Consider the following 144,179-nt stretch of genomic DNA (forward strand, 5'->3'; position numbering starts at 1 on the left):
GGGGGGGGAAGGTGATGTATCTGTGAGAAAGCTGGTGTTTCTGGGAGCAAATGCCAGGTATTGGTGAGGAAACAGATGCTAGAGAGGGAAAAGGCCATCCCTTTGGGAGAGAAGTGGTATTTCTGGGAGAAAATGCCCCAAGTCGGGGAGTAAGTGTCATCCTGAGGCGTGTCATGGAGTAGATTTGGGAGGAAATGGAGGTGTTTCAAAGAGTAGCGGCACTTCTGGGAGAAAATGTCCTCAGTGGGAAAGACAATGTCCTCTTGAGGGAAGAAAACAGGTCTTTCTTACAGCAAATGTCATCCAATTGGGAGAAAATCTCCTCTCTTGGGGAGAAAAGTGGTCTTTCTGAGAGAAGGTGTCCTCTTCTTGGCTGCAAGTGTCCCATTTGGCATTGTCATGGAGGCTTTTTAGGGAGAAAGCGTGTGGCAGTTGTAAGAGAAGGGGTATTTCTGGGAGCAAATCTCCTCTTTTTGGAAGAGAAGGTGAAATTTCCAAGGGAAAAGTGGCATTTCTGGGAGGAAAGGACATAGCTGGGGGAGAAAAGTGGGAACCGGTGGGAAAGAAGATCTTGTACTGGAGAGCAACGGTGGTCTTTTTGGTGTGCCAAGTGGTCTCTTGGGGAGACAACGTGGTAAATAGGGGAGACAATGTCCTCTGGAGGAGTGTCAAGTAGTATTTGGGAGAGCAAACGTCAGGTATTTCTCGGAAACCGGCTGTTTCTGGGAGATAGTAGCAGACTTGGTTGGAAAATGACAGGTGTTTGTGAGAAAGCTGGTATTTTGGGGAAAAAAGGCCGTTTTTTAAAGAATAAGCTGGCATTTCTGGGAGAATATGTCCCATCTTTGGGAGAAAACGGGTGTATGTGGGAGAAAATGTCGTGTATTTGGGAGAAAGCTGGCGTACGTGGGAGAAAAGGCCATTGTGATGGGAGTCAGTGTGATCTTGAGGAGTGGAAAGCAGTATTCTTGAGATGAAACGTGAGGTATTTCTAAGAGTCCTGGTATTTCTGGGAGAAAATGTCTTGTTTTGGAGAGCCAAAGTCCCATTTTGGGGGCAGAAGCTGGTATTTCTGTGACACTGCCATCTTGATGGGGGTAAGTGTGATCTTGAGGAGTGTAAAGCAGCATTTTGGTTAGAAAATGGGAGCTCTTCCTAAGAGCAGTGCTATTTCTGGGAGAAAAGGAGCTCTACTGGGCATAAAAATGGTGTATCTGTGATAAAATGCCACCTTTCTGAAAGAAACTGTCCTCTTGCGGAGTGTAATGCTGTATGTTCCGGAGGAAATGGGAAATATTCAGCAGAGTCCTGGTATTTCTGGGAGAAGAGGTCTGATGTGGGGGGGGGAAGGTGATGTATCTGTGAGAAAGCTGGTGTTTCTGGGAGCAAATGCCAGGTATTGGTGAGGAAACAGATGCTAGAGAGGGAAAAGGCCATCCCTTTGGGAGAGAAGTGGTATTTCTGGGAGAAAATGCCCCAAGTCGGGGAGTAAGTGTCATCCTGAGGCGTGTCATGGAGTAGATTTGGGAGGAAATGGAGGTGTTTCAAAGAGTAGCGGCACTTCTGGGAGAAAATGTCCTCAGTGGGAAAGACAATGTCCTCTTGAGGGAAGAAAACAGGTCTTTCTTACAGCAAATGTCATCCAATTGGGAGAAAATCTCCTCTCTTGGGGAGAAAAGTGGTCTTTCTGAGAGAAGGTGTCCTCTTCTTGGCTGCAAGTGTCCCATTTGGCATTGTCATGGAGGCTTTTTGGGGAGAAAGCGTGTGGCAGTTGTAAGAGAAGGGGTATTTCTGGGAGCAAATCTCCTCTTTTTGGAAGAGAAGGTGAAATTTCCAAGGGAAAAGTGGCATTTCTGGGAGGAAAGGACATAGCTGGGGGAGAAAAGTGGGAACCGGTGGGAAAGAAGATCTTGTACTGGAGAGCAACGGTGGTCTTTTTGGTGTGCCAAGTGGTCTCTTGGGGAGACAACGTGGTAAATAGGGGAGACAATGTCCTCTGGAGGAGTGTCAAGTAGTATTTGGGAGAGCAAACGTCAGGTATTTCTCGGAAACCGGCTGTTTCTGGGAGATAGTAGCAGACTTGGTTGGAAAATGACAGGTGTTTGTGAGAAAGCTGGTATTTTGGGGAAAAAAGGCCGTTTTTTAAAGAATAAGCTGGCATTTCTGGGAGAATATGTCCCATCTTTGGGAGAAAACGGGTGTATGTGGGAGAAAATGTCGTGTATTTGGGAGAAAGCTGGCGTATGTGGGAGAAAAGGCCATTGTGATGGGAGTCAGTGTGATCTTGAGGAGTGGAAAGCAGTATTCTTGAGATGAAACGTGAGGTATTTCTAAGAGTCCTGGTATTTCTGGGAGAAAATGTCTTGTTTTGGAGAGCCAAAGTCCCATTTTGGGGGCAGAAGCTGGTATTTCTGTGACACTGCCATCTTGATGGGGGTAAGTGTGATCTTGAGGAGTGTAAAGCAGCATTTTGGTTAGAAAATGGGAGCTCTTCCTAAGAGCAGTGCTATTTCTGGGAGAAAAGGAGCTCTACTGGGCATAAAAATGGTGTATCTGTGATAAAATGCCACCTTTCTGAAAGAAACTGTCCTCTTGCGGAGTGTAATGCTGTATGTTCCGGAGGAAATGGGAAATATTCAGCAGAGTCCTGGTATTTCTGGGAGAAGAGGTCTGATGTGGGGGGGGGAAGGTGATGTATCTGTGAGAAAGCTGGTGTTTCTGGGAGCAAATGCCAGGTATTGGTGAGGAAACAGATGCTAGAGAGGGAAAAGGCCATCCCTTTGGGAGAGAAGTGGTATTTCTGGGAGAAAATGCCCCAAGTCGGGGAGTAAGTGTCATCCTGAGGCGTGTCATGGAGTAGATTTGGGAGGAAATGGAGGTGTTTCAAAGAGTAGCGGCACTTCTGGGAGAAAATGTCCTCAGTGGGAAAGACAATGTCCTCTTGAGGGAAGAAAACAGGTCTTTCTTACAGCAAATGTCATCCAATTGGGAGAAAATCTCCTCTCTTGGGGAGAAAAGTGGTCTTTCTGAGAGAAGGTGTCCTCTTCTTGGCTGCAAGTGTCCCATTTGGCATTGTCATGGAGGCTTTTTGGGGAGAAAGCGTGTGGCAGTTGTAAGAGAAGGGGTATTTCTGGGAGCAAATCTCCTCTTTTTGGAAGAGAAGGTGAAATTTCCAAGGGAAAAGTGGCATTTCTGGGAGGAAAGGACATAGCTGGGGGAGAAAAGTGGGAACCGGTGGGAAAGAAGATCTTGTACTGGAGAGCAACGGTGGTCTTTTTGGTGTGCCAAGTGGTCTCTTGGGGAGACAACGTGGTAAATAGGGGAGACAATGTCCTCTGGAGGAGTGTCAAGTAGTATTTGGGAGAGCAAACGTCAGGTATTTCTCGGAAACCGGCTGTTTCTGGGAGATAGTAGCAGACTTGGTTGGAAAATGACAGGTGTTTGTGAGAAAGCTGGTATTTTGGGGAAAAAAGGCCGTTTTTTAAAGAATAAGCTGGCATTTCTGGGAGAATATGTCCCATCTTTGGGAGAAAACGGGTGTATGTGGGAGAAAATGTCGTGTATTTGGGAGAAAGCTGGCGTATGTGGGAGAAAAGGCCATTGTGATGGGAGTCAGTGTGATCTTGAGGAGTGGAAAGCAGTATTCTTGAGATGAAACGTGAGGTATTTCTAAGAGTCCTGGTATTTCTGGGAGAAAATGTCTTGTTTTGGAGAGCCAAAGTCCCATTTTGGGGGCAGAAGCTGGTATTTCTGTGACACTGCCATCTTGATGGGGGTAAGTGTGATCTTGAGGAGTGTAAAGCAGCATTTTGGTTAGAAAATGGGAGCTCTTCCTAAGAGCAGTGCTATTTCTGGGAGAAAAGGAGCTCTACTGGGCATAAAAATGGTGTATCTGTGATAAAATGCCACCTTTCTGAAAGAAACTGTCCTCTTGCGGAGTGTAATGCTGTATGTTCCGGAGGAAATGGGAAATATTCAGCAGAGTCCTGGTATTTCTGGGAGAAGAGGTCTGATGTGGGGGGGGGAAGGTGATGTATCTGTGAGAAAGCTGGTGTTTCTGGGAGCAAATGCCAGGTATTGGTGAGGAAACAGATGCTAGAGAGGGAAAAGGCCATCCCTTTGGGAGAGAAGTGGTATTTCTGGGAGAAAATGCCCCAAGTCGGGGAGTAAGTGTCATCCTGAGGCGTGTCATGGAGTAGATTTGGGAGGAAATGGAGGTGTTTCAAAGAGTAGCGGCACTTCTGGGAGAAAATGTCCTCAGTGGGAAAGACAATGTCCTCTTGAGGGAAGAAAACAGGTCTTTCTTACAGCAAATGTCATCCAATTGGGAGAAAATCTCCTCTCTTGGGGAGAAAAGTGGTCTTTCTGAGAGAAGGTGTCCTCTTCTTGGCTGCAAGTGTCCCATTTGGCATTGTCATGGAGGCTTTTTGGGGAGAAAGCGTGTGGCAGTTGTAAGAGAAGGGGTATTTCTGGGAGCAAATCTCCTCTTTTTGGAAGAGAAGGTGAAATTTCCAAGGGAAAAGTGGCATTTCTGGGAGGAAAGGACATAGCTGGGGGAGAAAAGTGGGAACCGGTGGGAAAGAAGATCTTGTACTGGAGAGCAACGGTGGTCTTTTTGGTGTGCCAAGTGGTCTCTTGGGGAGACAACGTGGTAAATAGGGGAGACAATGTCCTCTGGAGGAGTGTCAAGTAGTATTTGGGAGAGCAAACGTCAGGTATTTCTCGGAAACCGGCTGTTTCTGGGAGATAGTAGCAGACTTGGTTGGAAAATGACAGGTGTTTGTGAGAAAGCTGGTATTTTGGGGAAAAAAGGCCGTTTTTTAAAGAATAAGCTGGCATTTCTGGGAGAATATGTCCCATCTTTGGGAGAAAACGGGTGTATGTGGGAGAAAATGTCGTGTATTTGGGAGAAAGCTGGCGTATGTGGGAGAAAAGGCCATTGTGATGGGAGTCAGTGTGATCTTGAGGAGTGGAAAGCAGTATTCTTGAGATGAAACGTGAGGTATTTCTAAGAGTCCTGGTATTTCTGGGAGAAAATGTCTTGTTTTGGAGAGCCAAAGTCCCATTTTGGGGGCAGAAGCTGGTATTTCTGTGACACTGCCATCTTGATGGGGGTAAGTGTGATCTTGAGGAGTGTAAAGCAGCATTTTGGTTAGAAAATGGGAGCTCTTCCTAAGAGCAGTGCTATTTCTGGGAGAAAAGGAGCTCTACTGGGCATAAAAATGGTGTATCTGTGATAAAATGCCACGTTTCTGAAAGAAACTGTCCTCTTGCGGAGTGTAATGCTGTATGTTCCGGAGGAAATGGGAAATATTCAGCAGAGTCCTGGTATTTCTGGGAGAAGAGGTCTGATGTGGGGGGGGGAAGGTGATGTATCTGTGAGAAAGCTGGTGTTTCTGGGAGAAAATGCCAGGTATTGGTGAGGAAACAGATGCTAGAGAGGGAAAAGGCCATCCCTTTGGGAGAGAAGTGGTATTTCTGGGAGAAAATGCCCCAAGTCGGGGAGTAAGTGTCATCCTGAGGCGTGTCATGGAGTAGATTTGGGAGGAAATGGAGGTGTTTCAAAGAGTAGCGGCACTTCTGGGAGAAAATGTCCTCAGTGGGAAAGACAATGTCCTCTTGAGGGAAGAAAACAGGTCTTTCTTACAGCAAATGTCATCCAATTGGGAGAAAATCTCCTCTCTTGGGGAGAAAAGTGGTCTTTCTGAGAGAAGGTGTCCTCTTCTTGGCTGCAAGTGTCCCATTTGGCATTGTCATGGAGGCTTTTTGGGGAGAAAGCGTGTGGCAGTTGTAAGAGAAGGGGTATTTCTGGGAGCAAATCTCCTCTTTTTGGAAGAGAAGGTGAAATTTCCAAGGGAAAAGTGGCATTTCTGGGAGGAAATGACATAGCTGGGGGAGAAAAGTGGGAACCGGTGGGAAAGAAGATCTTGTACTGGAGAGCAACGGTGGTCTTTTTGGTGTGCCAAGTGGTCTCTTGGGGAGACAACGTGGTAAATAGGGGAGACAATGTCCTCTGGAGGAGTGTCAAGTAGTATTTGGGAGAGCAAACGTCAGGTATTTCTCGGAAACCGGCTGTTTCTGGGAGATAGTAGCAGACTTGGTTGGAAAATGACAGGTGTTTGTGAGAAAGCTGGTATTTTGGGGAAAAAAGGCCGTTTTTTAAAGAATAAGCTGGCATTTCTGGGAGAATATGTCCCATCTTTGGGAGAAAACGGGTGTATGTGGGAGAAAATGTCGTGTATTTGGGAGAAAGCTGGCGTATGTGGGAGAAAAGGCCATTGTGATGGGAGTCAGTGTGATCTTGAGGAGTGGAAAGCAGTATTCTTGAGATGAAACGTGAGGTATTTCTAAGAGTCCTGGTATTTCTGGGAGAAAATGTCTTGTTTTGGAGAGCCAAAGTCCCATTTTGGGGGCAGAAGCTGGTATTTCTGTGACACTGCCATCTTGATGGGGGTAAGTGTGATCTTGAGGAGTGTAAAGCAGCATTTTGGTTAGAAAATGGGAGCTCTTCCTAAGAGCAGTGCTATTTCTGGGAGAAAAGGAGCTCTACTGGGCATAAAAATGGTGTATCTGTGATAAAATGCCACCTTTCTGAAAGAAACTGTCCTCTTGCGGAGTGTAATGCTGTATGTTCCGGAGGAAATGGGAAATATTCAGCAGAGTCCTGGTATTTCTGGGAGAAGAGGTCTGATGTGGGGGGGGGAAGGTGATGTATCTGTGAGAAAGCTGGTGTTTCTGGGAGCAAATGCCAGGTATTGGTGAGGAAACAGATGCTAGAGAGGGAAAAGGCCATCCCTTTGGGAGAGAAGTGGTATTTCTGGGAGAAAATGCCCCAAGTCGGGGAGTAAGTGTCATCCTGAGGCGTGTCATGGAGTAGATTTGGGAGGAAATGGAGGTGTTTCAAAGAGTAGCGGCACTTCTGGGAGAAAATGTCCTCAGTGGGAAAGACAATGTCCTCTTGAGGGAAGAAAACAGGTCTTTCTTACAGCAAATGTCATCCAATTGGGAGAAAATCTCCTCTCTTGGGGAGAAAAGTGGTCTTTCTGAGAGAAGGTGTCCTCTTCTTGGCTGCAAGTGTCCCATTTGGCATTGTCATGGAGGCTTTTTGGGGAGAAAGCGTGTGGCAGTTGTAAGAGAAGGGGTATTTCTGGGAGCAAATCTCCTCTTTTTGGAAGAGAAGGTGAAATTTCCAAGGGAAAAGTGGCATTTCTGGGAGGAAAGGACATAGCTGGGGGAGAAAAGTGGGAACCGGTGGGAAAGAAGATCTTGTACTGGAGAGCAACGGTGGTCTTTTTGGTGTGCCAAGTGGTCTCTTGGGGAGACAACGTGGTAAATAGGGGAGACAATGTCCTCTGGAGGAGTGTCAAGTAGTATTTGGGAGAGCAAACGTCAGGTATTTCTCGGAAACCGGCTGTTTCTGGGAGATAGTAGCAGACTTGGTTGGAAAATGACAGGTGTTTGTGAGAAAGCTGGTATTTTGGGGAAAAAAGGCCATTTTTTAAAGAATAAGCTGGCATTTCTGGGAGAATATGTCCCATCTTTGGGAGAAAACGGGTGTATGTGGGAGAAAATGTCGTGTATTTGGGAGAAAGCTGGCGTATGTGGGAGAAAAGGCCATTGTGATGGGAGTCAGTGTGATCTTGAGGAGTGGAAAGCAGTATTCTTGAGATGAAACGTGAGGTATTTCTAAGAGTCCTGGTATTTCTGGGAGAAAATGTCTTGTTTTGGAGAGCCAAAGTCCCATTTTGGGGGCAGAAGCTGGTATTTCTGTGACACTGCCATCTTGATGGGGGTAAGTGTGATCTTGAGGAGTGTAAAGCAGCATTTTGGTTAGAAAATGGGAGCTCTTCCTAAGAGCAGTGCTATTTCTGGGAGAAAAGGAGCTCTACTGGGCATAAAAATGGTGTATCTGTGATAAAATGCCACCTTTCTGAAAGAAACTGTCCTCTTGCGGAGTGTAATGCTGTATGTTCCGGAGGAAATGGGAAATATTCAGCAGAGTCCTGGTATTTCTGGGAGAAGAGGTCTGATGTGGGGGGGGGAAGGTGATGTATCTGTGAGAAAGCTGGTGTTTCTGGGAGCAAATGCCAGGTATTGGTGAGGAAACAGATGCTAGAGAGGGAAAAGGCCATCCCTTTGGGAGAGAAGTGGTATTTCTGGGAGAAAATGCCCCAAGTCGGGGAGTAAGTGTCATCCTGAGGCGTGTCATGGAGTAGATTTGGGAGGAAATGGAGGTGTTTCAAAGAGTAGCGGCACTTCTGGGAGAAAATGTCCTCAGTGGGAAAGACAATGTCCTCTTGAGGGAAGAAAACAGGTCTTTCTTACAGCAAATGTCATCCAATTGGGAGAAAATCTCCTCTCTTGGGGAGAAAAGTGGTCTTTCTGAGAGAAGGTGTCCTCTTCTTGGCTGCAAGTGTCCCATTTGGCATTGTCATGGAGGCTTTTTGGGGAGAAAGCGTGTGGCAGTTGTAAGAGAAGGGGTATTTCTGGGAGCAAATCTCCTCTTTTTGGAAGAGAAGGTGAAATTTCCAAGGGAAAAGTGGCATTTCTGGGAGGAAAGGACATAGCTGGGGGAGAAAAGTGGGAACCGGTGGGAAAGAAGATCTTGTACTGGAGAGCAACGGTGGTCTTTTTGGTGTGCCAAGTGGTCTCTTGGGGAGACAACGTGGTAAATAGGGGAGACAATGTCCTCTGGAGGAGTGTCAAGTAGTATTTGGGAGAGCAAACGTCAGGTATTTCTCGGAAACCGGCTGTTTCTGGGAGATAGTAGCAGACTTGGTTGGAAAATGACAGGTGTTTGTGAGAAAGCTGGTATTTTGGGGAAAAAAGGCCATTTTTTAAAGAATAAGCTGGCATTTCTGGGAGAATATGTCCCATCTTTGGGAGAAAACGGGTGTATGTGGGAGAAAATGTCGTGTATTTGGGAGAAAGCTGGCGTATGTGGGAGAAAAGGCCATTGTGATGGGAGTCAGTGTGATCTTGAGGAGTGGAAAGCAGTATTCTTGAGATGAAACGTGAGGTATTTCTAAGAGTCCTGGTATTTCTGGGAGAAAATGTCTTGTTTTGGAGAGCCAAAGTCCCATTTTGGGGGCAGAAGCTGGTATTTCTGTGACACTGCCATCTTGATGGGGGTAAGTGTGATCTTGAGGAGTGTAAAGCAGCATTTTGGTTAGAAAATGGGAGCTCTTCCTAAGAGCAGTGCTATTTCTGGGAGAAAAGGAGCTCTACTGGGCATAAAAATGGTGTATCTGTGATAAAATGCCACGTTTCTGAAAGAAACTGTCCTCTTGCGGAGTGTAATGCTGTATGTTCCGGAGGAAATGGGAAATATTCAGCAGAGTCCTGGTATTTCTGGGAGAAGAGGTCTGATGTGGGGGGGGGAAGGTGATGTATCTGTGAGAAAGCTGGTGTTTCTGGGAGCAAATGCCAGGTATTGGTGAGGAAACAGATGCTAGAGAGGGAAAAGGCCATCCCTTTGGGAGAGAAGTGGTATTTCTGGGAGAAAATGCCCCAAGTCGGGGAGTAAGTGTCATCCTGAGGCGTGTCATGGAGTAGATTTGGGAGGAAATGGAGGTGTTTCAAAGAGTAGCGGCACTTCTGGGAGAAAATGTCCTCAGTGGGAAAGACAATGTCCTCTTGAGGGAAGAAAACAGGTCTTTCTTACAGCAAATGTCATCCAATTGGGAGAAAATCTCCTCTCTTGGGGAGAAAAGTGGTCTTTCTGAGAGAAGGTGTCCTCTTCTTGGCTGCAAGTGTCCCATTTGGCATTGTCATGGAGGCTTTTTGGGGAGAAAGCGTGTGGCAGTTGTAAGAGAAGGGGTATTTCTGGGAGCAAATCTCCTCTTTTTGGAAGAGAAGGTGAAATTTCCAAGGGAAAAGTGGCATTTCTGGGAGGAAAGGACATAGCTGGGGGAGAAAAGTGGGAACCGGTGGGAAAGAAGATCTTGTACTGGAGAGCAACGGTGGTCTTTTTGGTGTGCCAAGTGGTCTCTTGGGGAGACAACGTGGTAAATAGGGGAGACAATGTCCTCTGGAGGAGTGTCAAGTAGTATTTGGGAGAGCAAACGTCAGGTATTTCTCGGAAACCGGCTGTTTCTGGGAGATAGTAGCAGACTTGGTTGGAAAATGACAGGTGTTTGTGAGAAAGCTGGTATTTTGGGGAAAAAAGGCCGTTTTTTAAAGAATAAGCTGGCATTTCTGGGAGAATATGTCCCATCTTTGGGAGAAAACGGGTGTATGTGGGAGAAAATGTCGTGTATTTGGGAGAAAGCTGGCGTATGTGGGAGAAAAGGCCATTGTGATGGGAGTCAGTGTGATCTTGAGGAGTGGAAAGCAGTATTCTTGAGATGAAACGTGAGGTATTTCTAAGAGTCCTGGTATTTCTGGGAGAAAATGTCTTGTTTTGGAGAGCCAAAGTCCCATTTTGGGGGCAGAAGCTGGTATTTCTGTGACACTGCCATCTTGATGGGGGTAAGTGTGATCTTGAGGAGTGTAAAGCAGCATTTTGGTTAGAAAATGGGAGCTCTTCCTAAGAGCAGTGCTATTTCTGGGAGAAAAGGAGCTCTACTGGGCATAAAAATGGTGTATCTGTGATAAAATGCCACGTTTCTGAAAGAAACTGTCCTCTTGCGGAGTGTAATGCTGTATGTTCCGGAGGAAATGGGAAATATTCAGCAGAGTCCTGGTATTTCTGGGAGAAGAGGTCTGATGTGGGGGGGGGAAGGTGATGTATCTGTGAGAAAGCTGGTGTTTCTGGGAGAAAATGCCAGGTATTGGTGAGGAAACAGATGCTAGAGAGGGAAAAGGCCATCCCTTTGGGAGAGAAGTGGTATTTCTGGGAGAAAATGCCCCAAGTCGGGGAGTAAGTGTCATCCTGAGGCGTGTCATGGAGTAGATTTGGGAGGAAATGGAGGTGTTTCAAAGAGTAGCGGCACTTCTGGGAGAAAATGTCCTCAGTGGGAAAGACAATGTCCTCTTGAGGGAAGAAAACAGGTCTTTCTTACAGCAAATGTCATCCAATTGGGAGAAAATCTCCTCTCTTGGGGAGAAAAGTGGTCTTTCTGAGAGAAGGTGTCCTCTTCTTGGCTGCAAGTGTCCCATTTGGCATTGTCATGGAGGCTTTTTGGGGAGAAAGCGTGTGGCAGTTGTAAGAGAAGGGGTATTTCTGGGAGCAAATCTCCTCTTTTTGGAAGAGAAGGTGAAATTTCCAAGGGAAAAGTGGCATTTCTGGGAGGAAATGACATAGCTGGGGGAGAAAAGTGGGAACCGGTGGGAAAGAAGATCTTGTACTGGAGAGCAACGGTGGTCTTTTTGGTGTGCCAAGTGGTCTCTTGGGGAGACAACGTGGTAAATAGGGGAGACAATGTCCTCTGGAGGAGTGTCAAGTAGTATTTGGGAGAGCAAACGTCAGGTATTTCTCGGAAACCGGCTGTTTCTGGGAGATAGTAGCAGACTTGGTTGGAAAATGACAGGTGTTTGTGAGAAAGCTGGTATTTTGGGGAAAAAAGGCCATTTTTTAAAGAATAAGCTGGCATTTCTGGGAGAATATGTCCCATCTTTGGGAGAAAACGGGTGTATGTGGGAGAAAATGTCGTGTATTTGGGAGAAAGCTGGCGTATGTGGGAGAAAAGGCCATTGTGATGGGAGTCAGTGTGATCTTGAGGAGTGGAAAGCAGTATTCTTGAGATGAAACGTGAGGTATTTCTAAGAGTCCTGGTATTTCTGGGAGAAAATGTCTTGTTTTGGAGAGCCAAAGTCCCATTTTGGGGGCAGAAGCTGGTATTTCTGTGACACTGCCATCTTGATGGGGGTAAGTGTGATCTTGAGGAGTGTAAAGCAGCATTTTGGTTAGAAAATGGGAGCTCTTCCTAAGAGCAGTGCTATTTCTGGGAGAAAAGGAGCTCTACTGGGCATAAAAATGGTGTATCTGTGATAAAATGCCACGTTTCTGAAAGAAACTGTCCTCTTGCGGAGTGTAATGCTGTATGTTCCGGAGGAAATGGGAAATATTCAGCAGAGTCCTGGTATTTCTGGGAGAAGAGGTCTGATGTGGGGGGGGGAAGGTGATGTATCTGTGAGAAAGCTGGTGTTTCTGGGAGCAAATGCCAGGTATTGGTGAGGAAACAGATGCTAGAGAGGGAAAAGGCCATCCCTTTGGGAGAGAAGTGGTATTTCTGGGAGAAAATGCCCCAAGTCGGGGAGTAAGTGTCATCCTGAGGCGTGTCATGGAGTAGATTTGGGAGGAAATGGAGGTGTTTCAAAGAGTAGCGGCACTTCTGGGAGAAAATGTCCTCAGTGGGAAAGACAATGTCCTCTTGAGGGAAGAAAACAGGTCTTTCTTACAGCAAATGTCATCCAATTGGGAGAAAATCTCCTCTCTTGGGGAGAAAAGTGGTCTTTCTGAGAGAAGGTGTCCTCTTCTTGGCTGCAAGTGTCCCATTTGGCATTGTCATGGAGGCTTTTTGGGGAGAAAGCGTGTGGCAGTTGTAAGAGAAGGGGTATTTCTGGGAGCAAATCTCCTCTTTTTGGAAGAGAAGGTGAAATTTCCAAGGGAAAAGTGGCATTTCTGGGAGGAAAGGACATAGCTGGGGGAGAAAAGTGGGAACCGGTGGGAAAGAAGATCTTGTACTGGAGAGCAACGGTGGTCTTTTTGGTGTGCCAAGTGGTCTCTTGGGGAGACAACGTGGTAAATAGGGGAGACAATGTCCTCTGGAGGAGTGTCAAGTAGTATTTGGGAGAGCAAACGTCAGGTATTTCTCGGAAACCGGCTGTTTCTGGGAGATAGTAGCAGACTTGGTTGGAAAATGACAGGTGTTTGTGAGAAAGCTGGTATTTTGGGGAAAAAAGGCCGTTTTTTAAAGAATAAGCTGGCATTTCTGGGAGAATATGTCCCATCTTTGGGAGAAAACGGGTGTATGTGGGAGAAAATGTCGTGTATTTGGGAGAAAGCTGGCGTATGTGGGAGAAAAGGCCATTGTGATGGGAGTCAGTGTGATCTTGAGGAGTGGAAAGCAGTATTCTTGAGATGAAACGTGAGGTATTTCTAAGAGTCCTGGTATTTCTGGGAGAAAATGTCTTGTTTTGGAGAGCCAAAGTCCCATTTTGGGGGCAGAAGCTGGTATTTCTGTGACACTGCCATCTTGATGGGGGTAAGTGTGATCTTGAGGAGTGTAAAGCAGCATTTTGGTTAGAAAATGGGAGCTCTTCCTAAGAGCAGTGCTATTTCTGGGAGAAAAGGAGCTCTACTGGGCATAAAAATGGTGTATCTGTGATAAAATGCCACGTTTCTGAAAGAAACTGTCCTCTTGCGGAGTGTAATGCTGTATGTTCCGGAGGAAATGGGAAATATTCAGCAGAGTCCTGGTATTTCTGGGAGAAGAGGTCTGATGTGGGGGGGGGAAGGTGATGTATCTGTGAGAAAGCTGGTGTTTCTGGGAGAAAATGCCAGGTATTGGTGAGGAAACAGATGCTAGAGAGGGAAAAGGCCATCCCTTTGGGAGAGAAGTGGTATTTCTGGGAGAAAATGCCCCAAGTCGGGGAGTAAGTGTCATCCTGAGGCGTGTCATGGAGTAGATTTGGGAGGAAATGGAGGTGTTTCAAAGAGTAGCGGCACTTCTGGGAGAAAATGTCCTCAGTGGGAAAGACAATGTCCTCTTGAGGGAAGAAAACAGGTCTTTCTTACAGCAAATGTCATCCAATTGGGAGAAAATCTCCTCTCTTGGGGAGAAAAGTGGTCTTTCTGAGAGAAGGTGTCCTCTTCTTGGCTGCAAGTGTCCCATTTGGCATTGTCATGGAGGCTTTTTGGGGAGAAAGCGTGTGGCAGTTGTAAGAGAAGGGGTATTTCTGGGAGCAAATCTCCTCTTTTTGGAAGAGAAGGTGAAATTTCCAAGGGAAAAGTGGCATTTCTGGGAGGAAATGACATAGCTGGGGGAGAAAAGTGGGAACCGGTGGGAAAGAAGATCTTGTACTGGAGAGCAACGGTGGTCTTTTTGGTGTGCCAAGTGGTCTCTTGGGGAGACAACGTGGTAAATAGGGGAGACAATGTCCTCTGGAGGAGTGTCAAGTAGTATTTGGGAGAGCAAACGTCAGGTATTTCTCGGAAACCGGCTGTTTCTGGGAGATAGTAGCAGACTTGGTTGGAAAATGACAGGTGTTTGTGAGAAAGCTGGTATTTTGGGGAAAAAAGGCCATTTTTTAAAGAATAAGCTGGCATTTCTGGGAGAATATGTCCCATCTTTGGGAGAAAACGGGTGTATGTGGGAGAAAATGTCGTGTATTTGGGAGAAAGCTGGCGTATGTGGGAGAAAAGGCCATTGTGATGGGAGTCAGTGTGATCTTGAGGAGTGGAAAGCAGTATTCTTGAGATGAAACGTGAGGTATTTCTAAGAGTCCTGGTATTTCTGGGAGAAAATGTCTTGTTTTGGAGAGCCAAAGTCCCATTTTGGGGGCAGAAGCTGGTATTTCTGTGACACTGCCATCTTGATGGGGGTAAGTGTGATCTTGAGGAGTGTAAAGCAGCATTTTGGTTAGAAAATGGGAGCTCTTCCTAAGAGCAGTGCTATTTCTGGGAGAAAAGGAGCTCTACTGGGCATAAAAATGGTGTATCTGTGATAAAATGCCACCTTTCTGAAAGAAACTGTCCTCTTGCGGAGTGTAATGCTGTATGTTCCGGAGGAAATGGGAAATATTCAGCAGAGTCCTGGTATTTCTGGGAGAAGAGGTCTGATGTGGGGGGGGGAAGGTGATGTATCTGTGAGAAAGCTGGTGTTTCTGGGAGCAAATGCCAGGTATTGGTGAGGAAACAGATGCTAGAGAGGGAAAAGGCCATCCCTTTGGGAGAGAAGTGGTATTTCTGGGAGAAAATGCCCCAAGTCGGGGAGTAAGTGTCATCCTGAGGCGTGTCATGGAGTAGATTTGGGAGGAAATGGAGGTGTTTCAAAGAGTAGCGGCACTTCTGGGAGAAAATGTCCTCAGTGGGAAAGACAATGTCCTCTTGAGGGAAGAAAACAGGTCTTTCTTACAGCAAATGTCATCCAATTGGGAGAAAATCTCCTCTCTTGGGGAGAAAAGTGGTCTTTCTGAGAGAAGGTGTCCTCTTCTTGGCTGCAAGTGTCCCATTTGGCATTGTCATGGAGGCTTTTTGGGGAGAAAGCGTGTGGCAGTTGTAAGAGAAGGGGTATTTCTGGGAGCAAATCTCCTCTTTTTGGAAGAGAAGGTGAAATTTCCAAGGGAAAAGTGGCATTTCTGGGAGGAAATGACATAGCTGGGGGAGAAAAGTGGGAACCGGTGGGAAAGAAGATCTTGTACTGGAGAGCAACGCTGGTCTTTTTGGTGTGCCAAGTGGTCTCTTGGGGAGACAACGTGGTAAATAGGGGAGACAATGTCCTCTGGAGGAGTGTCAAGTAGTATTTGGGAGAGCAAACATCAGGTATTTCTCGGAAACCGGCTGTTTCTGGGAGATAGTAGCAGACTTGGTTGGAAAATGACAGGTGTTTGTGAGAAAGCTGGTATTTTGGGGAAAAAAGGCCGTTTTTTAAAGAATAAGCTGGCATTTCTGGGAGAATATGTCCCACCTTTGGGAGAAAACGGGTGTATGTGGGAGAAAATGTCGTGTATTTGGGAGAAAGCTGGCGTATGTGGGAGAAAAGGCCATTGTGATGGGAGTCAGTGTGATCTTGAGGAGTGGAAAGCAGTATTCTTGAGATGAAACGTGAGGTATTTCTAAGAGTCCTGGTATTTCTGGGAGAAAATGTCTTGTTTTGGAGAGCCAAAGTCCCATTTTGGGGGCAGAAGCTGGTATTTCTGTGACACTGCCATCTTGATGGGGGTAAGTGTGATCTTGAGGAGTGTAAAGCAGCATTTTGGTTAGAAAATGGGAGCTCTTCCTAAGAGCAGTGCTATTTCTGGGAGAAAAGGAGCTCTACTGGGCATAAAAATGGTGTATCTGTGATAAAATGCCACGTTTCTGAAAGAAACTGTCCTCTTGCGGAGTGTAATGCTGTATGTTCCGGAGGAAATGGGAAATATTCAGCAGAGTCCTGGTATTTCTGGGAGAAGAGGTCTGATGTGGGGGGGGGAAGGTGATGTATCTGTGAGAAAGCTGGTGTTTCTGGGAGAAAATGCCAGGTATTGGTGAGGAAACAGATGCTAGAGAGGGAAAAGGCCATCCCTTTGGGAGAGAAGTGGTATTTCTGGGAGAAAATGCCCCAAGTCGGGGAGTAAGTGTCATCCTGAGGCGTGTCATGGAGTAGATTTGGGAGGAAATGGAGGTGTTTCAAAGAGTAGCGGCACTTCTGGGAGAAAATGTCCTCAGTGGGAAAGACAATGTCCTCTTGAGGGAAGAAAACAGGTCTTTCTTACAGCAAATGTCATCCAATTGGGAGAAAATCTCCTCTCTTGGGGAGAAAAGTGGTCTTTCTGAGAGAAGGTGTCCTCTTCTTGGCTGCAAGTGTCCCATTTGGCATTGTCATGGAGGCTTTTTGGGGAGAAAGCGTGTGGCAGTTGTAAGAGAAGGGGTATTTCTGGGAGCAAATCTCCTCTTTTTGGAAGAGAAGGTGAAATTTCCAAGGGAAAAGTGGCATTTCTGGGAGGAAATGACATAGCTGGGGGAGAAAAGTGGGAACCGGTGGGAAAGAAGATCTTGTACTGGAGAGCAACGCTGGTCTTTTTGGTGTGCCAAGTGGTCTCTTGGGGAGACAACGTGGTAAATAGGGGAGACAATGTCCTCTGGAGGAGTGTCAAGTAGTATTTGGGAGAGCAAACATCAGGTATTTCTCGGAAACCGGCTGTTTCTGGGAGATAGTAGCAGACTTGGTTGGAAAATGACAGGTGTTTGTGAGAAAGCTGGTATTTTGGGGAAAAAAGGCCGTTTTTTAAAGAATAAGCTGGCATTTCTGGGAGAATATGTCCCACCTTTGGGAGAAAACGGGTGTATGTGGGAGAAAATGTCGTGTATTTGGGAGAAAGCTGGCGTATGTGGGAGAAAAGGCCATTGTGATGGGAGTCAGTGTGATCTTGAGGAGTGGAAAGCAGTATTCTTGAGATGAAACGTGAGGTATTTCTAAGAGTCCTGGTATTTCTGGGAGAAAATGTCTTGTTTTGGAGAGCCAAAGTCCCATTTTGGGGGCAGAAGCTGGTATTTCTGTGACACTGCCATCTTGATGGGGGTAAGTGTGATCTTGAGGAGTGTAAAGCAGCATTTTGGTTAGAAAATGGGAGCTCTTCCTAAGAGCAGTGCTATTTCTGGGAGAAAAGGAGCTCTACTGGGCATAAAAATGGTGTATCTGTGATAAAATGCCACCTTTCTGAAAGAAACTGTCCTCTTGCGGAGTGTAATGCTGTATGTTCCGGAGGAAATGGGAAATATTCAGCAGAGTCCTGGTATTTCTGGGAGAAGAGGTCTGATGAGGGGGGGGGAAGGTGATGTATCTGTGAGAAAGCTGGTGTTTCTGGGAGCAAATGCCAGGTATTGGTGAGGAAACAGATGCTAGAGAGGGAAAAGGCCATCCCTTTGGGAGAGAAGTGGTATTTCTGGGAGAAAATGCACCAAATCGGGGAGTAAGTGTCATCCTGAGGCGTGTCATGGAGTAGATTTGGGAGGAAATGGAGGTGTTTCAAAGAGTAGCGGCACTTCTGGGAGAAAATGTCCTCAGTGGGAAAGACAATGTCCTCTTGAGGGAAGAAAACAGGTCTTTCTTACAGCAAATGTCATCCAATTGGGAGAAAATCTCCTCTCTTGGGGAGAAAAGTGGTCTTTCTGAGAGAAGGTGTCCTCTTCTTGGCTGCAAGTGTCCCATTTGGCATTGTCATGGAGGCTTTTTGGGGAGAAAGCGTGTGGCAGTTGTAAGAGAAGGGGTATTTCTGGGAGCAAATCTCCTCTTTTTGGAAGAGAAGGTGAAATTTCCAAGGGAAAAGTGGCATTTCTGGGAGGAAAGGACATAGCTGGGGGAGAAAAGTGGGAACCGGTGGGAAAGAAGATCTTGTACTGGAGAGCAACGGTGGTCTTTTTGGTGTGCCAAGTGGTCTCTTGGGGAGACAACGTGGTAAATAGGGGAGACAATGTCCTCTGGAGGAGTGTCAAGTAGTATTTGGGAGAGCAAACGTCAGGTATTTCTCGGAAACCGGCTGTTTCTGGGAGATAGTAGCAGACTTGGTTGGAAAATGACAGGTGTTTGTGAGAAAGCTGGTATTTTCGGGAAAAAAGGCCGTTTTTTTAAAGAATAAGCTGGCATTTCTGGGAGAATATGTCCCATCTTTGGGAGAAAACGGGTGTATGTGGGAGAAAATGTCGTGTATTTGGGAGAAAGCTGGTGTATGTGGGAGAAAAGGCCATTGTGATGGGAGTCAGTGTGATCTTGAGGAGTGGAAAGCAGTATTCTTGAGATGAAACGTGAGGTATTTCTAAGAGTCCTGGTATTTCTGGGAGAAAATGTCTAGTTTTGGAGAGCCAAAGTCCCATTTTGGGGGCAGAAGCTGGTATTTCTGTGACACTGCCATCTTGATGGGGGTAAGTGTGATCTTGAGGAGTGTAAAGCAGCATTTTGGTTAGAAAATGGGAGCTCTTCCTAAGAGCAGTGCTATTTCTGGGAGAAAAGGAGCTCTACTGGGCATAAAAATGGTGTATCTGTGATAAAATGCCACATTTCTGAAAGAAACTGTCCTCTTGCGGAGTGTAATGAGAGACCTCAGAGGCCTGTCCAGCCTGACCATGAGTATCTCCCCACTGCCATAATGTTGTCTTGCCCCAGACCTATACAAGGCTACAAAGTGAGTCACCAGCTCTGGATTCCTACTTAGGAGGGGTTTGCCATCAAGATAGACAGCAAGTCTCCATGTAACCCTCTCCTCTAGGTATCAGCCCTGGGAAACATGCTGCCAAATATTCTTCAGAAAAGCATCTTAGAGAGGTTTCTGTGAGCAGATGGGGGACATTTGATGAAGCAAACGGATGCTGGGTAAGCAGTAATTCTCACTCAACAACCAGCCTGGGGGCTCCGTTCTTTCTTCATTTCCATTCTTTCTGATGGAAATGTCCTTGAAACTTAACTTTTTCCTACTTTTCCAGTACTTGTTTGATACTTTCTTTTTCTAGTAAGCAAAAATTCTAAGCCCTTGTCCTCCAGTAACTGTCTTTCATTTTCTGATACATTCAAAGATAACCTTTGGAGGCATGCCTTTTTCTGGGAAGCCAAGTTCTAACAGCAGAAAAAAATTTCAAAGGCTGTATGGAGAGCATCAACTACAATGGCAATAATATCACTGACCTTGCTAGAAGGAAGAAATTGGAACCTTCTAATGTGGTAAGAACATAACTTTATCATCATCTAAACTTCTGCTTCTCCTTCTAAGGAAAGTTTGTGAGTGTGTGTGACAGATGTTCTGAAATCATATAATATATAAAACAAAGTTTGTCACATGCCTAAAGATTTCATTATACATACTTTTATGATTTTTGTTTGTTTGTTTGTTTGTTTGTTTGTTTTTAATATCTGGGAACCTGTTTCTGCTGGGATTTAAGTTTCAGCTTTACAGAATTAGCCTTCAGCATCAGATGAATGTTTTTTAAAAGAAAACCAGTAGATCAGTATATACATTTTTGCTTTCATCTTATAGTAACCCAAAACTAGGATGGACAATATTTATTGTTAAATCAATTGCAGTGTGTCAAGGATCTAAATCCTGTTATCTTCCATCCCCACAGAGCAAGTTGCGTGGGTGTGCAAAATCATGAGAAAGGGAAGGCTCAGAGCCATTTTATGGGAGCTCCGTAAAGCATCAAGATACTAAACTTTGAAACTGTTATTTAGCTTATTAACATTACAGGGATTATTAACATTACATTCTATTTTTTTCTCTCCAAAGCATTCATAGTTGCTTTCATGTTTAAACTTGTGTCTTTCTGTAAGGGTTGATCAGGAAATCACTTTAATTTCTGTATTTTTAAGAATCTAGGCGTTCCTAAAATAGTTGGTGGATTACATGAGCAATGTGGGTAGGAAATAAATGTATTATTACCCTGAATTTGAGATAGATCTGTTCAAGGCTTTCTTCTGTACAGTACTGCAGCCTTCACAAAGCCCTGCTCACAGTATGTATAGTTTGATTACTGCTTTTTTTCTTTATGTATTTTGCATAGTACATAACAGTAATGAAGAATAAGATATAAGATAAACATGTACAGTAGAAATAAAGTGCAATGATTCTTCTTGGACAGATGTGCAACTTCTGAGATGTCTGTAGGACAAATTCCAGCTTTTGAAAAGCATAGCACAGCTAACAGTTCTGTAGAGTGTCTATAAACTCCTCTTTCTGGTTTATTTGGATGTGAATTTTCTGTTTGCTTGTTTTGTTTGTTAGTTGATTACATTCTGTTGCCTGTGACATTAAAGCAAAATCTACATATGTAGATTTGGTAGTGTTAGAGGTTTACCACTAAACTGTGGCATGCTAGTTTAATCTGATGATTCACTTCTGAGAATATAAAAACAGAAGTGAACTTTGCTTTCAGATGAATTATTTAAATTTCTTCCGCTCTTCAAAAACAGAATCAGTTTCACTTATGAAATCAACATGGATGTTTATGTTTCTTACAAAAAAACTTTTATTCTTCTAGTTTTGAACCTGATTTAGCATGAAAAATACTAAGCTGAAACTACTATTTTTGTTAACCACGTTTATGTTAATGGCACTTAAGCAATCCAACCAGGATCAAAGCTCCATTGTAGGAACTGTGCAGATGCATAGCAGTAGACATATCCTGCCCTAAAGAAAAAGCAAAAATAAATAACGTAATGAAATGGAACACAAAGTAATTGGTAAAGTTATAAGAAGCATCATAGGGGGGAAAAAAAAATAGATGGACAAAGAATAAAAAAGAGGTTTGAGACAAAAATAAAAATGTTCTTACTGTCAGATTTCAGAAGTTGTACAAGGAAAAGGAGTAAAAAATTAAATTTATACGACGAGGATGTCCAGAAAATCTAAGAAGTTAATCTTGATTTTACATTGAACAAAAATAGAATGAATAAAAATCCTTAGGTCTCACAAATACGTATGTTATGATCATAAATGCACCATTAAGAGTCTTTCAACATCTTCTTAAGCAATTTATTCATTTTATCTTTAGAGGGTAACAATGTGGAGCAAAAAAGTTTTGCAGTCCTCTGTGATAGAACAAGTGGCAGCAAACCTTTGAGGAGAAAGAGTAAGATGGATGGCCTTAAACAGTTTTTGCTTTTATTAATGGAGCCTGATTTGTTTTCACAGAAATGAGGCAAATAATAAACATACACAGAAAGGAGAGTAGGAGATAGAAGGACAACAAGAAAAAAAAAATGGAGTGTCAAATTTTCTCCCAAATGGACTTGCAAGAGTTGACAGTGACTTACTAGAGCATTAATTTCTTCTTTACAGCTTTATTCAGGTCTAAGACAGAAAAAAAGAACATGCACACGAGTCTTCCAATCCATATTTTCTATGTTATTTAAAGCAATAAGGTTATGTATGGTATTTTATGTTGGTTTCATTTACATTTGCAGGTACTAAAATCTAACAAGTTTCTCAAAACCTGTAACAGAAAAATGCTGAGAAGAATCAAATTTATTGCTCTCTCTCTTCACATACATTGGGCTTATGATCCTCCCACTTCAGTGGCTGCTCTTCCATGTATTACTGAGTGCAATCATGTACAAATATAAGATAAACATTTTCTTTAAAGTATTTATAGTATGTTGCGCTCAAATAAATATTTGAGAAAATAAAGAAATAACCTGACAGCTATTAATCAGAGTTGTATTGCCTTTAATATATGATCCATCCTGATATAGCAATTATTGTTGTTTTAGTAAATGCATTACCTCACTTTTACAGGTTTATTTTCAGCCAGTATATATATCCTTTTGCTCAACACAACAGAGAACTTTCCAATAGCCAAAAAACATTCTGCCTTTAAATTAAATTAATCTTCTTGGAAATATCACTCTTCCAACTCTCCTGTTCTGTATGTCAGCTACTGCTCAAAGCTGTCTACTGTTCCTCCTGTTAACCATACAGTTATTAAAACTTGGTATATGAATACCTTTTCATCATATTTATCCACAATAAATGAATGAGACTTCTCCCCATAGAATCTTTCTATGAAACTTTCCATCCCTCTGTCTTTCTGCTAAATCTCAAATAATCTGAACTGCAGTTCATTTAGATATTAGACCTCAGGTTCAGATAACATCCTTGAGGTAATAAAATGTTATTGTCTGACAGATCTAAAGTGATATTTTTCCTGTAGGAAATTCCATGGGGCACTTACACTGAAACTGAGAAGTGTTTTTCCTTCTCTTGCTGAGTGAGGGTTTAAATAGGAAATGCATATTCATATAATATAAAGAGAGATGATGGGGATTTTCTAATAACTAAATTGGAAATCAGAAATGTTACTTTTTTTTTTTTTTTTTTTTTTTTTTTTCCCAATTTACCAGTTTGCAAGCAATGCCTCCTTTTCCATAAAGACAGCTCTTCAAGAAAGCCCATTTCTAACACTCACAGACCTGTGCAGAACACCGTTTTTCATAGATGACAGACAGTAACTTTACAATAACATCAGCCATTTCTTTCAACACTGTCACAAATACCATTCAACAACAAATAGCATTCAACTAGGCCTCAACTTCCTAATTTCATTGAAGCCTGTATACCTTTCATTCAGTGTTAACATTACTTGAAAAAAAGTGTTTGGACGTTACATTATATTATCCTCAGTTCATCGTGTTGTAGCAGATCTAATCTTTAATGAAAACGAGACATGTAGGAATCCTATTTGAACTTTTCTTTTATCTTCACTCTTATTTCAAAAAGAAAGTAGTTGATTAAACACACCTAGTGACAAACCAACATGTGATTATCATCTATAATAAATGATACTCCTGCTTGCTAGTATAATTGTATTTGCTCTTCTTGTTGCCTTTGCTTGCTTCATCCACACCAGTAGATGTGTTGAGAAAACTGACTGGGAGAAAAGAGGTCATTCCCTGGTCCTGGTTACAAAGACAGCACAGACACAGCCCATGGTGACTGAAAAACAAGGAATAAAGAGGTTCAAGACTGTACTGCAAAAGTGTATTGCAACTGCAGGTTGCTTAAAGAAGTAGAAGCAAAGGGAATGTCCACAGGTTTGAAAAAGTGGCCTGCAACTACACAATATTCATTGTTTCAGAAAGGAGATTTAACGATGCAAAATCTTTGGCAAGAAAACAGTTGTTTTTAGGGATCAAATAGAGAGAAAAATAGTGCTGGGGACCTAGACTCCATTTAGGACATAATACTTGTCTTGTCTCTACACATGAAAATATTTTAAATTACTAGCTGAGAGATCAGGGGTCCTGAACCATGGTATGTTCATTATTGTTGATTGCATGTACTGTGTCATATCACTTAAAAAATTAAAAACATTAATGGCACTGAAATTTCAAACTGGGTGCACGTACCACTGTGCATAGCAACTGACAAGCTATTATCTACGTTGATTAAAACTCTTAGTGCTAGTGTTTTAGCTTCTCCAAAAGCAAGGAATAAACAATTTGAATGTAGGCTTTATCAGTATTTGTACTTGTAATAAAACCAGGAATATTCATAGAATCATAGAATCATAGAATTTTTTTTTGAGTTGGAAGGGACTCTTACAGACCATTGAGTCCAGTTCCCCAGTAATGAACAGGGACACCCACAGAGGTCAGAGACCTCAGAGGCCTGTCCAGCCTGACCATGAATATCTCCCCACTGCCATAATGTTGTCTTGCCCCAGACCTATACAAGACTACAAAGTGAGTCACCAGCTCTGGATTCCTACTTAGGAGGGGTTTGCCATCAAGATAGACAGCAAGTCTCCATGTAACCCTCTCCTCTAGGCATCAGCCCTGGGAAACATGCTGCCAAATATTCTTCAGAAAAGCATCTTAGAGAGGTTTCTGTGAGCAGATGGGGGACATTTGATGAAGCAAACGGATGCTGGGTAAGCAGTAATTCTCACTCAACAACCAGCCTGGGGGCTCCGTTCTTTCTTCATTTCCATTCTTTCTGATGGAAATGTCCTTGAAACTTAATTGAGTTTGCATGGAATTTTACACTTTTTGGATTTCTAATCTTTCTCATCATTAATCCTTAAATATGTGTTCCACAATACCACTAACCAATTATAGAAAAATAATTTAAAATAATCATGTATCAAACTTTTTTAAAATTCTATTTGGAAGGTAGGAGACCTAATTACAGGCATGGGACTTTAATGTATGTGCTGGAAACTGAAACTCAATATCTACTTTTTCATTGCTCTTCAGCCACCTGAGCAAATAGATTACCTCCTGTGATAGGTTTCTGACAGTCCCTCCTGGTTTGACAGTTATTTTAGAGAGAGTCACTTTTGTATATAATGAAAGGAAAAGTTGCCAAGCATACGTACATATTTTATGTTTCTTAAAACTTAAAAGCTAGAGGAAAGACTCCATTTTTAGTCATGCCATTTTAAATTCAGAGTATTTGTACTGTCCGCCAGGTTTACATCAATGACACAGAATGGCATCTAGCCCAAGGGCTGAGTTACATTTCTTGCACAGGAAGGGCAGCTTTTATAATTGAGTGTATCAGTTACTGCTTTGAACTTTTTTTGTGTTACTACATTCATGTGAAAATATGATGTGCATTTTCGCATCTTCTATGTATGCCAAAAGAATTAAAAGCAATTTCGATCAAAGTGTATCCTTGAAATTGCAACAAAAAAAATATATAAATATTAAAAACAATAAAACAAAACAAGACTTACTCCCCGATTTGGGGCATTTTCTCCCAGAAATACCACTTCTCTCCCAAAGGGATGGCCTTTTCCCTCTCTAGCATCTGTTTCCTCACCAATACCTGGCATTTGCTCCCAGAAACACCAGCTTTCTCACAGATACATCACCTTCCCCCCCCCACATCAGACCTCTTCTCCCAGAAATACCAGGACTCTGCTGAATATTTCCCATTTCCTCCGGAACATACAGCATTACACTCCGCAAGAGGACAGTTTCTTTCAGAAACGTGGCATTTTATCACAGATACACCATTTTTATGCCCAGTAGAGCTCCTTTTCTCCCAGAAATAGCACTGCTCTTAGGAAGAGCTCCCATTTTCTAACCAAAATGCTGCTTTACACTCCTCAAGATCACACTTACCCCCATCAAGATGGCAGTGTCACAGAAATACCAGCTTCTGCCCCCAAAATGGGACTTTGGCTCTCCAAAACTAGACATTTTCTCCCAGAAATACCAGGACTCTTAGAAATACCTCACGTTTCATCTCAAGAATACTGCTTTCCACTCCTCAAGATCACACTGACTCCCATCACAATGGCCTTTTCTCCCACGTACGCCAGCTTTCTCCCAAATACACGACATTTTCTCCCACATACACCCGTTTTCTCCCAAAGGTGGGACATATTCTCCCAGAAATGCCAGCTTATTCTTTAAAAAACGGCCTTTTTTCCCCAAAATACCAGCTTTCTCACAAACACCTGTCATTTTCCAACCAAGTCTGCTACTATCTCCCAGAAACAGCCGGTTTCCGAGAAATACCTGACGTTTGCTCTCCCAAATACTACTTGACACTCCTCCAGAGGACATTGTCTCCCCTATTTACCACGTTGTCTCCCCAAGAGACCACTTGGCACACCAAAAAGACCACCGTTGCTCTCCAGTACAAGATCTTCTTTCCCACCGGTTCCCGCTTTTCTCCCCCAGCTATGTCATTTCCTCCCAGAAATGCCACTTTTCCCTTGGAAATTTCACCTTCTCTTCCAAAAAGAGGAGATTTGCTCCCAGAAATACCCCTTCTCTTACAACTGCCACACGCTTTCTCCCCAAAAAGCCTCCATGACAATGCCAAATGGGACACTTGCAGCCAAGAAGAGGACACCTTCTCTCAGAAAGACCACTTTTCTCCCCAAGAGAGGAGATTTTCTCCCAATTGGATGACATTTGCTGTAAGAAAGACCTGTTTTCTTCCCTCAAGAGGACATTGTCTTTCCCACTGAGGACATTTTCTCCCAGAAGTGCCGCTACTCTTTGAAACACCTCCATTTCCTCCCAGATCTACTCCATGACACGCCTCAGGATGACACTTACTCCCCGATTTGGGGCATTTTCTCCCAGAAATACCACTTCTCTCCCAAAGGGATGGCCTTTTCCCTCTCTAGCATCTGTTTCCTCACCAATACCTGGCATTTGCTCCCAGAAACACCAGCTTTCTCACAGATACATCACCTTCCCCCCCCCACATCAGACCTCTTCTCCCAGAAATACCAGGACTCTGCTGAATATTTCCCATTTCCTCCGGAACATACAGCATTACACTCCGCAAGAGGACAGTTTCTTTCAGAAAGGTGGCATTTTATCACAGATACACCATTTTTATGCCCAGTAGAGCTCCTTTTCTCCCAGAAATAGCACTGCTCTTAGGAAGAGCTCCCATTTTCTAACCAAAATGCTGCTTTACACTCCTCAAGATCACACTTACCCCCATCAAGATGGCAGTGTCACAGAAATACCAGCTTCTGCCCCCAAAATGGGACTTTGGCTCTCCAAAACAAGACATTTTCTCCCAGAAATACCAGGACTCTTAGAAATACCTCACGTTTCATCTCAAGAATACTGCTTTCCACTCCTCAAGATCACACTGACTCCCATCACAATGGCCTTTTCTCCCACATACGCCAGCTTTCTCCCAAATACACGACATTTTCTCCCACATACACCCGTTTTCTCCCAAAGGTGGGACATATTCTCCCAGAAATGCCAGCTTATTCTTTAAAAAACGGCCTTTTTTCCCCCAAATACCAGCTTTCTCACAAACACCTGTCATTTTCCAACCAAGTCTGCTACTATCTCCCAGAAACAGCCGGTTTCCGAGAAATACCTGACGTTTGCTCTCCCAAATACTACTTGACACTCCTCCAGAGGACATTGTCTCCCCTATTTACCACGTTGTCTCCCCAAGAGACCACTTGGCACACCAAAAAGACCACCGTTGCTCTCCAGTACAAGATCTTCTTTCCCACCGGTTCCCACTTTTCTCCCCCAGCTATGTCCTTTCCTCCCAGAAATGCCACTTTTCCCTTGGAAATTTCACCTTCTCTTCCAAAAAGAGGAGATTTGCTCCCAGAAATACCCCTTCTCTTACAACTGCCACACGCTTTCTCCCCAAAAAGCCTCCATGACAATGCCAAATGGGACACTTGCAGCCAAGAAGAGGACACCTTCTCTCAGAAAGACCACTTTTCTCCCCAAGAGAGGAGATTTTCTCCCAATTGGATGACATTTGCTGTAAGAAAGACCTGTTTTCTTCCCTCAAGAGGACATTGTCTTTCCCACTGAGGACATTTTCTCCCAGAAGTGCCGCTACTCTTTGAAACACCTCCATTTCCTCCCAAATCTACTCCATGACACGCCTCAGGATGACACTTACTCCCCGATTTGGGGCATTTTCTCCCAGAAATACCACTTCTCTCCCAAAGGGATGGCCTTTTCCCTCTCTAGCATCTGTTTCCTCACCAATACCTGGCATTTTCTCCCAGAAACACCAGCTTTCTCACAGATACATCACCTTCCCCCCCCCCCACATCAGACCTCTTCTCCCAGAAATACCAGGACTCTGCTGAATATTTCCCATTTCCTCCGGAACATACAGCATTACACTCCGCAAGAGGACAGTTTCTTTCAGAAAGGTGGCATTTTATCACAGATACACCATTTTTATGCCCAGTAGAGCTCCTTTTCTCCCAGAAATAGCACTGCTCTTAGGAAGAGCTCCCATTTTCTAACCAAAATGCTGCTTTACACTCCTCAAGATCACACTTACCCCCATCAAGATGGCAGTGTCACAGAAATACCAGCTTCTGCCCCCAAAATGGGACTTTGGCTCTCCAAAACTAGACATTTTCTCCCAGAAATACCAGGACTCTTAGAAATACCTCACGTTTCATCTCAAGAATACTGCTTTCCACTCCTCAAGATCACACTGACTCCCATCACAATGGCCTTTTCTCCCACGTACACCAGCTTTCTCCCAAATACACGACATTTTCTCCCACATACACCCGTTTTCTCCCAAAGGTGGGACATATTCTCCCAGAAATGCCAGCTTATTCTTTAAAAAACGGCCTTTTTTCCCCAAAATACCAGCTTTCTCACAAACACCTGTCATTTTCCAACCAAGTCTGCTACTATCTCCCAGAAACAGCCGGTTTCCGAGAAATACCTGACGTTTGCTCTCCCAAATACTACTTGACACTCCTCCAGAGGACATTGTCTCCCCTATTTACCACGTTGTCTCCCCAAGAGACCACTTGGCACACCAAAAAGACCACCGTTGCTCTCCAGTACAAGATCTTCTTTCCCACCGGTTCCCACTTTTCTCCCCCAGCTATGTCATTTCCTCCCAGAAATGCCACTTTTCCCTTGGAAATTTCACCTTCTCTTCCAAAAAGAGGAGATTTGCTCCCAGAAATACCCCTTCTCTTACAACTGCCACACGCTTTCTCCCCAAAAAGCCTCCATGACAATGCCAAATGGGACACTTGCAGCCAAGAAGAGGACACCTTCTCTCAGAAAGACCACTTTTCTCCCCAAGAGAGGAGATTTTCTCCCAATTGGATGACATTTGCTGTAAGAAAGACCTGTTTTCTTCCCTCAAGAGGACATTGTCTTTCCCACTGAGGACATTTTCTCCCAGAAGTGCCGCTACTCTTTGAAACACCTCCATTTCCTCCCAGATCTACTCCATGACACGCCTCAGGATGACACTTACTCCCCGATTTGGGGCATTTTCTCCCAGAAATACCACTTCTCTCCCAAAGGGATGGCCTTTTCCCTCTCTAGCATCTGTTTCCTCACCAATACCTGGCATTTGCTCCCAGAAACACCAGCTTTCTCACAGATACATCACCTTCCCCCCCCCACATCAGACCTCTTCTCCCAGAAATACCAGGACTCTGCTGAATATTTCCCATTTCCTCCGGAACATACAGCATTACACTCCGCAAGAGGACAGTTTCTTTCAGAAACGTGGCATTTTATCACAGATACACCATTTTTATGCCCAGTAGAGCTCCTTTTCTCCCAGAAATAGCACTGCTCTTAGGAAGAGCTCCCATTTTCTAACCAAAATGCTGCTTTACACTCCTCAAGATCACACTTACCCCCATCAAGATGGCAGTGTCACAGAAATACCAGCTTCTGCCCCCAAAATGGGACTTTGGCTCTCCAAAACAAGACATTTTCTCCCAGAAATACCAGGACTCTTAGAAATACCTCACGTTTCATCTCAAGAATACTGCTTTCCACTCCTCAAGATCACACTGACTCCCATCACAATGGCCTTTTCTCCCACATACGCCAGCTTTCTCCCAAATACACGACATTTTCTCCCACATACACCCGTTTTCTCCCAAAGATGGGACATATTCTCCCAGAAATGCCAGCTTATTCTTTAAAAAACGGCCTTTTTTCCCCAAAATACCAGCTTTCTCACAAACACCTGTCATTTTCCAACCAAGTCTGCTACTATCTCCCAGAAACAGCCGGTTTCCGAGAAATACCTGACGTTTGCTCTCCCAAATACTACTAGACACTCCTCCAGAGGACATTGTCTCCCCTATTTACCACGTTGTCTCCCCAAGAGACCACTTGGCACACCAAAAAGACCACCGTTGCTCTCCAGTACAAGATCTTCTTTCCCACCGGTTCCCACTTTTCCCCCCCAGCTATGTCATTTCCTCCCAGAAATGCCACTTTTCCCTTGGAAATTTCACCTTCTCTTCCAAAAAGAGGAGATTTGCTCCCAGAAATACCCCTTCTCTTACAACTGCCACACGCTTTCTCCCCAAAGAGCCTCCATGACAATGCCAAATGGGACACTTGCAGCCAAGAAGAGGACACCTTCTCTCAGAAAGACCACTTTTCTCCCCAAGAGAGGAGATTTTCTCCCAATTGGATGACATTTGCTGTAAGAAAGACCTGTTTTCTTCCCTCAAGAGGACATTGTCTTTCCCACTGAGGACATTTTCTCCCAGAAGTGCCGCTACTCTTTGAAACACCTCCATTTCCTCCCAAATCTACTCCATGACACGCCTCAGGATGACACTTACTCCCCGATTTGGGGCATTTTCTCCCAGAAATACCACTTCTCTCCCAAAGGGATGGCCTTTTCCCTCTCTAGCATCTGTTTCCTCACCAATACCTGGCATTTTCTCCCAGAAACACCAGCTTTCTCACAGATACATCACCTTCCCCCCCCCCCCTCATCAGGCCTCTTCTCCCAGAAATACCAGGACTCTGCTGAATATTTCCCATTTCCTCCGGAACATACAGCATTACACTCCGCAAGAGGACAGTTTCTTTCAGAAAGGTGGCATTTTATCACAGATACACCATTTTTATGCCCAGTAGAGCTCCTTTTCTCCCAGAAATAGCACTGCTCTTAGGAAGAGCTCCCATTTTCTAACCAAAATGCTGCTTTACACTCCTCAAGATCACACTTACCCCCATCAAGATGGCAGTGTCACAGAAATACCAGCTTCTGCCCCCAAAATGGGACTTTGGCTCTCCAAAACAAGACATTTTCTCCCAGAAATACCAGGACTCTTAGAAATACCTCACGTTTCATCTCAAGAATACTGCTTTCCACTCCTCAAGATCACACTGACTCCCATCACAATGGCCTTTTCTCCCACATACGCCAGCTTTCTCCCAAATACACGACATTTTCTCCCACATACACCCGTTTTCTCCCAAAGGTGGGACATATTCTCCCAGAAATGCCAGCTTATTCTTTAAAAAACGGCCTTTTTTCCCCCAAATACCAGCTTTCTCACAAACACCTGTCATTTTCCAACCAAGTCTGCTACTATCTCCCAGAAACAGCCGGTTTCCGAGAAATACCTGACGTTTGCTCTCCCAAATACTACTTGACACTCCTCCAGAGGACATTGTCTCCCCTATTTACCACGTTGTCTCCCCAAGAGACCACTTGGCACACCAAAAAGACCACCGTTGCTCTCCAGTACAAGATCTTCTTTCCCACCGGTTCCCACTTTTCCCCCCCAGCTATGTCATTTCCTCCCAGAAATGCCACTTTTCCCTTGGAAATTTCACCTTCTCTTCCAAAAAGAGGAGATTTGCTCCCAGAAATACCCCTTCTCTTACAACTGCCACACGCTTTCTCCCCAAAAAGCCTCCATGACAATGCCAAATGGGACACTTGCAGCCAAGAAGAGGACACCTTCTCTCAGAAAGACCACTTTTCTCCCCAAGAGAGGAGATTTTCTCCCAATTGGATGACATTTGCTGTAAGAAAGACCTGTTTTCTTCCCTCAAGAGGACATTGTCTTTCCCACTGAGGACATTTTCTCCCAGAAGTGCCGCTACTCTTTGAAACACCTCCATTTCCTCCCAAATCTACTCCATGACACGCCTCAGGATGACACTTACTCCCCGATTTGGGGCATTTTCTCCCAGAAATACCACTTCTCTCCCAAAGGGATGGCCTTTTCCCTCTCTAGCATCTGTTTCCTCACCAATACCTGGCATTTGCTCCCAGAAACACCAGCTTTCTCACAGATACATCACCTTCCCCCCCCCCACATCAGACCTCTTCTCCCAGAAATACCAGGACTCTGCTGAATATTTCCCATTTCCTCCGGAACATACAGCATTACACTCCGCAAGAGGACAGTTTCTTTCAGAAAGGTGGCATTTTATCACAGATACACCATTTTTATGCCCAGTAGAGCTCCTTTTCTCCCAGAAATAGCACTGCTCTTAGGAAGAGCTCCCATTTTCTAACCAAAATGCTGCTTTACACTCCTCAAGATCACACTTACCCCCATCAAGATGGCAGTGTCACAGAAATACCAGCTTCTGCCCCCAAAATGGGACTTTGGCTCTCCAAAACAAGACATTTTCTCCCAGAAATACCAGGACTCTTAGAAATACCTCACGTTTCATCTCAAGAATACTGCTTTCCACTCCTCAAGATCACACTGACTCCCATCACAATGGCCTTTTCTCCCACATACACCAGCTTTCTCCCAAATACACGACATTTTCTCCCACATACACCCGTTTTCTCCCAAAGATGGGACATATTCTCCCAGAAATGCCAGCTTATTCTTTAAAAAACGGCCTTTTTTCCCCAAAATACCAGCTTTCTCACAAACACCTGTCATTTTCCAACCAAGTCTGCTACTATCTCCCAGAAACAGCCGGTTTCCGAGAAATACCTGACGTTTGCTCTCCCAAATACTACTTGACACTCCTCCAGAGGACATTGTCTCCCCTATTTACCACGTTGTCTCCCCAGGAGACCACTTGGCACACCAAAAAGACCACCGTTGCTCTCCAGTACAAGATCTTCTTTCCCACCGGTTCCCACTTTTCTCCCCCAGCTATGTCATTTCCTCCCAGAAATGCCACTTTTCCCTTGGAAATTTCACCTTCTCTTCCAAAAAGAGGAGATTTGCTCCCAGAAATACCCCTTCTCTTACAACTGCCACACGCTTTCTCCCCAAAAAGCCTCCATGACAATGCCAAATGGGACACTTGCAGCCAAGAAGAGGACACCTTCTCTCAGAAAGACCACTTTTCTCCCCAAGAGAGGAGATTTTCTCCCAATTGGATGACATTTGCTGTAAGAAAGACCTGTTTTCTTCCCTCAAGAGGACATTGTCTTTCCCACTGAGGACATTTTCTCCCAGAAGTGCCGCTACTCTTTGAAACACCTCCATTTCCTCCCAGATCTACTCCATGACACGCCTCAGGATGACACTTACTCCCCGATTTGGGGCATTTTCTCCCAGAAATACCACTTCTCTCCCAAAGGGATGGCCTTTTCCCTCTCTAGCATCTGTTTCCTCACCAATACCTGGCATTTTCTCCCAGAAACACCAGCTTTCTCACAGATACATCACCTTCCCCCCCCCACATCAGACCTCTTCTCCCAGAAATACCAGGACTCTGCTGAATATTTCCCATTTCCTCCGGAACATACAGCATTACACTCCGCAAGAGGACAGTTTCTTTCAGAAACGTGGCATTTTATCACAGATACACCATTTTTATGCCCAGTAGAGCTCCTTTTCTCCCAGAAATAGCACTGCTCTTAGGAAGAGCTCCCATTTTCTAACCAAAATGCTGCTTTACACTCCTCAAGATCACACTTACCCCCATCAAGATGGCAGTGTCACAGAAATACCAGCTTCTGCCCCCAAAATGGGACTTTGGCTCTCCAAAACAAGACATTTTCTCCCAGAAATACCAGGACTCTTAGAAATACCTCACGTTTCATCTCAAGAATACTGCTTTCCACTCCTCAAGATCACACTGACTCCCATCACAATGGCCTTTTCTCCCACATACACCAGCTTTCTCCCAAATACACGACATTTTCTCCCACATACACCCGTTTTCTCCCAAAGGTGGGACATATTCTCCCAGAAATGCCAGCTTATTCTTTAAAAAACGGCCTTTTTTCCCCCAAATACCAGCTTTCTCACAAACACCTGTCATTTTCCAACCAAGTCTGCTACTATCTCCCAGAAACAGCCGGTTTCCGAGAAATACCTGATGTTTGCTCTCCCAAATACTACTTGACACTCCTCCAGAGGACATTGTCTCCCCTATTTACCACGTTGTCTCCCCAAGAGACCACTTGGCACACCAAAAAGACCAGCGTTGCTCTCCAGTACAAGATCTTCTTTCCCACCGGTTCCCACTTTTCTCCCCCAGCTATGTCCTTTCCTCCCAGAAATGCCACTTTTCCCTTGGAAATTTCACCTTCTCTTCCAAAAAGAGGAGATTTGCTCCCAGAAATACCCCTTCTCTTACAACTGCCACACGCTTTCTCCCCAAAAAGCCTCCATGACAATGCCAAATGGGACACTTGCAGCCAAGAAGAGGACACCTTCTCTCAGAAAGACCACTTTTCTCCCCAAGAGAGGAGATTTTCTCCCAATTGGATGACATTTGCTGTAAGAAAGACCTGTTTTCTTCCCTCAAGAGGACATTGTCTTTCCCACTGAGGACATTTTCTCCCAGAAGTGCCGCTACTCTTTGAAACACCTCCATTTCCTCCCAAATCTACTCCATGACACGCCTCAGGATGACACTTACTCCCCGATTTGGGGCATTTTCTCCCAGAAATACCACTTCTCTCCCAAAGGGATGGCCTTTTCCCTCTCTAGCATCTGTTTCCTCACCAATACCTGGCATTTTCTCCCAGAAACACCAGCTTTCTCACAGATACATCACCTTCCCCCCCCCCACATCAGACCTCTTCTCCCAGAAATACCAGGACTCTGCTGAATATTTCCCATTTCCTCCGGAACATACAGCATTACACTCCGCAAGAGGACAGTTTCTTTCAGAAACGTGGCATTTTATCACAGATACACCATTTTTATGCCCAGTAGAGCTCCTTTTCTCCCAGAAATAGCACTGCTCTTAGGAAGAGCTCCCATTTTCTAACCAAAATGCTGCTTTACACTCCTCAAGATCACACTTACCCCCATCAAGATGGCAGTGTCACAGAAATACCAGCTTCTGCCCCCAAAATGGGACTTTGGCTCTCCAAAACAAGACATTTTCTCCCAGAAATACCAGGACTCTTAGAAATACCTCACGTTTCATCTCAAGAATACTGCTTTCCACTCCTCAAGATCACACTGACTCCCATCACAATGGCCTTTTCTCCCACATACACCAGCTTTCTCCCAAATACACGACATTTTCTCCCACATACACCCGTTTTCTCCCAAAGGTGGGACATATTCTCCCAGAAATGCCAGCTTATTCTTTAAAAAACGGCCTTTTTTCCCCCAAATACCAGCTTTCTCACAAACACCTGTCATTTTCCAACCAAGTCTGCTACTATCTCCCAGAAACAGCCGGTTTCCGAGAAATACCTGATGTTTGCTCTCCCAAATACTACTTGACACTCCTCCAGAGGACATTGTCTCCCCTATTTACCACGTTGTCTCCCCAAGAGACCACTTGGCACACCAAAAAGACCACCGTTGCTCTCCAGTACAAGATCTTCTTTCCCACCGGTTCCCACTTTTCTCCCCCAGCTATGTCCTTTCCTCCCAGAAATGCCACTTTTCCCTTGGAAATTTCACCTTCTCTTCCAAAAAGAGGAGATTTGCTCCCAGAAATACCCCTTCTCTTACAACTGCCACACGCTTTCTCCCCAAAAAGCCTCCATGACAATGCCAAATGGGACACTTGCAGCCAAGAAGAGGACACCTTCTCTCAGAAAGACCACTTTTCTCCCCAAGAGAGGAGATTTTCTCCCAATTGGATGACATTTGCTGTAAGAAAGACCTGTTTTCTTCCCTCAAGAGGACATTGTCTTTCCCACTGAGGACATTTTCTCCCAGAAGTGCCGCTACTCTGTGAAACACCTCCATTTCCTCCCAAATCTACTCCATGACACGCCTCAGGATGACACTTACTCCCCGATTTGGGGCATTTTCTCCCAGAAATACCACTTCTCTCCCAAAGGGATGGCCTTTTCCCTCTCTAGCATCTGTTTCCTCACCAATACCTGGCATTTGCTCCCAGAAACACCAGCTTTCTCACAGATACATCACCTTCCCCCCCCCACATCAGACCTCTTCTCCCAGAAATACCAGGACTCTGCTGAATATTTCCCATTTCCTCCGGAACATACAGCATTACACTCCGCAAGAGGACAGTTTCTTTCAGAAACGTGGCATTTTATCACAGATACACCATTTTTATGCCCAGTAGAGCTCCTTTTCTCCCAGAAATAGCACTGCTCTTAGGAAGAGCTCCCATTTTCTAACCAAAATGCTGCTTTACACTCCTCAAGATCACACTTACCCCCATCAAGATGGCAGTGTCACAGAAATACCAGCTTCTGCCCCCAAAATGGGACTTTGGCTCTCCAAAACAAGACATTTTCTCCCAGAAATACCAGGACTCTTAGAAATAGCTCACGTTTCATCTCAAGAATACTGCTTTCCACTCCTCAAGATCACACTGACTCCCATCACAATGGCCTTTTCTCCCACATACACCAGCTTTCTCCCAAATACACGACATTTTCTCCCACATACACCCGTTTTCTCCCAAAGGTGGGACATATTCTCCCAGAAATGCCAGCTTATTCTTTAAAAAACGGCCTTTTTTCCCCCAAATACCAGCTTTCTCACAAACACCTGTCATTTTCCAACCAAGTCTGCTACTATCTCCCAGAAACAGCCGGTTTCCGAGAAATACCTGATGTTTGCTCTCCCAAATACTACTTGACACTCCTCCAGAGGACATTGTCTCCCCTATTTACCACGTTGTCTCCCCAAGAGACCACTTGGCACACCAAAAAGACCACCGTTGCTCTCCAGTACAAGATCTTCTTTCCCACCGGTTCCCACTTTTCTCCCCCAGCTATGTCCTTTCCTCCCAGAAATGCCACTTTTCCCTTGGAAATTTCACCTTCTCTTCCAAAAAGAGGAGATTTGCTCCCAGAAATACCCCTTCTCTTACAACTGCCACACGCTTTCTCCCCAAAAAGCCTCCATGACAATGCCAAATGGGACACTTGCAGCCAAGAAGAGGACACCTTCTCTCAGAAAGACCACTTTTCTCCCCAAGAGAGGAGATTTTCTCCCAATTGGATGACATTTGCTGTAAGAAAGACCTGTTTTCTTCCCTCAAGAGGACATTGTCTTTCCCACTGAGGACATTTTCTCCCAGAAGTGCCGCTACTCTTTGAAACACCTCCATTTCCTCCCAAATCTACTCCATGACACGCCTCAGGATGACACTTACTCCCCGATTTGGGGCATTTTCTCCCAGAAATACCACTTCTCTCCCAAAGGGATGGCCTTTTCCCTCTCTAGCATCTGTTTCCTCACCAATACCTGGCATTTTCTCCCAGAAACACCAGCTTTCTCACAGATACATCACCTTCCCCCCCCCCACATCAGACCTCTTCTCCCAGAAATACCAGGACTCTGCTGAATATTTCCCATTTCCTCCGGAACATACAGCATTACACTCCGCAAGAGGACAGTTTCTTTCAGAAACGTGGCATTTTATCACAGATACACCATTTTTATGCCCAGTAGAGCTCCTTTTCTCCCAGAAATAGCACTGCTCTTAGGAAGAGCTCCCATTTTCTAACCAAAATGCTGCTTTACACTCCTCAAGATCACACTTACCCCCATCAAGATGGCAGTGTCACAGAAATACCAGCTTCTGCCCCCAAAATGGGACTTTGGCTCTCCAAAACAAGACATTTTCTCCCAGAAATACCAGGACTCGTAGAAATACCTCACGTTTCATCTCAAGAATACTGCTTTCCACTCCTCAAGATCACACTGACTCCCATCAAAATGGCCTTTTCTCCCACGTACACCAGCTTTCTCCCAAATACACGACATTTTCTCCCACATACACCCGTTTTCTCCCAAAGATGGGACATATTCTCCCAGAAATGCCAGCTTATTCTTTAAAAAACGGCCTTTTTTCCCCAAAATACCAGCTTTCTCACAAACACCTGTCATTTTCCAACCAAGTCTGCTACTATCTCCCAGAAACAGCCGGTTTCCGAGAAATACCTGACGTTTGCTCTCCCAAATACTACTTGACACTCCTCCAGAGGACATTGTCTCCCCTATTTACCACGTTGTCTCCCCAGGAGACCACTTGGCACACCAAAAAGACCACCGTTGCTCTCCAGTACAAGATCTTCTTTCCCACCGGTTCCCACTTTTCTCCCCCAGCTATGTCATTTCCTCCCAGAAATGCCACTTTTCCCTTGGAAATTTCACCTTCTCTTCCAAAAAGAGGAGATTTGCTCCCAGAAATACCCCTTCTCTTACAACTGCCACACGCTTTCTCCCCAAAAAGCCTCCATGACAATGCCAAATGGGACACTTGCAGCCAAGAAGAGGACACCTTCTCTCAGAAAGACCACTTTTCTCCCCAAGAGAGGAGATTTTCTCCCAATTGGATGACATTTGCTGTAAGAAAGACCTGTTTTCTTCCCTCAAGAGGACATTGTCTTTCCCACTGAGGACATTTTCTCCCAGAAGTGCCGCTACTCTGTGAAACACCTCCATTTCCTCCCAAATCTACTCCATGACACGCCTCAGGATGACACTTACTCCCCGATTTGGGGCATTTTCTCCCAGAAATACCACTTCTCTCCCAAAGGGGAGAAACCACTTCTCTCCCTTTTCCCTCTCTAGCATCTGTTTCCTCACCAATACCTGACATTTTCTCCCAGAAACACCAGCTTTCTCACACATACATCTCCTTCTCCCCCCCACATCAGATGTTCCCTCCCAGAAATATGGCATTTGATCACAGATATACTCTTTCAAGGGAATACCAGGTTTCATAAAAATACCTCATAATTTCTCCATGAAGTTCGTTAGCAAGATGACACTTTCACCCTAAATAGGAGATTTTCTCTCAGAAATGCATGCTTCCCCCTCACAGAACGGCATCTTCTCCCCAAATTAGGACATTATCTCCCCGAAATACCACATTTCTGCAATCCAATGATATTATCTCTACGGAGAGTTTGCAGTTGCTGGCCGTTAAATCGCGGTTCTCCCCGAATGCCGCTTTGTGCCTTCAGCAGCGGTCTTGTCGGATGCCGAGAAAGGGCGACTTCAGCCGGATGCTTTTCTCGGACGAGCGGCTTCTTCTGCGCACATCGCAAAGGAGCGGTTCTTGTCTTCTCCTTGTGTCCATGCATTCTGCACTGCGCTTCTCTCTCATTCTTAACCCTTGATTCCTAGGGACATTTCGTTTTTCTCTGTTTTTCCGATGCTACACTTCAGCATTCTGTGACGAACAGAGTGGAAGGGAAAAGCCCCTCTAATAAGGCAGCTAGAAGTTCCAGGAGAGACACACGTTGTGCTTTCAGAGAGGACGTTACAGAAAGTCGAGAGATGTGGATTCTTTCCTGCGGAGAAAAAAACCCCTGTTTTCAGGCAATGCAGTATGCAGAATTCACACGTTCTTGGCATCACAGTTCCGTTATTTCGCTCACGCACGTCTAAAGCGGCTCTCGCGTTGAACCGCTTCGGAGAGTTTGCAGTTGCTGGCCGTTAAATCGCGGTTCTCCCTGAATGCCGCTTTGTGCCTTCAGCAGCGGTCTCGTCTCTCTCGCATGCCGAGAAAGAGCGACTTCAGCCGGTTGCTTTTCTCGGACGAGCGGCTTCTTCTGCGCACATCGCAAAGGAGCGGTTCTTGTCTTCTCCTTGTGTCCATGCATTCTGCACTACGCTTCTCTCTCATTCTTAACCCTTGATTCCTAGGGACATTTCGTTTTTCTCTGTTTTTCCGATGCTACACTTCAGCATTCTGTGACGAACAGAGTGGAAGGGAAAAGCCCCTCTAATAAGGCAGCTAGAAGTTCCAGGAGAGACACACGTTGTGCTTTCAGAGAGGACGTTACAGAAAGTCGAGAGATGTGGATTCTTTCCTGCGGAGAAAAAAACCCCTGTTTTCAGGCAATGCAGTATTCTGAAATCACACGTTCTTGGCATCACAGTTCCGTTATTTCGGTCACGCACGTCTAAAGCGGCTCTCGCGTTGAACCGCTTCGGAGAGTTTGCAGTTGCTGGCCGAGAAATCGCGGTTCTCCCCGAATGCCGCTGTGTGCCTTCAGCAGCGGTCTCGTCTCTCTCGCATGCCGAGAAAGAGCGACTTCAGCCGGATGCTTTTCTCGGACGAGCGGCTTCTTCTGCGCACATCGCAAAGGAGCGGTTCTTGTCTTCTCCTTGTGTCCATGCATTCTGCACTACGCTTCTCTCTCATTCTTATGCCTTTCCGTTTATTCCTAGGGACATTTCGTTTTTCTCTGTTTTTCAGCATTCTGTGACGAACAGAGTGGAAGGGAAAAGCCCCTCTAATAAGGCAGCTAGAAGTTCCAGGAGCGACACACGTTGTGCTTTCAGAGAGGACGTTACAGAAAGTCGAGAGATGTGGATTCTTTCCTGCGGAGAAAAAACCCCCTGTATTCAGGAAATGCAGTATTCTGAAATCGCACGTTCTCGGCATAGTAATATCGCTATTTCGCTCTCGTGGGTGGACAGCGCCACTCTCTGATAACCGCTTCGGAGAGTTTGCAGTTGCTGGCCGTTAAATCGCTGTTCTCCCCGAATGCCGCTTTGTGCCTTCAGCAGCGGTCTCGTCTCTCTCGCATGCCGAGAAAGAGCGACTTCAGCCGGATGCTTTTCTCGGACGAGCGGCTTCTTCTGCGCACATCGCAAAGGAGCGGTTCTTGTCTTCTCCTTGTGTCCATGCATTCTGCACTACGCTTCTCTCTCATTCTTATGCCTTTCCGTTTATTCCTAGGGACATTTCGTTTTTCTCTGTTTTTCCGATGCTACACTTCAGCATTCTGTGACGAACAGAGTGGAAGGGAAAAGCCCCTCTAATAAGGCAGCTAGAAGTTCCAGGAGCGACACACGTTGTGCTTTCAGAGAGGACGTTACAGAAAGTCGAGAGATGTGGATTCTTTCCTGCGGAGAAAAAACCCCCTGTTTTCAGGCAATGCAGTAGTCAGAATTCACACGTTCCTGGCATCACAGTTCCGTTATTTCGCTCACGCACGTCTAAAGCGGCTCTCGCGTTGAACCGCTTCGGAGAGTTTGCAGTTGCTGGCCGAGAAATCGCGTTTCTCCCCGAATGCCGCCTTGTGCCTTCAGCAGCGGTCTCGTCTCTCTCGCATGCCGAGAAAGAGCGACTTCAGCCGGTTGCTTTTCTCGGACGAGCGGCTTCTTCTGCGCACATCGCAAAGGAGCGGTTCTTGTCTTCTCCTTGTGTCCATGCATTCTGCACTGCGCTTCTCTCTCATTCTTAACCCTTGATTCCTAGGGACATTTCGTTTTTCTCTGTTTTTCCGATGCTACACTTCAGCATTCTGTGACGAACAGAGTGGAAGGGAAAAGCCCCTCTAATAAGGCAGCTAGAAGTTCCAGGAGCGACACACGTTGTGCTTTCAGAGAGGACGTTACAGAAAGTCGAGAGATGTGGATTCTTTCCTGCGGAGAAAAAACCCCCTGTTTTCAGGAAATGCAGTATTCTGAAATCGCACGTTCTCGGCATAGCAATTTCGCTATTTCGCTCTCGTGGGTGGACAGCGCCACTCTCTGTTAACCGCTTCGGAGAGTTTGCAGTTGCTGGCCGTTAAATCGCGGTTATCCCCGAATGCCGCTTTGTGCCTTCAGCAGCGGTCTCGTCTCTCTCGCATGCCGAGAAAGAGCGACTTCAGCCGGATGCTTTTCTCGGACGAGCGGCTTCTTCTGCGCACATCGCAAGGGAGCGGTTCTTGTCTTCTCCTTGTGTCCATGCATTCTGCACTACGCTTCTCTCTCATTCTTATGCCTTTCCGTTTATTCCTAGGGACATTTCGTTTTTCTCTGTTTTTCCGATGCTACACTTCAGCATTCTGTGACGAACAGAGTAGAAGGGAAAAGCGCAGAAGAAGCCGCTCGTCCGAGAAAAGCAACCGGCTGAAGTCTGCATTGCCTGAAAACAGGGGGTTTTTTCTCCGCAGGAAAGAATCCACATCTCTCGACTTTCTGTAACGTCCTCTCTGAAAGCACAACGTGTGTCGCTCCTGGAACTTCTAGCTGCCTTATTAGAGGGGCTTTTCCCTTCCACTCTGTTCGTCACAGAATGCTGAAGTGTAGCATCGGAAAAACAGAGAAAAACGAAATGTCCCTAGGAATCAAGGGTTAAGAATGAGAGAGAAGCGTAGTGCAGAATGCATGGACACAAGGAGAAGACAAGAACCGCTCCTTTGCGATGTGCGCAGAAGAAGCCGCTCGTCCGAGAAAAGCAACCGCCTGAAGTCGCTCTTTCTCGGCATGCGAGAGTGACGAGACCGCTGCTGAAGGCACAAAGCGGCATTCGGGGAGAACCGCGATTTAACGGCCAGCAACTGCAAACTCTCCGAAGCGGTTAACAGAGAGTGGCGCTGTCCACCCACGAGAGCGAAATAGCGAAATTACTATGCCGAGAACGTGCGATTTCAGAATACTGCATTTCCCGAAAACAGGGGGTTTTTTCTCCGCAGGAAAGAATCCACATCTCTCGACTTTCTGTAACGTCCTCTCTGAAAGCACAACGTGTGTCGCTCCTGGAACTTCTAGCTGCCTTATTAGAGGGGCTTTTCCCTTCCACTCTGTTCGTCACAGAATGCTGAAAAACAGAGAAAAACGAAATGTCCCTAGGAATCAAGGGTTAAGAATGAGAGAGAAGCGTAGTGCAGAATGCATGGACACAAGGAGAAGACAAGAACCGCTCCTTTGCGATGTGCGCAGAAGAAGCCGCTCGTCCTTCCGGCTGAAGTCGCTCTTTCTCGGCATGCGAGAGAGACGAGACCGCTGCTGAAGGCACAAAGCGGCATTCGGGGAGAACCGCGATTTAACGGCCAGCAACTGCAAACTCTCCGAAGCGGTTAACAGAGAGTGGCGCTGTCCACCCACGAGAGCGAAATAGCGAAATTGCTATGCCGAGAACGTGCGATTTCAGAATACTGCATTTCCTGAAAACAGGGGGTTTTTTCTCCGCAGGAAAGAATCCACATCTCTCGACTTTCTGTAACGTCCTCTCTGAAAGCACAACGTGTGTCGCTCCTGGAACTTCTAGCTGCCTTATTAGAGGGGCTTTTCCCTTCTACTCTGTTCGTCACAGAATGCTGAAGTGTAGCATCGGAAAAACAGAGAAAAACGAAATGTCCCTAGGAATAAACGGAAAGGCATAAGAATGAGAGAGAAGCGTAGTGCAGAATGCATGGACACAAGGAGAAGACAAGAACCGCTCCTTTGCGATGTGCGCAGAAGAAGCCGCTCGTCCGAGAAAAGCATCCGGCTGAAGTCGCCCTTTCTCGGCATCCGACAAGACCGCTGCTGAAGGCACAAAGCGGCATTCGGGGAGAACCGCGATTTAACGGCCAGCAACTGCAAACTCTCCGTAGAGATAATATCATTGGATTGCAGAAATGTGGTATTTCGGGGAGATAATGTCCTAATTTGGGGAGAAGATGGCGTTCTGTGAGGGGGAAGCATGCATTTCTGAGAGAAAATCTCCTATTTAGGGTGAAAGTGTCATCTTGCTAACGAACTTCATGGAGAAATTATGAGGTATTTTTATGAAACCTGGTATTCCCTTGAAAGAGTATATCTGTGATCAAATGCCATATTTCTGGGAGGGAACATCTGATGTGGGGGGGAGAAGGAGATGTATGTGTGAGAAAGCTGGTGTTTCTGGGAGAAAATGTCAGGTATTGGTGAGGAAACAGATGCTAGAGAGGGAAAAGGGAGAGAAGTGGTTTCTCCCCTTTGGGAGAGAAGTGGTATTTCTGGGAGAAAATGCCCCAAATCGGGGAGTAAGTGTCATCCTGAGGCGTGTCATGGAGTAGATTTGGGAGGAAATGGAGGTGTTTCAAAGAGTAGCGGCACTTCTGGGAGAAAATGTCCTCAGTGGGAAAGACAATGTCCTCTTGAGGGAAGAAAACAGGTCTTTCTTACAGCAAATGTCATCCAATTGGGAGAAAATCTCCTCTCTTGGGGAGAAAAGTGGTCTTTCTGAGAGAAGGTGTCCTCTTCTTGGCTGCAAGTGTCCCATTTGGCATTGTCATGGAGGCTTTTTGGGGAGAAAGCGTGTGGCAGTTGTAAGAGAAGGGGTATTTCTGGGAGCAAATCTCCTCTTTTTGGAAGAGAAGGTGAAATTTCCAAGGGAAAAGTGGCATTTCTGGGAGGAAATGACATAGCTGGGGGAGAAAAGTGGGAACCGGTGGGAAAGAAGATCTTGTACTGGAGAGCAACGGTGGTCTTTTTGGTGTGCCAAGTGGTCTCCTGGGGAGACAACGTGGTAAATAGGGGAGACAATGTCCTCTGGAGGAGTGTCAAGTAGTATTTGGGAGAGCAAACGTCAGGTATTTCTCGGAAACCGGCTGTTTCTGGGAGATAGTAGCAGACTTGGTTGGAAAATGACAGGTGTTTGTGAGAAAGCTGGTATTTTGGGGAAAAAAGGCCGTTTTTTAAAGAATAAGCTGGCATTTCTGGGAGAATATGTCCCATCTTTGGGAGAAAACGGGTGTATGTGGGAGAAAATGTCGTGTATTTGGGAGAAAGCTGGTGTATGTGGGAGAAAAGGCCATTGTGATGGGAGTCAGTGTGATCTTGAGGAGTGGAAAGCAGTATTCTTGAGATGAAACGTGAGGTATTTCTAAGAGTCCTGGTATTTCTGGGAGAAAATGTCTTGTTTTGGAGAGCCAAAGTCCCATTTTGGGGGCAGAAGCTGGTATTTCTGTGACACTGCCATCTTGATGGGGGTAAGTGTGATCTTGAGGAGTGTAAAGCAGCATTTTGGTTAGAAAATGGGAGCTCTTCCTAAGAGCAGTGCTATTTCTGGGAGAAAAGGAGCTCTACTGGGCATAAAAATGGTGTATCTGTGATAAAATGCCACCTTTCTGAAAGAAACTGTCCTCTTGCGGAGTGTAATGCTGTATGTTCCGGAGGAAATGGGAAATATTCAGCAGAGTCCTGGTATTTCTGGGAGAAGAGGTCTGATGTGGGGGGGGGAAGGTGATGTATCTGTGAGAAAGCTGGTGTTTCTGGGAGAAAATGCCAGGTATTGGTGAGGAAACAGATGCTAGAGAGGGAAAAGGCCATCCCTTTGGGAGAGAAGTGGTATTTCTGGGAGAAAATGCCCCAAATCGGGGAGTAAGTGTCATCCTGAGGCGTGTCATGGAGTAGATTTGGGAGGAAATGGAGGTGTTTCACAGAGTAGCGGCACTTCTGGGAGAAAATGTCCTCAGTGGGAAAGACAATGTCCTCTTGAGGGAAGAAAACAGGTCTTTCTTACAGCAAATGTCATCCAATTGGGAGAAAATCTCCTCTCTTGGGGAGAAAAGTGGTCTTTCTGAGAGAAGGTGTCCTCTTCTTGGCTGCAAGTGTCCCATTTGGCATTGTCATGGAGGCTTTTTGGGGAGAAAGCGTGTGGCAGTTGTAAGAGAAGGGGTATTTCTGGGAGCAAATCTCCTCTTTTTGGAAGAGAAGGTGAAATTTCCAAGGGAAAAGTGGCATTTCTGGGAGGAAATGACATAGCTGGGGGAGAAAAGTGGGAACCGGTGGGAAAGAAGATCTTGTACTGGAGAGCAACGGTGGTCTTTTTGGTGTGCCAAGTGGTCTCTTGGGGAGACAACGTGGTAAATAGGGGAGACAATGTCCTCTGGAGGAGTGTCAAGTAGTATTTGGGAGAGCAAACGTCAGGTATTTCTCGGAAACCGGCTGTTTCTGGGAGATAGTAGCAGACTTGGTTGGAAAATGATAGGTGTTTGTGAGAAAGCTGGTATTTTGGGGAAAAAAGGCCGTTTTTTAAAGAATAAGCTGGCATTTCTGGGAGAATATGTCCCATCTTTGGGAGAAAACGGGTGTATGTGGGAGAAAATGTCGTGTATTTGGGAGAAAGCTGGCGTATGTGGGAGAAAAGGCCATTGTGATGGGAGTCAGTGTGATCTTGAGGAGTGGAAAGCAGTATTCTTGAGATGAAACGTCAGGTATTTCTAAGAGTCCTGGTATTTCTGGGAGAAAATGTCTTGTTTTGGAGAGCCAAAGTCCCATTTTGGGGGCAGAAGCTGGTATTTCTGTGACACTGCCATCTTGATGGGGGTAAGTGTGATCTTGAGGAGTGTAAAGCAGCATTTTGGTTAGAAAATGGGAGCTCTTCCTAAGAGCAGTGCTATTTCTGGGAGAAAAGGAGCTCTACTGGGCATAAAAATGGTGTATCTGTGATAAAATGCCACGTTTCTGAAAGAAACTGTCCTCTTGCGGAGTGTAATGCTGTATGTTCCGGAGGAAATGGGAAATATTCAGCAGAGTCCTGGTATTTCTGGGAGAAGAGGTCTGATGTGGGGGGGGGAAGGTGATGTATCTGTGAGAAAGCTGGTGTTTCTGGGAGCAAATGCCAGGTATTGGTGAGGAAACAGATGCTAGAGAGGGAAAAGGCCATCCCTTTGGGAGAGAAGTGGTATTTCTGGGAGAAAATGCCCCAAATCGGGGAGTAAGTGTCATCCTGAGGCGTGTCATGGAGTAGATCTGGGAGGAAATGGAGGTGTTTCAAAGAGTAGCGGCACTTCTGGGAGAAAATGTCCTCAGTGGGAAAGACAATGTCCTCTTGAGGGAAGAAAACAGGTCTTTCTTACAGCAAATGTCATCCAATTGGGAGAAAATCTCCTCTCTTGGGGAGAAAAGTGGTCTTTCTGAGAGAAGGTGTCCTCTTCTTGGCTGCAAGTGTCCCATTTGGCATTGTCATGGAGGCTTTTTGGGGAGAAAGCGTGTGGCAGTTGTAAGAGAAGGGGTATTTCTGGGAGCAAATCTCCTCTTTTTGGAAGAGAAGGTGAAATTTCCAAGGGAAAAGTGGCATTTCTGGGAGGAAAGGACATAGCTGGGGGAGAAAAGTGGGAACCGGTGGGAAAGAAGATCTTGTACTGGAGAGCAACGGTGGTCTTTTTGGTGTGCCAAGTGGTCTCTTGGGGAGACAACGTGGTAAATAGGGGAGACAATGTCCTCTGGAGGAGTGTCAAGTAGTATTTGGGAGAGCAAACGTCAGGTATTTCTCGGAAACCGGCTGTTTCTGGGAGATAGTAGCAGACTTGGTTGGAAAATGACAGGTGTTTGTGAGAAAGCTGGTATTTTGGGGAAAAAAGGCCGTTTTTTAAAGAATAAGCTGGCATTTCTGGGAGAATATGTCCCATCTTTGGGAGAAAACGGGTGTATGTGGGAGAAAATGTCGTGTATTTGGGAGAAAGCTGGTGTATGTGGGAGAAAAGGCCATTGTGATGGGAGTCAGTGTGATCTTGAGGAGTGGAAAGCAGTATTCTTGAGATGAAACGTCAGGTATTTCTAAGAGTCCTGGTATTTCTGGGAGAAAATGTCTTGTTTTGGAGAGCCAAAGTCCCATTTTGGGGGCAGAAGCTGGTATTTCTGTGACACTGCCATCTTGATGGGGGTAAGTGTGATCTTGAGGAGTGTAAAGCAGCATTTTGGTTAGAAAATGGGAGCTCTTCCTAAGAGCAGTGCTATTTCTGGGAGAAAAGGAGCTCTACTGGGCATAAAAATGGTGTATCTGTGATAAAATGCCACGTTTCTGAAAGAAACTGTCCTCTTGCGGAGTGTAATGCTGTATGTTCCGGAGGAAATGGGAAATATTCAGCAGAGTCCTGGTATTTCTGGGAGAAGAGGTCTGATGTGGGGGGGGGAAGGTGATGTATCTGTGAGAAAGCTGGTGTTTCTGGGAGCAAATGCCAGGTATTGGTGAGGAAACAGATGCTAGAGAGGGAAAAGGCCATCCCTTTGGGAGAGAAGTGGTATTTCTGGGAGAAAATGCCCCAAATCGGGGAGTAAGTGTCATCCTGAGGCGTGTCATGGAGTAGATCTGGGAGGAAATGGAGGTGTTTCAAAGAGTAGCGGCACTTCTGGGAGAAAATGTCCTCAGTGGGAAAGACAATGTCCTCTTGAGGGAAGAAAACAGGTCTTTCTTACAGCAAATGTCATCCAATTGGGAGAAAATCTCCTCTCTTGGGGAGAAAAGTGGTCTTTCTGAGAGAAGGTGTCCTCTTCTTGGCTGCAAGTGTCCCATTTGGCATTGTCATGGAGGCTTTTTGGGGAGAAAGCGTGTGGCAGTTGTAAGAGAAGGGGTATTTCTGGGAGCAAATCTCCTCTTTTTGGAAGAGAAGGTGAAATTTCCAAGGGAAAAGTGGCATTTCTGGGAGGAAATGACATAGCTGGGGGAGAAAAGTGGGAACCGGTGGGAAAGAAGATCTTGTACTGGAGAGCAACGGTGGTCTTTTTGGTGTGCCAAGTGGTCTCTTGGGGAGACAACGTGGTAAATAGGGGAGACAATGTCCTCTGGAGGAGTGTCAAGTAGTATTTGGGAGAGCAAACGTCAGGTATTTCTCGGAAACCGGCTGTTTCTGGGAGATAGTAGCAGACTTGGTTGGAAAATGACAGGTGTTTGTGAGAAAGCTGGTATTTTGGGGAAAAAAGGCCGTTTTTTAAAGAATAAGCTGGCATTTCTGGGAGAATATGTCCCATCTTTGGGAGAAAACGGGTGTATGTGGGAGAAAATGTCGTGTATTTGGGAGAAAGCTGGTGTACGTGGGAGAAAAGGCCATTGTGATGGGAGTCAGTGTGATCTTGAGGAGTGGAAAGCAGTATTCTTGAGATGAAACGTGAGGTATTTCTAAGAGTCCTGGTATTTCTGGGAGAAAATGTCTTGTTTTGGAGAGCCAAAGTCCCATTTTGGGGGCAGAAGCTGGTATTTCTGTGACACTGCCATCTTGATGGGGGTAAGTGTGATCTTGAGGAGTGTAAAGCAGCATTTTGGTTAGAAAATGGGAGCTCTTCCTAAGAGCAGTGCTATTTCTGGGAGAAAAGGAGCTCTACTGGGCATAAAAATGGTGTATCTGTGATAAAATGCCACGTTTCTGAAAGAAACTGTCCTCTTGCGGAGTGTAATGCTGTATGTTCCGGAGGAAATGGGAAATATTCAGCAGAGTCCTGGTATTTCTGGGAGAAGAGGTCTGATGTGGGGGGGGGAAGGTGATGTATCTGTGAGAAAGCTGGTGTTTCTGGGAGAAAATGCCAGGTATTGGTGAGGAAACAGATGCTAGAGAGGGAAAAGGCCATCCCTTTGGGAGAGAAGTGGTATTTCTGGGAGAAAATGCCCCAAATCGGGGAGTAAGTGTCATCCTGAGGCGTGTCATGGAGTAGATTTGGGAGGAAATGGAGGTGTTTCAAAGAGTAGCGGCACTTCTGGGAGAAAATGTCCTCAGTGGGAAAGACAATGTCCTCTTGAGGGAAGAAAACAGGTCTTTCTTACAGCAAATGTCATCCAATTGGGAGAAAATCTCCTCTCTTGGGGAGAAAAGTGGTCTTTCTGAGAGAAGGTGTCCTCTTCTTGGCTGCAAGTGTCCCATTTGGCATTGTCATGGAGGCTTTTTGGGGAGAAAGCGTGTGGCAGTTGTAAGAGAAGGGGTATTTCTGGGAGCAAATCTCCTCTTTTTGGAAGAGAAGGTGAAATTTCCAAGGGAAAAGTGGCATTTCTGGGAGGAAATGACATAGCTGGGGGAGAAAAGTGGGAACCGGTGGGAAAGAAGATCTTGTACTGGAGAGCAACGGTGGTCTTTTTGGTGTGCCAAGTGGTCTCTTGGGGAGACAACGTGGTAAATAGGGGAGACAATGTCCTCTGGAGGAGTGTCAAGTAGTATTTGGGAGAGCAAACGTCAGGTATTTCTCGGAAACCGGCTGTTTCTGGGAGATAGTAGCAGACTTGGTTGGAAAATGACAGGTGTTTGTGAGAAAGCTGGTATTTTGGGGAAAAAAGGCCGTTTTTTAAAGAATAAGCTGGCATTTCTGGGAGAATATGTCCCATCTTTGGGAGAAAACGGGTGTATGTGGGAGAAAATGTCGTGTATTTGGGAGAAAGCTGGTGTATGTGGGAGAAAAGGCCATTGTGATGGGAGTCAGTGTGATCTTGAGGAGTGGAAAGCAGTATTCTTGAGATGAAACGTGAGGTATTTCTAAGAGTCCTGGTATTTCTGGGAGAAAATGTCTTGTTTTGGAGAGCCAAAGTCCCATTTTGGGGGCAGAAGCTGGTATTTCTGTGACACTGCCATCTTGATGGGGGTAAGTGTGATCTTGAGGAGTGTAAAGCAGCATTTTGGTTAGAAAATGGGAGCTCTTCCTAAGAGCAGTGCTATTTCTGGGAGAAAAGGAGCTCTACTGGGCATAAAAATGGTGTATCTGTGATAAAATGCCACGTTTCTGAAAGAAACTGTCCTCTTGCGGAGTGTAATGCTGTATGTTCCGGAGGAAATGGGAAATATTCAGCAGAGTCCTGGTATTTCTGGGAGAAGTCTGATGTGGGGGGGGGAAGGTGATGTATCTGTGAGAAAGCTGGTGTTTCTGGGAGCAAATGCCAGGTATTGGTGAGGAAACAGATGCTAGAGAGGGAAAAGGCCATCCCTTTGGGAGAGAAGTGGTATTTCTGGGAGAAAATGCCCCAAATCGGGGAGTAAGTGTCATCCTGAGGCGTGTCATGGAGTAGATCTGGGAGGAAATGGAGGTGTTTCAAAGAGTAGCGGCACTTCTGGGAGAAAATGTCCTCAGTGGGAAAGACAATGTCCTCTTGAGGGAAGAAAACAGGTCTTTCTTACAGCAAATGTCATCCAATTGGGAGAAAATCTCCTCTCTTGGGGAGAAAAGTGGTCTTTCTGAGAGAAGGTGTCCTCTTCTTGGCTGCAAGTGTCCCATTTGGCATTGTCATGGAGGCTTTTTGGGGAGAAAGCGTGTGGCAGTTGTAAGAGAAGGGGTATTTCTGGGAGCAAATCTCCTCTTTTTGGAAGAGAAGGTGAAATTTCCAAGGGAAAAGTGGCATTTCTGGGAGGAAATGACATAGCTGGGGGAGAAAAGTGGGAACCGGTGGGAAAGAAGATCTTGTACTGGAGAGCAACGGTGGTCTTTTTGGTGTGCCAAGTGGTCTCTTGGGGAGACAACGTGGTAAATAGGGGAGACAATGTCCTCTGGAGGAGTGTCAAGTAGTATTTGGGAGAGCAAACGTCAGGTATTTCTCGGAAACCGGCTGTTTCTGGGAGATAGTAGCAGACTTGGTTGGAAAATGACAGGTGTTTGTGAGAAAGCTGGTATTTTGGGGAAAAAAGGCCGTTTTTTAAAGAATAAGCTGGCATTTCTGGGAGAATATGTCCCATCTTTGGGAGAAAACGGGTGTATGTGGGAGAAAATGTCGTGTATTTGGGAGAAAGCTGGTGTACGTGGGAGAAAAGGCCATTGTGATGGGAGTCAGTGTGATCTTGAGGAGTGGAAAGCAGTATTCTTGAGATGAAACGTGAGGTATTTCTAAGAGTCCTGGTATTTCTGGGAGAAAATGTCTTGTTTTGGAGAGCCAAAGTCCCATTTTGGGGGCAGAAGCTGGTATTTCTGTGACACTGCCATCTTGATGGGGGTAAGTGTGATCTTGAGGAGTGTAAAGCAGCATTTTGGTTAGAAAATGGGAGCTCTTCCTAAGAGCAGTGCTATTTCTGGGAGAAAAGGAGCTCTACTGGGCATAAAAATGGTGTATCTGTGATAAAATGCCACGTTTCTGAAAGAAACTGTCCTCTTGCGGAGTGTAATGCTGTATGTTCCGGAGGAAATGGGAAATATTCAGCAGAGTCCTGGTATTTCTGGGAGAAGAGGTCTGATGTGGGGGGGGGAAGGTGATGTATCTGTGAGAAAGCTGGTGTTTCTGGGAGCAAATGCCAGGTATTGGTGAGGAAACAGATGCTAGAGAGGGAAAAGGCCATCCCTTTGGGAGAGAAGTGGTATTTCTGGGAGAAAATGCCCCAAATCGGGGAGTAAGTGTCATCCTGAGGCGTGTCATGGAGTAGATTTGGGAGGAAATGGAGGTGTTTCAAAGAGTAGCGGCACTTCTGGGAGAAAATGTCCTCAGTGGGAAAGACAATGTCCTCTTGAGGGAAGAAAACAGGTCTTTCTTACAGCAAATGTCATCCAATTGGGAGAAAATCTCCTCTCTTGGGGAGAAAAGTGGTCTTTCTGAGAGAAGGTGTCCTCTTCTTGGCTGCAAGTGTCCCATTTGGCATTGTCATGGAGGCTTTTTGGGGAGAAAGCGTGTGGCAGTTGTAAGAGAAGGGGTATTTCTGGGAGCAAATCTCCTCTTTTTGGAAGAGAAGGTGAAATTTCCAAGGGAAAAGTGGCATTTCTGGGAGGAAATGACATAGCTGGGGGAGAAAAGTGGGAACCGGTGGGAAAGAAGATCTTGTACTGGAGAGCAACGGTGGTCTTTTTGGTGTGCCAAGTGGTCTCCTGGGGAGACAACGTGGTAAATAGGGGAGACAATGTCCTCTGGAGGAGTGTCAAGTAGTATTTGGGAGAGCAAACGTCAGGTATTTCTCGGAAACCGGCTGTTTCTGGGAGATAGTAGCAGACTTGGTTGGAAAATGACAGGTGTTTGTGAGAAAGCTGGTATTTTGGGGAAAAAAGGCCGTTTTTTAAAGAATAAGCTGGCATTTCTGGGAGAATATGTCCCATCTTTGGGAGAAAACGGGTGTATGTGGGAGAAAATGTCGTGTATTTGGGAGAAAGCTGGTGTATGTGGGAGAAAAGGCCATTGTGATGGGAGTCAGTGTGATCTTGAGGAGTGGAAAGCAGTATTCTTGAGATGAAACGTGAGGTATTTCTAAGAGTCCTGGTATTTCTGGGAGAAAATGTCTTGTTTTGGAGAGCCAAAGTCCCATTTTGGGGGCAGAAGCTGGTATTTCTGTGACACTGCCATCTTGATGGGGGTAAGTGTGATCTTGAGGAGTGTAAAGCAGCATTTTGGTTAGAAAATGGGAGCTCTTCCTAAGAGCAGTGCTATTTCTGGGAGAAAAGGAGCTCTACTGGGCATAAAAATGGTGTATCTGTGATAAAATGCCACCTTTCTGAAAGAAACTGTCCTCTTGCGGAGTGTAATGCTGTATGTTCCGGAGGAAATGGGAAATATTCAGCAGAGTCCTGGTATTTCTGGGAGAAGAGGTCTGATGTGGGGGGGAAGGTGATGTATCTGTGAGAAAGCTGGTGTTTCTGGGAGAAAATGCCAGGTATTGGTGAGGAAACAGATGCTAGAGAGGGAAAAGGCCATCCCTTTGGGAGAGAAGTGGTATTTCTGGGAGAAAATGCCCCAAATCGGGGAGTAAGTGTCATCCTGAGGCGTGTCATGGAGTAGATTTGGGAGGAAATGGAGGTGTTTCACAGAGTAGCGGCACTTCTGGGAGAAAATGTCCTCAGTGGGAAAGACAATGTCCTCTTGAGGGAAGAAAACAGGTCTTTCTTACAGCAAATGTCATCCAATTGGGAGAAAATCTCCTCTCTTGGGGAGAAAAGTGGTCTTTCTGAGAGAAGGTGTCCTCTTCTTGGCTGCAAGTGTCCCATTTGGCATTGTCATGGAGGCTTTTTGGGGAGAAAGCGTGTGGCAGTTGTAAGAGAAGGGGTATTTCTGGGAGCAAATCTCCTCTTTTTGGAAGAGAAGGTGAAATTTCCAAGGGAAAAGTGGCATTTCTGGGAGGAAATGACATAGCTGGGGGAGAAAAGTGGGAACCGGTGGGAAAGAAGATCTTGTACTGGAGAGCAACGGTGGTCTTTTTGGTGTGCCAAGTGGTCTCTTGGGGAGACAACGTGGTAAATAGGGGAGACAATGTCCTCTGGAGGAGTGTCAAGTAGTATTTGGGAGAGCAAACGTCAGGTATTTCTCGGAAACCGGCTGTTTCTGGGAGATAGTAGCAGACTTGGTTGGAAAATGATAGGTGTTTGTGAGAAAGCTGGTATTTTGGGGAAAAAAGGCCGTTTTTTAAAGAATAAGCTGGCATTTCTGGGAGAATATGTCCCATCTTTGGGAGAAAACGGGTGTATGTGGGAGAAAATGTCGTGTATTTGGGAGAAAGCTGGCGTATGTGGGAGAAAAGGCCATTGTGATGGGAGTCAGTGTGATCTTGAGGAGTGGAAAGCAGTATTCTTGAGATGAAACGTCAGGTATTTCTAAGAGTCCTGGTATTTCTGGGAGAAAATGTCTTGTTTTGGAGAGCCAAAGTCCCATTTTGGGGGCAGAAGCTGGTATTTCTGTGACACTGCCATCTTGATGGGGGTAAGTGTGATCTTGAGGAGTGTAAAGCAGCATTTTGGTTAGAAAATGGGAGCTCTTCCTAAGAGCAGTGCTATTTCTGGGAGAAAAGGAGCTCTACTGGGCATAAAAATGGTGTATCTGTGATAAAATGCCACGTTTCTGAAAGAAACTGTCCTCTTGCGGAGTGTAATGCTGTATGTTCCGGAGGAAATGGGAAATATTCAGCAGAGTCCTGGTATTTCTGGGAGAAGAGGTCTGATGTGGGGGGGAAGGTGATGTATCTGTGAGAAAGCTGGTGTTTCTGGGAGCAAATGCCAGGTATTGGTGAGGAAACAGATGCTAGAGAGGGAAAAGGCCATCCCTTTGGGAGAGAAGTGGTATTTCTGGGAGAAAATGCCCCAAATCGGGGAGTAAGTGTCATCCTGAGGCGTGTCATGGAGTAGATCTGGGAGGAAATGGAGGTGTTTCAAAGAGTAGCGGCACTTCTGGGAGAAAATGTCCTCAGTGGGAAAGACAATGTCCTCTTGAGGGAAGAAAACAGGTCTTTCTTACAGCAAATGTCATCCAATTGGGAGAAAATCTCCTCTCTTGGGGAGAAAAGTGGTCTTTCTGAGAGAAGGTGTCCTCTTCTTGGCTGCAAGTGTCCCATTTGGCATTGTCATGGAGGCTTTTTGGGGAGAAAGCGTGTGGCAGTTGTAAGAGAAGGGGTATTTCTGGGAGCAAATCTCCTCTTTTTGGAAGAGAAGGTGAAATTTCCAAGGGAAAAGTGGCATTTCTGGGAGGAAAGGACATAGCTGGGGGAGAAAAGTGGGAACCGGTGGGAAAGAAGATCTTGTACTGGAGAGCAACGGTGGTCTTTTTGGTGTGCCAAGTGGTCTCTTGGGGAGACAACGTGGTAAATAGGGGAGACAATGTCCTCTGGAGGAGTGTCAAGTAGTATTTGGGAGAGCAAACGTCAGGTATTTCTCGGAAACCGGCTGTTTCTGGGAGATAGTAGCAGACTTGGTTGGAAAATGACAGGTGTTTGTGAGAAAGCTGGTATTTTGGGGAAAAAAGGCCGTTTTTTAAAGAATAAGCTGGCATTTCTGGGAGAATATGTCCCATCTTTGGGAGAAAACGGGTGTATGTGGGAGAAAATGTCGTGTATTTGGGAGAAAGCTGGTGTATGTGGGAGAAAAGGCCATTGTGATGGGAGTCAGTGTGATCTTGAGGAGTGGAAAGCAGTATTCTTGAGATGAAACGTCAGGTATTTCTAAGAGTCCTGGTATTTCTGGGAGAAAATGTCTTGTTTTGGAGAGCCAAAGTCCCATTTTGGGGGCAGAAGCTGGTATTTCTGTGACACTGCCATCTTGATGGGGGTAAGTGTGATCTTGAGGAGTGTAAAGCAGCATTTTGGTTAGAAAATGGGAGCTCTTCCTAAGAGCAGTGCTATTTCTGGGAGAAAAGGAGCTCTACTGGGCATAAAAATGGTGTATCTGTGATAAAATGCCACGTTTCTGAAAGAAACTGTCCTCTTGCGGAGTGTAATGCTGTATGTTCCGGAGGAAATGGGAAATATTCAGCAGAGTCCTGGTATTTCTGGGAGAAGAGGTCTGATGTGGGGGGGGGAAGGTGATGTATCTGTGAGAAAGCTGGTGTTTCTGGGAGCAAATGCCAGGTATTGGTGAGGAAACAGATGCTAGAGAGGGAAAAGGCCATCCCTTTGGGAGAGAAGTGGTATTTCTGGGAGAAAATGCCCCAAATCGGGGAGTAAGTGTCATCCTGAGGCGTGTCATGGAGTAGATCTGGGAGGAAATGGAGGTGTTTCAAAGAGTAGCGGCACTTCTGGGAGAAAATGTCCTCAGTGGGAAAGACAATGTCCTCTTGAGGGAAGAAAACAGGTCTTTCTTACAGCAAATGTCATCCAATTGGGAGAAAATCTCCTCTCTTGGGGAGAAAAGTGGTCTTTCTGAGAGAAGGTGTCCTCTTCTTGGCTGCAAGTGTCCCATTTGGCATTGTCATGGAGGCTTTTTGGGGAGAAAGCGTGTGGCAGTTGTAAGAGAAGGGGTATTTCTGGGAGCAAATCTCCTCTTTTTGGAAGAGAAGGTGAAATTTCCAAGGGAAAAGTGGCATTTCTGGGAGGAAATGACATAGCTGGGGGAGAAAAGTGGGAACCGGTGGGAAAGAAGATCTTGTACTGGAGAGCAACGGTGGTCTTTTTGGTGTGCCAAGTGGTCTCTTGGGGAGACAACGTGGTAAATAGGGGAGACAATGTCCTCTGGAGGAGTGTCAAGTAGTATTTGGGAGAGCAAACGTCAGGTATTTCTCGGAAACCGGCTGTTTCTGGGAGATAGTAGCAGACTTGGTTGGAAAATGACAGGTGTTTGTGAGAAAGCTGGTATTTTGGGGAAAAAAGGCCGTTTTTTAAAGAATAAGCTGGCATTTCTGGGAGAATATGTCCCATCTTTGGGAGAAAACGGGTGTATGTGGGAGAAAATGTCGTGTATTTGGGAGAAAGCTGGTGTACGTGGGAGAAAAGGCCATTGTGATGGGAGTCAGTGTGATCTTGAGGAGTGGAAAGCAGTATTCTTGAGATGAAACGTGAGGTATTTCTAAGAGTCCTGGTATTTCTGGGAGAAAATGTCTTGTTTTGGAGAGCCAAAGTCCCATTTTGGGGGCAGAAGCTGGTATTTCTGTGACACTGCCATCTTGATGGGGGTAAGTGTGATCTTGAGGAGTGTAAAGCAGCATTTTGGTTAGAAAATGGGAGCTCTTCCTAAGAGCAGTGCTATTTCTGGGAGAAAAGGAGCTCTACTGGGCATAAAAATGGTGTATCTGTGATAAAATGCCACGTTTCTGAAAGAAACTGTCCTCTTGCGGAGTGTAATGCTGTATGTTCCGGAGGAAATGGGAAATATTCAGCAGAGTCCTGGTATTTCTGGGAGAAGAGGTCTGATGTGGGGGGGGGAAGGTGATGTATCTGTGAGAAAGCTGGTGTTTCTGGGAGAAAATGCCAGGTATTGGTGAGGAAACAGATGCTAGAGAGGGAAAAGGCCATCCCTTTGGGAGAGAAGTGGTATTTCTGGGAGAAAATGCCCCAAATCGGGGAGTAAGTGTCATCCTGAGGCGTGTCATGGAGTAGATTTGGGAGGAAATGGAGGTGTTTCAAAGAGTAGCGGCACTTCTGGGAGAAAATGTCCTCAGTGGGAAAGACAATGTCCTCTTGAGGGAAGAAAACAGGTCTTTCTTACAGCAAATGTCATCCAATTGGGAGAAAATCTCCTCTCTTGGGGAGAAAAGTGGTCTTTCTGAGAGAAGGTGTCCTCTTCTTGGCTGCAAGTGTCCCATTTGGCATTGTCATGGAGGCTTTTTGGGGAGAAAGCGTGTGGCAGTTGTAAGAGAAGGGGTATTTCTGGGAGCAAATCTCCTCTTTTTGGAAGAGAAGGTGAAATTTCCAAGGGAAAAGTGGCATTTCTGGGAGGAAATGACATAGCTGGGGGAGAAAAGTGGGAACCGGTGGGAAAGAAGATCTTGTACTGGAGAGCAACGGTGGTCTTTTTGGTGTGCCAAGTGGTCTCTTGGGGAGACAACGTGGTAAATAGGGGAGACAATGTCCTCTGGAGGAGTGTCAAGTAGTATTTGGGAGAGCAAACGTCAGGTATTTCTCGGAAACCGGCTGTTTCTGGGAGATAGTAGCAGACTTGGTTGGAAAATGACAGGTGTTTGTGAGAAAGCTGGTATTTTGGGGAAAAAAGGCCGTTTTTTAAAGAATAAGCTGGCATTTCTGGGAGAATATGTCCCATCTTTGGGAGAAAACGGGTGTATGTGGGAGAAAATGTCGTGTATTTGGGAGAAAGCTGGTGTATGTGGGAGAAAAGGCCATTGTGATGGGAGTCAGTGTGATCTTGAGGAGTGGAAAGCAGTATTCTTGAGATGAAACGTGAGGTATTTCTAAGAGTCCTGGTATTTCTGGGAGAAAATGTCTTGTTTTGGAGAGCCAAAGTCCCATTTTGGGGGCAGAAGCTGGTATTTCTGTGACACTGCCATCTTGATGGGGGTAAGTGTGATCTTGAGGAGTGTAAAGCAGCATTTTGGTTAGAAAATGGGAGCTCTTCCTAAGAGCAGTGCTATTTCTGGGAGAAAAGGAGCTCTACTGGGCATAAAAATGGTGTATCTGTGATAAAATGCCACGTTTCTGAAAGAAACTGTCCTCTTGCGGAGTGTAATGCTGTATGTTCCGGAGGAAATGGGAAATATTCAGCAGAGTCCTGGTATTTCTGGGAGAAGTCTGATGTGGGGGGGGGAAGGTGATGTATCTGTGAGAAAGCTGGTGTTTCTGGGAGCAAATGCCAGGTATTGGTGAGGAAACAGATGCTAGAGAGGGAAAAGGCCATCCCTTTGGGAGAGAAGTGGTATTTCTGGGAGAAAATGCCCCAAATCGGGGAGTAAGTGTCATCCTGAGGCGTGTCATGGAGTAGATCTGGGAGGAAATGGAGGTGTTTCAAAGAGTAGCGGCACTTCTGGGAGAAAATGTCCTCAGTGGGAAAGACAATGTCCTCTTGAGGGAAGAAAACAGGTCTTTCTTACAGCAAATGTCATCCAATTGGGAGAAAATCTCCTCTCTTGGGGAGAAAAGTGGTCTTTCTGAGAGAAGGTGTCCTCTTCTTGGCTGCAAGTGTCCCATTTGGCATTGTCATGGAGGCTTTTTGGGGAGAAAGCGTGTGGCAGTTGTAAGAGAAGGGGTATTTCTGGGAGCAAATCTCCTCTTTTTGGAAGAGAAGGTGAAATTTCCAAGGGAAAAGTGGCATTTCTGGGAGGAAATGACATAGCTGGGGGAGAAAAGTGGGAACCGGTGGGAAAGAAGATCTTGTACTGGAGAGCAACGGTGGTCTTTTTGGTGTGCCAAGTGGTCTCTTGGGGAGACAACGTGGTAAATAGGGGAGACAATGTCCTCTGGAGGAGTGTCAAGTAGTATTTGGGAGAGCAAACGTCAGGTATTTCTCGGAAACCGGCTGTTTCTGGGAGATAGTAGCAGACTTGGTTGGAAAATGACAGGTGTTTGTGAGAAAGCTGGTATTTTGGGGAAAAAAGGCCGTTTTTTAAAGAATAAGCTGGCATTTCTGGGAGAATATGTCCCATCTTTGGGAGAAAACGGGTGTATGTGGGAGAAAATGTCGTGTATTTGGGAGAAAGCTGGTGTACGTGGGAGAAAAGGCCATTGTGATGGGAGTCAGTGTGATCTTGAGGAGTGGAAAGCAGTATTCTTGAGATGAAACGTGAGGTATTTCTAAGAGTCCTGGTATTTCTGGGAGAAAATGTCTTGTTTTGGAGAGCCAAAGTCCCATTTTGGGGGCAGAAGCTGGTATTTCTGTGACACTGCCATCTTGATGGGGGTAAGTGTGATCTTGAGGAGTGTAAAGCAGCATTTTGGTTAGAAAATGGGAGCTCTTCCTAAGAGCAGTGCTATTTCTGGGAGAAAAGGAGCTCTACTGGGCATAAAAATGGTGTATCTGTGATAAAATGCCACCTTTCTGAAAGAAACTGTCCTCTTGCGGAGTGTAATGCTGTATGTTCCGGAGGAAATGGGAAATATTCAGCAGAGTCCTGGTATTTCTGGGAGAAGAGGTCTGATGTGGGGGGGGGAAGGTGATGTATCTGTGAGAAAGCTGGTGTTTCTGGGAGCAAATGCCAGGTATTGGTGAGGAAACAGATGCTAGAGAGGGAAAAGGCCATCCCTTTGGGAGAGAAGTGGTATTTCTGGGAGAAAATGCCCCAAATCGGGGAGTAAGTGTCATCCTGAGGCGTGTCATGGAGTAGATTTGGGAGGAAATGGAGGTGTTTCAAAGAGTAGCGGCACTTCTGGGAGAAAATGTCCTCAGTGGGAAAGACAATGTCCTCTTGAGGGAAGAAAACAGGTCTTTCTTACAGCAAATGTCATCCAATTGGGAGAAAATCTCCTCTCTTGGGGAGAAAAGTGGTCTTTCTGAGAGAAGGTGTCCTCTTCTTGGCTGCAAGTGTCCCATTTGGCATTGTCATGGAGGCTTTTTGGGGAGAAAGCGTGTGGCAGTTGTAAGAGAAGGGGTATTTCTGGGAGCAAATCTCCTCTTTTTGGAAGAGAAGGTGAAATTTCCAAGGGAAAAGTGGCATTTCTGGGAGGAAAGGACATAGCTGGGGGAGAAAAGTGGGAACCGGTGGGAAAGAAGATCTTGTACTGGAGAGCAACGGTGGTCTTTTTGGTGTGCCAAGTGGTCTCTTGGGGAGACAACGTGGTAAATAGGGGAGACAATGTCCTCTGGAGGAGTGTCAAGTAGTATTTGGGAGAGCAAACGTCAGGTATTTCTCGGAAACCGGCTGTTTCTGGGAGATAGTAGCAGACTTGGTTGGAAAATGACAGGTGTTTGTGAGAAAGCTGGTATTTTGGGGAAAAAAGGCCGTTTTTTAAAGAATAAGCTGGCATTTCTGGGAGAATATGTCCCATCTTTGGGAGAAAACGGGTGTATGTGGGAGAAAATGTCGTGTATTTGGGAGAAAGCTGGTGTATGTGGGAGAAAAGGCCATTGTGATGGGAGTCAGTGTGATCTTGAGGAGTGGAAAGCAGTATTCTTGAGATGAAACGTGAGGTATTTCTAAGAGTCCTGGTATTTCTGGGAGAAAATGTCTTGTTTTGGAGAGCCAAAGTCCCATTTTGGGGGCAGAAGCTGGTATTTCTGTGACACTGCCATCTTGATGGGGGTAAGTGTGATCTTGAGGAGTGTAAAGCAGCATTTTGGTTAGAAAATGGGAGCTCTTCCTAAGAGCAGTGCTATTTCTGGGAGAAAAGGAGCTCTACTGGGCATAAAAATGGTGTATCTGTGATAAAATGCCACCTTTCTGAAAGAAACTGTCCTCTTGCGGAGTGTAATGCTGTATGTTCCGGAGGAAATGGGAAATATTCAGCAGAGTCCTGGTATTTCTGGGAGAAGAGGTCTGATGTGGGGGGGAAGGTGATGTATCTGTGAGAAAGCTGGTGTTTCTGGGAGAAAATGCCAGGTATTGGTGAGGAAACAGATGCTAGAGAGGGAAAAGGCCATCCCTTTGGGAGAGAAGTGGTATTTCTGGGAGAAAATGCCCCAAATCGGGGAGTAAGTGTCATCCTGAGGCGTGTCATGGAGTAGATTTGGGAGGAAATGGAGGTGTTTCAAAGAGTAGCGGCACTTCTGGGAGAAAATGTCCTCAGTGGGAAAGACAATGTCCTCTTGAGGGAAGAAAACAGGTCTTTCTTACAGCAAATGTCATCCAATTGGGAGAAAATCTCCTCTCTTGGGGAGAAAAGTGGTCTTTCTGAGAGAAGGTGTCCTCTTCTTGGCTGCAAGTGTCCCATTTGGCATTGTCATGGAGGCTTTTTGGGGAGAAAGCGTGTGGCAGTTGTAAGAGAAGGGGTATTTCTGGGAGCAAATCTCCTCTTTTTGGAAGAGAAGGTGAAATTTCCAAGGGAAAAGTGGCATTTCTGGAAGGAAATGACATAGCTGGGGGAGAAAAGTGGGAACCGGTGGGAAAGAAGATCTTGTACTGGAGAGCAACGGTGGTCTTTTTGGTGTGCCAAGTGGTCTCTTGGGGAGACAACGTGGTAAATAGGGGAGACAATGTCCTCTGGAGGAGTGTCAAGTAGTATTTGGGAGAGCAAACGTCAGGTATTTCTCGGAAACCGGCTGTTTCTGGGAGATAGTAGCAGACTTGGTTGGAAAATGACAGGTGTTTGTGAGAAAGCTGGTATTTTGGGGAAAAAAGGCCGTTTTTTAAAGAATAAGCTGGCATTTCTGGGAGAATATGTCCCATCTTTGGGAGAAAACGGGTGTATGTGGGAGAAAATGTCGTGTATTTGGGAGAAAGCTGGTGTATGTGGGAGAAAAGGCCATTGTGATGGGAGTCAGTGTGATCTTGAGGAGTGGAAAGCAGTATTCTTGAGATGAAACGTGAGGTATTTCTAAGAGTCCTGGTATTTCTGGGAGAAAATGTCTTGTTTTGGAGAGCCAAAGTCCCATTTTGGGGGCAGAAGCTGGTATTTCTGTGACACTGCCATCTTGATGGGGGTAAGTGTGATCTTGAGGAGTGTAAAGCAGCATTTTGGTTAGAAAATGGGAGCTCTTCCTAAGAGCAGTGCTATTTCTGGGAGAAAAGGAGCTCTACTGGGCATAAAAATGGTGTATCTGTGATAAAATGCCACCTTTCTGAAAGAAACTGTCCTCTTGCGGAGTGTAATGCTGTATGTTCCGGAGGAAATGGGAAATATTCAGCAGAGTCCTGGTATTTCTGGGAGAAGAGGTCTGATGTGGGGGGGGGAAGGTGATGTATCTGTGAGAAAGCTGGTGTTTCTGGGAGAAAATGCCAGGTATTGGTGAGGAAACAGATGCTAGAGAGGGAAAAGGCCATCCCTTTGGGAGAGAAGTGGTATTTCTGGGAGAAAATGCCCCAAATCGGGGAGTAAGTGTCATCCTGAGGCGTGTCATGGAGTAGATTTGGGAGGAAATGGAGGTGTTTCAAAGAGTAGCGGCACTTCTGGGAGAAAATGTCCTCAGTGGGAAAGACAATGTCCTCTTGAGGGAAGAAAACAGGTCTTTCTTACAGCAAATGTCATCCAATTGGGAGAAAATCTCCTCTCTTGGGGAGAAAAGTGGTCTTTCTGAGAGAAGGTGTCCTCTTCTTGGCTGCAAGTGTCCCATTTGGCATTGTCATGGAGGCTTTTTGGGGAGAAAGCGTGTGGCAGTTGTAAGAGAAGGGGTATTTCTGGGAGCAAATCTCCTCTTTTTGGAAGAGAAGGTGAAATTTCCAAGGGAAAAGTGGCATTTCTGGAAGGAAATGACATAGCTGGGGGAGAAAAGTGGGAACCGGTGGGAAAGAAGATCTTGTACTGGAGAGCAACGGTGGTCTTTTTGGTGTGCCAAGTGGTCTCTTGGGGAGACAACGTGGTAAATAGGGGAGACAATGTCCTCTGGAGGAGTGTCAAGTAGTATTTGGGAGAGCAAACGTCAGGTATTTCTCGGAAACCGGCTGTTTCTGGGAGATAGTAGCAGACTTGGTTGGAAAATGACAGGTGTTTGTGAGAAAGCTGGTATTTTGGGGAAAAAAGGCCGTTTTTTAAAGAATAAGCTGGCATTTCTGGGAGAATATGTCCCATCTTTGGGAGAAAACGGGTGTATGTGGGTGAAAATGTCGTGTATTTGGGAGAAAGCTGGTGTATGTGGGAGAAAAGGCCATTGTGATGGGAGTCAGTGTGATCTTGAGGAGTGGAAAGCAGTATTCTTGAGATGAAACGTGAGGTATTTCTAAGAGTCCTGGTATTTCTGGGAGAAAATGTCTTGTTTTGGAGAGCCAAAGTCCCATTTTGGGGGCAGAAGCTGGTATTTCTGTGACACTGCCATCTTGATGGGGGTAAGTGTGATCTTGAGGAGTGTAAAGCAGCATTTTGGTTAGAAAATGGGAGCTCTTCCTAAGAGCAGTGCTATTTCTGGGAGAAAAGGAGCTCTACTGGGCATAAAAATGGTGTATCTGTGATAAAATGCCACGTTTCTGAAAGAAACTGTCCTCTTGCGGAGTGTAATGCTGTATGTTCCGGAGGAAATGGGAAATATTCAGCAGAGTCCTGGTATTTCTGGGAGAAGAGGTCTGATGTGGGGGGGGGAAGGTGATGTATCTGTGAGAAAGCTGGTGTTTCTGGGAGCAAATGCCAGGTATTGGTGAGGAAACAGATGCTAGAGAGGGAAAAGGCCATCCCTTTGGGAGAGAAGTGGTATTTCTGGGAGAAAATGCCCCAAATCGGGGAGTAAGTGTCATCCTGAGGCGTGTCATGGAGTAGATTTGGGAGGAAATGGAGGTGTTTCACAGAGTAGCGGCACTTCTGGGAGAAAATGTCCTCAGTGGGAAAGACAATGTCCTCTTGAGGGAAGAAAACAGGTCTTTCTTACAGCAAATGTCATCCAATTGGGAGAAAATCTCCTCTCTTGGGGAGAAAAGTGGTCTTTCTGAGAGAAGGTGTCCTCTTCTTGGCTGCAAGTGTCCCATTTGGCATTGTCATGGAGGCTTTTTGGGGAGAAAGCGTGTGGCAGTTGTAAGAGAAGGGGTATTTCTGGGAGCAAATCTCCTCTTTTTGGAAGAGAAGGTGAAATTTCCAAGGGAAAAGTGGCATTTCTGGGAGGAAATGACATAGCTGGGGGAGAAAAGTGGGAACCGGTGGGAAAGAAGATCTTGTACTGGAGAGCAACGGTGGTCTTTTTGGTGTGCCAAGTGGTCTCTTGGGGAGACAACGTGGTAAATAGGGGAGACAATGTCCTCTGGAGGAGTGTCAAGTAGTATTTGGGAGAGCAAACGTCAGGTATTTCTCGGAAACCGGCTGTTTCTGGGAGATAGTAGCAGACTTGGTTGGAAAATGACAGGTGTTTGTGAGAAAGCTGGTATTTTGGGGAAAAAAGGCCGTTTTTTAAAGAATAAGCTGGCATTTCTGGGAGAATATGTCCCATCTTTGGGAGAAAACGGGTGTATGTGGGAGAAAATGTCGTGTATTTGGGAGAAAGCTGGTGTATGTGGGAGAAAAGGCCATTGTGATGGGAGTCAGTGTGATCTTGAGGAGTGGAAAGCAGTATTCTTGAGATGAAACGTGAGGTATTTCTAAGAGTCCTGGTATTTCTGGGAGAAAATGTCTTGTTTTGGAGAGCCAAAGTCCCATTTTGGGGGCAGAAGCTGGTATTTCTGTGACACTGCCATCTTGATGGGGGTAAGTGTGATCTTGAGGAGTGTAAAGCAGCATTTTGGTTAGAAAATGGGAGCTCTTCCTAAGAGCAGTGCTATTTCTGGGAGAAAAGGAGCTCTACTGGGCATAAAAATGGTGTATCTGTGATAAAATGCCACCTTTCTGAAAGAAACTGTCCTCTTGCGGAGTGTAATGCTGTATGTTCCGGAGGAAATGGGAAAAATTCAGCAGAGTCCTGGTATTTCTGGGAGAAGAGGTCTGATGTGGGGGGGGGAAGGTGATGTATCTGTGAGAAAGCTGGTGTTTCTGGGAGCAAATGCCAGGTATTGGTGAGGAAACAGATGCTAGAGAGGGAAAAGGCCATCCCTTTGGGGGAGAAGTGGTATTTCTGGGAGAAAATGCCCCAAATCGGGGAGTAAGTGTCATCCTGAGGCGTGTCATGGAGTAGATCTGGGAGGAAATGGAGGTGTTTCAAAGAGTAGCGGCACTTCTGGGAGAAAATGTCCTCAGTGGGAAAGACAATGTCCTCTTGAGGGAAGAAAACAGGTCTTTCTTACAGCAAATGTCATCCAATTGGGAGAAAATCTCCTCTCTTGGGGAGAAAAGTGGTCTTTCTGAGAGAAGGTGTCCTCTTCTTGGCTGCAAGTGTCCCATTTGGCATTGTCATGGAGGCTTTTTGGGGAGAAAGCGTGTGGCAGTTGTAAGAGAAGGGGTATTTCTGGGAGCAAATCTCCTCTTTTTGGAAGAGAAGGTGAAATTTCCAAGGGAAAAGTGGCATTTCTGGGAGGAAATGACATAGCTGGGGGAGAAAAGTGGGAACCGGTGGGAAAGAAGATCTTGTACTGGAGAGCAACGGTGGTCTTTTTGGTGTGCCAAGTGGTCTCTTGGGGAGACAACGTGGTAAATAGGGGAGACAATGTCCTCTGGAGGAGTGTCAAGTAGTATTTGGGAGAGCAAACGTCAGGTATTTCTCGGAAACCGGCTGTTTCTGGGAGATAGTAGCAGACTTGGTTGGAAAATGACAGGTGTTTGTGAGAAAGCTGGTATTTTGGGGAAAAAAGGCCGTTTTTTAAAGAATAAGCTGGCATTTCTGGGAGAATATGTCCCATCTTTGGGAGAAAACGGGTGTATGTGGGAGAAAATGTCGTGTATTTGGGAGAAAGCTGGTGTATGTGGGAGAAAAGGCCATTGTGATGGGAGTCAGTGTGATCTTGAGGAGTGGAAAGCAGTATTCTTGAGATGAAACGTGAGGTATTTCTAAGAGTCCTGGTATTTCTGGGAGAAAATGTCTTGTTTTGGAGAGCCAAAGTCCCATTTTGGGGGCAGAAGCTGGTATTTCTGTGACACTGCCATCTTGATGGGGGTAAGTGTGATCTTGAGGAGTGTAAAGCAGCATTTTGGTTAGAAAATGGGAGCTCTTCCTAAGAGCAGTGCTATTTCTGGGAGAAAAGGAGCTCTACTGGGCATAAAAATGGTGTATCTGTGATAAAATGCCACGTTTCTGAAAGAAACTGTCCTCTTGCGGAGTGTAATGCTGTATGTTCCGGAGGAAATGGGAAATATTCAGCAGAGTCCTGGTATTTCTGGGAGAAGAGGTCTGATGTGGGGGGGGGGAAGGTGATGTATCTGTGAGAAAGCTGGTGTTTCTGGGAGAAAATGCCAGGTATTGGTGAGGAAACAGATGCTAGAGAGGGAAAAGGCCATCCCTTTGGGGGAGAAGTGGTATTTCTGGGAGAAAATGCCCCAAATCGGGGAGTAAGTGTCATCCTGAGGCGTGTCATGGAGTAGATCTGGGAGGAAATGGAGGTGTTTCAAAGAGTAGCGGCACTTCTGGGAGAAAATGTCCTCAGTGGGAAAGACAATGTCCTCTTGAGGGAAGAAAACAGGTCTTTCTTACAGCAAATGTCATCCAATTGGGAGAAAATCTCCTCTCTTGGGGAGAAAAGTGGTCTTTCTGAGAGAAGGTGTCCTCTTCTTGGCTGCAAGTGTCCCATTTGGCATTGTCATGGAGGCTTTTTGGGGAGAAAGCGTGTGGCAGTTGTAAGAGAAGGGGTATTTCTGGGAGCAAATCTCCTCTTTTTGGAAGAGAAGGTGAAATTTCCAAGGGAAAAGTGGCATTTCTGGGAGGAAAGGACATAGCTGGGGGAGAAAAGTGGGAACCAGTGGGAAAGAAGATCTTGTACTGGAGAGCAACGGTGGTCTTTTTGGTGTGCCAAGTGGTCTCTTGGGGAGACAACGTGGTAAATAGGGGAGACAATGTCCTCTGGAGGAGTGTCAAGTAGTATTTGGGAGAGCAAACGTCAGGTATTTCTCGGAAACCGGCTGTTTCTGGGAGATAGTAGCAGACTTGGTTGGAAAATGACAGGTGTTTGTGAGAAAGCTGGTATTTTGGGGAAAAAAGGCCGTTTTTTAAAGAATAAGCTGGCATTTCTGGGAGAATATGTCCCATCTTTGGGAGAAAACGGGTGTATGTGGGAGAAAATGTCGTGTATTTGGGAGAAAGCTGGTGTACGTGGGAGAAAAGGCCATTGTGATGGGAGTCAGTGTGATCTTGAGGAGTGGAAAGCAGTATTCTTGAGATGAAACGTGAGGTATTTCTAAGAGTCCTGGTATTTCTGGGAGAAAATGTCTTGTTTTGGAGAGCCAAAGTCCCATTTTGGGGGCAGAAGCTGGTATTTCTGTGACACTGCCATCTTGATGGGGGTAAGTGTGATCTTGAGGAGTGTAAAGCAGCATTTTGGTTAGAAAATGGGAGCTCTTCCTAAGAGCAGTGCTATTTCTGGGAGAAAAGGAGCTCTACTGGGCATAAAAATGGTGTATCTGTGATAAAATGCCACGTTTCTGAAAGAAACTGTCCTCTTGCGGAGTGTAATGCTGTATGTTCCGGAAGAAATGGGAAATATTCAGCAGAGTCCTGGTATTTCTGGGAGAAGAGGTCTGATGTGGGGGGGGGAAGGTGATGTATCTGTGAGAAAGCTGGTGTTTCTGGGAGAAAATGCCAGGTATTGGTGAGGAAACAGATGCTAGAGAGGGAAAAGGCCATCCCTTTGGGAGAGAAGTGGTATTTCTGGGAGAAAATGCCCCAAATCGGGGAGTAAGTGTCATCCTGAGGCGTGTCATGGAGTAGATTTGGGAGGAAATGGAGGTGTTTCAAAGAGTAGCGGCACTTCTGGGAGAAAATGTCCTCAGTGGGAAAGACAATGTCCTCTTGAGGGAAGAAAACAGGTCTTTCTTACAGCAAATGTCATCCAATTGGGAGAAAATCTCCTCTCTTGGGGAGAAAAGTGGTCTTTCTGAGAGAAGGTGTCCTCTTCTTGGCTGCAAGTGTCCCATTTGGCATGGTCATGGAGGCTTTTTGGGGAGAAAGCGTGTGGCAGTTGTAAGAGAAGGGGTATTTCTGGGAGCAAATCTCCTCTTTTTGGAAGAGAAGGTGAAATTTCCAAGGGAAAAGTGGCATTTCTGGGAGGAAATGACATAGCTGGGGGAGAAAAGTGGGAACCGGTGGGAAAGAAGATCTTGTACTGGAGAGCAACGGTGGTCTTTTTGGTGTGCCAAGTGGTCTCTTGGGGAGACAACGTGGTAAATAGGGGAGACAATGTCCTCTGGAGGAGTGTCAAGTAGTATTTGGGAGAGCAAACGTCAGGTATTTCTCGGAAACCGGCTGTTTCTGGGAGATAGTAGCAGACTTGGTTGGAAAATGACAGGTGTTTGTGAGAAAGCTGGTATTTTGGGGAAAAAAGGCCGTTTTTTAAAGAATAAGCTGGCATTTCTGGGAGAATATGTCCCATCTTTGGGAGAAAACGGGTGTATGTGGGAGAAAATGTCGTGTATTTGGGAGAAAGCTGGTGTACGTGGGAGAAAAGGCCATTGTGATGGGAGTCAGTGTGATCTTGAGGAGTGGAAAGCAGTATTCTTGAGATGAAACGTGAGGTATTTCTAAGAGTCCTGGTATTTCTGGGAGAAAATGTCTTGTTTTGGAGAGCCAAAGTCCCATTTTGGGGGCAGAAGCTGGTATTTCTGTGACACTGCCATCTTGATGGGGGTAAGTGTGATCTTGAGGAGTGTAAAGCAGCATTTTGGTTAGAAAATGGGAGCTCTTCCTAAGAGCAGTGCTATTTCTGGGAGAAAAGGAGCTCTACTGGGCATAAAAATGGTGTATCTGTGATAAAATGCCACCTTTCTGAAAGAAACTGTCCTCTTGCGGAGTGTAATGCTGTATGTTCCGGAGGAAATGGGAAATATTCAGCAGAGTCCTGGTATTTCTGGGAGAAGAGGTCTGATGTGGGGGGGGGGAAGGTGATGTATCTGTGAGAAAGCTGGTGTTTCTGGGAGAAAATGCCAGGTATTGGTGAGGAAACAGATGCTAGAGAGGGAAAAGGCCATCCCTTTGGGGGAGAAGTGGTATTTCTGGGAGAAAATGCCCCAAATCGGGGAGTAAGTGTCATCCTGAGGCGTGTCATGGAGTAGATCTGGGAGGAAATGGAGGTGTTTCAAAGAGTAGCGGCACTTCTGGGAGAAAATGTCCTCAGTGGGAAAGACAATGTCCTCTTGAGGGAAGAAAACAGGTCTTTCTTACAGCAAATGTCATCCAATTGGGAGAAAATCTCCTCTCTTGGGGAGAAAAGTGGTCTTTCTGAGAGAAGGTGTCCTCTTCTTGGCTGCAAGTGTCCCATTTGGCATTGTCATGGAGGCTTTTTGGGGAGAAAGCGTGTGGCAGTTGTAAGAGAAGGGGTATTTCTGGGAGCAAATCTCCTCTTTTTGGAAGAGAAGGTGAAATTTCCAAGGGAAAAGTGGCATTTCTGGGAGGAAATGACATAGCTGGGGGAGAAAAGTGGGAACCGGTGGGAAAGAAGATCTTGTACTGGAGAGCAACGGTGGTCTTTTTGGTGTGCCAAGTGGTCTCTTGGGGAGACAACGTGGTAAATAGGGGAGACAATGTCCTCTGGAGGAGTGTCAAGTAGTATTTGGGAGAGCAAACGTCAGGTATTTCTCGGAAACCGGCTGTTTCTGGGAGATAGTAGCAGACTTGGTTGGAAAATGACAGGTGTTTGTGAGAAAGCTGGTATTTTGGGGAAAAAAGGCCGTTTTTTAAAGAATAAGCTGGCATTTCTGGGAGAATATGTCCCATCTTTGGGAGAAAACGGGTGTATGTGGGAGAAAATGTCGTGTATTTGGGAGAAAGCTGGTGTACGTGGGAGAAAAGGCCATTGTGATGGGAGTCAGTGTGATCTTGAGGAGTGGAAAGCAGTATTCTTGAGATGAAACGTGAGGTATTTCTAAGAGTCCTGGTATTTCTGGGAGAAAATGTCTTGTTTTGGAGAGCCAAAGTCCCATTTTGGGGGCAGAAGCTGGTATTTCTGTGACACTGCCATCTTGATGGGGGTAAGTGTGATCTTGAGGAGTGTAAAGCAGCATTTTGGTTAGAAAATGGGAGCTCTTCCTAAGAGCAGTGCTATTTCTGGGAGAAAAGGAGCTCTACTGGGCATAAAAATGGTGTATCTGTGATAAAATGCCACGTTTCTGAAAGAAACTGTCCTCTTGCGGAGTGTAATGCTGTATGTTCCGGAGGAAATGGGAAATATTCAGCAGAGTCCTGGTATTTCTGGGAGAAGAGGTCTGATGTGGGGGGGGGAAGGTGATGTATCTGTGAGAAAGCTGGTGTTTCTGGGAGCAAATGCCAGGTATTGGTGAGGAAACAGATGCTAGAGAGGGAAAAGGCCATCCCTTTGGGAGAGAAGTGGTATTTCTGGGAGAAAATGCCCCAAATCGGGGAGTAAGTGTCATCCTGAGGCGTGTCATGGAGTAGATTTGGGAGGAAATGGAGGTGTTTCAAAGAGTAGCGGCACTTCTGGGAGAAAATGTCCTCAGTGGGAAAGACAATGTCCTCTTGAGGGAAGAAAACAGGTCTTTCTTACAGCAAATGTCATCCAATTGGGAGAAAATCTCCTCTCTTGGGGAGAAAAGTGGTCTTTCTGAGAGAAGGTGTCCTCTTCTTGGCTGCAAGTGTCCCATTTGGCATTGTCATGGAGGCTTTTTGGGGAGAAAGCGTGTGGCAGTTGTAAGAGAAGGGGTATTTCTGGGAGCAAATCTCCTCTTTTTGGAAGAGAAGGTGAAATTTCCAAGGGAAAAGTGGCATTTCTGGGAGGAAATGACATAGCTGGGGGAGAAAAGTGGGAACCGGTGGGAAAGAAGATCTTGTACTGGAGAGCAACGGTGGTCTTTTTGGTGTGCCAAGTGGTCTCTTGGGGAGACAACGTGGTAAATAGGGGAGACAATGTCCTCTGGAGGAGTGTCAAGTAGTATTTGGGAGAGCAAACGTCAGGTATTTCTCGGAAACCGGCTGTTTCTGGGAGATAGTAGCAGACTTGGTTGGAAAATGACAGGTGTTTGTGAGAAAGCTGGTATTTTGGGGGAAAAAGGCCGTTTTTTAAAGAATAAGCTGGCATTTCTGGGAGAATATGTCCCATCTTTGGGAGAAAACGGGTGTATGTGGGAGAAAATGTCGTGTATTTGGGAGAAAGCTGGCGTACGTGGGAGAAAAGGCCATTGTGATGGGAGTCAGTGTGATCTTGAGGAGTGGAAAGCAGTATTCTTGAGATGAAACGTGAGGTATTTCTAAGAGTCCTGGTATTTCTGGGAGAAAATGTCTAGTTTTGGAGAGCCAAAGTCCCATTTTGGGGGCAGAAGCTGGTATTTCTGTGACACTGCCATCTTGATGGGGGTAAGTGTGATCTTGAGGAGTGTAAAGCAGCATTTTGGTTAGAAAATGGGAGCTCTTCCTAAGAGCAGTGCTATTTCTGGGAGAAAAGGAGCTCTACTGGGCATAAAAATGGTGTATCTGTGATAAAATGCCACATTTCTGAAAGAAACTGTCCTCTTGCGGAGTGTAATGAGAGACCTCAGAGGCCTGTCCAGCCTGACCATGAGTATCTCCCCACTGCCATAATGTTGTCTTGCCCCAGACCTATACAAGGCTACAAAGTGAGTCACCAGCTCTGGATTCCTACTTAGGAGGGGTTTGCCATCAAGATAGACAGCAAGTCTCCATGTAACCCTCTCCTCTAGGTATCAGCCCTGGGAAACATGCTGCCAAATATTCTTCAGAAAAGCATCTTAGAGAGGTTTCTGTGAGCAGATGGGGGACATTTGATGAAGCAAACGGATGCTGAGTAAGCAGTAATTCTCACTCAACAACCAGCCTGGGGGTTCCGTTCTTTCTTCATTTCCATTCTTTCTGATGGAAATGTCCTTGAAACTTAACTTTTTCCTACTTTTCCAGTACTTGTTTGATACTTTCTTTTTCTAGTAAGCAAAAATTCTAAGCCCTTGTCCTCCAGTAACTGTCTTTCATTTTCTGATACATTCAAAGATAACCTTTGGAGGCATGCCTTTTTCTGGGAAGCCAAGTTCTAACAGCAGAAAAAAATTTCAAAGGCTGTATGGAGAGCATCAACTACAATGGCAATAATATCACTGACCTTGCTAGAAGGAAGAAATTGGAACCTTCTAATGTGGTAAGAACATAACTTTATCATCATCTAAACTTCTGCTTCTCCTTCTAAGGAAAGTTTGTGAGTGTGTGTGACAGATGTTCTGAAATCATATAATATATAAAACAAAGTTTGTCACATGCCTAAAGATTTCATTATACATACTTTTATGATTTTTGTTTGTTTGTTTGTTTGTTTGTTTGTTTTTAATATCTGGGAACCTGTTTCTGCTGGGATTTAAGTTTCAGCTTTACAGAATTAGCCTTCAGCATCAGATGAATGTTTTTTAAAAGAAAACCAGTAGATCAGTATATACATTTTTGCTTTCATCTTATAGTAACCCAAAACTAGGATGGACAATATTTATTGTTAAATCAATTGCAGTGTGTCAAGGATCTAAATCCTGTTATCTTCCATCCCCACAGAGCAAGTTGCGTGGGTGTGCAAAATCATGAGAAAGGGAAGGCTCAGAGCCATTTTATGGGAGCTCCGTAAAGCATCAAGATACTAAACTTTGAAACTGTTATTTAGCTTATTAACATTACAGGGATTATTAACATTACATTCTATTTTTTTCTCTCCAAAGCATTCATAGTTGCTTTCATGTTTAAACTTGTGTCTTTCTGTAAGGGTTGATCAGGAAATCACTTTAATTTCTGTATTTTTAAGAATCTAGGCGTTCCTAAAATAGTTGGTGGATTACATGAGCAATGTGGGTAGGAAATAAATGTATTATTACCCTGAATTTGAGATAGATCTGTTCAAGGCTTTCTTCTGTACAGTACTGCAGCCTTCACAAAGCCCTGCTCACAGTATGTATAGTTTGATTACTGCTTTTTTTCTTTATGTATTTTGCATAGTACATAACAGTAATGAAGAATAAGATATAAGATAAACATGTACAGTAGAAATAAAGTGCAATGATTCTTCTTGGACAGATGTGCAACTTCTGAGATGTCTGTAGGACAAATTCCAGCTTTTGAAAAGCATAGCACAGCTAACAGTTCTGTAGAGTGTCTATAAACTCCTCTTTCTGGTTTATTTGGATGTGAATTTTCTGTTTGCTTGTTTTGTTTGTTAGTTGATTACATTCTGTTGCCTGTGACATTAAAGCAAAATCTACATATGTAGATTTGGTAGTGTTAGAGGTTTACCACTAAACTGTGGCATGCTAGTTTAATCTGATGATTCACTTCTGAGAATATAAAAACAGAAGTGAACTTTGCTTTCAGATGAATTATTTAAATTTCTTCCGCTCTTCAAAAACAGAATCAGTTTCACTTATGAAATCAACATGGATGTTTATGTTTCTTACAAAAAAACTTTTATTCTTCTAGTTTTGAACCTGATTTAGCATGAAAAATACTAAGCTGAAACTACTATTTTTGTTAACCACGTTTATGTTAATGGCACTTAAGCAATCCAACCAGGATCAAAGCTCCATTGTAGGAACTGTGCAGATGCATAGCAGTAGACATATCCTGCCCTAAAGAAAAAGCAAAAATAAATAACGTAATGAAATGGAACACAAAGTAATTGGTAAAGTTATAAGAAGCATCATAGGGGGGAAAAAAAAATAGATGGACAAAGAATAAAAAAGAGGTTTGAGACAAAAATAAAAATGTTCTTACTGTCAGATTTCAGAAGTTGTACAAGGAAAAGGAGTAAAAAATTAAATTTATACGACGAGGATGTCCAGAAAATCTAAGAAGTTAATCTTGATTTTACATTGAACAAAAATAGAATGAATAAAAATCCTTAGGTCTCACAAATACGTATGTTATGATCATAAATGCACCATTAAGAGTCTTTCAACATCTTCTTAAGCAATTTATTCATTTTATCTTTAGAGGGTAACAATGTGGAGCAAAAAAGTTTTGCAGTCCTCTGTGATAGAACAAGTGGCAGCAAACCTTTGAGGAGAAAGAGTAAGATGGATGGCCTTAAACAGTTTTTGCTTTTATTAATGGAGCCTGATTTGTTTTCACAGAAATGAGGCAAATAATAAACATACACAGAAAGGAGAGTAGGAGATAGAAGGACAACAAGAAAAAAAAAATGGAGTGTCAAATTTTCTCCCAAATGGACTTGCAAGAGTTGACAGTGACTTACTAGAGCATTAATTTCTTCTTTACAGCTTTATTCAGGTCTAAGACAGAAAAAAAGAACATGCACACGAGTCTTCCAATCCATATTTTCTATGTTATTTAAAGCAATAAGGTTATGTATGGTATTTTATGTTGGTTTCATTTACATTTGCAGGTACTAAAATCTAACAAGTTTCTCAAAACCTGTAACAGAAAAATGCTTAGAAGAATCAAATTTATTGCTCTCTCTCTTCACATACATTGGGCTTATGATCCTCCCACTTCAGTGGCTGCTCTTCCATGTATTACTGAGTGCAATCATGTACAAATATAAGATAAACATTTTCTTTAAAGTATTTATAGTATGTTGCGCTCAAATAAATATTTGAGAAAATAAAGAAATAACCTGACAGCTATTAATCAGAGTTTTATTGCCTTTAATATATGATCCATCCTGATATAGCAATTATTGTTGTTTTAGTAAATGCATTACCTCACTTTTACAGGTTTATTTTCAGCCAGTATATATATCCTTTTGCTCAACACAACAGAGAACTTTCCAATAGCCAAAAAACATTCTGCCTTTAAATTAAATTAATCTTCTTGGAAATATCACTCTTCCAACTCTCCTGTTCTGTATGTCAGCTACTGCTCAAAGCTGTCTACTGTTCCTCCTGTTAACCATACAGTTATTAAAACTTGGTATATGAATACCTTTTCATCATATTTATCCACAATAAATGAATGAGACTTCTCCCCATAGAATCTTTCTATGAAACTTTCCATCCCTCTGTCTTTCTGCTAAATCTCAAATAATCTGAACTGCAGTTCATTTAGATATTAGACCTCAGGTTCAGATAACATCCTTGAGGTAATAAAATGTTATTGTCTGACAGATCTAAAGTGATATTTTTCCTGTAGGAAATTCCATGGGGCACTTACACTGAAACTGAGAAGTGTTTTTCCTTCTCTTGCTGAGTGAGGGTTTAAATAGGAAATGCATATTCATATAATATAAAGAGAGATGATGGGGATTTTCTAATAACTAAATTGGAAATCAGAAATGTGACTTTTTTTTTTTTTTTTTTTTTTTTTTTCCCAATTTACCAGTTTGCAAGCAATGCCTCCTTTTCCATAAAGACAGCTCTTCAAGAAAGCCCATTTCTAACACTCACAGACCTGTGCAGAACACCGTTTTTCATAGATGACAGACAGTAACTTTACAATAACATCAGCCATTTCTTTCAACACTGTCACAAATACCATTCAACAACAAATAGCATTCAACTAGGCCTCAACTTCCTAATTTCATTGAAGCCTGTATACCTTTCATTCAGTGTTAACATTACTTGAAAAAAAGTGTTTGGACGTTACATTATATTATCCTCAGTTCATCGTGTTGTAGCAGATCTAATCTTTAATGAAAACGAGACATGTAGGAATCCTATTTGAACTTTTCTTTTATCTTCACTCTTATTTCAAAAAGAAAGTAGTTGATTAAACACACCTAGTGACAAACCAACATGTGATTATCATCTATAATAAATGATACTCCTGCTTGCTAGTATAATTGTATTTGCTCTTCTTGTTGCCTTTGCTTGCTTCATCCACACCAGTAGATGTGTTGAGAAAACTGACTGGGAGAAAAGAGGTCATTCCCTGGTCCTGGTTACAAAGACAGCACAGACACAGCCCATGGTGACTGAAAAACAAGGAATAAAGAGGTTCAAGACTGTACTGCAAAAGTGTATTGCAACTGCAGGTTGCTTAAAGAAGTAGAAGCAAAGGGAATGTCCACAGGTTTGAAAAAGTGGCCTGCAACTACACAATATTCATTGTTTCAGAAAGGAGATTTAACGATGCAAAATCTTTGGCAAGAAAACAGCTGTTTTTAGGGATCAAATAGAGAGAAAAATAGTGCTGGGGACCTAGACTCCATTTAGGACATAATACTTGTCTTGTCTCTACACATGAAAATATTTTAAATTACTAGCTGAGAGATCAGGGGTCCTGAACCATGGTATGTTCATTATTGTTGATTGCATGTACTGTGTCATATCACTTAAAAAATTAAAAACATTAATGGCACTGAAATTTCAAACTGGGTGCACGTACCACTGTGCATAGCAACTGACAAGCTATTATCTACGTTGATTAAAACTCTTAGTGCTAGTGTTTTAGCTTCTCCAAAAGCAAGGAATAAACAATTTGAATGTAGGCTTTATCAGTATTTGTACTTGTAATAAAACCAGGAATATTCATAGAATCATAGAATCATAGAATTTTTTTTTGAGTTGGAAGGGACTCTTACAGACCATTGAGTCCAGTTCCCCAGTAATGAACAGGGACACCCACAGAGGTCAGAGACCTCAGAGGCCTGTCCAGCCTGACCATGAATATCTCCCCACTGCCATAATGTTGTCTTGCCCCAGACCTATACAAGACTACAAAGTGAGTCACCAGCTCTGGATTCCTACTTAGGAGGGGTTTGCCATCAAGATAGACAGCAAGTCTCCATGTAACCCTCTCCTCTAGGCATCAGCCCTGGGAAACATGCTGCCAAATATTCTTCAGAAAAGCATCTTAGAGAGGTTTCTGTGAGCAGATGGGGGACATTTGATGAAGCAAACGGATGCTGGGTAAGCAGTAATTCTCACTCAACAACCAGCCTGGGGGCTCCGTTCTTTCTTCATTTCCATTCTTTCTGATGGAAATGTCCTTGAAACTTAATTGAGTTTGCATGGAATTTTACACTTTTTGGATTTCTAATCTTTCTCATCATTAATCCTTAAATATGTGTTCCACAATACCACTAACCAATTATAGAAAAATAATTTAAAATAATCATGTATCAAACTTTTTTAAAATTCTATTTGGAAGGTAGGAGACCTAATTACAGGCATGGGACTTTAATGTATGTGCTGAAAACTGAAACTCAATATCTACTTTTTCATTGCTCTTCAGCCACCTGAGCAAATAGATTACCTCCTGTGATAGGTTTCTGACAGTCCCTCTTAGTTTGACAGTTATTTTAGAGAGAGTCACTTTTGTATATAATGAAAGGAAAAGTTGCCAAGCATACGTACATATTTTATGTTTCTTAAAACTTAAAAGCTAGAGGAAAGACTCCATTTTTAGTCATGCCATTTTAAATTCAGAGTATTTGTACTGTCCGCCAGGTTTACATCAATGACACAGAATGGCATCTAGCCCAAGGGCTGAGTTACATTTCTTGCACAGGAAGGGCACCTTTTATAATTGAGTGTATCAGTTACTGCTTTGAACTTTTTTTGTGTTACTACATTCATGTGAAAATATGATGTGCATTTTCGCATCTTCTATGTATGCCAAAAGAATTAAAAGCAATTTCGATCAAAGTGTATCCTTGAAATTGCAACAAAAAAAATATATAAATATTAAAAACAATAAAACAAAACAAGACTTACTCCCCGATTTGGGGCATTTTCTCCCAGAAATACCACTTCTCTCCCAAAGGGATGGCCTTTTCCCTCTCTAGCATCTGTTTCCTCACCAATACCTGGCATTTTCTCCCAGAAACACCAGCTTTCTCACAGATACATCACCTTCCCCCCCCCACATCAGACCTCTTCTCCCAGAAATACCAGGACTCTGCTGAATATTTCCCATTTCCTCCGGAACATACAGCATTACACTCCGCAAGAGGACAGTTTCTTTCAGAAAGGTGGCATTTTATCACAGATACACCATTTTTATGCCCAGTAGAGCTCCTTTTCTCCCAGAAATAGCACTGCTCTTAGGAAGAGCTCCCATTTTCTAACCAAAATACTGCTTTACACTCCTCAAGATCACACTTACCCCCATCAAGATGGCAGTGTCACAGAAATACCAGCTTCTGCCCCCAAAATGGGACTTTGGCTCTCCAAAACAAGACATTTTCTCCCAGAAATACCAGGACTCTTAGAAATACCTCACGTTTCATCTCAAGAATACTGCTTTCCACTCCTCAAGATCACACTGACTCCCATCACAATGGCCTTTTCTCCCACGTACACCAGCTTTCTCCCAAATACACGACATTTTCTCCCACATACACCCGTTTTCTCCCAAAGATGGGACATATTCTCCCAGAAATGCCAGCTTATTCTTTAAAAAACGGCCTTTTTTCCCCAAAATACCAGCTTTCTCACAAACACCTGTCATTTTCCAACCAAGTCTGCTACTATCTCCCAGAAACAGCCGGTTTCCGAGAAATACCTGACGTTTGCTCTCCCAAATACTACTTGACACTCCTCCAGAGGACATTGTCTCCCCTATTTACCACGTTGTCTCCCCAAGAGACCACTTGGCACACCAAAAAGACCACCGTTGCTCTCCAGTACAAGATCTTCTTTCCCACCGGTTCCCACTTTTCTCCCCCAGCTATGTCATTTCCTCCCAGAAATGCCACTTTTCCCTTGGAAATTTCACCTTCTCTTCCAAAAAGAGGAGATTTGCTCCCAGAAATACCCCTTCTCTTACAACTGCCACACGCTTTCTCCCCAAAAAGCCTCCATGACAATGCCAAATGGGACACTTGCAGCCAAGAAGAGGACACCTTCTCTCAGAAAGACCACTTTTCTCCCCAAGAGAGGAGATTTTCTCCCAATTGGATGACATTTGCTGTAAGAAAGACCTGTTTTCTTCCCTCAAGAGGACATTGTCTTTCCCACTGAGGACATTTTCTCCCAGAAGTGCCGCTACTCTTTGAAACACCTCCATTTCCTCCCAGATCTACTCCATGACACGCCTCAGGATGACACTTACTCCCCGATTTGGGGCATTTTCTCCCAGAAATACCACTTCTCCCCCAAAGGGATGGCCTTTTCCCTCTCTAGCATCTGTTTCCTCACCAATACCTGGCATTTGCTCCCAGAAACACCAGCTTTCTCACAGATACATCACCTTCCCCCCCCACATCAGACCTCTTCTCCCAGAAATACCAGGACTCTGCTGAATATTTCCCATTTCCTCCGGAACATACAGCATTACACTCTGCAAGAGGACAGTTTCTTTCAGAAAGGTGGCATTTTATCACAGATACACCATTTTTATGCCCAGTAGAGCTCCTTTTCTCCCAGAAATAGCACTGCTCTTAGGAAGAGCTCCCATTTTCTAACCAAAATGCTGCTTTACACTCCTCAAGATCACACTTACCCCCATCAAGATGGCAGTGTCACAGAAATACCAGCTTCTGCCCCCAAAATGGGACTTTGGCTCTCCAAAACAAGACATTTTCTCCCAGAAATACCAGGACTCTTAGAAATACCTCACGTTTCATCTCAAGAATACTGCTTTCCACTCCTCAAGATCACACTGACTCCCATCACAATGGCCTTTTCTCCCACGTACACCAGCTTTCTCCCAAATACACGACATTTTCTCCCACATACACCCGTTTTCTCCCAAAGATGGGACATATTCTCCCAGAAATGCCAGCTTATTCTTTAAAAAACGGCCTTTTTTCCCCAAAATACCAGCTTTCTCACAAACACCTGTCATTTTCCAACCAAGTCTGCTACTATCTCCCAGAAACAGCCGGTTTCCGAGAAATACCTGACGTTTGCTCTCCCAAATACTACTTGACACTCCTCCAGAGGACATTGTCTCCCCTATTTACCACGTTGTCTCCCCAAGAGACCACTTGGCACACCAAAAAGACCACCGTTGCTCTCCAGTACAAGATCTTCTTTCCCACCGGTTCCCACTTTTCTCCCCCAGCTATGTCATTTCCTCCCAGAAATGCCACTTTTCCCTTGGAAATTTCACCTTCTCTTCCAAAAAGAGGAGATTTGCTCCCAGAAATACCCCTTCTCTTACAACTGCCACACGCTTTCTCCCCAAAAAGCCTCCATGACAATGCCAAATGGGACACTTGCAGCCAAGAAGAGGACACCTTCTCTCAGAAAGACCACTTTTCTCCCCAAGAGAGGAGATTTTCTCCCAATTGGATGACATTTGCTGTAAGAAAGACCTGTTTTCTTCCCTCAAGAGGACATTGTCTTTCCCACTGAGGACATTTTCTCCCAGAAGTGCCGCTACTCTTTGAAACACCTCCATTTCCTCCCAAATCTACTCCATGACACGCCTCAGGATGACACTTACTCCCCGATTTGGGGCATTTTCTCCCAGAAATACCACTTCTCTCCCAAAGGGATGGCCTTTTCCCTCTCTAGCATCTGTTTCCTCACCAATACCTGGCATTTGCTCCCAGAAACACCAGCTTTCTCACAGATACATCACCTTCCCCCCCACATCAGACCTCTTCTCCCAGAAATACCAGGACTCTGCTGAATATTTCCCATTTCCTCCGGAACATACAGCATTACACTCCGCAAGAGGACAGTTTCTTTCAGAAAGGTGGCATTTTATCACAGATACACCATTTTTATGCCCAGTAGAGCTCCTTTTCTCCCAGAAATAGCACTGCTCTTAGGAAGAGCTCCCATTTTCTAACCAAAATGCTGCTTTACACTCCTCAAGATCACACTTACCCCCATCAAGATGGCAGTGTCACAGAAATACCAGCTTCTGCCCCCAAAATGGGACTTTGGCTCTCCAAAACAAGACATTTTCTCCCAGAAATACCAGGACTCTTAGAAATACCTCACGTTTCATCTCAAGAATACTGCTTTCCACTCCTCAAGATCACACTGACTCCCATCACAATGGCCTTTTCTCCCACATACACCAGCTTTCTCCCAAATACACGACATTTTCTCCCACATACACCCGTTTTCTCCCAAAGATGGGACATATTCTCCCAGAAATGCCAGCTTATTCTTTAAAAAACGGCCTTTTTTCCCCAAAATACCAGCTTTCTCACAAACACCTGTCATTTTCCAACCAAGTCTGCTACTATCTCCCAGAAACAGCCGGTTTCCGAGAAATACCTGACGTTTGCTCTCCCAAATACTACTTGACACTCCTCCAGAGGACATTGTCTCCCCTATTTACCACGTTGTCTCCCCAAGAGACCACTTGGCACACCAAAAAGACCACCGTTGCTCTCCAGTACAAGATCTTCTTTCCCACCGGTTCCCACTTTTCTCCCCCAGCTATGTCATTTCCTCCCAGAAATGCCACTTTTCCCTTGGAAATTTCACCTTCTCTTCCAAAAAGAGGAGATTTGCTCCCAGAAATACCCCTTCTCTTACAACTGCCACACGCTTTCTCCCCAAAAAGCCTCCATGACAATGCCAAATGGGACACTTGCAGCCAAGAAGAGGACACCTTCTCTCAGAAAGACCACTTTTCTCCCCAAGAGAGGAGATTTTCTCCCAATTGGATGACATTTGCTGTAAGAAAGACCTGTTTTCTTCCCTCAAGAGGACATTGTCTTTCCCACTGAGGACATTTTCTCCCAGAAGTGCCGCTACTCTTTGAAACACCTCCATTTCCTCCCAAATCTACTCCATGACACGCCTCAGGATGACACTTACTCCCCGATTTGGGGCATTTTCTCCCAGAAATACCACTTCTCTCCCAAAGGGATGGCCTTTTCCCTCTCTAGCATCTGTTTCCTCACCAATACCTGGCATTTGCTCCCAGAAACACCAGCTTTCTCACAGATACATCACCTTCCCCCCCCCACATCAGACCTCTTCTCCCAGAAATACCAGGACTCTGCTGAATATTTCCCATTTCCTCCGGAACATACAGCATTACACTCCGCAAGAGGACAGTTTCTTTCAGAAAGGTGGCATTTTATCACAGATACACCATTTTTATGCCCAGTAGAGCTCCTTTTCTCCCAGAAATAGCACTGCTCTTAGGAAGAGCTCCCATTTTCTAACCAAAATGCTGCTTTACACTCCTCAAGATCACACTTACCCCCATCAAGATGGCAGTGTCACAGAAATACCAGCTTCTGCCCCCAAAATGGGACTTTGGCTCTCCAAAACAAGACATTTTCTCCCAGAAATACCAGGACTCTTAGAAATACCTCACGTTTCATCTCAAGAATACTGCTTTCCACTCCTCAAGATCACACTGACTCCCATCACAATGGCCTTTTCTCCCACATACGCCAGCTTTCTCCCAAATGCACGACATTTTCTCCCACATACACCCGTTTTCTCCCAAAGATGGGACATATTCTCCCAGAAATGCCAGCTTATTCTTTAAAAAACGGCCTTTTTTCCCCAAAATACCAGCTTTCTCACAAACACCTGTCATTTTCCAACCAAGTCTGCTACTATCTCCCAGAAACAGCCGGTTTCCGAGAAATACCTGACGTTTGCTCTCCCAAATACTACTTGACACTCCTCCAGAGGACATTGTCTCCCCTATTTACCACGTTGTCTCCCCAAGAGACCACTTGGCACACCAAAAAGACCACCGTTGCTCTCCAGTACAAGATCTTCTTTCCCACCGGTTCCCACTTTTCTCCCCCAGCTATGTCATTTCCTCCCAGAAATGCCACTTTTCCCTTGGAAATTTCACCTTCTCTTCCAAAAAGAGGAGATTTGCTCCCAGAAATACCCCTTCTCTTACAACTGCCACACGCTTTCTCCCCAAAAAGCCTCCATGACAATGCCAAATGGGACACTTGCAGCCAAGAAGAGGACACCTTCTCTCAGAAAGACCACTTTTCTCCCCAAGAGAGGAGATTTTCTCCCAATTGGATGACATTTGCTGTAAGAAAGACCTGTTTTCTTCCCTCAAGAGGACATTGTCTTTCCCACTGAGGACATTTTCTCCCAGAAGTGCCGCTACTCTTTGAAACACCTCCATTTCCTCCCAGATCTACTCCATGACACGCCTCAGGATGACACTTACTCCCCGATTTGGGGCATTTTCTCCCAGAAATACCACTTCTCCCCCAAAGGGATGGCCTTTTCCCTCTCTAGCATCTGTTTCCTCACCAATACCTGGCATTTTCTCCCAGAAACACCAGCTTTCTCACAGATACATCACCTTCCCCCCCCACATCAGACCTCTTCTCCCAGAAATACCAGGACTCTGCTGAATATTTCCCATTTCCTCCGGAACATACAGCATTACACTCCGCAAGAGGACAGTTTCTTTCAGAAACGTGGCATTTTATCACAGATACACCATTTTTATGCCCAGTAGAGCTCCTTTTCTCCCAGAAATAGCACTGCTCTTAGGAAGAGCTCCCATTTTCTAACCAAAATGCTGCTTTACACTCCTCAAGATCACACTTACCCCCATCAAGATGGCAGTGTCACAGAAATACCAGCTTCTGCCCCCAAAATGGGACTTTGGCTCTCCAAAACAAGACATTTTCTCCCAGAAATACCAGGACTCTTAGAAATACCTCACGTTTCATCTCAAGAATACTGCTTTCCACTCCTCAAGATCACACTGACTCCCATCACAATGGCCTTTTCTCCCACATACACCAGCTTTCTCCCAAATACACGACATATTCTCCCACATACACCCGTTTTCTCCCAAAGATGGGACATATTCTCCCAGAAATGCCAGCTTATTCTTTAAAAAACGGCCTTTTTTCCCCAAAATACCAGCTTTCTCACAAACACCTGTCATTTTCCAACCAAGTCTGCTACTATCTCCCAGAAACAGCCGGTTTCCGAGAAATACCTGACGTTTGCTCTCCCAAATACTACTTGACACTCCTCCAGAGGACATTGTCTCCCCTATTTACCACGTTGTCTCCCCAAGAGACCACTTGGCACACCAAAAAGACCACCGTTGCTCTCCAGTACAAGATCTTCTTTCCCACCGGTTCCCACTTTTCTCCCCCAGCTATGTCATTTCCTCCCAGAAATGCCACTTTTCCCTTGGAAATTTCACCTTCTCTTCCAAAAAGAGGAGATTTGCTCCCAGAAATACCCCTTCTCTTACAACTGCCACACGCTTTCTCCCCAAAAAGCCTCCATGACAATGCCAAATGGGACACTTGCAGCCAAGAAGAGGACACCTTCTCTCAGAAAGACCACTTTTCTCCCCAAGAGAGGAGATTTTCTCCCAATTGGATGACATTTGCTGTAAGAAAGACCTGTTTTCTTCCCTCAAGAGGACATTGTCTTTCCCACTGAGGACATTTTCTCCCAGAAGTGCCGCTACTCTTTGAAACACCTCCATTTCCTCCCAAATCTACTCCATGACACGCCTCAGGATGACACTTACTCCCCGATTTGGGGCATTTTCTCCCAGAAATACCACTTCTCTCCCAAAGGGATGGCCTTTTCCCTCTCTAGCATCTGTTTCCTCACCAATACCTGGCATTTGCTCCCAGAAACACCAGCTTTCTCACAGATACATCACCTTCCCCCCCCCACATCAGACCTCTTCTCCCAGAAATACCAGGACTCTGCTGAATATTTCCCATTTCCTCCGGAACATACAGCATTACACTCCGCAAGAGGACAGTTTCTTTCAGAAACGTGGCATTTTATCACAGATACACCATTTTTATGCCCAGTAGAGCTCCTTTTCTCCCAGAAATAGCACTGCTCTTAGGAAGAGCTCCCATTTTCTAACCAAAATGCTGCTTTACACTCCTCAAGATCACACTTACCCCCATCAAGATGGCAGTGTCACAGAAATACCAGCTTCTGCCCCCAAAATGGGACTTTGGCTCTCCAAAACAAGACATTTTCTCCCAGAAATACCAGGACTCTTAGAAATACCTCACGTTTCATCTCAAGAATACTGCTTTCCACTCCTCAAGATCACACTGACTCCCATCACAATGGCCTTTTCTCCCACGTACGCCAGCTTTCTCCCAAATACACGACATTTTCTCCCACATACACCCGTTTTCTCCCAAAGATGGGACATATTCTCCCAGAAATGCCAGCTTATTCTTTAAAAAACGGCCTTTTTTCCCCAAAATACCAGCTTTCTCACAAACACCTGTCATTTTCCAACCAAGTCTGCTACTATCTCCCAGAAACAGCCGGTTTCCGAGAAATACCTGACGTTTGCTCTCCCAAATACTACTTGACACTCCTCCAGAGGACATTGTCTCCCCTATTTACCACGTTGTCTCCCCAAGAGACCACTTGGCACACCAAAAAGACCAGCGTTGCTCTCCAGTACAAGATCTTCTTTCCCACCGGTTCCCACTTTTCTCCCCCAGCTATGTCATTTCCTCCCAGAAATGCCACTTTTCCCTTGGAAATTTCACCTTCTCTTCCAAAAAGAGGAGATTTGCTCCCAGAAATACCCCTTCTCTTACAACTGCCACACGCTTTCTCCCCAAAAAGCCTCCATGACAATGCCAAATGGGACACTTGCAGCCAAGAAGAGGACACCTTCTCTCAGAAAGACCACTTTTCTCCCCAAGAGAGGAGATTTTCTCCCAATTGGATGACATTTGCTGTAAGAAAGACCTGTTTTCTTCCCTCAAGAGGACATTGTCTTTCCCACTGAGGACATTTTCTCCCAGAAGTACCGCTACTCTTTGAAACACCTCCATTTCCTCCCAAATCTACTCCATGACACGCCTCAGGATGACACTTACTCCCCGATTTGGGGCATTTTCTCCCAGAAATACCACTTCTCTCCCAAAGGGATGGCCTTTTCCCTCTCTAGCATCTGTTTCCTCACCAATACCTGGCATTTGCTCCCAGAAACACCAGCTTTCTCACAGATACATCACCTTCCCCCCCTCATCAGACCTCTTCTCCCAGAAATACCAGGACTCTGCTGAATATTTCCCATTTCCTCCGGAACATACAGCATTACACTCCGCAAGAGGACAGTTTCTTTCAGAAACGTGGCATTTTATCACAGATACACCATTTTTATGCCCAGTAGAGCTCCTTTTCTCCCAGAAATAGCACTGCTCTTAGGAAGAGCTCCCATTTTCTAACCAAAATGCTGCTTTACACTCCTCAAGATCACACTTACCCCCATCAAGATGGCAGTGTCACAGAAATACCAGCTTCTGCCCCCAAAATGGGACTTTGGCTCTCCAAAACAAGACATTTTCTCCCAGAAATACCAGGACTCTTAGAAATACCTCACGTTTCATCTCAAGAATACTGCTTTCCACTCCTCAAGATCACACTGACTCCCATCACAATGGCCTTTTCTCCCACGTACACCAGCTTTCTCCCAAATACACGACATTTTCTCCCACATACACCCGTTTTCTCCCAAAGATGGGACATATTCTCCCAGAAATGCCAGCTTATTCTTTAAAAAACGGCCTTTTTTCCCCAAAATACCAGCTTTCTCACAAACACCTGTCATTTTCCAACCAAGTCTGCTACTATCTCCCAGAAACAGCCGGTTTCCGAGAAATACCTGACGTTTGCTCTCCCAAATACTACTTGACACTCCTCCAGAGGACATTGTCTCCCCTATTTACCACGTTGTCTCCCCAAGAGACCACTTGGCACACCAAAAAGACCACCGTTGCTCTCCAGTACAAGATCTTCTTTCCCACCGGTTCCCACTTTTCTCCCCCAGCTATGTCATTTCCTCCCAGAAATGCCACTTTTCCCTTGGAAATTTCACCTTCTCTTCCAAAAAGAGGAGATTTGCTCCCAGAAATACCCCTTCTCTTACAACTGCCACACGCTTTCTCCCCAAAAAGCCTCCATGACAATGCCAAATGGGACACTTGCAGCCAAGAAGAGGACACCTTCTCTCAGAAAGACCACTTTTCTCCCCAAGAGAGGAGATTTTCTCCCAATTGGATGACATTTGCTGTAAGAAAGACCTGTTTTCTTCCCTCAAGAGGACATTGTCTTTCCCACTGAGGACATTTTCTCCCAGAAGTGCCGCTACTCTTTGAAACACCTCCATTTCCTCCCAAATCTACTCCATGACACGCCTCAGGATGACACTTACTCCCCGATTTGGGGCATTTTCTCCCAGAAATACCACTTCTCTCCCAAAGGGATGGCCTTTTCCCTCTCTAGCATCTGTTTCCTCACCAATACCTGGCATTTGCTCCCAGAAACACCAGCTTTCTCACAGATACATCACCTTCCCCCCCCCACATCAGACCTCTTCTCCCAGAAATACCAGGACTCTGCTGAATATTTCCCATTTCCTCCGGAACATACAGCATTACACTCCGCAAGAGGACAGTTTCTTTCAGAAAGGTGGCATTTTATCACAGATACACCATTTTTATGCCCAGTAGAGCTCCTTTTCTCCCAGAAATAGCACTGCTCTTAGGAAGAGCTCCCATTTTCTAACCAAAATGCTGCTTTACACTCCTCAAGATCACACTTACCCCCATCAAGATGGCAGTGTCACAGAAATACCAGCTTCTGCCCCCAAAATGGGACTTTGGCTCTCCAAAACAAGACATTTTCTCCCAGAAATACCAGGACTCTTAGAAATACCTCACGTTTCATCTCAAGAATACTGCTTTCCACTCCTCAAGATCACACTGACTCCCATCACAATGGCCTTTTCTCCCACATACGCCAGCTTTCTCCCAAATGCACGACATTTTCTCCCACATACACCCGTTTTCTCCCAAAGATGGGACATATTCTCCCAGAAATGCCAGCTTATTCTTTAAAAAACGGCCTTTTTTCCCCAAAATACCAGCTTTCTCACAAACACCTGTCATTTTCCAACCAAGTCTGCTACTATCTCCCAGAAACAGCCGGTTTCCGAGAAATACCTGACGTTTGCTCTCCCAAATACTACTTGACACTCCTCCAGAGGACATTGTCTCCCCTATTTACCACGTTGTCTCCCCAAGAGACCACTTGGCACACCAAAAAGACCAGCGTTGCTCTCCAGTACAAGATCTTCTTTCCCACCGGTTCCCACTTTTCTCCCCCAGCTATGTCATTTCCTCCCAGAAATGCCACTTTTCCCTTGGAAATTTCACCTTCTCTTCCAAAAAGAGGAGATTTGCTCCCAGAAATACCCCTTCTCTTACAACTGCCACACGCTTTCTCCCCAAAAAGCCTCCATGACAATGCCAAATGGGACACTTGCAGCCAAGAAGAGGACACCTTCTCTCAGAAAGACCACTTTTCTCCCCAAGAGAGGAGATTTTCTCCCAATTGGATGACATTTGCTGTAAGAAAGACCTGTTTTCTTCCCTCAAGAGGACATTGTCTTTCCCACTGAGGACATTTTCTCCCAGAAGTGCCGCTACTCTTTGAAACACCTCCATTTCCTCCCAAATCTACTCCATGACACGCCTCAGGATGACACTTACTCCCCGATTTGGGGCATTTTCTCCCAGAAATACCACTTCTCTCCCAAAGGGATGGCCTTTTCCCTCTCTAGCATCTGTTTCCTCACCAATACCTGGCATTTGCTCCCAGAAACACCAGCTTTCTCACAGATACATCACCTTCCCCCCCCCACATCAGACCTCTTCTCCCAGAAATACCAGGACTCTGCTGAATATTTCCCATTTCCTCCGGAACATACAGCATTACACTCCGCAAGAGGACAGTTTCTTTCAGAAACGTGGCATTTTATCACAGATACACCATTTTTATGCCCAGTAGAGCTCCTTTTCTCCCAGAAATAGCACTGCTCTTAGGAAGAGCTCCCATTTTCTAACCAAAATGCTGCTTTACACTCCTCAAGATCACACTTACCCCCATCAAGATGGCAGTGTCACAGAAATACCAGCTTCTGCCCCCAAAATGGGACTTTGGCTCTCCAAAACAAGACATTTTCTCCCAGAAATACCAGGACTCTTAGAAATACCTCACGTTTCATCTCAAGAATACTGCTTTCCACTCCTCAAGATCACACTGACTCCCATCACAATGGCCTTTTCTCCCACGTACGCCAGCTTTCTCCCAAATACACGACATTTTCTCCCACATACACCCGTTTTCTCCCAAAGATGGGACATATTCTCCCAGAAATGCCAGCTTATTCTTTAAAAAACGGCCTTTTTTCCCCAAAATACCAGCTTTCTCACAAACACCTGTCATTTTCCAACCAAGTCTGCTACTATCTCCCAGAAACAGCCGGTTTCCGAGAAATACCTGACGTTTGCTCTCCCAAATACTACTTGACACTCCTCCAGAGGACATTGTCTCCCCTATTTACCACGTTGTCTCCCCAAGAGACCACTTGGCACACCAAAAAGACCAGCGTTGCTCTCCAGTACAAGATCTTCTTTCCCACCGGTTCCCACTTTTCTCCCCCAGCTATGTCATTTCCTCCCAGAAATGCCACTTTTCCCTTGGAAATTTCACCTTCTCTTCCAAAAAGAGGAGATTTGCTCCCAGAAATACCCCTTCTCTTACAACTGCCACACGCTTTCTCCCCAAAAAGCCTCCATGACAATGCCAAATGGGACACTTGCAGCCAAGAAGAGGACACCTTCTCTCAGAAAGACCACTTTTCTCCCCAAGAGAGGAGATTTTCTCCCAATTGGATGACATTTGCTGTAAGAAAGACCTGTTTTCTTCCCTCAAGAGGACATTGTCTTTCCCACTGAGGACATTTTCTCCCAGAAGTACCGCTACTCTTTGAAACACCTCCATTTCCTCCCAAATCTACTCCATGACACGCCTCAGGATGACACTTACTCCCCGATTTGGGGCATTTTCTCCCAGAAATACCACTTCTCTCCCAAAGGGATGGCCTTTTCCCTCTCTAGCATCTGTTTCCTCACCAATACCTGGCATTTGCTCCCAGAAACACCAGCTTTCTCACAGATACATCACCTTCCCCCCCCCTCATCAGACCTCTTCTCCCAGAAATACCAGGACTCTGCTGAATATTTCCCATTTCCTCCGGAACATACAGCATTACACTCCGCAAGAGGACAGTTTCTTTCAGAAAGGTGGCATTTTATCACAGATACACCATTTTTATGCCCAGTAGAGCTCCTTTTCTCCCAGAAATAGCACTGCTCTTAGGAAGAGCTCCCATTTTCTAACCAAAATGCTGCTTTACACTCCTCAAGATCACACTTACCCCCATCAAGATGGCAGTGTCACAGAAATACCAGCTTCTGCCCCCAAAATGGGACTTTGGCTCTCCAAAACAAGACATTTTCTCCCAGAAATACCAGGACTCTTAGAAATACCTCACGTTTCATCTCAAGAATACTGCTTTCCACTCCTCAAGATCACACTGACTCCCATCACAATGGCCTTTTCTCCCACATACACCAGCTTTCTCCCAAATACACGACATTTTCTCCCACATACACCCGTTTTCTCCCAAAGATGGGACATATTCTCCCAGAAATGCCAGCTTATTCTTTAAAAAACGGCCTTTTTTCCCCAAAATACCAGCTTTCTCACAAACACCTGTCATTTTCCAACCAAGTCTGCTACTATCTCCCAGAAACAGCCGGTTTCCGAGAAATACCTGACGTTTGCTCTCCCAAATACTACTTGACACTCCTCCAGAGGACATTGTCTCCCCTATTTACCACGTTGTCTCCCCAAGAGACCACTTGGCACACCAAAAAGACCACCGTTGCTCTCCAGTACAAGATCTTCTTTCCCACCGGTTCCCACTTTTCTCCCCCAGCTATGTCATTTCCTCCCAGAAATGCCACTTTTCCCTTGGAAATTTCACCTTCTCTTCCAAAAAGAGGAGATTTGCTCCCAGAAATACCCCTTCTCTTACAACTGCCACACGCTTTCTCCCCAAAAAGCCTCCATGACAATGCCAAATGGGACACTTGCAGCCAAGAAGAGGACACCTTCTCTCAGAAAGACCACTTTTCTCCCCAAGAGAGGAGATTTTCTCCCAATTGGATGACATTTGCTGTAAGAAAGACCTGTTTTCTTCCCTCAAGAGGACATTGTCTTTCCCACTGAGGACATTTTCTCCCAGAAGTGCCGCTACTCTTTGAAACACCTCCATTTCCTCCCAAATCTACTCCATGACACGCCTCAGGATGACACTTACTCCCCGATTTGGGGCATTTTCTCCCAGAAATACCACTTCTCTCCCAAAGGGATGGCCTTTTCCCTCTCTAGCATCTGTTTCCTCACCAATACCTGGCATTTGCTCCCAGAAACACCAGCTTTCTCACAGATACATCACCTTCCCCCCCCCACATCAGACCTCTTCTCCCAGAAATACCAGGACTCTGCTGAATATTTCCCATTTCCTCCGGAACATACAGCATTACACTCCGCAAGAGGACAGTTTCTTTCAGAAACGTGGCATTTTATCACAGATACACCATTTTTATGCCCAGTAGAGCTCCTTTTCTCCCAGAAATAGCACTGCTCTTAGGAAGAGCTCCCATTTTCTAACCAAAATGCTGCTTTACACTCCTCAAGATCACACTTACCCCCATCAAGATGGCAGTGTCACAGAAATACCAGCTTCTGCCCCCAAAATGGGACTTTGGCTCTCCAAAACAAGACATTTTCTCCCAGAAATACCAGGACTCTTAGAAATACCTCACGTTTCATCTCAAGAATACTGCTTTCCACTCCTCAAGATCACACTGACTCCCATCACAATGGCCTTTTCTCCCACATACGCCAGCTTTCTCCCAAATGCACGACATTTTCTCCCACATACACCCGTTTTCTCCCAAAGATGGGACATATTCTCCCAGAAATGCCAGCTTATTCTTTAAAAAACGGCCTTTTTTCCCCAAAATACCAGCTTTCTCACAAACACCTGTCATTTTCCAACCAAGTCTGCTACTATCTCCCAGAAACAGCCGGTTTCCGAGAAATACCTGACGTTTGCTCTCCCAAATACTACTTGACACTCCTCCAGAGGACATTGTCTCCCCTATTTACCACGTTGTCTCCCCAAGAGACCACTTGGCACACCAAAAAGACCACCGTTGCTCTCCAGTACAAGATCTTCTTTCCCACCGGTTCCCACTTTTCTCCCCCAGCTATGTCATTTCCTCCCAGAAATGCCACTTTTCCCTTGGAAATTTCACCTTCTCTTCCAAAAAGAGGAGATTTGCTCCCAGAAATACCCCTTCTCTTACAACTGCCACACGCTTTCTCCCCAAAAAGCCTCCATGACAATGCCAAATGGGACACTTGCAGCCAAGAAGAGGACACCTTCTCTCAGAAAGACCACTTTTCTCCCCAAGAGAGGAGATTTTCTCCCAATTGGATGACATTTGCTGTAAGAAAGACCTGTTTTCTTCCCTCAAGAGGACATTGTCTTTCCCACTGAGGACATTTTCTCCCAGAAGTGCCGCTACTCTTTGAAACACCTCCATTTCCTCCCAGATCTACTCCATGACACGCCTCAGGATGACACTTACTCCCCGATTTGGGGCATTTTCTCCCAGAAATACCACTTCTCCCCCAAAGGGATGGCCTTTTCCCTCTCTAGCATCTGTTTCCTCACCAATACCTGGCATTTTCTCCCAGAAACACCAGCTTTCTCACAGATACATCACCTTCCCCCCCCCACATCAGACCTCTTCTCCCAGAAATACCAGGACTCTGCTGAATATTTCCCATTTCCTCCGGAACATACAGCATTACACTCCGCAAGAGGACAGTTTCTTTCAGAAACGTGGCATTTTATCACAGATACACCATTTTTATGCCCAGTAGAGCTCCTTTTCTCCCAGAAATAGCACTGCTCTTAGGAAGAGCTCCCATTTTCTAACCAAAATGCTGCTTTACACTCCTCAAGATCACACTTACCCCCATCAAGATGGCAGTGTCACAGAAATACCAGCTTCTGCCCCCAAAATGGGACTTTGGCTCTCCAAAACAAGACATTTTCTCCCAGAAATACCAGGACTCTTAGAAATACCTCACGTTTCATCTCAAGAATACTGCTTTCCACTCCTCAAGATCACACTGACTCCCATCACAATGGCCTTTTCTCCCACATACGCCAGCTTTCTCCCAAATGCACGACATTTTCTCCCACATACACCCGTTTTCTCCCAAAGATGGGACATATTCTCCCAGAAATGCCAGCTTATTCTTTAAAAAACGGCCTTTTTTCCCCAAAATACCAGCTTTCTCACAAACACCTGTCATTTTCCAACCAAGTCTGCTACTATCTCCCAGAAACAGCCGGTTTCCGAGAAATACCTGACGTTTGCTCTCCCAAATACTACTTGACACTCCTCCAGAGGACATTGTCTCCCCTATTTACCACGTTGTCTCCCCAAGAGACCACTTGGCACACCAAAAAGACCACCGTTGCTCTCCAGTACAAGATCTTCTTTCCCACCGGTTCCCACTTTTCTCCCCCAGCTATGTCATTTCCTCCCAGAAATGCCACTTTTCCCTTGGAAATTTCACCTTCTCTTCCAAAAAGAGGAGATTTGCTCCCAGAAATACCCCTTCTCTTACAACTGCCACACGCTTTCTCCCCAAAAAGCCTCCATGACAATGCCAAATGGGACACTTGCAGCCAAGAAGAGGACACCTTCTCTCAGAAAGACCACTTTTCTCCCCAAGAGAGGAGATTTTCTCCCAATTGGATGACATTTGCTGTAAGAAAGACCTGTTTTCTTCCCTCAAGAGGACATTGTCTTTCCCACTGAGGACATTTTCTCCCAGAAGTGCCGCTACTCTTTGAAACACCTCCATTTCCTCCCAGATCTACTCCATGACACGCCTCAGGATGACACTTACTCCCCGATTTGGGGCATTTTCTCCCAGAAATACCACTTCTCCCCCAAAGGGATGGCCTTTTCCCTCTCTAGCATCTGTTTCCTCACCAATACCTGGCATTTTCTCCCAGAAACACCAGCTTTCTCACAGATACATCACCTTCCCCCCCCCACATCAGACCTCTTCTCCCAGAAATACCAGGACTCTGCTGAATATTTCCCATTTCCTCCGGAACATACAGCATTACACTCCGCAAGAGGACAGTTTCTTTCAGAAACGTGGCATTTTATCACAGATACACCATTTTTATGCCCAGTAGAGCTCCTTTTCTCCCAGAAATAGCACTGCTCTTAGGAAGAGCTCCCATTTTCTAACCAAAATGCTGCTTTACACTCCTCAAGATCACACTTACCCCCATCAAGATGGCAGTGTCACAGAAATACCAGCTTCTGCCCCCAAAATGGGACTTTGGCTCTCCAAAACAAGACATTTTCTCCCAGAAATACCAGGACTCTTAGAAATACCTCACGTTTCATCTCAAGAATACTGCTTTCCACTCCTCAAGATCACACTGACTCCCATCACAATGGCCTTTTCTCCCACATACACCAGCTTTCTCCCAAATACACGACATATTCTCCCACATACACCCGTTTTCTCCCAAAGATGGGACATATTCTCCCAGAAATGCCAGCTTATTCTTTAAAAAACGGCCTTTTTTCCCCAAAATACCAGCTTTCTCACAAACACCTGTCATTTTCCAACCAAGTCTGCTACTATCTCCCAGAAACAGCCGGTTTCCGAGAAATACCTGACGTTTGCTCTCCCAAATACTACTTGACACTCCTCCAGAGGACATTGTCTCCCCTATTTACCACGTTGTCTCCCCAAGAGACCACTTGGCACACCAAAAAGACCACCGTTGCTCTCCAGTACAAGATCTTCTTTCCCACCGGTTCCCACTTTTCTCCCCCAGCTATGTCATTTCCTCCCAGAAATGCCACTTTTCCCTTGGAAATTTCACCTTCTCTTCCAAAAAGAGGAGATTTGCTCCCAGAAATACCCCTTCTCTTACAACTGCCACACGCTTTCTCCCCAAAAAGCCTCCATGACAATGCCAAATGGGACACTTGCAGCCAAGAAGAGGACACCTTCTCTCAGAAAGACCACTTTTCTCCCCAAGAGAGGAGATTTTCTCCCAATTGGATGACATTTGCTGTAAGAAAGACCTGTTTTCTTCCCTCAAGAGGACATTGTCTTTCCCACTGAGGACATTTTCTCCCAGAAGTGCCGCTACTCTTTGAAACACCTCCATTTCCTCCCAAATCTACTCCATGACACGCCTCAGGATGACACTTACTCCCCGATTTGGGGCATTTTCTCCCAGAAATACCACTTCTCTCCCAAAGGGATGGCCTTTTCCCTCTCTAGCATCTGTTTCCTCACCAATACCTGGCATTTGCTCCCAGAAACACCAGCTTTCTCACAGATACATCACCTTCCCCCCCCCACATCAGACCTCTTCTCCCAGAAATACCAGGACTCTGCTGAATATTTCCCATTTCCTCCGGAACATACAGCATTACACTCCGCAAGAGGACAGTTTCTTTCAGAAACGTGGCATTTTATCACAGATACACCATTTTTATGCCCAGTAGAGCTCCTTTTCTCCCAGAAATAGCACTGCTCTTAGGAAGAGCTCCCATTTTCTAACCAAAATGCTGCTTTACACTCCTCAAGATCACACTTACCCCCATCAAGATGGCAGTGTCACAGAAATACCAGCTTCTGCCCCCAAAATGGGACTTTGGCTCTCCAAAACAAGACATTTTCTCCCAGAAATACCAGGACTCTTAGAAATACCTCACGTTTCATCTCAAGAATACTGCTTTCCACTCCTCAAGATCACACTGACTCCCATCACAATGGCCTTTTCTCCCACGTACGCCAGCTTTCTCCCAAATACACGACATTTTCTCCCACATACACCCGTTTTCTCCCAAAGATGGGACATATTCTCCCAGAAATGCCAGCTTATTCTTTAAAAAACGGCCTTTTTTCCCCAAAATACCAGCTTTCTCACAAACACCTGTCATTTTCCAACCAAGTCTGCTACTATCTCCCAGAAACAGCCGGTTTCCGAGAAATACCTGACGTTTGCTCTCCCAAATACTACTTGACACTCCTCCAGAGGACATTGTCTCCCCTATTTACCACGTTGTCTCCCCAAGAGACCACTTGGCACACCAAAAAGACCAGCGTTGCTCTCCAGTACAAGATCTTCTTTCCCACCGGTTCCCACTTTTCTCCTCCAGCTATGTCATTTCCTCCCAGAAATGCCACTTTTCCCTTGGAAATTTCACCTTCTCTTCCAAAAAGAGGAGATTTGCTCCCAGAAATACCCCTTCTCTTACAACTGCCACACGCTTTCTCCCCAAAAAGCCTCCATGACAATGCCAAATGGGACACTTGCAGCCAAGAAGAGGACACCTTCTCTCAGAAAGACCACTTTTCTCCCCAAGAGAGGAGATTTTCTCCCAATTGGATGACATTTGCTGTAAGAAAGACCTGTTTTCTTCCCTCAAGAGGACATTGTCTTTCCCACTGAGGACATTTTCTCCCAGAAGTACCGCTACTCTTTGAAACACCTCCATTTCCTCCCAGATCTACTCCATGACACGCCTCAGGATGACACTTACTCCCCGATTTGGGGCATTTTCTCCCAGAAATACCACTTCTCTCCCAAAGGGATGGCCTTTTCCCTCTCTAGCATCTGTTTCCTCACCAATACCTGGCATTTGCTCCCAGAAACACCAGCTTTCTCACAGATACATCACCTTCCCCCCCCCACATCAGACCTCTTCTCCCAGAAATACCAGGACTCTGCTGAATATTTCCCATTTCCTCCGGAACATACAGCATTACACTCCGCAAGAGGACAGTTTCTTTCAGAAACGTGGCATTTTATCACAGATACACCATTTTTATGCCCAGTAGAGCTCCTTTTCTCCCAGAAATAGCACTGCTCTTAGGAAGAGCTCCCATTTTCTAACCAAAATGCTGCTTTACACTCCTCAAGATCACACTTACCCCCATCAAGATGGCAGTGTCACAGAAATACCAGCTTCTGCCCCCAAAATGGGACTTTGGCTCTCCAAAACAAGACATTTTCTCCCAGAAATACCAGGACTCTTAGAAATACCTCACGTTTCATCTCAAGAATACTGCTTTCCACTCCTCAAGATCACACTGACTCCCATCACAATGGCCTTTTCTCCCACGTACACCAGCTTTCTCCCAAATACACGACATTTTCTCCCACATACACCCGTTTTCTCCCAAAGATGGGACATATTCTCCCAGAAATGCCAGCTTATTCTTTAAAAAACGGCCTTTTTTCCCCCAAATACCAGCTTTCTCACAAACACCTGTCATTTTCCAACCAAGTCTGCTACTATCTCCCAGAAACAGCCGGTTTCCGAGAAATACCTGACGTTTGCTCTCCCAAATACTACTTGACACTCCTCCAGAGGACATTGTCTCCCCTATTTACCACGTTGTCTCCCCAAGAGACCACTTGGCACACCAAAAAGACCACCGTTGCTCTCCAGTACAAGATCTTCTTTCCCACCGGTTCCCACTTTTCTCCTCCAGCTATGTCATTTCCTCCCAGAAATGCCACTTTTCCCTTGGAAATTTCACCTTCTCTTCCAAAAAGAGGAGATTTGCTCCCAGAAATACCCCTTCTCTTACAACTGCCACACGCTTTCTCCCCAAAAAGCCTCCATGACAATGCCAAATGGGACACTTGCAGCCAAGAAGAGGACACCTTCTCTCAGAAAGACCACTTTTCTCCCCAAGAGAGGAGATTTTCTCCCAATTGGATGACATTTGCTGTAAGAAAGACCTGTTTTCTTCCCTCAAGAGGACATTGTCTTTCCCACTGAGGACATTTTCTCCCAGAAGTGCCGCTACTCTGTGAAACACCTCCATTTCCTCCCAAATCTACTCCATGACACGCCTCAGGATGACACTTACTCCCCGATTTGGGGCATTTTCTCCCAGAAATACCACTTCTCTCCCAAAGGGATGGCCTTTTCCCTCTCTAGCATCTGTTTCCTCACCAATACCTGGCATTTGCTCCCAGAAACACCAGCTTTCTCACAGATACATCACCTTCCCCCCCCCACATCAGACCTCTTCTCCCAGAAATACCAGGACTCTGCTGAATATTTCCCATTTCCTCCGGAACATACAGCATTACACTCCGCAAGAGGACAGTTTCTTTCAGAAACGTGGCATTTTATCACAGATACACCATTTTTATGCCCAGTAGAGCTCCTTTTCTCCCAGAAATAGCACTGCTCTTAGGAAGAGCTCCCATTTTCTAACCAAAATGCTGCTTTACACTCCTCAAGATCACACTTACCCCCATCAAGATGGCAGTGTCACAGAAATACCAGCTTCTGCCCCCAAAATGGGACTTTGGCTCTCCAAAACAAGACATTTTCTCCCAGAAATACCAGGACTCTTAGAAATACCTCACGTTTCATCTCAAGAATACTGCTTTCCACTCCTCAAGATCACACTGACTCCCATCACAATGGCCTTTTCTCCCACATACACCAGCTTTCTCCCAAATACACGACATTTTCTCCCACATACACCCGTTTTCTCCCAAAGATGGGACATATTCTCCCAGAAATGCCAGCTTATTCTTTAAAAAACGGCCTTTTTTCCCCAAAATACCAGCTTTCTCACAAACACCTGTCATTTTCCAACCAAGTCTGCTACTATCTCCCAGAAACAGCCGGTTTCCGAGAAATACCTGACGTTTGCTCTCCCAAATACTACTTGACACTCCTCCAGAGGACATTGTCTCCCCTATTTACCACGTTGTCTCCCCAAGAGACCACTTGGCACACCAAAAAGACCAGCGTTGCTCTCCAGTACAAGATCTTCTTTCCCACCGGTTCCCACTTTTCTCCCCCAGCTATGTCATTTCCTCCCAGAAATGCCACTTTTCCCTTGGAAATTTCACCTTCTCTTCCAAAAAGAGGAGATTTGCTCCCAGAAATACCCCTTCTCTTACAACTGCCACACGCTTTCTCCCCAAAAAGCCTCCATGACAATGCCAAATGGGACACTTGCAGCCAAGAAGAGGACACCTTCTCTCAGAAAGACCACTTTTCTCCCCAAGAGAGGAGATTTTCTCCCAATTGGATGACATTTGCTGTAAGAAAGACCTGTTTTCTTCCCTCAAGAGGACATTGTCTTTCCCACTGAGGACATTTTCTCCCAGAAGTGCCGCTACTCTTTGAAACACCTCCATTTCCTCCCAAATCTACTCCATGACACGCCTCAGGATGACACTTACTCCCCGATTTGGGGCATTTTCTCCCAGAAATACCACTTCTCTCCCAAAGGGATGGCCTTTTCCCTCTCTAGCATCTGTTTCCTCACCAATACCTGGCATTTGCTCCCAGAAACACCAGCTTTCTCACAGATACATCACCTTCCCCCCCCCACATCAGACCTCTTCTCCCAGAAATACCAGGACTCTGCTGAATATTTCCCATTTCCTCCGGAACATACAGCATTACACTCCGCAAGAGGACAGTTTCTTTCAGAAACGTGGCATTTTATCACAGATACACCATTTTTATGCCCAGTAGAGCTCCTTTTCTCCCAGAAATAGCACTGCTCTTAGGAAGAGCTCCCATTTTCTAACCAAAATGCTGCTTTACACTCCTCAAGATCACACTTACCCCCATCAAGATGGCAGTGTCACAGAAATACCAGATTCTGCCCCCAAAATGGGACTTTGGCTCTCCAAAACAAGACATTTTCTCCCAGAAATACCAGGACTCTTAGAAATACCTCACGTTTCATCTCAAGAATACTGCTTTCCACTCCTCAAGATCACACTGACTCCCATCACAATGGCCTTTTCTCCCACGTACACCAGCTTTCTCCCAAATACACGACATATTCTCCCACATACACCCGTTTTCTCCCAAAGATGGGACATATTCTCCCAGAAATGCCAGCTTATTCTTTAAAAAACGGCCTTTTTTCCCCAAAATACCAGCTTTCTCACAAACACCTGTCATTTTCCAACCAAGTCTGCTACTATCTCCCAGAAACAGCCGGTTTCCGAGAAATACCTGACGTTTGCTCTCCCAAATACTACTTGACACTCCTCCAGAGGACATTGTCTCCCCTATTTACCACGTTGTCTCCCCAAGAGACCACTTGGCACACCAAAAAGACCACCGTTGCTCTCCAGTACAAGATCTTCTTTCCCACCGGTTCCCACTTTTCTCCCCCAGCTATGTCATTTCCTCCCAGAAATGCCACTTTTCCCTTGGAAATTTCACCTTCTCTTCCAAAAAGAGGAGATTTGCTCCCAGAAATACCCCTTCTCTTACAACTGCCACACGCTTTCTCCCCAAAAAGCCTCCATGACAATGCCAAATGGGACACTTGCAGCCAAGAAGAGGACACCTTCTCTCAGAAAGACCACTTTTCTCCCCAAGAGAGGAGATTTTCTCCCAATTGGATGACATTTGCTGTAAGAAAGACCTGTTTTCTTCCCTCAAGAGGACATTGTCTTTCCCACTGAGGACATTTTCTCCCAGAAGTGCCGCTACTCTTTGAAACACCTCCATTTCCTCCCAAATCTACTCCATGACACGCCTCAGGATGACACTTACTCCCCGATTTGGGGCATTTTCTCCCAGAAATACCACTTCTCTCCCAAAGGGATGGCCTTTTCCCTCTCTAGCATCTGTTTCCTCACCAATACCTGGCATTTGCTCCCAGAAACACCAGCTTTCTCACAGATACATCACCTTCCCCCCCCCACATCAGACCTCTTCTCCCAGAAATACCAGGACTCTGCTGAATATTTCCCATTTCCTCCGGAACATACAGCATTACACTCCGCAAGAGGACAGTTTCTTTCAGAAACGTGGCATTTTATCACAGATACACCATTTTTATGCCCAGTAGAGCTCCTTTTCTCCCAGAAATAGCACTGCTCTTAGGAAGAGCTCCCATTTTCTAACCAAAATGCTGCTTTACACTCCTCAAGATCACACTTACCCCCATCAAGATGGCAGTGTCACAGAAATACCAGCTTCTGCCCCCAAAATGGGACTTTGGCTCTCCAAAACAAGACATTTTCTCCCAGAAATACCAGGACTCTTAGAAATACCTCACGTTTCATCTCAAGAATACTGCTTTCCACTCCTCAAGATCACACTGACTCCCATCACAATGGCCTTTTCTCCCACGTACACCAGCTTTCTCCCAAATACACGACATATTCTCCCACATACACCCGTTTTCTCCCAAAGATGGGACATATTCTCCCAGAAATGCCAGCTTATTCTTTAAAAAACGGCCTTTTTTCCCCAAAATACCAGCTTTCTCACAAACACCTGTCATTTTCCAACCAAGTCTGCTACTATCTCCCAGAAACAGCCGGTTTCCGAGAAATACCTGACGTTTGCTCTCCCAAATACTACTTGACACTCCTCCAGAGGACATTGTCTCCCCTATTTACCACGTTGTCTCCCCAAGAGACCACTTGGCACACCAAAAAGACCACCGTTGCTCTCCAGTACAAGATCTTCTTTCCCACCGGTTCCCACTTTTCTCCCCCAGCTATGTCATTTCCTCCCAGAAATGCCACTTTTCCCTTGGAAATTTCACCTTCTCTTCCAAAAAGAGGAGATTTGCTCCCAGAAATACCCCTTCTCTTACAACTGCCACACGCTTTCTCCCCAAAAAGCCTCCATGACAATGCCAAATGGGACACTTGCAGCCAAGAAGAGGACACCTTCTCTCAGAAAGACCACTTTTCTCCCCAAGAGAGGAGATTTTCTCCCAATTGGATGACATTTGCTGTAAGAAAGACCTGTTTTCTTCCCTCAAGAGGACATTGTCTTTCCCACTGAGGACATTTTCTCCCAGAAGTACCGCTACTCTTTGAAACACCTCCATTTCCTCCCAAATCTACTCCATGACACGCCTCAGGATGACACTTACTCCCCGATTTGGGGCATTTTCTCCCAGAAATACCACTTCTCTCCCAAAGGGATGGCCTTTTCCCTCTCTAGCATCTGTTTCCTCACCAATACCTGGCATTTTCTCCCAGAAACACCAGCTTTCTCACAGATACATCACCTTCCCCCCCCCTCATCAGACCTCTTCTCCCAGAAATACCAGGACTCTGCTGAATATTTCCCATTTCCTCCGGAACATACAGCATTACACTCCGCAAGAGGACAGTTTCTTTCAGAAACGTGGCATTTTATCACAGATACACCATTTTTATGCCCAGTAGAGCTCCTTTTCTCCCAGAAATAGCACTGCTCTTAGGAAGAGCTCCCATTTTCTAACCAAAATGCTGCTTTACACTCCTCAAGATCACACTTACCCCCATCAAGATGGCAGTGTCACAGAAATACCAGCTTCTGCCCCCAAAATGGGACTTTGGCTCTCCAAAACAAGACATTTTCTCCCAGAAATACCAGGACTCTTAGAAATACCTCACGTTTCATCTCAAGAATACTGCTTTCCACTCCTCAAGATCACACTGACTCCCATCACAATGGCCTTTTCTCCCACGTACACCAGCTTTCTCCCAAATACACGACATATTCTCCCACATACACCCGTTTTCTCCCAAAGATGGGACATATTCTCCCAGAAATGCCAGCTTATTCTTTAAAAAATGGCCTTTTTTCCCCAAAATACCAGCTTTCTCACAAACACCTGTCATTTTCCAACCAAGTCTGCTACTATCTCCCAGAAACAGCCGGTTTCCGAGAAATACCTGACGTTTGCTCTCCCAAATACTACTTGACACTCCTCCAGAGGACATTGTCTCCCCTATTTACCACGTTGTCTCCCCAAGAGACCACTTGGCACACCAAAAAGACCACCGTTGCTCTCCAGTACAAGATCTTCTTTCCCACCGGTTCCCACTTTTCTCCCCCAGCTATGTCATTTCCTCCCAGAAATGCCACTTTTCCCTTGGAAATTTCACCTTCTCTTCCAAAAAGAGGAGATTTGCTCCCAGAAATACCCCTTCTCTTACAACTGCCACACGCTTTCTCCCCAAAAAGCCTCCATGACAATGCCAAATGGGACACTTGCAGCCAAGAAGAGGACACCTTCTCTCAGAAAGACCACTTTTCTCCCCAAGAGAGGAGATTTTCTCCCAATTGGATGACATTTGCTGTAAGAAAGACCTGTTTTCTTCCCTCAAGAGGACATTGTCTTTCCCACTGAGGACATTTTCTCCCAGAAGTGCCGCTACTCTTTGAAACACCTCCATTTCCTCCCAAATCTACTCCATGACACGCCTCAGGATGACACTTACTCCCCGATTTGGGGCATTTTCTCCCAGAAATACCACTTCTCTCCCAAAGGGATGGCCTTTTCCCTCTCTAGCATCTGTTTCCTCACCAATACCTGGCATTTGCTCCCAGAAACACCAGCTTTCTCACAGATACATCACCTTCCCCCCCCCTCATCAGACCTCTTCTCCCAGAAATACCAGGACTCTGCTGAATATTTCCCATTTCCTCCGGAACATACAGCATTACACTCCGCAAGAGGACAGTTTCTTTCAGAAACGTGGCATTTTATCACAGATACACCATTTTTATGCCCAGTAGAGCTCCTTTTCTCCCAGAAATAGCACTGCTCTTAGGAAGAGCTCCCATTTTCTAACCAAAATGCTGCTTTACACTCCTCAAGATCACACTTACCCCCATCAAGATGGCAGTGTCACAGAAATACCAGCTTCTGCCCCCAAAATGGGACTTTGGCTCTCCAAAACAAGACATTTTCTCCCAGAAATACCAGGACTCTTAGAAATACCTCACGTTTCATCTCAAGAATACTGCTTTCCACTCCTCAAGATCACACTGACTCCCATCACAATGGCCTTTTCTCCCACGTACACCAGCTTTCTCCCAAATACACGACATTTTCTCCCACATACACCCGTTTTCTCCCAAAGATGGGACATATTCTCCCAGAAATGCCAGCTTATTCTTTAAAAAACGGCCTTTTTTCCCCAAAATACCAGCTTTCTCACAAACACCTGTCATTTTCCAACCAAGTCTGCTACTATCTCCCAGAAACAGCCGGTTTCCGAGAAATACCTGACGTTTGCTCTCCCAAATACTACTTGACACTCCTCCAGAGGACATTGTCTCCCCTATTTACCACGTTGTCTCCCCAAGAGACCACTTGGCACACCAAAAAGACCACCGTTGCTCTCCAGTACAAGATCTTCTTTCCCACCGGTTCCCACTTTTCTCCCCCAGCTATGTCATTTCCTCCCAGAAATGCCACTTTTCCCTTGGAAATTTCACCTTCTCTTCCAAAAAGAGGAGATTTGCTCCCAGAAATACCCCTTCTCTTACAACTGCCACACGCTTTCTCCCCAAAAAGCCTCCATGACAATGCCAAATGGGACACTTGCAGCCAAGAAGAGGACACCTTCTCTCAGAAAGACCACTTTTCTCCCCAAGAGAGGAGATTTTCTCCCAATTGGATGACATTTGCTGTAAGAAAGACCTGTTTTCTTCCCTCAAGAGGACATTGTCTTTCCCACTGAGGACATTTTCTCCCAGAAGTGCCGCTACTCTTTGAAACACCTCCATTTCCTCCCAAATCTACTCCATGACACGCCTCAGGATGACACTTACTCCCCGATTTGGGGCATTTTCTCCCAGAAATACCACTTCTCTCCCAAAGGGATGGCCTTTTCCCTCTCTAGCATCTGTTTCCTCACCAATACCTGGCATTTTCTCCCAGAAACACCAGCTTTCTCACAGATACATCACCTTCCCCCCCCCACATCAGACCTCTTCTCCCAGAAATACCAGGACTCTGCTGAATATTTCCCATTTCCTCCGGAACATACAGCATTACACTCCGCAAGAGGACAGTTTCTTTCAGAAAGGTGGCATTTTATCACAGATACACCATTTTTATGCCCAGTAGAGCTCCTTTTCTCCCAGAAATAGCACTGCTCTTAGGAAGAGCTCCCATTTTCTAACCAAAATGCTGCTTTACACTCCTCAAGATCACACTTACCCCCATCAAGATGGCAGTGTCACAGAAATACCAGCTTCTGCCCCCAAAATGGGACTTTGGCTCTCCAAAACAAGACATTTTCTCCCAGAAATACCAGGACTCTTAGAAATACCTCACGTTTCATCTCAAGAATACTGCTTTCCACTCCTCAAGATCACACTGACTCCCATCACAATGGCCTTTTCTCCCACGTACACCAGCTTTCTCCCAAATACACGACATATTCTCCCACATACACCCGTTTTCTCCCAAAGATGGGACATATTCTCCCAGAAATGCCAGCTTATTCTTTAAAAAACGGCCTTTTTTCCCCAAAATACCAGCTTTCTCACAAACACCTGTCATTTTCCAACCAAGTCTGCTACTATCTCCCAGAAACAGCCGGTTTCCGAGAAATACCTGACGTTTGCTCTCCCAAATACTACTTGACACTCCTCCAGAGGACATTGTCTCCCCTATTTACCACGTTGTCTCCCCAAGAGACCACTTGGCACACCAAAAAGACCACCGTTGCTCTCCAGTACAAGATCTTCTTTCCCACCGGTTCCCACTTTTCTCCCCCAGCTATGTCATTTCCTCCCAGAAATGCCACTTTTCCCTTGGAAATTTCACCTTCTCTTCCAAAAAGAGGAGATTTGCTCCCAGAAATACCCCTTCTCTTACAACTGCCACACGCTTTCTCCCCAAAAAGCCTCCATGACAATGCCAAATGGGACACTTGCAGCCAAGAAGAGGACACCTTCTCTCAGAAAGACCACTTTTCTCCCCAAGAGAGGAGATTTTCTCCCAATTGGATGACATTTGCTGTAAGAAAGACCTGTTTTCTTCCCTCAAGAGGACATTGTCTTTCCCACTGAGGACATTTTCTCCCAGAAGTGCCGCTACTCTTTGAAACACCTCCATTTCCTCCCAAATCTACTCCATGACACGCCTCAGGATGACACTTACTCCCCGATTTGGGGCATTTTCTCCCAGAAATACCACTTCTCTCCCAAAGGGATGGCCTTTTCCCTCTCTAGCATCTGTTTCCTCACCAATACCTGGCATTTGCTCCCAGAAACACCAGCTTTCTCACAGATACATCACCTTCCCCCCCCCACATCAGACCTCTTCTCCCAGAAATACCAGGACTCTGCTGAATATTTCCCATTTCCTCCGGAACATACAGCATTACACTCCGCAAGAGGACAGTTTCTTTCAGAAACGTGGCATTTTATCACAGATACACCATTTTTATGCCCAGTAGAGCTCCTTTTCTCCCAGAAATAGCACTGCTCTTAGGAAGAGCTCCCATTTTCTAACCAAAATGCTGCTTTACACTCCTCAAGATCACACTTACCCCCATCAAGATGGCAGTGTCACAGAAATACCAGCTTCTGCCCCCAAAATGGGACTTTGGCTCTCCAAAACAAGACATTTTCTCCCAGAAATACCAGGACTCTTAGAAATACCTCACGTTTCATCTCAAGAATACTGCTTTCCACTCCTCAAGATCACACTGACTCCCATCACAATGGCCTTTTCTCCCACATACACCAGCTTTCTCCCAAATACACGACATTTTCTCCCACATACACCCGTTTTCTCCCAAAGATGGGACATATTCTCCCAGAAATGCCAGCTTATTCTTTAAAAAACGGCCTTTTTTCCCCCAAATACCAGCTTTCTCACAAACACCTGTCATTTTCCAACCAAGTCTGCTACTATCTCCCAGAAACAGCCGGTTTCCGAGAAATACCTGACGTTTGCTCTCCCAAATACTACTTGACACTCCTCCAGAGGACATTGTCTCCCCTATTTACCACGTTGTCTCCCCAAGAGACCACTTGGCACACCAAAAAGACCACCGTTGCTCTCCAGTACAAGATCTTCTTTCCCACCGGTTCCCACTTTTCTCCCCCAGCTATGTCATTTCCTCCCAGAAATGCCACTTTTCCCTTGGAAATTTCACCTTCTCTTCCAAAAAGAGGAGATTTGCTCCCAGAAATACCCCTTCTCTTACAACTGCCACACGCTTTCTCCCCAAAAAGCCTCCATGACAATGCCAAATGGGACACTTGCAGCCAAGAAGAGGACACCTTCTCTCAGAAAGACCACTTTTCTCCCCAAGAGAGGAGATTTTCTCCCAATTGGATGACATTTGCTGTAAGAAAGACCTGTTTTCTTCCCTCAAGAGGACATTGTCTTTCCCACTGAGGACATTTTCTCCCAGAAGTGCCGCTACTCTTTGAAACACCTCCATTTCCTCCCAGATCTACTCCATGACACGCCTCAGGATGACACTTACTCCCCGATTTGGGGCATTTTCTCCCAGAAATACCACTTCTCCCCCAAAGGGATGGCCTTTTCCCTCTCTAGCATCTGTTTCCTCACCAATACCTGGCATTTGCTCCCAGAAACACCAGCTTTCTCACAGATACATCACCTTCCCCCCCACATCAGACCTCTTCTCCCAGAAATACCAGGACTCTGCTGAATATTTCCCATTTCCTCCGGAACATACAGCATTACACTCCGCAAGAGGACAGTTTCTTTCAGAAACGTGGCATTTTATCACAGATACACCATTTTTATGCCCAGTAGAGCTCATCACAATGGCCTTTTCTCCCACGTACGCCAGCTTTCTCCCAAATACACGACATTTTCTCCCACATACACCCGTTTTCTCCCAAAGATGGGACATATTCTCCCAGAAATGCCAGCTTATTCTTTAAAAAACGGCCTTTTTTCCCCAAAATACCAGCTTTCTCACAAACACCTGTCATTTTCCAACCAAGTCTGCTACTATCTCCCAGAAACAGCCGGTTTCCGAGAAATACCTGACGTTTGCTCTCCCAAATACTACTTGACACTCCTCCAGAGGACATTGTCTCCCCTATTTACCACGTTGTCTCCCCAAGAGACCACTTGGCACACCAAAAAGACCACCGTTGCTCTCCAGTACAAGATCTTCTTTCCCACCGGTTCCCACTTTTCTCCCCCAGCTATGTCATTTCCTCCCAGAAATGCCACTTTTCCCTTGGAAATTTCACCTTCTCTTCCAAAAAGAGGAGATTTGCTCCCAGAAATACCCCTTCTCTTACAACTGCCACACGCTTTCTCCCCAAAAAGCCTCCATGACAATGCCAAATGGGACACTTGCAGCCAAGAAGAGGACACCTTCTCTCAGAAAGACCACTTTTCTCCCCAAGAGAGGAGATTTTCTCCCAATTGGATGACATTTGCTGTAAGAAAGACCTGTTTTCTTCCCTCAAGAGGACATTGTCTTTCCCACTGAGGACATTTTCTCCCAGAAGTGCCGCTACTCTTTGAAACACCTCCATTTCCTCCCAAATCTACTCCATGACACGCCTCAGGATGACACTTACTCCCCGATTTGGGGCATTTTCTCCCAGAAATACCACTTCTCTCCCAAAGGGATGGCCTTTTCCCTCTCTAGCATCTGTTTCCTCACCAATACCTGGCATTTGCTCCCAGAAACACCAGCTTTCTCACAGATACATCACCTTCCCCCCCCCACATCAGACCTCTTCTCCCAGAAATACCAGGACTCTGCTGAATATTTCCCATTTCCTCCGGAACATACAGCATTACACTCCGCAAGAGGACAGTTTCTTTCAGAAACGTGGCATTTTATCACAGATACACCATTTTTATGCCCAGTAGAGCTCCTTTTCTCCCAGAAATAGCACTGCTCTTAGGAAGAGCTCCCATTTTCTAACCAAAATGCTGCTTTACACTCCTCAAGATCACACTTACCCCCATCAAGATGGCAGTGTCACAGAAATACCAGCTTCTGCCCCCAAAATGGGACTTTGGCTCTCCAAAACAAGACATTTTCTCCCAGAAATACCAGGACTCTTAGAAATACCTCACGTTTCATCTCAAGAATACTGCTTTCCACTCCTCAAGATCACACTGACTCCCATCACAATGGCCTTTTCTCCCACGTACACCAGCTTTCTCCCAAATACACGACATTTTCTCCCACATACACCCGTTTTCTCCCAAAGATGGGACATATTCTCCCAGAAATGCCAGCTTATTCTTTAAAAAACGGCCTTTTTTCCCCAAAATACCAGCTTTCTCACAAACACCTGTCATTTTCCAACCAAGTCTGCTACTATCTCCCAGAAACAGCCGGTTTCCGAGAAATACCTGACGTTTGCTCTCCCAAATACTACTTGACACTCCTCCAGAGGACATTGTCTCCCCTATTTACCACGTTGTCTCCCCAAGAGACCACTTGGCACACCAAAAAGACCACCGTTGCTCTCCAGTACAAGATCTTCTTTCCCACCGGTTCCCACTTTTCTCCCCCAGCTATGTCCTTTCCTCCCAGAAATGCCACTTTTCCCTTGGAAATTTCACCTTCTCTTCCAAAAAGAGGAGATTTGCTCCCAGAAATACCCCTTCTCTTACAACTGCCACACGCTTTCTCCCCAAAAAGCCTCCATGACAATGCCAAATGGGACACTTGCAGCCAAGAAGAGGACACCTTCTCTCAGAAAGACCACTTTTCTCCCCAAGAGAGGAGATTTTCTCCCAATTGGATGACATTTGCTGTAAGAAAGACCTGTTTTCTTCCCTCAAGAGGACATTGTCTTTCCCACTGAGGACATTTTCTCCCAGAAGTGCCGCTACTCTTTGAAACACCTCCATTTCCTCCCAGATCTACTCCATGACACGCCTCAGGATGACACTTACTCCCCGATTTGGGGCATTTTCTCCCAGAAATACCACTTCTCTCCCAAAGGGATGGCCTTTTCCCTCTCTAGCATCTGTTTCCTCACCAATACCTGGCATTTGCTCCCAGAAACACCAGCTTTCTCACAGATACATCACCTTCCCCCCCTCATCAGACCTCTTCTCCCAGAAATACCAGGACTCTGCTGAATATTTCCCATTTCCTCCGGAACATACAGCATTACACTCCGCAAGAGGACAGTTTCTTTCAGAAAGGTGGCATTTTATCACAGATACACCATTTTTATGCCCAGTAGAGCTCCTTTTCTCCCAGAAATAGCACTGCTCTTAGGAAGAGCTCCCATTTTCTAACCAAAATGCTGCTTTACACTCCTCAAGATCACACTTACCCCCATCAAGATGGCAGTGTCACAGAAATACCAGCTTCTGCCCCCAAAATGGGACTTTGGCTCTCCAAAACAAGACATTTTCTCCCAGAAATACCAGGACTCTTAGAAATACCTCACGTTTCATCTCAAGAATACTGCTTTCCACTCCTCAAGATCACACTGACTCCCATCACAATGGCCTTTTCTCCCACGTACGCCAGCTTTCTCCCAAATACACGACATTTTCTCCCACATACACCCGTTTTCTCCCAAAGATGGGACATATTCTCCCAGAAATGCCAGCTTATTCTTTAAAAAACGGCCTTTTTTCCCCAAAATACCAGCTTTCTCACAAACACCTGTCATTTTCCAACCAAGTCTGCTACTATCTCCCAGAAACAGCCGGTTTCCGAGAAATACCTGACGTTTGCTCTCCCAAATACTACTTGACACTCCTCCAGAGGACATTGTCTCCCCTATTTACCACGTTGTCTCCCCAAGAGACCACTTGGCACACCAAAAAGACCACCGTTGCTCTCCAGTACAAGATCTTCTTTCCCACCGGTTCCCACTTTTCTCCCCCAGCTATGTCCTTTCCTCCCAGAAATGCCACTTTTCCCTTGGAAATTTCACCTTCTCTTCCAAAAAGAGGAGATTTGCTCCCAGAAATACCCCTTCTCTTACAACTGCCACACGCTTTCTCCCCAAAAAGCCTCCATGACAATGCCAAATGGGACACTTGCAGCCAAGAAGAGGACACCTTCTCTCAGAAAGACCACTTTTCTCCCCAAGAGAGGAGATTTTCTCCCAATTGGATGACATTTGCTGTAAGAAAGACCTGTTTTCTTCCCTCAAGAGGACATTGTCTTTCCCACTGAGGACATTTTCTCCCAGAAGTGCCGCTACTCTTTGAAACACCTCCATTTCCTCCCAGATCTACTCCATGACACGCCTCAGGATGACACTTACTCCCCGATTTGGGGCATTTTCTCCCAGAAATACCACTTCTCTCCCAAAGGGATGGCCTTTTCCCTCTCTAGCATCTGTTTCCTCACCAATACCTGGCATTTGCTCCCAGAAACACCAGCTTTCTCACAGATACATCACCTTCCCCCCCACATCAGACCTCTTCTCCCAGAAATACCAGGACTCTGCTGAATATTTCCCATTTCCTCCGGAACATACAGCATTACACTCCGCAAGAGGACAGTTTCTTTCAGAAACGTGGCATTTTATCACAGATTCACCATTTTTATGCCCAGTAAAGCTCCTTTTCTCCCAGAAATAGCACTGCTCTTAGGAAGAGCTCCCATTTTCTAACCAAAATGCTGCTTTACACTCCTCAAGATCACACTTACCCCCATCAAGATGGCAGTGTCACAGAAATACCAGCTTCTGCCCCCAAAATGGGACTTTGGCTCTCCAAAACAAGACATTTTCTCCCAGAAATACCAGGACTCTTAGAAATACCTCACGTTTCATCTCAAGAATACTGCTTTCCACTCCTCAAGATCACACTGACTCCCATCACAATGGCCTTTTCTCCCACGTACGCCAGCTTTCTCCCAAATACACGACATTTTCTCCCACATACACCCGTTTTCTCCCAAAGATGGGACATATTCTCCCAGAAATGCCAGCTTATTCTTTAAAAAACGGCCTTTTTTCCCCAAAATACCAGCTTTCTCACAAACACCTGTCATTTTCCAACCAAGTCTGCTACTATCTCCCAGAAACAGCCGGTTTCCGAGAAATACCTGACGTTTGCTCTCCCAAATACTACTTGACACTCCTCCAGAGGACATTGTCTCCCCTATTTACCACGTTGTCTCCCCAAGAGACCACTTGGCACACCAAAAAGACCACCGTTGCTCTCCAGTACAAGATCTTCTTTCCCACCGGTTCCCACTTTTCTCCCCCAGCTATGTCATTTCCTCCCAGAAATGCCACTTTTCCCTTGGAAATTTCACCTTCTCTTCCAAAAAGAGGAGATTTGCTCCCAGAAATACCCCTTCTCTTACAACTGCCACACGCTTTCTCCCCAAAAAGCCTCCATGACAATGCCAAATGGGACACTTGCAGCCAAGAAGAGGACACCTTCTCTCAGAAAGACCACTTTTCTCCCCAAGAGAGGAGATTTTCTCCCAATTGGATGACATTTGCTGTAAGAAAGACCTGTTTTCTTCCCTCAAGAGGACATTGTCTTTCCCACTGAGGACATTTTCTCCCAGAAGTGCCGCTACTCTTTGAAACACCTCCATTTCCTCCCAGATCTACTCCATGACACGCCTCAGGATGACACTTACTCCCCGATTTGGGGCATTTTCTCCCAGAAATACCACTTCTCTCCCAAAGGGATGGCCTTTTCCCTCTCTAGCATCTGTTTCCTCACCAATACCTGGCATTTGCTCCCAGAAACACCAGCTTTCTCACAGATACATCACCTTCCCCCCCCCACATCAGACCTCTTCTCCCAGAAATACCAGGACTCTGCTGAATATTTCCCATTTCCTCCGGAACATACAGCATTACACTCCGCAAGAGGACAGTTTCTTTCAGAAACGTGGCATTTTATCACAGATACACCATTTTTATGCCCAGTAGAGCTCCTTTTCTCCCAGAAATAGCACTGCTCTTAGGAAGAGCTCCCATTTTCTAACCAAAATGCTGCTTTACACTCCTCAAGATCACACTTACCCCCATCAAGATGGCAGTGTCACAGAAATACCAGCTTCTGCCCCCAAAATGGGACTTTGGCTCTCCAAAACAAGACATTTTCTCCCAGAAATACCAGGACTCTTAGAAATACCTCACGTTTCATCTCAAGAATACTGCTTTCCACTCCTCAAGATCACACTGACTCCCATCACAATGGCCTTTTCTCCCACATACACCAGCTTTCTCCCAAATACACGACATTTTCTCCCACATACACCCGTTTTCTCCCAAAGATGGGACATATTCTCCCAGAAATGCCAGCTTATTCTTTAAAAAACGGCCTTTTTTCCCCAAAATACCAGCTTTCTCACAAACACCTGTCATTTTCCAACCAAGTCTGCTACTATCTCCCAGAAACAGCCGGTTTCCGAGAAATACCTGACGTTTGCTCTCCCAAATACTACTTGACACTCCTCCAGAGGACATTGTCTCCCCTATTTACCACGTTGTCTCCCCAAGAGACCACTTGGCACACCAAAAAGACCACCGTTGCTCTCCAGTACAAGATCTTCTTTCCCACCGGTTCCCACTTTTCTCCCCCAGCTATGTCCTTTCCTCCCAGAAATGCCACTTTTCCCTTGGAAATTTCACCTTCTCTTCCAAAAAGAGGAGATTTGCTCCCAGAAATACCCCTTCTCTTACAACTGCCACACGCTTTCTCCCCAAAAAGCCTCCATGACAATGCCAAATGGGACACTTGCAGCCAAGAAGAGGACACCTTCTCTCAGAAAGACCACTTTTCTCCCCAAGAGAGGAGATTTTCTCCCAATTGGATGACATTTGCTGTAAGAAAGACCTGTTTTCTTCCCTCAAGAGGACATTGTCTTTCCCACTGAGGACATTTTCTCCCAGAAGTACCGCTACTCTTTGAAACACCTCCATTTCCTCCCAAATCTACTCCATGACACGCCTCAGGATGACACTTACTCCCCGATTTGGGGCATTTTCTCCCAGAAATACCACTTCTCTCCCAAAGGGATGGCCTTTTCCCTCTCTAGCATCTGTTTCCTCACCAATACCTGGCATTTGCTCCCAGAAACACCAGCTTTCTCACAGATACATCACCTTCCCCCCCCCACATCAGACCTCTTCTCCCAGAAATACCAGGACTCTGCTGAATATTTCCCATTTCCTCCGGAACATACAGCATTACACTCCGCAAGAGGACAGTTTCTTTCAGAAACGTGGCATTTTATCACAGATACACCATTTTTATGCCCAGTAGAGCTCCTTTTCTCCCAGAAATAGCACTGCTCTTAGGAAGAGCTCCCATTTTCTAACCAAAATGCTGCTTTACACTCCTCAAGATCACACTTACCCCCATCAAGATGGCAGTGTCACAGAAATACCAGCTTCTGCCCCCAAAATGGGACTTTGGCTCTCCAAAACAAGACATTTTCTCCCAGAAATACCAGGACTCTTAGAAATACCTCACGTTTCATCTCAAGAATACTGCTTTCCACTCCTCAAGATCACACTGACTCCCATCACAATGGCCTTTTCTCCCACGTACGCCAGCTTTCTCCCAAATACACGACATTTTCTCCCACATACACCCGTTTTCTCCCAAAGATGGGACATATTCTCCCAGAAATGCCAGCTTATTCTTTAAAAAACGGCCTTTTTTCCCCAAAATACCAGCTTTCTCACAAACACCTGTCATTTTCCAACCAAGTCTGCTACTATCTCCCAGAAACAGCCGGTTTCCGAGAAATACCTGACGTTTGCTCTCCCAAATACTACTTGACACTCCTCCAGAGGACATTGTCTCCCCTATTTACCACGTTGTCTCCCCAAGAGACCACTTGGCACACCAAAAAGACCACCGTTGCTCTCCAGTACAAGATCTTCTTTCCCACCGGTTCCCACTTTTCTCCCCCAGCTATGTCATTTCCTCCCAGAAATGCCACTTTTCCCTTGGAAATTTCACCTTCTCTTCCAAAAAGAGGAGATTTGCTCCCAGAAATACCCCTTCTCTTACAACTGCCACACGCTTTCTCCCCAAAAAGCCTCCATGACAATGCCAAATGGGACACTTGCAGCCAAGAAGAGGACACCTTCTCTCAGAAAGACCACTTTTCTCCCCAAGAGAGGAGATTTTCTCCCAATTGGATGACATTTGCTGTAAGAAAGACCTGTTTTCTTCCCTCAAGAGGACATTGTCTTTCCCACTGAGGACATTTTCTCCCAGAAGTGCCGCTACTCTTTGAAACACCTCCATTTCCTCCCAGATCTACTCCATGACACGCCTCAGGATGACACTTACTCCCCGATTTGGGGCATTTTCTCCCAGAAATACCACTTCTCTCCCAAAGGGATGGCCTTTTCCCTCTCTAGCATCTGTTTCCTCACCAATACCTGGCATTTGCTCCCAGAAACACCAGCTTTCTCACAGATACATCACCTTCCCCCCCCCACATCAGACCTCTTCTCCCAGAAATACCAGGACTCTGCTGAATATTTCCCATTTCCTCCGGAACATACAGCATTACACTCCGCAAGAGGACAGTTTCTTTCAGAAACGTGGCATTTTATCACAGATACACCATTTTTATGCCCAGTAGAGCTCCTTTTCTCCCAGAAATAGCACTGCTCTTAGGAAGAGCTCCCATTTTCTAACCAAAATGCTGCTTTACACTCCTCAAGATCACACTTACCCCCATCAAGATGGCAGTGTCACAGAAATACCAGCTTCTGCCCCCAAAATGGGACTTTGGCTCTCCAAAACAAGACATTTTCTCCCAGAAATACCAGGACTCTTAGAAATACCTCACGTTTCATCTCAAGAATACTGCTTTCCACTCCTCAAGATCACACTGACTCCCATCACAATGGCCTTTTCTCCCACATACACCAGCTTTCTCCCAAATACACGACATTTTCTCCCACATACACCCGTTTTCTCCCAAAGATGGGACATATTCTCCCAGAAATGCCAGCTTATTCTTTAAAAAACGGCCTTTTTTCCCCAAAATACCAGCTTTCTCACAAACACCTGTCATTTTCCAACCAAGTCTGCTACTATCTCCCAGAAACAGCCGGTTTCCGAGAAATACCTGACGTTTGCTCTCCCAAATACTACTTGACACTCCTCCAGAGGACATTGTCTCCCCTATTTACCACGTTGTCTCCCCAAGAGACCACTTGGCACACCAAAAAGACCACCGTTGCTCTCCAGTACAAGATCTTCTTTCCCACCGGTTCCCACTTTTCTCCCCCAGCTATGTCATTTCCTCCCAGAAATGCCACTTTTCCCTTGGAAATTTCACCTTCTCTTCCAAAAAGAGGAGATTTGCTCCCAGAAATACCCCTTCTCTTACAACTGCCACACGCTTTCTCCCCAAAAAGCCTCCATGACAATGCCAAATGGGACACTTGCAGCCAAGAAGAGGACACCTTCTCTCAGAAAGACCACTTTTCTCCCCAAGAGAGGAGATTTTCTCCCAATTGGATGACATTTGCTGTAAGAAAGACCTGTTTTCTTCCCTCAAGAGGACATTGTCTTTCCCACTGAGGACATTTTCTCCCAGAAGTGCCGCTACTCTTTGAAACACCTCCATTTCCTCCCAAATCTACTCCATGACACGCCTCAGGATGACACTTACTCCCCGATTTGGGGCATTTTCTCCCAGAAATACCACTTCTCTCCCAAAGGGATGGCCTTTTCCCTCTCTAGCATCTGTTTCCTCACCAATACCTGGCATTTGCTCCCAGAAACACCAGCTTTCTCACAGATACATCACCTTCCCCCCCCCACATCAGACCTCTTCTCCCAGAAATACCAGGACTCTGCTGAATATTTCCCATTTCCTCCGGAACATACAGCATTACACTCCGCAAGAGGACAGTTTCTTTCAGAAAGGTGGCATTTTATCACAGATACACCATTTTTATGCCCAGTAGAGCTCCTTTTCTCCCAGAAATAGCACTGCTCTTAGGAAGAGCTCCCATTTTCTAACCAAAATGCTGCTTTACACTCCTCAAGATCACACTTACCCCCATCAAGATGGCAGTGTCACAGAAATACCAGCTTCTGCCCCCAAAATGGGACTTTGGCTCTCCAAAACAAGACATTTTCTCCCAGAAATACCAGGACTCTTAGAAATACCTCACGTTTCATCTCAAGAATACTGCTTTCCACTCCTCAAGATCACACTGACTCCCATCACAATGGCCTTTTCTCCCACGTACGCCAGCTTTCTCCCAAATACACGACATTTTCTCCCACATACACCCGTTTTCTCCCAAAGATGGGACATATTCTCCCAGAAATGCCAGCTTATTCTTTAAAAAACGGCCTTTTTTCCCCAAAATACCAGCTTTCTCACAAACACCTGTCATTTTCCAACCAAGTCTGCTACTATCTCCCAGAAACAGCCGGTTTCCGAGAAATACCTGACGTTTGCTCTCCCAAATACTACTTGACACTCCTCCAGAGGACATTGTCTCCCCTATTTACCACGTTGTCTCCCCAAGAGACCACTTGGCACACCAAAAAGACCACCGTTGCTCTCCAGTACAAGATCTTCTTTCCCACCGGTTCCCACTTTTCTCCCCCAGCTATGTCATTTCCTCCCAGAAATGCCACTTTTCCCTTGGAAATTTCACCTTCTCTTCCAAAAAGAGGAGATTTGCTCCCAGAAATACCCCTTCTCTTACAACTGCCACACGCTTTCTCCCCAAAAAGCCTCCATGACAATGCCAAATGGGACACTTGCAGCCAAGAAGAGGACACCTTCTCTCAGAAAGACCACTTTTCTCCCCAAGAGAGGAGATTTTCTCCCAATTGGATGACATTTGCTGTAAGAAAGACCTGTTTTCTTCCCTCAAGAGGACATTGTCTTTCCCACTGAGGACATTTTCTCCCAGAAGTGCCGCTACTCTTTGAAACACCTCCATTTCCTCCCAAATCTACTCCATGACACGCCTCAGGATGACACTTACTCCCCGATTTGGGGCATTTTCTCCCAGAAATACCACTTCTCCCCCAAAGGGATGGCCTTTTCCCTCTCTAGCATCTGTTTCCTCACCAATACCTGGCATTTTCTCCCAGAAACACCAGCTTTCTCACAGATACATCACCTTCCCCCCCCCACATCAGACCTCTTCTCCCAGAAATACCAGGACTCTGCTGAATATTTCCCATTTCCTCCGGAACATACAGCATTACACTCCGCAAGAGGACAGTTTCTTTCAGAAAGGTGGCATTTTATCACAGATACACCATTTTTATGCCCAGTAGAGCTCCTTTTCTCCCAGAAATAGCACTGCTCTTAGGAAGAGCTCCCATTTTCTAACCAAAATGCTGCTTTACACTCCTCAAGATCACACTTACCCCCATCAAGATGGCAGTGTCACAGAAATACCAGCTTCTGCCCCCAAAATGGGACTTTGGCTCTCCAAAACAAGACATTTTCTCCCAGAAATACCAGGACTCTTAGAAATACCTCACGTTTCATCTCAAGAATACTGCTTTCCACTCCTCAAGATCACACTGACTCCCATCACAATGGCCTTTTCTCCCACGTACGCCAGCTTTCTCCCAAATACACGACATTTTCTCCCACATACACCCGTTTTCTCCCAAAGATGGGACATATTCTCCCAGAAATGCCAGCTTATTCTTTAAAAAACGGCCTTTTTTCCCCAAAATACCAGCTTTCTCACAAACACCTGTCATTTTCCAACCAAGTCTGCTACTATCTCCCAGAAACAGCCGGTTTCCGAGAAATACCTGACGTTTGCTCTCCCAAATACTACTTGACACTCCTCCAGAGGACATTGTCTCCCCTATTTACCACGTTGTCTCCCCAAGAGACCACTTGGCACACCAAAAAGACCACCGTTGCTCTCCAGTACAAGATCTTCTTTCCCACCGGTTCCCACTTTTCTCCCCCAGCTATGTCATTTCCTCCCAGAAATGCCACTTTTCCCTTGGAAATTTCACCTTCTCTTCCAAAAAGAGGAGATTTGCTCCCAGAAATACCCCTTCTCTTACAACTGCCACACGCTTTCTCCCCAAAAAGCCTCCATGACAATGCCAAATGGGACACTTGCAGCCAAGAAGAGGACACCTTCTCTCAGAAAGACCACTTTTCTCCCCAAGAGAGGAGATTTTCTCCCAATTGGATGACATTTGCTGTAAGAAAGACCTGTTTTCTTCCCTCAAGAGGACATTGTCTTTCCCACTGAGGACATTTTCTCCCAGAAGTGCCGCTACTCTTTGAAACACCTCCATTTCCTCCCAAATCTACTCCATGACACGCCTCAGGATGACACTTACTCCCCGATTTGGGGCATTTTCTCCCAGAAATACCACTTCTCTCCCAAAGGGATGGCCTTTTCCCTCTCTAGCATCTGTTTCCTCACCAATACCTGGCATTTGCTCCCAGAAACACCAGCTTTCTCACAGATACATCACCTTCCCCCCCCCACATCAGACCTCTTCTCCCAGAAATACCAGGACTCTGCTGAATATTTCCCATTTCCTCCGGAACATACAGCATTACACTCCGCAAGAGGACAGTTTCTTTCAGAAACGTGGCATTTTATCACAGATACACCATTTTTATGCCCAGTAGAGCTCCTTTTCTCCCAGAAATAGCACTGCTCTTAGGAAGAGCTCCCATTTTCTAACCAAAATGCTGCTTTACACTCCTCAAGATCACACTTACCCCCATCAAGATGGCAGTGTCACAGAAATACCAGCTTCTGCCCCCAAAATGGGACTTTGGCTCTCCAAAACAAGACATTTTCTCCCAGAAATACCAGGACTCTTAGAAATACCTCACGTTTCATCTCAAGAATACTGCTTTCCACTCCTCAAGATCACACTGACTCCCATCACAATGGCCTTTTCTCCCACGTACGCCAGCTTTCTCCCAAATACACGACATTTTCTCCCACATACACCCGTTTTCTCCCAAAGATGGGACATATTCTCCCAGAAATGCCAGCTTATTCTTTAAAAAACGGCCTTTTTTCCCCAAAATACCAGCTTTCTCACAAACACCTGTCATTTTCCAACCAAGTCTGCTACTATCTCCCAGAAACAGCCGGTTTCCGAGAAATACCTGACGTTTGCTCTCCCAAATACTACTTGACACTCCTCCAGAGGACATTGTCTCCCCTATTTACCACGTTGTCTCCCCAAGAGACCACTTGGCACACCAAAAAGACCACCGTTGCTCTCCAGTACAAGATCTTCTTTCCCACCGGTTCCCACTTTTCTCCCCCAGCTATGTCATTTCCTCCCAGAAATGCCACTTTTCCCTTGGAAATTTCACCTTCTCTTCCAAAAAGAGGAGATTTGCTCCCAGAAATACCCCTTCTCTTACAACTGCCACACGCTTTCTCCCCAAAAAGCCTCCATGACAATGCCAAATGGGACACTTGCAGCCAAGAAGAGGACACCTTCTCTCAGAAAGACCACTTTTCTCCCCAAGAGAGGAGATTTTCTCCCAATTGGATGACATTTGCTGTAAGAAAGACCTGTTTTCTTCCCTCAAGAGGACATTGTCTTTCCCACTGAGGACATTTTCTCCCAGAAGTGCCGCTACTCTGTGAAACACCTCCATTTCCTCCCAAATCTACTCCATGACACGCCTCAGGATGACACTTACTCCCCGATTTGGGGCATTTTCTCCCAGAAATACCACTTCTCTCCCAAAGGGATGGCCTTTTCCCTCTCTAGCATCTGTTTCCTCACCAATACCTGGCATTTGCTCCCAGAAACACCAGCTTTCTCACAGATACATCACCTTCCCCCCCCCACATCAGACCTCTTCTCCCAGAAATACCAGGACTCTGCTGAATATTTCCCATTTCCTCCGGAACATACAGCATTACACTCCGCAAGAGGACAGTTTCTTTCAGAAACGTGGCATTTTATCACAGATACACCATTTTTATGCCCAGTAGAGCTCCTTTTCTCCCAGAAATAGCACTGCTCTTAGGAAGAGCTCCCATTTTCTAACCAAAATGCTGCTTTACACTCCTCAAGATCACACTTACCCCCATCAAGATGGCAGTGTCACAGAAATACCAGCTTCTGCCCCCAAAATGGGACTTTGGCTCTCCAAAACAAGACATTTTCTCCCAGAAATACCAGGACTCTTAGAAATACCTCACGTTTCATCTCAAGAATACTGCTTTCCACTCCTCAAGATCACACTGACTCCCATCACAATGGCCTTTTCTCCCACGTACGCCAGCTTTCTCCCAAATACACGACATTTTCTCCCACATACACCCGTTTTCTCCCAAAGATGGGACATATTCTCCCAGAAATGCCAGCTTATTCTTTAAAAAACGGCCTTTTTTCCCCAAAATACCAGCTTTCTCACAAACACCTGTCATTTTCCAACCAAGTCTGCTACTATCTCCCAGAAACAGCCGGTTTCCGAGAAATACCTGACGTTTGCTCTCCCAAATACTACTTGACACTCCTCCAGAGGACATTGTCTCCCCTATTTACCACGTTGTCTCCCCAAGAGACCACTTGGCACACCAAAAAGACCACCGTTGCTCTCCAGTACAAGATCTTCTTTCCCACCGGTTCCCACTTTTCTCCCCCAGCTATGTCATTTCCTCCCAGAAATGCCACTTTTCCCTTGGAAATTTCACCTTCTCTTCCAAAAAGAGGAGATTTGCTCCCAGAAATACCCCTTCTCTTACAACTGCCACACGCTTTCTCCCCAAAAAGCCTCCATGACAATGCCAAATGGGACACTTGCAGCCAAGAAGAGGACACCTTCTCTCAGAAAGACCACTTTTCTCCCCAAGAGAGGAGATTTTCTCCCAATTGGATGACATTTGCTGTAAGAAAGACCTGTTTTCTTCCCTCAAGAGGACATTGTCTTTCCCACTGAGGACATTTTCTCCCAGAAGTGCCGCTACTCTGTGAAACACCTCCATTTCCTCCCAGATCTACTCCATGACACGCCTCAGGATGACACTTACTCCCCGATTTGGGGCATTTTCTCCCAGAAATACCACTTCTCTCCCAAAGGGATGGCCTTTTCCCTCTCTAGCATCTGTTTCCTCACCAATACCTGGCATTTGCTCCCAGAAACACCAGCTTTCTCACAGATACATCACCTTCCCCCCCCCACATCAGACCTCTTCTCCCAGAAATACCAGGACTCTGCTGAATATTTCCCATTTCCTCCGGAACATACAGCATTACACTCCGCAAGAGGACAGTTTCTTTCAGAAAGGTGGCATTTTATCACAGATACACCATTTTTATGCCCAGTAGAGCTCCTTTTCTCCCAGAAATAGCACTGCTCTTAGGAAGAGCTCCCATTTTCTAACCAAAATGCTGCTTTACACTCCTCAAGATCACACTTACCCCCATCAAGATGGCAGTGTCACAGAAATACCAGATTCTGCCCCCAAAATGGGACTTTGGCTCTCCAAAACAAGACATTTTCTCCCAGAAATACCAGGACTCTTAGAAATACCTCACGTTTCATCTCAAGAATACTGCTTTCCACTCCTCAAGATCACACTGACTCCCATCACAATGGCCTTTTCTCCCACATACACCAGCTTTCTCCCAAATACACGACATTTTCTCCCACATACACCCGTTTTCTCCCAAAGATGGGACATATTCTCCCAGAAATGCCAGCTTATTCTTTAAAAAACGGCCTTTTTTCCCCAAAATACCAGCTTTCTCACAAACACCTGTCATTTTCCAACCAAGTCTGCTACTATCTCCCAGAAACAGCCGGTTTCCGAGAAATACCTGACGTTTGCTCTCCCAAATACTACTTGACACTCCTCCAGAGGACATTGTCTCCCCTATTTACCACGTTGTCTCCCCAAGAGACCACTTGGCACACCAAAAAGACCACCGTTGCTCTCCAGTACAAGATCTTCTTTCCCACCGGTTCCCACTTTTCTCCCCCAGCTATGTCCTTTCCTCCCAGAAATGCCACTTTTCCCTTGGAAATTTCACCTTCTCTTCCAAAAAGAGGAGATTTGCTCCCAGAAATACCCCTTCTCTTACAACTGCCACATGCTTTCTCCCCAAAAAGCCTCCATGACAATGCCAAATGGGACACTTGCAGCCAAGAAGAGGACACCTTCTCTCAGAAAGACCACTTTTCTCCCCAAGAGAGGAGATTTTCTCCCAATTGGATGACATTTGCTGTAAGAAAGACCTGTTTTCTTCCCTCAAGAGGACATTGTCTTTCCCACTGAGGACATTTTCTCCCAGAAGTGCCGCTACTCTTTGAAACACCTCCATTTCCTCCCAGATCTACTCCATGACACGCCTCAGGATGACACTTACTCCCCGATTTGGGGCATTTTCTCCCAGAAATACCACTTCTCTCCCAAAGGGATGGCCTTTTCCCTCTCTAGCATCTGTTTCCTCACCAATACCTGGCATTTGCTCCCAGAAACACCAGCTTTCTCACAGATACATCACCTTCCCCCCCCCACATCAGACCTCTTCTCCCAGAAATACCAGGACTCTGCTGAATATTTCCCATTTCCTCCGGAACATACAGCATTACACTCCGCAAGAGGACAGTTTCTTTCAGAAACGTGGCATTTTATCACAGATACACCATTTTTATGCCCAGTAGAGCTCCTTTTCTCCCAGAAATAGCACTGCTCTTAGGAAGAGCTCCCATTTTCTAACCAAAATGCTGCTTTACACTCCTCAAGATCACACTTACCCCCATCAAGATGGCAGTGTCACAGAAATACCAGCTTCTGCCCCCAAAATGGGACTTTGGCTCTCCAAAACAAGACATTTTCTCCCAGAAATACCAGGACTCTTAGAAATACCTCACGTTTCATCTCAAGAATACTGCTTTCCACTCCTCAAGATCACACTGACTCCCATCACAATGGCCTTTTCTCCCACGTACGCCAGCTTTCTCCCAAATACACGACATTTTCTCCCACATACACCCGTTTTCTCCCAAAGATGGGACATATTCTCCCAGAAATGCCAGCTTATTCTTTAAAAAACGGCCTTTTTTCCCCAAAATACCAGCTTTCTCACAAACACCTGTCATTTTCCAACCAAGTCTGCTACTATCTCCCAGAAACAGCCGGTTTCCGAGAAATACCTGACGTTTGCTCTCCCAAATACTACTTGACACTCCTCCAGAGGACATTGTCTCCCCTATTTACCACGTTGTCTCCCCAAGAGACCACTTGGCACACCAAAAAGACCACCGTTGCTCTCCAGTACAAGATCTTCTTTCCCACCGGTTCCCACTTTTCTCCCCCAGCTATGTCATTTCCTCCCAGAAATGCCACTTTTCCCTTGGAAATTTCACCTTCTCTTCCAAAAAGAGGAGATTTGCTCCCAGAAATACCCCTTCTCTTACAACTGCCACACGCTTTCTCCCCAAAAAGCCTCCATGACAATGCCAAATGGGACACTTGCAGCCAAGAAGAGGACACCTTCTCTCAGAAAGACCACTTTTCTCCCCAAGAGAGGAGATTTTCTCCCAATTGGATGACATTTGCTGTAAGAAAGACCTGTTTTCTTCCCTCAAGAGGACATTGTCTTTCCCACTGAGGACATTTTCTCCCAGAAGTGCCGCTACTCTGTGAAACACCTCCATTTCCTCCCAAATCTACTCCATGACACGCCTCAGGATGACACTTACTCCCCGATTTGGGGCATTTTCTCCCAGAAATACCACTTCTCTCCCAAAGGGATGGCCTTTTCCCTCTCTAGCATCTGTTTCCTCACCAATACCTGGCATTTGCTCCCAGAAACACCAGCTTTCTCACAGATACATCACCTTCCCCCCCCCACATCAGACCTCTTCTCCCAGAAATACCAGGACTCTGCTGAATATTTCCCATTTCCTCCGGAACATACAGCATTACACTCCGCAAGAGGACAGTTTCTTTCAGAAAGGTGGCATTTTATCACAGATACACCATTTTTATGCCCAGTAGAGCTCCTTTTCTCCCAGAAATAGCACTGCTCTTAGGAAGAGCTCCCATTTTCTAACCAAAATGCTGCTTTACACTCCTCAAGATCACACTTACCCCCATCAAGATGGCAGTGTCACAGAAATACCAGATTCTGCCCCCAAAATGGGACTTTGGCTCTCCAAAACAAGACATTTTCTCCCAGAAATACCAGGACTCTTAGAAATACCTCACGTTTCATCTCAAGAATACTGCTTTCCACTCCTCAAGATCACACTGACTCCCATCACAATGGCCTTTTCTCCCACATACACCAGCTTTCTCCCAAATACACGACATTTTCTCCCACATACACCCGTTTTCTCCCAAAGATGGGACATATTCTCCCAGAAATGCCAGCTTATTCTTTAAAAAACGGCCTTTTTTCCCCAAAATACCAGCTTTCTCACAAACACCTGTCATTTTCCAACCAAGTCTGCTACTATCTCCCAGAAACAGCCGGTTTCCGAGAAATACCTGACGTTTGCTCTCCCAAATACTACTTGACACTCCTCCAGAGGACATTGTCTCCCCTATTTACCACGTTGTCTCCCCAAGAGACCACTTGGCACACCAAAAAGACCACCGTTGCTCTCCAGTACAAGATCTTCTTTCCCACCAGTTCCCACTTTTCTCCCCCAGCTATGTCATTTCCTCCCAGAAATGCCACTTTTCCCTTGGAAATTTCACCTTCTCTTCCAAAAAGAGGAGATTTGCTCCCAGAAATACCCCTTCTCTTACAACTGCCACACGCTTTCTCCCCAAAAAGCCTCCATGACCATGCCAAATGGGACACTTGCAGCCAAGAAGAGGACACCTTCTCTCAGAAAGACCACTTTTCTCCCCAAGAGAGGAGATTTTCTCCCAATTGGATGACATTTGCTGCAAGAAAGACCTGTTTTCTTCCCTCAAGAGGACATTGTCTTTCCCACTGAGGACATTTTCTCCCAGAAGTGCCGCTACTCTTTGAAACACCTCCATTTCCTCCCAAATCTACTCCATGACACGCCTCAGGATGACACTTACTCCCCGATTTGGGGCATTTTCTCCCAGAAATACCACTTCTCTCCCAAAGGGATGGCCTTTTCCCTCTCTAGCATCTGTTTCCTCACCAATACCTGGCATTTGCTCCCAGAAACACCAGCTTTCTCACAGATACATCACCTTCCCCCCCCCACATCAGACCTCTTCTCCCAGAAATACCAGGACTCTGCTGAATATTTCCCATTTCCTCCGGAACATACAGCATTACACTCCGCAAGAGGACAGTTTCTTTCAGAAAGGTGGCATTTTATCACAGATACACCATTTTTATGCCCAGTAGAGCTCCTTTTCTCCCAGAAATAGCACTGCTCTTAGGAAGAGCTCCCATTTTCTAACCAAAATGCTGCTTTACACTCCTCAAGATCACACTTACCCCCATCAAGATGGCAGTGTCACAGAAATACCAGCTTCTGCCCCCAAAATGGGACTTTGGCTCTCCAAAACAAGACATTTTCTCCCAGAAATACCAGGACTCTTAGAAATACCTCACGTTTCATCTCAAGAATACTGCTTTCCACTCCTCAAGATCACACTGACTCCCATCACAATGGCCTTTTCTCCCACGTACGCCAGCTTTCTCCCAAATACACGACATTTTCTCCCACATACACCCGTTTTCTCCCAAAGATGGGACATATTCTCCCAGAAATGCCAGCTTATTCTTTAAAAAACGGCCTTTTTTCCCCAAAATACCAGCTTTCTCACAAACACCTGTCATTTTCCAACCAAGTCTGCTACTATCTCCCAGAAACAGCCGGTTTCCGAGAAATACCTGACGTTTGCTCTCCCAAATACTACTTGACACTCCTCCAGAGGACATTGTCTCCCCTATTTACCACGTTGTCTCCCCAAGAGACCACTTGGCACACCAAAAAGACCACCGTTGCTCTCCAGTACAAGATCTTCTTTCCCACCGGTTCCCACTTTTCTCCCCCAGCTATGTCATTTCCTCCCAGAAATGCCACTTTTCCCTTGGAAATTTCACCTTCTCTTCCAAAAAGAGGAGATTTGCTCCCAGAAATACCCCTTCTCTTACAACTGCCACACGCTTTCTCCCCAAAAAGCCTCCATGACAATGCCAAATGGGACACTTGCAGCCAAGAAGAGGACACCTTCTCTCAGAAAGACCACTTTTCTCCCCAAGAGAGGAGATTTTCTCCCAATTGGATGACATTTGCTGCAAGAAAGACCTGTTTTCTTCCCTCAAGAGGACATTGTCTTTCCCACTGAGGACATTTTCTCCCAGAAGTGCCGCTACTCTTTGAAACACCTCCATTTCCTCCCAAATCTACTCCATGACACGCCTCAGGATGACACTTACTCCCCGATTTGGGGCATTTTCTCCCAGAAATACCACTTCTCTCCCAAAGGGATGGCCTTTTCCCTCTCTAGCATCTGTTTCCTCACCAATACCTGGCATTTGCTCCCAGAAACACCAGCTTTCTCACAGATACATCACCTTCCCCCCCCCACATCAGACCTCTTCTCCCAGAAATACCAGGACTCTGCTGAATATTTCCCATTTCCTCCGGAACATACAGCATTACACTCCGCAAGAGGACAGTTTCTTTCAGAAAGGTGGCATTTTATCACAGATACACCATTTTTATGCCCAGTAGAGCTCCTTTTCTCCCAGAAATAGCACTGCTCTTAGGAAGAGCTCCCATTTTCTAACCAAAATGCTGCTTTACACTCCTCAAGATCACACTTACCCCCATCAAGATGGCAGTGTCACAGAAATACCAGATTCTGCCCCCAAAATGGGACTTTGGCTCTCCAAAACAAGACATTTTCTCCCAGAAATACCAGGACTCTTAGAAATACCTCACGTTTCATCTCAAGAATACTGCTTTCCACTCCTCAAGATCACACTGACTCCCATCACAATGGCCTTTTCTCCCACATACACCAGCTTTCTCCCAAATACACGACATTTTCTCCCACATACACCCGTTTTCTCCCAAAGATGGGACATATTCTCCCAGAAATGCCAGCTTATTCTTTAAAAAACGGCCTTTTTTCCCCAAAATACCAGCTTTCTCACAAACACCTGTCATTTTCCAACCAAGTCTGCTACTATCTCCCAGAAACAGCCGGTTTCCGAGAAATACCTGACGTTTGCTCTCCCAAATACTACTTGACACTCCTCCAGAGGACATTGTCTCCCCTATTTACCACGTTGTCTCCCCAAGAGACCACTTGGCACACCAAAAAGACCACCGTTGCTCTCCAGTACAAGATCTTCTTTCCCACCGGTTCCCACTTTTCTCCCCCAGCTATGTCATTTCCTCCCAGAAATGCCACTTTTCCCTTGGAAATTTCACCTTCTCTTCCAAAAAGAGGAGATTTGCTCCCAGAAATACCCCTTCTCTTACAACTGCCACACGCTTTCTCCCCAAAAAGCCTCCATGACAATGCCAAATGGGACACTTGCAGCCAAGAAGAGGACACCTTCTCTCAGAAAGACCACTTTTCTCCCCAAGAGAGGAGATTTTCTCCCAATTGGATGACATTTGCTGCAAGAAAGACCTGTTTTCTTCCCTCAAGAGGACATTGTCTTTCCCACTGAGGACATTTTCTCCCAGAAGTGCCGCTACTCTGTGAAACACCTCCATTTCCTCCCAAATCTACTCCATGACACGCCTCAGGATGACACTTACTCCCCGATTTGGGGCATTTTCTCCCAGAAATACCACTTCTCTCCCAAAGGGATGGCCTTTTCCCTCTCTAGCATCTGTTTCCTCACCAATACCTGGCATTTGCTCCCAGAAACACCAGCTTTCTCACAGATACATCACCTTCCCCCCCCCCACATCAGACCTCTTCTCCCAGAAATACCAGGACTCTGCTGAATATTTCCCATTTCCTCCGGAACATACAGCATTACACTCCGCAAGAGGACAGTTTCTTTCAGAAAGGTGGCATTTTATCACAGATACACCATTTTTATGCCCAGTAGAGCTCCTTTTCTCCCAGAAATAGCACTGCTCTTAGGAAGAGCTCCCATTTTCTAACCAAAATGCTGCTTTACACTCCTCAAGATCACACTTACCCCCATCAAGATGGCAGTGTCACAGAAATACCAGATTCTGCCCCCAAAATGGGACTTTGGCTCTCCAAAACAAGACATTTTCTCCCAGAAATACCAGGACTCTTAGAAATACCTCACGTTTCATCTCAAGAATACTGCTTTCCACTCCTCAAGATCACACTGACTCCCATCACAATGGCCTTTTCTCCCACATACACCAGCTTTCTCCCAAATACACGACATTTTCTCCCACATACACCCGTTTTCTCCCAAAGATGGGACATATTCTCCCAGAAATGCCAGCTTATTCTTTAAAAAACGGCCTTTTTTCCCCAAAATACCAGCTTTCTCACAAACACCTGTCATTTTCCAACCAAGTCTGCTACTATCTCCCAGAAACAGCCGGTTTCCGAGAAATACCTGACGTTTGCTCTCCCAAATACTACTTGACACTCCTCCAGAGGACATTGTCTCCCCTATTTACCACGTTGTCTCCCCAAGAGACCACTTGGCACACCAAAAAGACCACCGTTGCTCTCCAGTACAAGATCTTCTTTCCCACCGGTTCCCACTTTTCTCCCCCAGCTATGTCATTTCCTCCCAGAAATGCCACTTTTCCCTTGGAAATTTCACCTTCTCTTCCAAAAAGAGGAGATTTGCTCCCAGAAATACCCCTTCTCTTACAACTGCCACACGCTTTCTCCCCAAAAAGCCTCCATGACAATGCCAAATGGGACACTTGCAGCCAAGAAGAGGACACCTTCTCTCAGAAAGACCACTTTTCTCCCCAAGAGAGGAGATTTTCTCCCAATTGGATGACATTTGCTGTAAGAAGGACCTGTTTTCTTCCCTCAAGAGGACATTGTCTTTCCCACTGAGGACATTTTCTCCCAGAAGTGCCGCTACTCTTTGAAACACCTCCATTTCCTCCCAGATCTACTCCATGACACGCCTCAGGATGACACTTACTCCCCGATTTGGGGCATTTTCTCCCAGAAATACCACTTCTCTCCCAAAGGGATGGCCTTTTCCCTCTCTAGCATCTGTTTCCTCACCAATACCTGGCATTTGCTCCCAGAAACACCAGCTTTCTCACAGATACATCACCTTCCCCCCCCCACATCAGACCTCTTCTCCCAGAAATACCAGGACTCTGCTGAATATTTCCCATTTCCTCCGGAACATACAGCATTACACTCCGCAAGAGGACAGTTTCTTTCAGAAACGTGGCATTTTATCACAGATACACCATTTTTATGCCCAGTAGAGCTCCTTTTCTCCCAGAAATAGCACTGCTCTTAGGAAGAGCTCCCATTTTCTAACCAAAATGCTGCTTTACACTCCTCAAGATCACACTTACCCCCATCAAGATGGCAGTGTCACAGAAATACCAGCTTCTGCCCCCAAAATGGGACTTTGGCTCTCCAAAACAAGACATTTTCTCCCAGAAATACCAGGACTCTTAGAAATACCTCACGTTTCATCTCAAGAATACTGCTTTCCACTCCTCAAGATCACACTGACTCCCATCACAATGGCCTTTTCTCCCACGTACGCCAGCTTTCTCCCAAATACACGACATTTTCTCCCACATACACCCGTTTTCTCCCAAAGATGGGACATATTCTCCCAGAAATGCCAGCTTATTCTTTAAAAAACGGCCTTTTTTCCCCAAAATACCAGCTTTCTCACAAACACCTGTCATTTTCCAACCAAGTCTGCTACTATCTCCCAGAAACAGCCGGTTTCCGAGAAATACCTGACGTTTGCTCTCCCAAATACTACTTGACACTCCTCCAGAGGACATTGTCTCCCCTATTTACCACGTTGTCTCCCCAAGAGACCACTTGGCACACCAAAAAGACCACCGTTGCTCTCCAGTACAAGATCTTCTTTCCCACCGGTTCCCACTTTTCTCCCCCAGCTATGTCATTTCCTCCCAGAAATGCCACTTTTCCCTTGGAAATTTCACCTTCTCTTCCAAAAAGAGGAGATTTGCTCCCAGAAATACCCCTTCTCTTACAACTGCCACACGCTTTCTCCCCAAAAAGCCTCCATGACAATGCCAAATGGGACACTTGCAGCCAAGAAGAGGACACCTTCTCTCAGAAAGACCACTTTTCTCCCCAAGAGAGGAGATTTTCTCCCAATTGGATGACATTTGCTGTAAGAAAGACCTGTTTTCTTCCCTCAAGAGGACATTGTCTTTCCCACTGAGGACATTTTCTCCCAGAAGTGCCGCTACTCTTTGAAACACCTCCATTTCCTCCCAAATCTACTCCATGACACGCCTCAGGATGACACTTACTCCCCGATTTGGGGCATTTTCTCCCAGAAATACCACTTCTCTCCCAAAGGGATGGCCTTTTCCCTCTCTAGCATCTGTTTCCTCACCAATACCTGGCATTTGCTCCCAGAAACACCAGCTTTCTCACAGATACATCACCTTCCCCCCCCCACATCAGACCTCTTCTCCCAGAAATACCAGGACTCTGCTGAATATTTCCCATTTCCTCCGGAACATACAGCATTACACTCCGCAAGAGGACAGTTTCTTTCAGAAACGTGGCATTTTATCACAGATACACCATTTTTATGCCCAGTAGAGCTCCTTTTCTCCCAGAAATAGCACTGCTCTTAGGAAGAGCTCCCATTTTCTAACCAAAATGCTGCTTTACACTCCTCAAGATCACACTTACCCCCATCAAGATGGCAGTGTCACAGAAATACCAGCTTCTGCCCCCAAAATGGGACTTTGGCTCTCCAAAACAAGACATTTTCTCCCAGAAATACCAGGACTCTTAGAAATACCTCACGTTTCATCTCAAGAATACTGCTTTCCACTCCTCAAGATCACACTGACTCCCATCACAATGGCCTTTTCTCCCACGTACGCCAGCTTTCTCCCAAATACACGACATTTTCTCCCACATACACCCGTTTTCTCCCAAAGATGGGACATATTCTCCCAGAAATGCCAGCTTATTCTTTAAAAAACGGCCTTTTTTCCCCAAAATACCAGCTTTCTCACAAACACCTGTCATTTTCCAACCAAGTCTGCTACTATCTCCCAGAAACAGCCGGTTTCCGAGAAATACCTGACGTTTGCTCTCCCAAATACTACTTGACACTCCTCCAGAGGACATTGTCTCCCCTATTTACCACGTTGTCTCCCCAAGAGACCACTTGGCACACCAAAAAGACCACCGTTGCTCTCCAGTACAAGATCTTCTTTCCCACCGGTTCCCACTTTTCTCCCCCAGCTATGTCCTTTCCTCCCAGAAATGCCACTTTTCCCTTGGAAATTTCACCTTCTCTTCCAAAAAGAGGAGATTTGCTCCCAGAAATACCCCTTCTCTTACAACTGCCACACGCTTTCTCCCCAAAAAGCCTCCATGACAATGCCAAATGGGACACTTGCAGCCAAGAAGAGGACACCTTCTCTCAGAAAGACCACTTTTCTCCCCAAGAGAGGAGATTTTCTCCCAATTGGATGACATTTGCTGTAAGAAAGACCTGTTTTCTTCCCTCAAGAGGACATTGTCTTTCCCACTGAGGACATTTTCTCCCAGAAGTGCCGCTACTCTTTGAAACACCTCCATTTCCTCCCAAATCTACTCCATGACACGCCTCAGGATGACACTTACTCCCCGATTTGGGGCATTTTCTCCCAGAAATACCACTTCTCTCCCAAAGGGATGGCCTTTTCCCTCTCTAGCATCTGTTTCCTCACCAATACCTGGCATTTTCTCCCAGAAACACCAGCTTTCTCACAGATACATCACCTTCCCCCCCCCACATCAGACCTCTTCTCCCAGAAATACCAGGACTCTGCTGAATATTTCCCATTTCCTCCGGAACATACAGCATTACACTCCGCAAGAGGACAGTTTCTTTCAGAAAGGTGGCATTTTATCACAGATACACCATTTTTATGCCCAGTAGAGCTCCTTTTCTCCCAGAAATAGCACTGCTCTTAGGAAGAGCTCCCATTTTCTAACCAAAATGCTGCTTTACACTCCTCAAGATCACACTTACCCCCATCAAGATGGCAGTGTCACAGAAATACCAGATTCTGCCCCCAAAATGGGACTTTGGCTCTCCAAAACAAGACATTTTCTCCCAGAAATACCAGGACTCTTAGAAATACCTCACGTTTCATCTCAAGAATACTGCTTTCCACTCCTCAAGATCACACTGACTCCCATCACAATGGCCTTTTCTCCCACGTACACCAGCTTTCTCCCAAATACACGACATTTTCTCCCACATACACCCGTTTTCTCCCAAAGATGGGACATATTCTCCCAGAAATGCCAGCTTATTCTTTAAAAAACGGCCTTTTTTCCCCAAAATACCAGCTTTCTCACAAACACCTGTCATTTTCCAACCAAGTCTGCTACTATCTCCCAGAAACAGCCGGTTTCCGAGAAATACCTGACGTTTGCTCTCCCAAATACTACTTGACACTCCTCCAGAGGACATTGTCTCCCCTATTTACCACGTTGTCTCCCCAAGAGACCACTTGGCACACCAAAAAGACCACCGTTGCTCTCCAGTACAAGATCTTCTTTCCCACCGGTTCCCACTTTTCTCCCCCAGCTATGTCATTTCCTCCCAGAAATGCCACTTTTCCCTTGGAAATTTCACCTTCTCTTCCAAAAAGAGGAGATTTGCTCCCAGAAATACCCCTTCTCTTACAACTGCCACACGCTTTCTCCCCAAAAAGCCTCCATGACAATGCCAAATGGGACACTTGCAGCCAAGAAGAGGACACCTTCTCTCAGAAAGACCACTTTTCTCCCCAAGAGAGGAGATTTTCTCCCAATTGGATGACATTTGCTGTAAGAAAGACCTGTTTTCTTCCCTCAAGAGGACATTGTCTTTCCCACTGAGGACATTTTCTCCCAGAAGTGCCGCTACTCTGTGAAACACCTCCATTTCCTCCCAAATCTACTCCATGACACGCCTCAGGATGACACTTACTCCCCGATTTGGGGCATTTTCTCCCAGAAATACCACTTCTCTCCCAAAGGGATGGCCTTTTCCCTCTCTAGCATCTGTTTCCTCACCAATACCTGGCATTTGCTCCCAGAAACACCAGCTTTCTCACAGATACATCACCTTCCCCCCCCCACATCAGACCTCTTCTCCCAGAAATACCAGGACTCTGCTGAATATTTCCCATTTCCTCCGGAACATACAGCATTACACTCCGCAAGAGGACAGTTTCTTTCAGAAAGGTGGCATTTTATCACAGATACACCATTTTTATGCCCAGTAGAGCTCCTTTTCTCCCAGAAATAGCACTGCTCTTAGGAAGAGCTCCCATTTTCTAACCAAAATGCTGCTTTACACTCCTCAAGATCACACTTACCCCCATCAAGATGGCAGTGTCACAGAAATACCAGCTTCTGCCCCCAAAATGGGACTTTGGCTCTCCAAAACAAGACATTTTCTCCCAGAAATACCAGGACTCTTAGAAATACCTCACGTTTCATCTCAAGAATACTGCTTTCCACTCCTCAAGATCACACTGACTCCCATCACAATGGCCTTTTCTCCCACGTACGCCAGCTTTCTCCCAAATACACGACATTTTCTCCCACATACACCCGTTTTCTCCCAAAGATGGGACATATTCTCCCAGAAATGCCAGCTTATTCTTTAAAAAACGGCCTTTTTTCCCCAAAATACCAGCTTTCTCACAAACACCTGTCATTTTCCAACCAAGTCTGCTACTATCTCCCAGAAACAGCCGGTTTCCGAGAAATACCTGACGTTTGCTCTCCCAAATACTACTTGACACTCCTCCAGAGGACATTGTCTCCCCTATTTACCACGTTGTCTCCCCAAGAGACCACTTGGCACACCAAAAAGACCACCGTTGCTCTCCAGTACAAGATCTTCTTTCCCACCGGTTCCCACTTTTCTCCCCCAGCTATGTCATTTCCTCCCAGAAATGCCACTTTTCCCTTGGAAATTTCACCTTCTCTTCCAAAAAGAGGAGATTTGCTCCCAGAAATACCCCTTCTCTTACAACTGCCACACGCTTTCTCCCCAAAAAGCCTCCATGACAATGCCAAATGGGACACTTGCAGCCAAGAAGAGGACACCTTCTCTCAGAAAGACCACTTTTCTCCCCAAGAGAGGAGATTTTCTCCCAATTGGATGACATTTGCTGTAAGAAAGACCTGTTTTCTTCCCTCAAGAGGACATTGTCTTTCCCACTGAGGACATTTTCTCCCAGAAGTGCCGCTACTCTTTGAAACACCTCCATTTCCTCCCAAATCTACTCCATGACACGCCTCAGGATGACACTTACTCCCCGATTTGGGGCATTTTCTCCCAGAAATACCACTTCTCTCCCAAAGGGATGGCCTTTTCCCTCTCTAGCATCTGTTTCCTCACCAATACCTGGCATTTGCTCCCAGAAACACCAGCTTTCTCACAGATACATCACCTTCCCCCCCACATCAGACCTCTTCTCCCAGAAATACCAGGACTCTGCTGAATATTTCCCATTTCCTCCGGAACATACAGCATTACACTCCGCAAGAGGACAGTTTCTTTCAGAAAGGTGGCATTTTATCACAGATACACCATTTTTATGCCCAGTAGAGCTCCATTTCTCCCAGAAATAGCACTGCTCTTAGGAAGAGCTCCCATTTTCTAACCAAAATGCTGCTTTACACTCCTCAAGATCACACTTACCCCCATCAAGATGGCAGTGTCACAGAAATACCAGCTTCTGCCCCCAAAATGGGACTTTGGCTCTCCAAAACAAGACATTTTCTCCCAGAAATACCAGGACTCTTAGAAATACCTCACGTTTCATCTCAAGAATACTGCTTTCCACTCCTCAAGATCACACTGACTCCCATCACAATGGCCTTTTCTCCCACATACGCCAGCTTTCTCCCAAATACACGACATTTTCTCCCACATACACCCGTTTTCTCCCAAAGATGGGACATATTCTCCCAGAAATGCCAGCTTATTCTTTAAAAAATGGCCTTTTTTCCCCAAAATACCAGCTTTCTCACAAACACCTGTCATTTTCCAACCAAGTCTGCTACTATCTCCCAGAAACAGCCGGTTTCCGAGAAATACCTGACGTTTGCTCTCCCAAATACTACTTGACACTCCTCCAGAGGACATTGTCTCCCCTATTTACCACGTTGTCTCCCCAAGAGACCACTTGGCACACCAAAAAGACCACCGTTGCTCTCCAGTACAAGATCTTCTTTCCCACCGGTTCCCACTTTTCTCCCCCAGCTATGTCATTTCCTCCCAGAAATGCCACTTTTCCCTTGGAAATTTCACCTTCTCTTCCAAAAAGAGGAGATTTGCTCCCAGAAATACCCCTTCTCTTACAACTGCCACACGCTTTCTCCCCAAAAAGCCTCCATGACAATGCCAAATGGGACACTTGCAGCCAAGAAGAGGACACCTTCTCTCAGAAAGACCACTTTTCTCCCCAAGAGAGGAGATTTTCTCCCAATTGGATGACATTTGCTGTAAGAAAGACCTGTTTTCTTCCCTCAAGAGGACATTGTCTTTCCCACTGAGGACATTTTCTCCCAGAAGTGCCGCTACTCTTTGAAACACCTCCATTTCCTCCCAAATCTACTCCATGACACGCCTCAGGATGACACTTACTCCCCGATTTGGGGCATTTTCTCCCAGAAATACCACTTCTCTCCCAAAGGGATGGCCTTTTCCCTCTCTAGCATCTGTTTCCTCACCAATACCTGGCATTTTCTCCCAGAAACACCAGCTTTCTCACAGATACATCACCTTCCCCCCCCCACATCAGACCTCTTCTCCCAGAAATACCAGGACTCTGCTGAATATTTCCCATTTCCTCCGGAACATACAGCATTACACTCCGCAAGAGGACAGTTTCTTTCAGAAAGGTGGCATTTTATCACAGATACACCATTTTTATGCCCAGTAGAGCTCCTTTTCTCCCAGAAATAGCACTGCTCTTAGGAAGAGCTCCCATTTTCTAACCAAAATGCTGCTTTACACTCCTCAAGATCACACTTACCCCCATCAAGATGGCAGTGTCACAGAAATACCAGCTTCTGCCCCCAAAATGGGACTTTGGCTCTCCAAAACAAGACATTTTCTCCCAGAAATACCAGGACTCTTAGAAATACCTCACGTTTCATCTCAAGAATACTGCTTTCCACTCCTCAAGATCACACTGACTCCCATCACAATGGCCTTTTCTCCCACATACACCAGCTTTCTCCCAAATACACGACATTTTCTCCCACATACACCCGTTTTCTCCCAAAGATGGGACATATTCTCCCAGAAATGCCAGCTTATTCTTTAAAAAATGGCCTTTTTTCCCCAAAATACCAGCTTTCTCACAAACACCTGTCATTTTCCAACCAAGTCTGCTACTATCTCCCAGAAACAGCCGGTTTCCGAGAAATACCTGACGTTTGCTCTCCCAAATACTACTTGACACTCCTCCAGAGGACATTGTCTCCCCTATTTACCACGTTGTCTCCCCAAGAGACCACTTGGCACACCAAAAAGACCACCGTTGCTCTCCAGTACAAGATCTTCTTTCCCACCGGTTCCCACTTTTCTCCCCCAGCTATGTCCTTTCCTCCCAGAAATGCCACTTTTCCCTTGGAAATTTCACCTTCTCTTCCAAAAAGAGGAGATTTGCTCCCAGAAATACCCCTTCTCTTACAACTGCCACACGCTTTCTCCCCAAAAAGCCTCCATGACAATGCCAAATGGGACACTTGCAGCCAAGAAGAGGACACCTTCTCTCAGAAAGACCACTTTTCTCCCCAAGAGAGGAGATTTTCTCCCAATTGGATGACATTTGCTGTAAGAAAGACCTGTTTTCTTCCCTCAAGAGGACATTGTCTTTCCCACTGAGGACATTTTCTCCCAGAAGTGCCGCTACTCTTTGAAACACCTCCATTTCCTCCCAAATCTACTCCATGACACGCCTCAGGATGACACTTACTCCCCGATTTGGGGCATTTTCTCCCAGAAATACCACTTCTCTCCCAAAGGGATGGCCTTTTCCCTCTCTAGCATCTGTTTCCTCACCAATACTGGCATTTTCTCCCAGAAACACCAGCTTTCTCACAGATACATCACCTTCCCCCCCCCACATCAGACCTCTTCTCCCAGAAATACCAGGACTCTGCTGAATATTTCCCATTTCCTCCGGAACATACAGCATTACACTCCGCAAGAGGACAGTTTCTTTCAGAAACGTGGCATTTTATCACAGATACACCATTTTTATGCCCAGTAGAGCTCCTTTTCTCCCAGAAATAGCACTGCTCTTAGGAAGAGCTCCCATTTTCTAACCAAAATGCTGCTTTACACTCCTCAAGATCACACTTACCCCCATCAAGATGGCAGTGTCACAGAAATACCAGCTTCTGCCCCCAAAATGGGACTTTGGCTCTCCAAAACAAGACATTTTCTCCCAGAAATACCAGGACTCTTAGAAATACCTCACGTTTCATCTCAAGAATACTGCTTTCCACTCCTCAAGATCACACTGACTCCCATCACAATGGCCTTTTCTCCCACATACACCAGCTTTCTCCCAAATACACGACATTTTCTCCCACATACACCCGTTTTCTCCCAAAGATGGGACATATTCTCCCAGAAATGCCAGCTTATTCTTTAAAAAACGGCCTTTTTTCCCCAAAATACCAGCTTTCTCACAAACACCTGTCATTTTCCAACCAAGTCTGCTACTATCTCCCAGAAACAGCCGGTTTCCGAGAAATACCTGACGTTTGCTCTCCCAAATACTACTTGACACTCCTCCAGAGGACATTGTCTCCCCTATTTACCACGTTGTCTCCCCAAGAGACCACTTGGCACACCAAAAAGACCACCGTTGCTCTCCAGTACAAGATCTTCTTTCCCACCGGTTCCCACTTTTCTCCCCCAGCTATGTCCTTTCCTCCCAGAAATGCCACTTTTCCCTTGGAAATTTCACCTTCTCTTCCAAAAAGAGGAGATTTGCTCCCAGAAATACCCCTTCTCTTACAACTGCCACACGCTTTCTCCCCAAAAAGCCTCCATGACAATGCCAAATGGGACACTTGCAGCCAAGAAGAGGACACCTTCTCTCAGAAAGACCACTTTTCTCCCCAAGAGAGGAGATTTTCTCCCAATTGGATGACATTTGCTGTAAGAAAGACCTGTTTTCTTCCCTCAAGAGGACATTGTCTTTCCCACTGAGGACATTTTCTCCCAGAAGTGCCGCTACTCTGTGAAACACCTCCATTTCCTCCCAAATCTACTCCATGACACGCCTCAGGATGACACTTACTCCCCGATTTGGGGCATTTTCTCCCAGAAATACCACTTCTCTCCCAAAGGGATGGCCTTTTCCCTCTCTAGCATCTGTTTCCTCACCAATACCTGGCATTTGCTCCCAGAAACACCAGCTTTCTCACAGATACATCACCTTCCCCCCCCCACATCAGACCTCTTCTCCCAGAAATACCAGGACTCTGCTGAATATTTCCCATTTCCTCCGGAACATACAGCATTACACTCCGCAAGAGGACAGTTTCTTTCAGAAACGTGGCATTTTATCACAGATACACCATTTTTATGCCCAGTAGAGCTCCTTTTCTCCCAGAAATAGCACTGCTCTTAGGAAGAGCTCCCATTTTCTAACCAAAATGCTGCTTTACACTCCTCAAGATCACACTTACCCCCATCAAGATGGCAGTGTCACAGAAATACCAGCTTCTGCCCCCAAAATGGGACTTTGGCTCTCCAAAACAAGACATTTTCTCCCAGAAATACCAGGACTCTTAGAAATACCTCACGTTTCATCTCAAGAATACTGCTTTCCACTCCTCAAGATCACACTGACTCCCATCACAATGGCCTTTTCTCCCACATACACCAGCTTTCTCCCAAATACACGACATTTTCTCCCACATACACCCGTTTTCTCCCAAAGATGGGACATATTCTCCCAGAAATGCCAGCTTATTCTTTAAAAAACGGCCTTTTTTCCCCAAAATACCAGCTTTCTCACAAACACCTGTCATTTTCCAACCAAGTCTGCTACTATCTCCCAGAAACAGCCGGTTTCCGAGAAATACCTGACGTTTGCTCTCCCAAATACTACTTGACACTCCTCCAGAGGACATTGTCTCCCCTATTTACCACGTTGTCTCCCCAAGAGACCACTTGGCACACCAAAAAGACCACCGTTGCTCTCCAGTACAAGATCTTCTTTCCCACCGGTTCCCACTTTTCTCCCCCAGCTATGTCCTTTCCTCCCAGAAATGCCACTTTTCCCTTGGAAATTTCACCTTCTCTTCCAAAAAGAGGAGATTTGCTCCCAGAAATACCCCTTCTCTTACAACTGCCACACGCTTTCTCCCCAAAAAGCCTCCATGACAATGCCAAATGGGACACTTGCAGCCAAGAAGAGGACACCTTCTCTCAGAAAGACCACTTTTCTCCCCAAGAGAGGAGATTTTCTCCCAATTGGATGACATTTGCTGTAAGAAAGACCTGTTTTCTTCCCTCAAGAGGACATTGTCTTTCCCACTGAGGACATTTTCTCCCAGAAGTGCCGCTACTCTTTGAAACACCTCCATTTCCTCCCAAATCTACTCCATGACACGCCTCAGGATGACACTTACTCCCCGACTTGGGGCATTTTCTCCCAGAAATACCACTTCTCTCCCAAAGGGATGGCCTTTTCCCTCTCTAGCATCTGTTTCCTCACCAATACCTGGCATTTTCTCCCAGAAACACCAGCTTTCTCACAGATACATCACCTTCCCCCCCACATCAGACCTCTTCTCCCAGAAATACCAGGACTCTGCTGAATATTTCCCATTTCCTCCGGAACATACAGCATTACACTCCGCAAGAGGACAGTTTCTTTCAGAAACGTGGCATTTTATCACAGATACACCATTTTTATGCCCAGTAGAGCTCCTTTTCTCCCAGAAATAGCACTGCTCTTAGGAAGAGCTCCCATTTTCTAACCAAAATGCTGCTTTACACTCCTCAAGATCACACTTACCCCCATCAAGATAGCAGTGTCACAGAAATACCAGCTTCTGCCCCCAAAATGGGACTTTGGCTCTCCAAAACAAGACATTTTCTCCCAGAAATACCAGGACTCTTAGAAATACCTCACGTTTCATCTCAAGAATACTGCTTTCCACTCCTCAAGATCACACTGACTCCCATCACAATGGCCTTTTCTCCCACGTACACCAGCTTTCTCCCAAATACACGACATTTTCTCCCACATACACCCGTTTTCTCCCAAAGATGGGACATATTCTCCCAGAAATGCCAGCTTATTCTTTAAAAAACGGCCTTTTTTCCCCAAAATACCAGCTTTCTCACAAACACCTGTCATTTTCCAACCAAGTCTGCTACTATCTCCCAGAAACAGCCGGTTTCCGAGAAATACCTGACGTTTGCTCTCCCAAATACTACTTGACACTCCTCCAGAGGACATTGTCTCCCCTATTTACCACGTTGTCTCCCCAAGAGACCACTTGGCACACCAAAAAGACCACCGTTGCTCTCCAGTACAAGATCTTCTTTCCCACCGGTTCCCACTTTTCTCCCCCAGCTATGTCCTTTCCTCCCAGAAATGCCACTTTTCCCTTGGAAATTTCACCTTCTCTTCCAAAAAGAGGAGATTTGCTCCCAGAAATACCCCTTCTCTTACAACTGCCACACGCTTTCTCCCCAAAAAGCCTCCATGACAATGCCAAATGGGACACTTGCAGCCAAGAAGAGGACACCTTCTCTCAGAAAGACCACTTTTCTCCCCAAGAGAGGAGATTTTCTCCCAATTGGATGACATTTGCTGTAAGAAAGACCTGTTTTCTTCCCTCAAGAGGACATTGTCTTTCCCACTGAGGACATTTTCTCCCAGAAGTGCCGCTACTCTTTGAAACACCTCCATTTCCTCCCAAATCTACTCCATGACACGCCTCAGGATGACACTTACTCCCCGATTTGGGGCATTTTCTCCCAGAAATACCACTTCTCTCCCAAAGGGATGGCCTTTTCCCTCTCTAGCATCTGTTTCCTCACCAATACTGGCATTTTCTCCCAGAAACACCAGCTTTCTCACAGATACATCACCTTCCCCCCCCACATCAGACCTCTTCTCCCAGAAATACCAGGACTCTGCTGAATATTTCCCATTTCCTCCGGAACATACAGCATTACACTCCGCAAGAGGACAGTTTCTTTCAGAAACGTGGCATTTTATCACAGATACACCATTTTTATGCCCAGTAGAGCTCCTTTTCTCCCAGAAATAGCACTGCTCTTAGGAAGAGCTCCCATTTTCTAACCAAAATGCTGCTTTACACTCCTCAAGATCACACTTACCCCCATCAAGATGGCAGTGTCACAGAAATACCAGATTCTGCCCCCAAAATGGGACTTTGGCTCTCCAAAACAAGACATTTTCTCCCAGAAATACCAGGACTCTTAGAAATACCTCACGTTTCATCTCAAGAATACTGCTTTCCACTCCTCAAGATCACACTGACTCCCATCACAATGGCCTTTTCTCCCACATACACCAGCTTTCTCCCAAATACACGACATTTTCTCCCACATACACCCGTTTTCTCCCAAAGATGGGACATATTCTCCCAGAAATGCCAGCTTATTCTTTAAAAAACGGCCTTTTTTCCCCAAAATACCAGCTTTCTCACAAACACCTGTCATTTTCCAACCAAGTCTGCTACTATCTCCCAGAAACAGCCGGTTTCCGAGAAATACCTGACGTTTGCTCTCCCAAATACTACTTGACACTCCTCCAGAGGACATTGTCTCCCCTATTTACCACGTTGTCTCCCCAAGAGACCACTTGGCACACCAAAAAGACCACCGTTGCTCTCCAGTACAAGATCTTCTTTCCCACCGGTTCCCACTTTTCTCCCCCAGCTATGTCCTTTCCTCCCAGAAATGCCACTTTTCCCTTGGAAATTTCACCTTCTCTTCCAAAAAGAGGAGATTTGCTCCCAGAAATACCCCTTCTCTTACAACTGCCACACGCTTTCTCCCCAAAAAGCCTCCATGACAATGCCAAATGGGACACTTGCAGCCAAGAAGAGGACACCTTCTCTCAGAAAGACCACTTTTCTCCCCAAGAGAGGAGATTTTCTCCCAATTGGATGACATTTGCTGTAAGAAAGACCTGTTTTCTTCCCTCAAGAGGACATTGTCTTTCCCACTGAGGACATTTTCTCCCAGAAGTGCCGCTACTCTGTGAAACACCTCCATTTCCTCCCAAATCTACTCCATGACACGCCTCAGGATGACACTTACTCCCCGATTTGGGGCATTTTCTCCCAGAAATACCACTTCTCTCCCAAAGGGATGGCCTTTTCCCTCTCTAGCATCTGTTTCCTCACCAATACCTGGCATTTGCTCCCAGAAACACCAGCTTTCTCACAGATACATCACCTTCCCCCCCCCACATCAGACCTCTTCTCCCAGAAATACCAGGACTCTGCTGAATATTTCCCATTTCCTCCGGAACATACAGCATTACACTCCGCAAGAGGACAGTTTCTTTCAGAAACGTGGCATTTTATCACAGATACACCATTTTTATGCCCAGTAGAGCTCCTTTTCTCCCAGAAATAGCACTGCTCTTAGGAAGAGCTCCCATTTTCTAACCAAAATGCTGCTTTACACTCCTCAAGATCACACTTACCCCCATCAAGATGGCAGTGTCACAGAAATACCAGCTTCTGCCCCCAAAATGGGACTTTGGCTCTCCAAAACAAGACATTTTCTCCCAGAAATACCAGGACTCTTAGAAATACCTCACGTTTCATCTCAAGAATACTGCTTTCCACTCCTCAAGATCACACTGACTCCCATCACAATGGCCTTTTCTCCCACATACACCAGCTTTCTCCCAAATACACGACATTTTCTCCCACATACACCCGTTTTCTCCCAAAGATGGGACATATTCTCCCAGAAATGCCAGCTTATTCTTTAAAAAACGGCCTTTTTTCCCCAAAATACCAGCTTTCTCACAAACACCTGTCATTTTCCAACCAAGTCTGCTACTATCTCCCAGAAACAGCCGGTTTCCGAGAAATACCTGACGTTTGCTCTCCCAAATACTACTTGACACTCCTCCAGAGGACATTGTCTCCCCTATTTACCACGTTGTCTCCCCAAGAGACCACTTGGCACACCAAAAAGACCACCGTTGCTCTCCAGTACAAGATCTTCTTTCCCACCGGTTCCCACTTTTCTCCCCCAGCTATGTCCTTTCCTCCCAGAAATGCCACTTTTCCCTTGGAAATTTCACCTTCTCTTCCAAAAAGAGGAGATTTGCTCCCAGAAATACCCCTTCTCTTACAACTGCCACACGCTTTCTCCCCAAAAAGCCTCCATGACAATGCCAAATGGGACACTTGCAGCCAAGAAGAGGACACCTTCTCTCAGAAAGACCACTTTTCTCCCCAAGAGAGGAGATTTTCTCCCAATTGGATGACATTTGCTGTAAGAAAGACCTGTTTTCTTCCCTCAAGAGGACATTGTCTTTCCCACTGAGGACATTTTCTCCCAGAAGTGCCGCTACTCTTTGAAACACCTCCATTTCCTCCCAAATCTACTCCATGACACGCCTCAGGATGACACTTACTCCCCGACTTGGGGCATTTTCTCCCAGAAAT

The 144,179-nt window shown here is 45.4% G+C and overlaps 1 long non-coding RNA gene across 2 annotated transcripts; it reads left to right on the forward strand.

The window, feature by feature from the left end:
• Positions 1 to 18,792: 18,792 nt before the first annotated feature.
• Positions 18,793 to 76,669, forward strand: LOC149912909 (uncharacterized). 2 transcript variants are annotated; one of them, XR_016461956.1, is made up of 5 exons: positions 18,793 to 18,953; positions 19,154 to 19,298; positions 23,898 to 24,001; positions 71,819 to 71,963; positions 74,202 to 74,221. It is a non-coding gene; the product is annotated as an uncharacterized LOC149912909 (long non-coding RNA). The 2 variants fall into 2 exon arrangements; XR_016461955.1 differs by lacking the exon at positions 74,202 to 74,221 and adding an exon at positions 76,562 to 76,669 and having other exon boundaries at positions 18,794 to 18,953.
• Positions 76,670 to 144,179: the final 67,510 nt, after the last annotated feature.

The sequence above is a fragment of the Phasianus colchicus genome, chromosome Z, assembly GCF_987193195.1.
Source record: "Phasianus colchicus chromosome Z, bPhaCol1.hap1.1, whole genome shotgun sequence".
NCBI classification, from domain to species: domain Eukaryota; kingdom Metazoa; phylum Chordata; class Aves; order Galliformes; family Phasianidae; genus Phasianus; species Phasianus colchicus.